At 48.7% G+C, this 143,281-nt stretch overlaps 1 protein-coding gene across 20 annotated transcripts; it reads right to left on the reverse strand.

Moving 5' to 3' along the window:
• Nucleotides 1–5,463: 5,463 nt before the first annotated feature.
• PAX2 (paired box 2) lies at nucleotides 5,464–97,055 on the reverse strand. Of its 20 annotated transcripts, none has more exons than XM_079138513.1 (14): nucleotides 89,307–89,574; nucleotides 88,527–88,754; nucleotides 86,852–88,186; nucleotides 85,339–85,449; nucleotides 81,650–81,818; nucleotides 80,712–80,909; nucleotides 53,701–53,786; nucleotides 52,032–52,151; nucleotides 46,290–46,358; nucleotides 27,298–27,473; nucleotides 24,939–25,065; nucleotides 10,644–10,745; nucleotides 8,342–8,428; nucleotides 5,464–7,863 (listed from the first exon to the last, which is right to left on the reverse strand). In XM_079138513.1, exons 4-14 carry the CDS (start codon nucleotides 85,379–85,381, stop codon nucleotides 7,742–7,744), a joined length of 1,299 nt encoding a protein of 432 aa, XP_078994639.1. In that variant the 5' UTR covers nucleotides 85,382–85,449; nucleotides 86,852–88,186; nucleotides 88,527–88,754; nucleotides 89,307–89,574; the 3' UTR covers nucleotides 5,464–7,741. The 20 variants fall into 20 exon arrangements, with proteins under 20 accessions (XP_078994639.1, XP_078994638.1, XP_078994637.1 ...); XM_079138512.1 differs by having other exon boundaries at nucleotides 88,853–89,574; XM_079138511.1 differs by having other exon boundaries at nucleotides 86,852–87,721; nucleotides 88,527–89,574.
• Between the last annotated feature and the right edge of the window lie 46,226 nt (nucleotides 97,056–143,281).

Raw genomic sequence — 143,281 nt, forward strand, 5'->3', positions numbered from 1 at the left:
CTGCTGGCCAGCAATGCTCTCCTGCCTCCACAGACTTCCTTCAGAATCCCCAGAAGAGATCGTCCAATGTTTGCTATCCTCCTCAAGGCTGCATCCTGCCCTGCTCCCTTCCTCTCAGCAGATAGCACCCTTATCTCCTGAAATCCCTCATGGATTCCATAAACTCACCTTCCCCTTGCTAGCAGGGTTCTCTGGTTCCTCCCCACCTTATGCTTCTACCCCATTCTTTGAGGCCTCATTCCACAAGTCCCTCACATCTACTCTCAACAGCATCCCTTCATCCTCCTGTTTCCTGTCTTCTGCCTCTGCCATAGGCTAGCCCACAGAGCCCTTAGCTTAAAAGAACTGGCTCTGGAGCACACCAGCTCACTGACACACCATCTCCTGTCCCTCCCTTTCAAAAGAATTGCTTACCCTCTCCTTCTATTTTCTTGGGTTTTAGCTCCATACCCCATCTCCCACAGCTCTCCCTGTACCTCAGAAAGCACAGTTCTTCGAGGTCACCAGGTGCCCCATATGCACCAGATTCAGTGGACTTTCCTGAATCCTGAAGGTCAACAACAACAAAAAGTTCAATTTGGTTTATTCATGAAACAGTTATCCTTCTGTGTGTCAAAGTCCTGGTTGTTTTTTTATTTATTTTTTAACTTAAATGTGGAAGAAAAATTCTTACTTTCTCTCTTTCCTATACAATGCATACTCTATTCTGCACTTTTTTTAAACTTAAAAATATAATCCTGTAATATCTGTTTCCTTCCAGAGATAATTTAATCATTCTTGTAGGTTTCCATCATCTCCTGGATGAATCATGGAGGTGGTGTCTATGGGCTTCCCTGCACCCAAAGTCTCTCCTTGTATCCCACTTCTTGCATTATGGACTGAGCACTCCTCCAAAACTGCAGACTTATGAAACCACTTTCTCTTGCTCAAAAAATTTCCATAACTCTCATTGCCTGTTGGAGGAAATATGTGTGTGTGTATATGTATATAATATGTGTGCCTATATTATATATTCCTATTATATATACACCATCTTTATTATATAAACATCCCAAAGTCTTTAACAGGACTTTCATGCTCTCAGAACTGTTTAGGTCAAAACTTTTTTGATTGCAAGTGTTGAATACCCAACACATTTGCTTAAGCCAAGAAAAAGGAGGAAATATTAGTTTCTAACCCTAGAAAACCCCAAAGTAGGCCTTGCTTCAGACCTAACTGGCTCCAGAGCTCTTTCTCTCTACTCTCAGCTTGGCTTGGCTCCTAGTGTGACTCCACTGGCAGGCAGGCACTCTTCATCTGGTGGAGGGGAGCTCTTAGGGGTCCAAAGCCCTCATATTGCAGCTTTCAGCCCAAAGGAAGAGACCCTCACCCTTCTAGGACCCAATAACAACAACTCTTCTGAGAGAGCTCCCCTTGTTTTTAAGGTGAAGTCTATAGGCTATAGCCAGGGACATGGGGTCATCATTGGTCAGATAGGGGCCAGGGGCCCACATGCATGGTTAGGAGCTGATGAGGCACTAATTGACAATCCCCAAGAACTATAGGATGGTGGAGGGGCAGCTTCCCAATGGAAAGAGGGATGCACCACTGCCTGATGCCCCCCATGGGAACTATGGCTGCTGCTTTGTAAGGAGTAGAGAGTCATTCAGGTCATGATGTGAGTTATTCAAGGAGTTTGGTGCTCACGAATCTCAAACCGCTGCACTGCAGGAGGAGCAGGAAGAGCATCTGCCCTCAGAAACCTCTTCATAGCAACTCAGTTACTGCCTCTGTGGGTCTCCCTCCCCCTTCACATAGTTGAGGGCTCCCACCATCTCTCCTCTCTGCTCTGTGTTCCTCCCCATTGCCTCAAGCCTCCTGATTACTCCTGGTTTCTTCTCCCTCACCATCTCATTTGCTTATTGCCTGTTATATGTCTGTTGAACAGTTACTGTGTGCCAAACACTGGGACAGACATTAGAGCACACAGCAGTTACAGAGCAAATGAAAACCTCCCCTCATGGAACGCACACTCTAATGGGAGAGGATGGGAGATAAACAAATGAAACAAGCAATCTGTAAGGTGCTGGTAGACTGTATGGAGAAGCAGGGAAAGCGATGGAGTGTGGTGGAGGATTGTGCTGGTCAGGGAAGGCCTCTCTGATGGGTAACATTGGAATGGAGACCTAAAGGGAGTGAAGGAGCAAGTCACGGTGATGCCCAGGGAAAGAGTTTGTTAGGCAAAAGTCAAATGAAGTGTAAATGTCTTCCAAAAGTACTTGCTTGGTGCGACTAAAGAACAGCCCAGGGCTCCCTTTGACAGCACATATACTAACATTGAAATAATACAGAGAAGATCAGCATGGCCTCTGCACAAGGATGAAATGCAAATTTGGGAAGAGTTCCATATTTTAAAAAAATAATGACATAAAAGAATAGCCCAGAAGCCAGAAGGCTCAGAGAACAGGAGAACAGTGAGCTTGAGGAGGAAATGGGAGATGGGTGGAAGTGTCACAGGGATGGGAGTATGTGAATAGCAAAACATGTAGAAACTGGTAGATCAATCTCAGGATTTGACCTTGAATTTGAAGGAGATGGGAAACCATCTGAGAGTTCTGAGCAGAGGAGGGGCAGGATCTGCTGTACATTTTAAAGGGTCACTCTGACTGCTGGAGGAAAGAGAAGATTGAGTTAGGATCAAGGCAAGTAGATCAACTTTTTTTTTTTTTTTTTTGGCTTGCAGGGAGTTGGAAGTGGCCATATTTGGGATCTATTTTAAAGAACTGTTTGTAGAACTGTCTGGTTTTGCAGATGAATCAGAAGTGGGATACAAAAAAACAAGAAGTCTGGGAAAATTTGGGTTTGGGACTTGAGCATTTGGTAGAATGGAGCTAGCCTTTACAGACATGAAGAAAAATAGGGGGTCTACCCAGGGCCTCCCTGGGGCTTTGCCTCTCCTGGGGAATGGCCTCATTCTCTCCATACTTCCTAATTCTGCTTCCTGAGAGAATGGATTGGTTCAATGTAGATTTGTGCACAAGTCCAATTCTGTACCAGTAACAGAATCACATATACAAATATGTGTTCTGCACGGGCAGGAGATGACTGTGTGGAAAAGCTTCCTTAACGTAGTTAGGTGAGTGGCAGATGCCATCTTGACTTTCTTACCACAATGTTCTAGTTACCAACTACTTTTATTCTTCACCTGCCACCTCACCTGCCCCCAGTCTTTCCCGAGGCACATTTTATCTGGTACATCTCTATGCCTTCATGTCTTTGATCCTGCTGTTCTCTCAAGATGGGACACATATTTTCATCTAACTGTCATACTTAGTGTACCTCAGCTAGGAACTCTGCGGGTATGAGGTGGGGACAGGATTAGCAGAATCAAAAAGAATTCTGGGGAAAGCAAGACAAAGTTGGAGAACAGGCCCTGTTAGTGTTTAGGGTAAGCGAAAGGCTGCAGGTGGACAGGCAACTGTCAAGGACTCCAGAGTATGTTTTGGGGCCCTGGGTCTGATTTCAAGCTGAAAGTACAAAGACTTCTGTACAGAGGCAACTATTTGTAAATAGTGTGACCCTCATTGTCTATTTTGGTAAGAGGGAGACCAGAAGTGGAACAGAAGATGAGAGGTTTTCTTGGGGGGGGGGGGGGCTCACGAAAGTAGTTTTGGCTCCAGGTTAGATGGATTGGGTAGGGCAGGGCTTCCTATCCAGGGAGACCTGGAGGCAAAGCCAGGCACTGGAGACCAGACGCCTGCTACATATGATGAAGGCAGTGTTAATTGGACGACCTTGGCCCAATACAGTGCCCTGGAACTTCCAGGAATTCTCTTGATGGACACCAAGCAACGGGAGTCCTGCTGGGTTTTTGTGAGCTGAGTTCTGAGGAGGCTCTCCAAAGTGGAGTGCATACCTTTCAGGGGTGCAAGATAATCCAACTGAGTGTGAGAAAAAGATATTAGAACCTCTATTTCTATTTTATTCTTTTGCTATTTTTATGTTTTATAAGATTCATAATGTTAATCTAGTACATTTATAGAATGTGTAAGTGAGTAAACATATATTGGAAACACGTGATCAAAATTCTGTCAGACTCCACTTTGCAGAGACTGGTGGTAAGAGGGTGGAAGGCGGGGCTGCCATTTGCTGAGAGGGAGCATAAAAAAAGATCACAGATGAGGTAAGAGAAGGAAGAGGCTGAAGTTCTGATTTGTTCTGCATATCCCCCTGAGGTGGGTAAGACTGGGCAAAGCAACTTGGGGAAAAAAAGGCTTCTACATCTTGGTGGGAAGGAAGTGTATGGGAGTCACTGCCCCAGGCAAAAGGGAAGGCAACTCCTGAGCCTGTCCAGTAGAGGCCCTGCTTACAGCCCATTTAACCTTGCAGTTCAGAGTTTCAAGAATCTTTCAAGTGGAAGGAGAGTGAGAGGGAAACTGCTGGGTAGGTTTCCTGGGGTGGAGAAGGAAAGTCTCCCAGGGTGGAGAGCAAGTGGAAGCTGGGGCCTCTGTGTTCGCAAGAGTGGGGGAGGGTAGATCTGAGAGGTTGCTAAAGGGCTCTAAGTAATCTCTGTTGCAGCAGGACAATCTTGGACAATCGTGACATCCTTTTCCCAAACAGGAATAGACACAAGGACAGACATACAAATTCTTCAACTGACACAAGAACAAAAAGAAGTCTAAAAAGACGGTCTCCTCCTACCGCACCCCCAGACTTATCCAGGGACACATAGGCCCACAGAACAAACAAACAAAAAAAACTATTCACATGCAGGAAGACACCCACCCACCACCCACCCTTCGACCCGACACAGGCGTCTGCACAGGCTCTCACGAACACACCCAGACTTCAGCACAGGGCCACCGCTCCCAGCGGCTGCTCGCCAGGGCCTGAAACTCCGCAAGACACGGGGTCCCGTTATCAGGCTCCTGGGTTCTCCGCGCGGCTGGCGCTTTCTCGGTGTAGAAATGAATGCAGAGAGAGGCAAGCGAATGTGGCCTCCGCGGTCTCCACGTAGACTACCGGGAGAGAATTGCGGCTGCGCTGAAGCAATTGAGCCGGCTAGGGAGCTGAGGGAGGAGACAGCACCCAAGACTACCCCCGCCCCCATGCAGAGGGCCTCAGATGTAGCGTTCTGAGAGCCTGTACCATAGTTCTAGGTGCGGGGACAGTGGCAGGACCACAGAGTTGGCCTGGTACCGATGCGCGACTCCCAAGTTATCTCTGGAGTTTGGGAAAGCGAACACTCCTTGATCCGAGGGCCAGGGTGGGTAGGGGAGCGCAGGCTTGTCCAGGTCGGCCTGCTCTCATCTGTCACCCAGTGGAGTCTCATAGTTTGGATGGAGTCACAGTGAGAGAGGAGTTGGGAGGATCATTAAGAGGATTATTGGGGATCGACCTGTGCGAGGGGAGGCCGGTCCCAGAGACAGGGAGAGACAAACCGGGAGCCATGGGGAGTGACATACAAAATTTTATTATTATTATTATTATTATTATTATTTAGTTCTTATGTGCACAAAGAAAAAAAGAAAAAAAGAAAACAAAGGGAAAAAGAAAGAAAAAAAAGAAAAGAAAAGGAATCAAAGCGAACCGACGCACTGAAAGTGGTCAAGGAGACCAGAACCTTCGTGGGATCTTTCAAAGATTAGGCCTGGTCCTAGGTCCCGAGGGCTCCTGCCCCGCCAGCCTCACAAGGACTGGAATGGGCCGGACCTCGGAGTTGGGACCTGGGCGCCCTCGCCGTTCCGCTCGGACCACAGGAGCCTGGCTGGGCGCCGGCAATTCCCTTAAACTATTCTCTTTTCTCGCTTTCCTTTTCAAATAGAAAGGCTCCAAGGGGAGAGAGATCTGGGCGAGGACTCCAAGCCTTTTCGGATTTGTTCAAGGATTTTTATTTATTTATTTATTTTCACTTTTATTGACTTTTGTTTCTGTTATTTCGAGTCGTCACGATCCACGGGTGAGGAGACATGCAGGGCGCATCGCCGCTACTGAGAGAGCAACTACGGGGCGGGGCGGGGCGGGGCGGGGCGGCCCAGCCCAGCCCGGCCGGTCCGGCGCTTAGGGCCCGCCGCGAGGGGCCAGCTGGGGGACCGGGGCTGCCACCTCTGATCGAGCCTGCGAGGGCAGGGCGGCCGGGCAGGTCTGGGGAGAGAGCCCAGGAGGGGCAGAGACAGAGACAAGCGAGGCAAAGAGGGACAGAGACAGAGACGGGGCAGAGAAGCAGAGAGGAAGATGGTGAAGAGAGGGGAGAGATGCAGGGGGGTTGAAAGCGAAAACACGGAATTACAGAGAAATAGCCAACAAAACAGGCGAGAGGAGCCCACGGGACCATGTTCGTCATTTTGCATAGAGATTTGTTTTTTTTTCGTAATTTTTTTGTAACATAAAAAATGCCCCCCCAAGACGTGCTGTGCTTTAGTGGGCGTGTAGCTGTGTCCCCCCTCCCCCCAGCGAGCGGCGACTCTCACAGCACAGACAGCGGGGCGTATCTACAGGCAGGGCGGGTGACTGGAACTCTACCGGGCGGGACGGAGGGGGAGGGGTTATATACACAGGGGTCCGCCTTCACGCGACACACACCGTCTTTCTACAAAGCAGCAGCCTGTTGGTATTTTTGTTTTGTTCCTTTTTGCAAAGACCATCATATTAAATAATTGTAGACTTTTTGTTGTTCTGTTCAGTTCTTGTGGGGAAGGAGACTAGGGGTGCGGTGGGGAGTAGGCAGCCCCCACTTCCACCTCCGCCGCAGCTCGGACGTCGGCTCGGAACCGGCTCCTGCGGCCCGCAGATTGGGAGTCTGTGTCGCGGGCGGGGGCACCAAGAAACTGCTCGGGAAGGCCAGTGCCCGCTCCCGATGGAAACCGGTCCTGCGGCGGGTCGAGGAGAGCGTCCCATGGGGCGGCAAGTTAGGAACCAGGGACAGAAGGGTAATGAGGGATGGGCAAAGGACCCGCAGGAGGGGAAAATGGGAGGCCAGCAGATGGAAGTGACGCTGAGGTAGGGGCAAGGCGGGGCCGAGTTGAGTCACGTAGTCGGAGACGCCTAGGCCCTAGGGAACTAGGCAGTCCAGGTAGAGGAAGCGAAGAGTCAAGAGTCGGGCTCGGTTGGTGCAGGCCGCTGGGGCTGCATGCCTTGCGTCCCAGCCTTGGGAAGACTTGACGCCCCCAAGCGCTATCCCTAGATCCCCCTCACGCCCCCTTTTCCGCCTTCTAGGGCTAAGCACACCCAGAAGGCTGGGGGCAGTCCAGCTGGCTCAGAGGGTAAGAAATTTTCCCCCAGGGTTCGATAGGCCGTTTTTCCTTCTTTTGCAGAAAATCGTTTTGTTCATTTTTTCCTTTGCCCAGCCCCTCCAGCCAAGCCTCCCGGCGACCAAACGTCCAAGGCAGGCTGCTCCGGGGCTGGGCCGCGCTGCAGTCCGCGCTGATTGTGTGTCACAGAAATTTATCCGGCGCGTGCGGTGGTGGGCCGGACCGGAGCCAGCGGAATGGCAGGCCTGCTCCGAGACCGCAGGGTGAAGCCCAAGCAAGCTGGGCCCGGCCCTCAAGGCGCCGCGCAGTCCAGGCAGGCGGGGAGGGGAGGCGGGCGGGGTTGGGGGCGGCGGACCCGGGCCTGAGGGTCCCGCCCGCGGCTCCACTCGTCCTGTCCGGCCTTCGACGGGGTGACGTGAAGGGCTGCGGGGATCTTGGGATGGGGGTGGGGCTGGAATGGTGTCCGAGAGGCATCGCGTCGTGTCGGTCCTCCCTCCCTCCAGGGTGGGTGGTCAGACCGGGACGATGTGGAGGCCGAAGCTGTCGGCCTGAAGCTTGATGTGGTCCCCGCGGTAACTAGTGGCGGTCATAGGCAGCGGCAGCAGCGGCAGGGGCGGAGCCCCGGGGGGCGGCACTATAATAATAAGGGGAACCTGGAAGTTAACACAGGAGAAGAATGGGCTGGGTGAGAGGACAAACAGGAGAACAAAAAAGGAAAGAAAAGCAAAGCAAAGACCTCCCTGAGATGGGGTCCAGCGGGATCAGGGCTGGGAGACCATGGCTGGGGCACGAAGCCACGAGGAAAGCTGCGTTCACCGGGCGGGATAGGTGACATCAGATTGCGGACCCTCCTGGGGATTCGAGGGTGACACTGGCGCAGAGCCTTCTAGTGACCCGGGAGGGAGAGGGAGGAAGGGAAGAGGCAGGAGGCGCTGGCGTCCTTGAGGGATCCCTGGGCCTCAGTGCTGCACTAACGAGCCTAACCCCTTGGTAGCCAGGCACCCGGAGGTCGGGCTGCCGGGAGTGGGACCCGAGTCCCGAAGCAGTACTGCTGAGCTGGCGGGCGGGCAGGCGACGCGCAGAGCCGCCGGCCAGCCAGGTGGCGTACTCACTTAGTAAGGCAGGGTTGCTGAATCTCCAAGCCTCGTTGTAGGCGGTGTATTGGGGGTGGCTGTACGGATTGCCGGAGAATTCGCTCCCTGCGGGAGGTCGGGGAGTGCGGATCAGACTAGCGCACGCCGGGGCGGACCCGACGAGCCCGGCCGGTGGATTTTGCCCTTCCACCCAGTTCTGAGCCGTAGGAGTGGCAGGAAAAGCAATGGCTGGTGCAGGCGGGACGATCCCCTGGGTCCGCGTGGGGCTAGTTCCGGGGAGGCGGGAAGTACCCACGCGCCTTGTCCACAGTCGTGGAGCACCTGCCCACAGTGCGCTCCTGGGCTCCCCAGCCCAGGCGCTTCGGGACATCCAGGAAAGGTTCGTTCTGGGCCTCGGGAAAGCCCACCCAGCTAACTTGGGGGTTAAGCGCTTTTAAAGTGGACACTCCGGTTCTAGGAGCCATAGCCCCACAGGTTAGAAGAGTCTGGGAGGGTGGTGAAGAAAGGCCACCGGGCACTTTATCCCAGCAAGTCCTAAGAAAGGCATATCAGCATGGTGCCAATGCAAGGTGGTGTGTGTGTGTGTGTGTGTGTGTGTGTGTGTTCCTTTCCCTCATGAGGTTCTATACGCCGGCCAAGCAGCAGGGGAACACACTGCAGGAAGCAGGTAGACTGCCCACTGGTCCAAGAGCAGTGAGGGTAGGTCCCCATGGGCTGGGAGCCATCGGAAGCTTTCTCCCTCCCTCAGGGGAAGAAAGGCCAGGCCTCCGGGTTTCCCCCTCGCCCTTTCTCCTGTGTGATGACCCCAGACTGTTTACAGTGATCCCTAACCGCGGGTTAAGTAGAGGAGAAGGGGCCCCTCTCTGAGAGGGAGCTGGGGTGGGGGTGGGGGATGCAGCCACTGGAAAGCCTGTTTATTGACGAGGAGGGAAAGCATGCGTGCAGCAGGATAATGAGCTTCTGAGCTCAACTGTGACCAAGAGGAACTGAGCTATCTCCTTCCCCATCGCTAATGAAACAAGTGTAATTTCCTCATCAGCACTAGATTCTGTTTAACGACTCCCCCCTTGCCACCATGAGCTCTCTGCGGCTCCCCTCATCCCCACCTCCCTGCAGACTCCCACCCTCATCTCCCCACTCTTTCTTCACTTCACCTCTCTAAGACTTCCTCCAGCCTCCACCTGCTCTCTGCTGAGACCTTGCCCAAAAGAATTTCCTTTTCCCTAACAATGCTTTTACTTCCCCAAATCCAGGCAGGAATCCTTTCACCCACACTTCTGACTCCTGTCTGCCCCCTTTCTGTAACTCCCTGCAGTGATTTCCCTTTGCCTCACCCCCACCCTAAGCTCTGCAAACCCAGGGCTGCCCCTGAACTGCCAAGGCCAATCACCCTCTTCTATCCTCTCCCTCTCCCCCTACCAACAAGAGTTGAACTTAGGGACAGGGCACACAGGAGGGTTGTTAGAGGCAGTGGACTGCAGGCCTGGGTGAGGATTTCTCTCTTTAAGGCAAGACTTTTTTGATGTTTCTGCAGATAAGAACTTCTACTCTCTTTGGCTTCTAGCCCTGCTCCCAATCTGGGGTAAGGGGTCGAACAGTGTGACCTCCAGCTGCAGTTATCAGGCCCTAAATATGACCTTTGCCTCCCTGATCCACATGACCCAATCTGGTGCCTCAGGCAAGGGGTGGATCAGCCCTACAGGAGCACTGAGGGCCTGGGTTCTCCGAAGAGCTGTGGTGGTACCCAGCTTGCCTCTCCAAAGCCAAAGTCTCTGCTTCCTGTCATAGCCTGTTCTCTGTTCCTCATAGGGACTAGCTCCCTCCTCCCTCTGGTTTGGGGTTGGTTCTCCTCATCGGTCTTCCCCTGTGGCTTGTTGTAGACCAGGGTGGCTTTGTCTGAATGACTGACATGCCCCTGGAAATGGTTCTTAGCTCCAAGTTTCCATGGAAACCAGGACAGGCTCTTCCAAGCAGTGTCAGCTGGCTGGGGTGGGCTGGGGCACTGAGGGTGGAGCTGAGATTGAGTGCTCCTGGGGCACAGGCTTAGATAGGTGGGTGCTAGGGAGGGGCTGTGACATAAAGTGGGGTGCACACAAGGGGGAACACAAGGGTGTAAGCTTTCTCCCTGGGTTGCTCATGAGGGAGGATGAGGTGCCAACTGCAGCCTCTAGGGAGAGAGTGGGACAGAATAACAGCTATTTGCAGGGAGGGGATATTGGGTCTCACCCCACCCCCAGTCTCAGACTACAGACCGCTCAGCAGCTCACCCACAATTTAGTTACCCCCACCTAGATGAGGCAGCTGCATTATTGTCACCTACCAGGCACCATTCCTGCCAGGGTGGAGGTGGGGTAGCTTCCCTGGCCAGTGGGGGGCACGTGAGGGGGATAACCAGGCAGAGTGGTGCTCGCCATGTCACGACCTGGAAAAACACAAAGGGGAAGGGGTGAGGCCTGGAAGAGAGGGGCCTGCCTCTGTTTGTACCCAGGCACTCCAGGAAGAAGCACTCCTGGAGAGGAAGGACCTCTGTGTAGACATGCACCTGAATGTGCAGGTACCGGAGTGCCTTTGAAGGGGTGTGTATCTGCAATCGGCTGTGTGTGCACCTCTGTCTGTGTAGCTCTTTGCATCTTTCTCTGTCTGTGTGTCTGCCTTTTCCTGTGTCTCTGCATTCCAAACCCAGATGGAGATGGGAGGAGATGACCTGGTTTTACTCCTCCTTCTCTGCAAGATATTAAGTTGTGGTCTCTCCAGTAGCCAAATGGACTTCTATATCCCCTCCCTAACACTCCATCTTTCCCTCAGGCTTTGAGGACATCCCATTACAGGGACTGATGAATATTCCTTGTCTTTGCCAAATGGGGCTGCAGGTGCTGGGTCTGACAGGTATAGAGGGTCCAGGGCCAGTCAGTGGGCTATATTACTGTTATTGTTTTGTGACATTTAAATGAGAGAAAATTATCCCAATGTGGATCAAGAGCTTTGAGTCAACAGTGCTAGTGGATCTGATCAAGTTCCAGTGAGCAAAATCTGCTCCCCCACCAGCTGCTGGACTTCTTCCCCAGAAGCCCCTATTAGCTAGGGCCTGGAGAAAGGGAGGCAGGACTTTCCTTGCCAGTGGCCTGGATTGGAGATAAAGTGAGTCAACGTTAGGGAGACACCTCTGATCCACAGACAGTTCCCCAGGAACACGGCTGCATGGACTGACTTCCCTCTTCCATTACTGGGAAGGGAACACTGCACTCGTGGCAACTTAATGTGTTCCAATCATTGATGACAAAATTTGCCCTCTCCCCTCTCCTATACTCCCACATGCCAGACTACTCTATTCTGTCCTGGGGTTCACGTGTCCCCTGCAGATTCTCCTTATCCTCACCACCCAGTGCCACTCATGCCTCTGTCCAGACCTGGGAAGGCAAGGTGTGGCTGGAGAAGGTCAGAACTACATGCACCTCTCTCGGTTCACTTTCTTTCCCTCAGCGGGGCCTTAGTTATCCTCCTTTCCATGGCTATTCCAAAGCATCTTTTTGGGAACTGGGAACGTGGTTCAGTAGGAGAGCATCTGTCTGACATATGTGAGGCCCTAGGTTCAATCCCCAGCACTGCAGGGGGGGGGGGGAAATTAAAGCAGAGCCAAAGCATGTTTCTTTGCTACTGTCCCCTTGAGGATAACCTCACCTCTGTGTTGCTGAGGTGCATGTTTTCTTGCCCCTACCTTGACACAACTGAGTGATTCATCCTTCTCTAAGAACAGACGTACAGCTCAGGTTTTTGAATTTCCAGTGTCCTACTAAACAATTTCATCTGCTGTCCCTCTGTTACCGCAAATCTAACAGGAATCAAGGCAGATTCATCTTCCCCCCGCCAATCAATTCTACCAACCCTTTTATTTTTATTTATTTTTTCAATACTAGAAATTAAACCCAAGGGTGCTGTACATCCCCAACCCCTTTTCTTTTTCTTTGAGACTGGTCTTGTAAAGTTGACAAGGCAGGCCTTAAACTTACTTCAACCCTTTAGAAGATCATAAGATCAACAACTTTGTGGTTGTTGACACAGCCTTCTTCCTGCCTCTCTGTATGAAGTCAGATACTGAGTGTGGTTGATTCTCCTTAGCCATGTGTGTTATATCTGCTCATTTCCATTTCCTCTACCACTTTCAGAACTCAGCTAAGCACCTGCTCTTGGTTTGCGCCTGCCCAATGACTTTCCTCTGTTTGTATTCCTTCTCTCTACATTCTTCTCCCTCCTGTCCACCCTACATGTGACTGCTTAGCTGGCCCCCGTGAAATGTTGCTTTCATCACACCAGTACCCTTGTAAAAGCTATCCTTGATTCCTGTAGGCTACAGTCAGAATGGAACCTGTGCAGACTGTCAGAGTCTCCTGGGAACTCACTCCACCCAACTTTCTGAGCTCTGATTCTAATTCCCCTGTTTTAGTGGAACTGTTTTCACTGTGTGCTTTGAAACCTCTGTTCTTTTGCCATCACCTTTTCTTCTTCCTCACTCACAGTTCCTGCTTCTTCCAGCTTAAGCCTCAAAATTCCTACTCATGAAGGACATTTTTCTCTTCATTGTTTACCATGTCGTGACATTGTATAAATACATCAGCCCTGCTGTTTCATATCCTGGTTTGTTTCTTCAAGTGGATCACAAGCAATCCAAGGGCAGGACTTGTCTTCTACTCTCTCCTACATAGTTGAGAACATGGTAAATACTCAATAAATAACTGTTTAGTTCTCTAATCCTCCACTGCACTTGTAGCCAATTCCTACTAGGTTATGATTGTTTTAAGATTATTTTATATATATTAATCTCCTACAAAGAGGTAAAGCTGGGCAAAATGTAAATTTCTGAACCTGTTTTTTCTTTAAAGACAATTTAAACAATGGTTTACGAGTCTTTATAGGATGGTGAGAGATTTATAGTGAGAAACTCATCTGTTGTGACTCAGCTTTATCATGCAATAGAATGATATACCTAATATAACTAATATCTTACATTTCTTAAAACTCAAGAAGAGACAGAGCAGAACTGCCAAACAAGAGATTACTTGTGACTCCCAGGGAGGTAAAGGAATCTGTGTTTACTTTTGTTGTTGAGTTTTCTTTTATTGACTTTGATTGTCAATAAAAGTACACATCTCCTGACCATCTTTCAGTGGAGTAGACCTGAAGTGGACAATGACAGCAATATCTGTCACTTTGTAGAGAGTTTAATAATATGGAACTTACTGGCCAAAAAAAGGCCTGAGATCAAGGAGAACTAGGGAAGATGTAGAGGTTTTGTGGCTAGGCAATCATAGGAACCAAATTCCTCCTGGTCCTGTGATATGATTCTCTACAAAGCTGCCAGGAAAAGGAGTATGCCTTTTTCTCAATAAACAGAAATTCAAATGTATCTGAGTTCTGGTTTTCAACTGCATGGTTCTCATAAACTGTTGCATATGAAATGCTCATAATCTAAGGTTTTGTCAGAAAATCTCCTCCTGAGCTTTAGGAGAGAGGAAGAAAGGCTGGGTGACTTGAAAGCTGTCTCCTGCAAACCCAGAGGCACTTCTATTGCAAAGCTTATTCCTCTTTCTCTCTTGCAAAGTGGTACAGACAGCTTCCAGCAGGTAGAAACCTTTGCATGCTAAAAGTCACACACCAAACTTAATTATAAGGCACATTTCCAAATTTTGTTTTAAAAAACTGAATTTGGGAAGTACCATACAGCAATTTAAAAAATGTGAGAGAAGAGGCCCAGGATGAGGAAAGAGCATTCCAGTTTCCTAGTGTTTGGCATACAGCTGTGCTCCATTCTGTCACATCATTGTCACTACAAAGAGGTGTCTGTTCAGGACACCTAAGCCAACAAAAGTGCAAGCCGCCGCATACAAAGCACTTTCAATGGCTTCATTAGTACACAGGTGACACCTGAAGAGCAGGAAAAAATTGACCAAACTCTTCCCAGAGCCATATATTCCTCTAGAACACCACTGTCAATAATGGAAAACACATATTATAGGAAGTTTTCAAATTACTAAGATCGTCATACCATTTGCCCAGCAGCACTCTTTGAGCAAGTCTCCTTTAGTGAGGGAATGTGAGTGAGTAATGGAAACTGCGCAAGGAGGCCTCCACGGAGCACCGGCTTCGCAGAACTACAGGGTGATGAACAGACAGTAGTGAAGACAGACTCTAAAACTGCAAGATGGGCTGGGCGCAGTGGTGCACACCTGTAATCCCAGAAACTTGAGAGGATGACGGAGCAGGAACGCAAGACTGAGGCCAGCCTGGGTAACTCAGAGAGACCATGTCTTCAAATAAAAATAAAAAGGGCTGGGATGTAGCTCCGTGGTAGAGTGCCCCTGGGTTCAATCTCCAGTACCACAAACAAAAACAAAATCCAAACACCCCGTAAGACAGCGCAGCCACCTCCTTTACACAAACAAGCAAAAGTACAGAAACAGGAGAAAATAGCTACATGGCAGAATGGAACAGTTATAAAATATGTGCCATCCGACGGGAGATAGGAAACAGTAAAGAATTTGCTTTGCTCACTGGCAGTGCCACTAATACGAAAACAGCACCAAGAATCACAAATGGATAAAAACTCACATGTTACTAAGAGAATGGGGCTTTCATGTTGCTACTTGCTTTCTAAGACTAAAAGCTTTTAAAGATGAAGAACCTTCCAGATGATTAGTTTAACAGCCTTGTTTTAAAGGTGAGAAAATGGAGGCACAGAAAGGCACAATGACTTTCCTGTAGCTACATAACTGGTAAGTGGTGGAGTCAAAGTTTGAAGCCATATCTATGCCACACTGCCTTTAATGGAGCCAGATAATTCCCCAAAGAGCCAAAGAAAAGGAAAAGAAGTCACCTGACAGGCTAAGTCTCATACCATCATGCTGTCATTAAGATGAGACAAGAAAAAAAAAGGACACAGAATAAATAACTGACATGGAAGGTCTGTAGTAAAACTCCATGGGGTGTAGTATTAATCTCCTTTGAGAGTTTTCTGAAAAAACAAAGAGGCTCTTCAAGAATCAGTAGTAGTTGAGAATCTTAAAAAGTACTCAAAAGTGTTAGAAGCACTGTACTGGATGAGGATGCCTCCTTAGTTCAACTGCAGAAGTCCCTGAAGATTCTAAAGCCAATTTCTACAGCAATCACCACATCTGAATCAGACAGTGCACTTTTGTCAGACATTCCTTAGCAAATGGGCCAGAGCAAATCAACTGTTCTGGAGAATCTAAGAGCAGCCTCTCTTACAAATACAGAGAAAAGCAAAGTGAGAGACTTTATTAAGAATTCAGAAAATTTTAGTCATTAGATAATTTGTTACTTTGTCAGGTATAAGATCCAAGGGCAGAGTTATAGTTTTCCCTGCACTCATATACCACAGCATTCACTGAGCACCTACAATATGCTAAGCTCTATTCTTAATATTTTATGTTATCTCATTTAATCCTTATATAAACTCTATGATGACCTGTTTTTAATCTCTACTTAATAAATGAGAAATTGAAACCCAGAGGAGCTATGTCCAAGATTTCACAGTTAGTAGATAGCAGAACCTAGTCTACAGAGCAAACAGTACACTTGGGAACTGATTTTGGAATGATATTTTCAACTACTGTAGACTTAGAAAATAGACAGATATTTAGTCCAGGCAAGTAACCTAAGATCATGCCAAACTAATCCCTCCTATAAGAGAATATCCTGCCATTGCTTGTTTCTTGAATGTCTAAGCTTCTTTCATGTTTTACAGTGGGGGCTTTTAGTTGGGACTTATCAATCCTATAAAGCCCTACAGATGCATTTCAGGGGGTCTATAGAAAGCTATACATAAAATGTTATACGTATTATAAATGCATGTCTTTCTGGGTAGATGGTTCAGAAGTATTCATAACTCAAAGCTTTTATAAAAAATCAAGAGAATCTCTGGTGAAACTGATTTGTTTTGTAACTACTTGAATAATAACAACAACAAAAAAAGATCATATAGAAAATAGCACAATGTGGGCTAGAAATACAACTTAGTGGATAAGACTTGCCTATCACGTGCAAAGACATGGGTTCAATCCCCAGCAAATAACAAACAGCAATAAGAAAACAGCAAATTGCGGAGTGGCAGGGAGGCTTATCTCAAGTTCCAGCAAATATTCAGCACTCAAAAGACCCAGGAAATAATAAAGAGAAAGCTGCCCAAGAAGCAGAAACTGCTGCTCGTGATGGCTTTGGCAACAAGACTTATTAGACACAGATTTATACAGCAAAAGTTATATCCCATGCGTTTAGAGATGCGTTTCCTCAGCATCTTTCTCTGAAAATGAGCACTTTTGCTATCCACTTGACACCGTGGAGGACCCTAAGGCCAGAAAACATAACTCTTGTTTTACTATCCTATCCTCAAGTTTTGTCTCCTTCTCATAAGGTGGCGAAAATGAAGACATTAGATTTCTTCGAGGTTGGCAGTCTGTGCCTGCATCTGACACAAGCATTTATAATTCTTACAATAATACAGTTATTAAATTTGTAATTACTGCCTAAGTATACTTTACCTTTATATTTGCTATACCATTATGGCCCTTTATGATCAATCCAAGTTATACATAATCACTAAACAATTTGAATCTGTAAAAAGTGCTTTAGGAGGCAAGGGAAAGAGCTTTTACATATTTCATGTTGTTTCTTATTTCTCATGTTTCCAAATCCTCCCAAGGTTTGTCCTCTGGGACACAAATGCCTGTGTGAAGATCCCTGGCCCTGGTTCTGTTTTGGTCCCACGTTCAACTGGAGGCTCGCCTGCTCCAAGTTCCAGCAGAGGGGGCTGTGCCCACAGCTCAGGGTGGCTGCTCTGGCTGATCTTACCTCCCACTGACAGCTGGACCTTTAGTCCCTGGGGTGTCCTAGGCAGGGATGCTGCCCAGATCTGCATGAACTCAGCGAGGTCTGATCTTTGACTGCCAAGCAGCTGGACACAACAGTCATCTTGTTCCCAGCACTGCCTCCCTAGCACACGACTGTCAAGGCTGCTGGTCCAGGGCCCCATAGGAGATTTCACCTTCAGCTGGACCAATGATGGAGCTGTGACCTCAAGATCCTGGGATAAGACTAGGGAGCAATGGGAAGAATCACAATTTCAAAGGGCTCAAAGGGAACTGACTATCCAACTCCCTCATTTACAGAAGAGGAAACAAGGGTCAGGGAGGGAGAAGAAATCTCTAGTGCTCTCCTCCATTCACCTCCTGATGCTGCCTTCTCTGGCTTCATGAGCAAGTCACAAATGAAAAGCAGAGCTGGGCAGGTGCTGGCACCTAGGCTCACGGATGGGCTCAGTGCATAAGAGACCCTCATGCTGGGTGGGCAGAGGTTAAGCCTGTTTGCACAGTCTCCTGATACTCCAGGTCTCCCAGTTCCTCTCTGGCTTTATTTTGTTCTCTGAGAGCACTGAATTGTCAGCTCTAATCCTTCTGAAAGCGCAGCGTTTTTCAGGCGCTCTGTGTAAGTGAAACCCTAATCCCAAGGAAAACGGCCACTTAAGCTGCTGGAGCATTAGGCTGCTCTCGGAGCCTCGGCAGGATTTCCTCCCTCCCTGCCTGCCAGCACAGCCGCCACCGGGGAGAAGAGGGGAGGATTCCAAGCTGAAGGCACGCAAAGCCCTCTCAGAAGTGACAATAGTGGCAGAGCTGCCTTCCAAAGCTCAGGGTTAAAAAAGCACTGGCTCGTTTGTCCTGAGGCTATAGCTAAGAGTGGGGGAAGGAGGGATTCTGAGCACCCTGGGGAAGGAGGAGGCGGGGCCTTCCTGTCACCCTGGGGGTGGCTGGCTTTCTGGGGGTCTTGCCTAGGTGGCTTTGACATTTCTTTGACCAAGACATTTTTGAGTCCTTGGTCCCAGTTTGTACCTGTAACATTCATTCTGACATCACTATTGAGAATTTCTGGTTATTCAGAAAAGACTGGGTTGGTGGTGGCTTTTACTTTCCTTTTCTTCTTAGAAAATGCCAAATAATGGAGTAAACAGTCTTGGTACTGGAGGAGCCCTGCTTTGGAGAACTCCTCTTTGAGACACCCTAAGCATCTCTCAGCAGCTGAGAAGTTCCTTTTCACCTAGCTAATCATGAAAGCAGTGTCCAGTGTGCTCAAATACAACCCTTTGTTAGCCTGGTTAGCTACTATAGACACTTATAAGGATGATTATTATTTTTTTTTTGAAAAAATTTTTGTGGTGCTGGGCATTGTTGAATGAAAATACTTTGATTCCAAATTCAGACTGGCCTTTCTCCCTGACCTCTAAATGAATTAAGACCGCACTGTGAACGAAAAAGCACTCCATTTTGGTGTGCTCTGCCTGTCAGGTCTTATGGATAGTGGGGGAAGAGTTGAAGGGAGGAAGGGTATGGGCCAAATTTGGGCTCAGGTTAGAATTGCATCTTTACTAAGAGGCCCCCAAACCCTTCATACCTTTCTCACCCTCCCTGTAACTTTCCTCCTCTGGGTAACCCCACTCTCAGCCTGCATGCTGCCCTACCCTGGGAAGGGCAGTTGGTCATTGCTGAGATGGCTGGTAGACAGACAGAGACATGGGGTAAGGTGGGGGCTGGAGGTAGGGATGGGACAGCTTATTCTGCTCAAAGTTGACTGCCATTCGTAGCTGTAGTGTGGGTTGGTGCCTCTTCTTTTCCCATAGAGGTGGATTGGATAAAGAAAGAGGGAAAAGGACCTGATTCATCGACTCCCTAGGCTGCAGGCCCAGGGAAACCCGCATTATCTGTCAATGTCTCATTGCTATGGAAATGCCCCCATAATTAAATCAGAGTGAGGTCTGGGGGCTACAGGTCCTTAGGGATATGGCTGGAGGCCTCAGGGATGTCTGGAGGAAGACAGCCTCTTCTCTTTGGGTATTCTGAGCCTAAATAAAGGGTCCGGAGCCCGTGGGTGCAGAGGAGAAACTCTCTAGCTGGGTTTGGCCTCTGCAGTAAGGGCTCTCTGACTTGCTACATGTCCCAAGTTGCCCTCACCCTCTCCTTTCAAGGTTGGAGAGGACCTCTGATGTCTGTGCCCTAAATTCCTCCTGTTAATAAGGGGCTTTGAGCCGACAGACAAGACTAGGAGACTCCCAGCCTCCTTCAGAAACACTTCTTGGCCTTTATTGCCTTTTCCTCCCCTGAGGGGCTGGCCAAGGGCTAAGTGTTTTATGGAGGGAAATGCAGTTGCATTGGAAAGGGGCTGTTAACTGCAGGAAAGGGGCGGTTCCTAGAGGTCCTCAGGACTCCCGGAGCAGGAGGAGGTTTTCCAGGGTCTGCACCTCTATCTACTAAAAGGCCACTTTGCTGCTCATTGCAGATGGGGGCAAGGAGTCTGAGCTGGAGCTGCTAAGAGTTGCTACCCTTTCTCTGAAGCTGAGCCCACATCCTTTTCTCTGGCCTCCAGAATACTGGGGGCCAACACTGCTGCTCAACTTTGAACTTTGGCTCACTGGCCTCCCCACCTCTGCTTAAACTTGCTGATTCCAGGAGACCAGCACCCCTGCTCCTTCTCCCTGTCTTGGGCATTTCTTTCCTGGGTAGCACCCACAGTTCCCCTTGGACCTTAGAGCTTCCTTCAAAGTTGCAATCTCTAGGCGTTAAGAGAAATTTCTCCCTAACTCTGGAACAAAACCACCTTCCCCCTGCCATGCAGGGGTGTAAACTGCCACCCCCACCACCCACACTAGGGAAGAAAACATTGTTCTTGTCCCCAACTCTTCAATGTTCAGACATTTTCCCAAAGAAAAGGTAAGATTCTCTGCTGAGGACTAGCAGTCTGGGAACTTGGATAAGCCAGAAAATAGGCTCTACTTTCAGAGTTGCCTGAGGCTCGACTCTTGGTGCCTTCAAGACCCCAAAACAATGAGCTATAGGTGTGGCCTTCATTCTTTGCCCTTTTTGATCTCTATTATCACAATTTGTTGGGCAGTGGTGAGGAAGGGGCCCTGGATCTGTGATAAAGATAAAACTTATACCTCTATTTGATCCCTTCTAGAATATTAAACATGCTTAGTTTATAGTTGCTTTTGGATGATTCTATGATCCATTTCTTGGGGGTGTTACTTCTCCTATGTATTGCTTTGGCCAACTCTCATTTATGATAGTTGGTATCCACATGAGATGTGTAATTTTTTTTATAGTGAGCTCATCTTTAATGGTGAATTTTTTCCCCTGTGGAAGTTCCTTGTGCCCGGATTGTAGAAGGTCTCCGCAAAGAAGGTTTGCCAGCATTCCCGCTGAGGTTTCTGAGTGGGTTACTATCCTGGAAATTTTTTGATACAAGTTCTTGGCTTGGGGTTCCTGCAACACTTTCATGGCATAAATGTGGATTCTGATGCAGGCTCAGGCTTGGGATCTTTATTTCTCATGGTGACACGTCCCACCCCCCACCTTGTCTCTCTGGGCCATTGGTCTGAACTTTCCTAGACAGAATTGTTTCTCTTCTGTCTCTGTCTTTACACAGGGTAACACTCAGTTCTAGCTTCCTGCTTCTCTTGGGCCCAAGGTCATGTTTCCCATCCAGTGGGTTACAAACCCAACCTCCCCTAATTAGGGTCTCCTTGGTAATCCAGTAGGATACCAAGCAGTCTTTCACATACTGCTCTGGCTTTGACTTCCTCTATTTCTGGCACCAGAAAGTGAGGTTTGGCTGTGTATTAACATTTTTTTGTGTTATGTTTTCACCCAGCCATGTTATGCCAAGGTTAGCTTGCCTTATTTCTGTACATCCACCCCATTCTTCCATTACCTTTTTTTTTTGCAGTGCTGGGGATTGAACCCAGGGCCTTGTGCTTGCAAGGCAAGCACTCTACCAACTGAGCTATCTCCCCAGCCTATTCCATTACCTTTATACCACTAAAATGAGGGTGGTGAGACCTACACTTATAGGAGGCTCTCCTAGTGCTTGGCAGCAATGCCCACTACAGGCCAGTGAAGCCCACTCTGTGCAGCAGCTTGGGACAGGTTGTTCCTCAGCTTCAAGAATGAGCATGGAGCTGTGCAATCACTGACTTGCTTTAGCACCATCTTGGCCCATTTGGGCTCCAAGGTAGGAAGCCTGCACTTTCCTCCCAGCTGGACTTTGCCCAAGCCAGGGGACTCTCTAAATACTTCAAAGCATCTCCAATAACTTTGGGAATTCATCTTCTTTCAGATAAACATTGCTGCCAGGGTCTTTGTGGGCTCCTCTATCACTGCAGACCTGGACAGGCCTAGGGAGGGTGAGGGTGAGGTGATTTGGAAGCCTTGGGGAAAAAGGGCTGTCATTTTTACTAGTGATGGACTTTAAATTGTAGTCACAGTTCTCTTTGTGGAGGTCCTGATCCAGAGGGTCCTGGGACTGCTGAGGGGTTAGTGGCAGTTCCCTGCAGGTTCCTTTGCAGGGGTAGGAAGGTGGTGGAAGGCAGCAGCAGGCTGCCGACCGCTGACCTGAGGAAACCTGGGCCAGAGTGCCCAGCCCATTCTCTCATCTAGCACGTCTCTTCTTCCTTATCACTTAGGAGAGACTCGGCTCCGTTCCAGACCAGCAGCCTAGAGCAGTGGGCTGGAGAGAAGAGATGCCGCCGAGCTAGAGCAGCCCAGCGGCGGAAGGGAGAGTAGGTGATAAATTTAAATAACCAGCTTGACTTGGCAGCTTGCTGAGTTGTGATGCAGTGAAATTAAAATCTCGGCAGAACTTGCAAACACCACTCCGAAAAATCAGTCTCTCGCCTTGGTTCCATGATGGAAGAGGGGGTGGGGGAGGCTATCGGGCTGAGCCCTAGCCTCTGGCAGCCACCCTTGCTTGCAATGTGATTAGCTCTGTCCTGGCCCACTGGGCCCCACTCTCCCCTCCACACAATAGTTCAGACTCCTCTCTCCTCTCAGTCCTGACCTTGTGGAACAGCTGCATCAAGTGGCTGGTGAAGTTTGAAATCAGCCTCCAGTGCCAGGAGGCAGCAGGAATATCAATAAGGTCTGGCTTTTCAGGTTAGGCCAGGGCCTTCCTGGGCCATTTCCCTCAGGACCTATCCCCAGGGGTTTGTGGCCTCTGCTGCCTGTCCTTGGAGAGAAAGATGAGCTGGGTGCTGTGACATGGGGATTAAGAGGGCTCCTTGAACACCTTGGCACATCCAAGCCAGGCTGTGGGCACAGGATGATCTCGCTGCTCCCTTACCTTAGCACCCACCTGCCTACCATCACCTGCCTACCAGAAAGGGCCTCCCTTTCCCTTCCACCACTGAAGTCCTTAATATTCTCTAATGAAATAAGTTTTTAAAGAATCTTTGAGGGGAAATTCTACAAATATACCAAGAACCTCTCCCACACCCAAGCTCTGTTTGGAGCCTAGTTCTCACAGATGCCAACATCTTTCTAGAAGAACTCACCTAAAGTTCACCTCCCCTGGGTGTCCTAGCATTATTGCTCATTGCTACCCACAAAGTCCTGCCCCAAAGCCAACACACTGGACCACTTCGAGAAGGCCCACCAAGACTCTGGACAATTCCAGTTTCTCACCTTGACAGTACCTCCAGCAAATTCTGTTTGTCCCCATAATAAACACATCATGAATCATTCATCTTTAATAGATTATGCAAATTAGGAGGACATAAAATCAACAAAGATCAATAGCTGCAGCCGTTTAATTGCCAGCGAAAACATTTTAAGAATGAGCATAATCTGCGTCCTTTTCTCGGGTAATGGCACTATTAATCCAAACATTGGATCTTGGCCTAAGTGTGAAAAAAATCATTCCCTGCCCCCAACCCCACCTCCCCTCCCCCACCCCTCCACACACTTTTCTCTTTTTGGTAATTTCCAGTTTCTGAGCGAGTTTCCCCGTCATTACCACTGGTGAACAGCTCCGAATGTTAATGGTTCTGCTTTTGTTACTCTTCGCTTGATTGAAATGTCGCATACAGATTGAGATGTTAGTGCTAACTTGCCACCTGGGAATGTCAAGCTGGGTCTGAAATGAACTTTTCTCACACTTGGATCCAGATGGATCAGCCGGAGATGTTCCCAGGCTGAGCTGGGACCGTTCCAGGGCCATGGGGGGGAGGCGGGTGGGGGCTGCTCAAGGTGGAGGCACTTTTCTGCACCAGTCCCAGTGTCCCCTGCGGCAGGAGCCCTTTCCCTGAAGATCCACATCTCCACCCTCCCAGAAAGTCCCTGCCTTTTGGACTGTGTCCTCGAGCATAAGAAAGTATGCTGGTATTAGAGAAAAGTCTCTTGCACACTCTTTCACCAGTTGCCTGGGGTGGGACACCTTTGGGAAGTGACCACTGACCAAAAAGGTGGCCTGACTTGGGTTGGAGAGCCTGTTCTCCTGGGACAGAGAACTCCCAACTTGGGCTACAGAGGGCTCATGCTGAAGACCAGTTAATCTAGGCTGTGTCCTGACTCAGCTGACACAGCTAAGGTCACCAATCCCAAAAGTCACCTCTGCAGTACTTCCTGAACTCAGTCACTGAGCTCATAGCCAAAGAGTGCAACTCAATGTAGATTGGACACAGGTGTACTAGGACACCCTTTCAGTAAGGCCTGGGGAAGCTAACAACAGGAGGTTGGGTGGCTGCTCCAAACTCATGTCAGCATAAACCAAGCTCAGATCAGCTCTAAGTCACAACTATGGCCCCATCCTAGAGAAGGGCCATGCCTGCTCTCTGTCTTTGCTATTGGCTGCCATGCTAGCTGCCTGTAGCCCTGCTGCCAGGTCCCTAGGCCACCTCCGCTCACTCGGCAGGTAATGCCTCAGTGTCTCCCAATCCCCACTGAGACCCTTCTCAATCATCCTGTCTCCCAAGGAACAAACGGCACATTGGCTTTAGTGTCTCCAGAATAATTAGGTGAATTTTAATAACACCTCAATGTGTGTCTCTCCCACTTGGGCACTCTCCTGGCCTGGAAACCCTTCTGCAGTGCCAGGAGCCTTCTGCAGCCTACAGCTCTGTAGTCTGGAACATCATATACTGGCCCTCCCCTTCCTGGCCACTCCAGCTGCCACTGTGGGTCCTGATTCATGGGGGCTCCTGGCCAGAGTGCCCTTCTGCCTGCATTTGACCCTACCTGGCCTTGGTCTCAGTGAGTTCTCCAGAAAGCTTGAGAAATGTTTCGGTAATTGTGCTTCTGTGTAGCTCAAGCCCAAAACCACAGCCACCCGTGCTGCCTGGAAGGTGAGGAAAGTGGATCCCCTAGGAACCTTGAGGACAGAGGAATCTGGAGACTGGATACTGGGCACCCATGATATCCATTCTCAACAGCCTGACCTATTTGCTCTCTGCATTCTTCTGCACAATCCTAAAAGAGGCTCAGAAGTCTGGGCACCTTGTGGGAGGCAAGAAAAAAGACAGGGGTTGGGTGGGCAGGAGAACAGGCAGAGGGAACTGGAAGCAATCCCCTAGTTTCCACCTGTCCACGCTGAAGCCCAGATCCCTTGACCACAATGTTTTCTCCCCACATCTGCACACATCCATTTAGGAAGCACCCTGGTTTTTGAAGGCTTTCTCTCCAGATGCCATGGCAGGGGGCCCACTTATCACACTGGGCCCCAGATGGCATGGGCTGAGTAACCCCCATTGAAAACAGTGCTCCCACCCTCCTGGAAGCCCCCTTACCAGTCACCACAGGGTATGTCTGTGTGCCTGACACGTTGCTGCCCAGCTCGGGGTTGGTGGATGCAGATAGACTTGACTTGACTTCATCAAGCCCAGGGGTCAGGGCTGGGAGGGAGTACTCGTTCCCCTGGGAGGAGAGAGAAAAGCGACAGCTCTCTATTGATGCGCATGCACAGAGAAAGGGCTCGGTGTGCAGATGGGAAGGAGGAACGGGGATCCCTCCCAGATGGGGTGGAAGGAGGTGGCCGGGTGGGAGAGGGGGGATTGGGAGGGGCAGGCACTACAGTGATGGGGAGTTCTGTGTGGGTGGGGTAGACTTGACATGGTGAGCTGGAGGTGCCCCTACCCATTGTGGGTGGTTTTCCCTGTGCCCTTTAGTCTTCTGTAGCATCTCCTGCCTAAGAAGCTCCAAGGGGAGTAAAGCAGTGGAGAATCTCCTTGCTGAGAGGCATGGGGTGTTCAGATCCTCCTGCAGTGGGGACCCTTGGGGAGGAGGGGCAAACCATGACATGAGGGCAGAGGCAGTAGTTGGGGGAAGGGCCTAGTGGGGCCTCTAGCTTGGCACTGCTGGGCTGGCTGATCGGGTATGGGCGCCCCTTTTTTAAAAACAAACAAAGGCAGCCCCACGGGCCCCTTGCTCTCTGCCTGTGCACTGGGGTATGAAATTGGGGAGGGGGAGAGTCCACATGGCTAACAGAAGGGTGGGAGGGGGCCAGTCATTGACTCTGAAAGGGTGTCCTGCCCGAAACACTTGGGTAATTGCCTTTTTATTGCAGCCACCGCCAAGCCAGACCCCGGAGCTGGGCAGACCAGGAGCCTGCACAAAGCAGGAAAAGTTGCTCTGATTAATATTACGTTAAATTAAAACTGATTTTCTGCTCTTTCGGGTCTGTTTTTTTCTCTTCCGCTTCCTGCCCCCCCCAGAGGACCCCCTCCCCTCCCTGGCTGGACGGGATTGCCTCGTCATTTCCAATTCCTTCTCGTATTGATCTTCCTGTAGAAATCAGTTTTGTAATTAGCTGCAAATTAGGCCTTCTACTGGGGGTGAAGCTGCCCCCTGATTTATCACCAGAGTAATTCGCTGTGATCGGAGAGAAATTAAAATGAACTCAATTAGGCTTCGGATTTGCTTTATGGGCCCTGCTCCGAGTTTCAGGGGGAAAAATGACTGTGCTGGTGTTTAATAGTCTAATGAAAGTAAATAAAGGTTATTCATTGTAATACAGCCGGGGACTCGGGGAGGGTGCACCGAACCGCCTGCCTCGGCCGGCTCCTCCTTTGTTGGTTTATGGCTCAGGGCACCTTAAAAAGACTTTTGATTTTTGTTTTATGAAGACAAACAGCTTATGGGATAAAAGGACGGGCGGGGAGAAAGGCAAGTGACTAGAGTTGTTGGGGTCTTAGAGTGGAACTGTGCTGTGTGGAGCTGTGAGTTCTTGTTGATGTACACGTGTGCCGGTGTACATGAGCCTGTGTGTGCATGCATGTGTACAAGCACGGCAGGCTGTACTGCTTTCCAGGTGTGAGTCTGGCCTGGGCCATGTGAGGGAGGGATGGTTGTGTGCCTTGTGTGTGGGTGCTTGCACTAGGGGATACACTGGTATGTGGGCACAGGCGTGTGCTGAAGGTGTGCTGTGCTGGTGATCTGTGGAGAGGGCACACCTACTGGCTCCATGAGGCTGCTGGGGTTATGGATGAGGACTGTGGGCTGTGGGGGAAAGGGAGCAGGTGGATGGTGATGGTTGGTAAGCAACTGTAAACATGAGGAGTTAGAAATGTGTTTCTGCCTGGTGTGTTTATGCTGCATCCCACACTGGGTTTTGGTCTGCTGTCTGTGGGAAGTGTCAGGTGTCAGGGCAGGCTGTCTGCCTGCTAGTGATCACACTGGATGGCTGGAAGCAGGAGCCAGGCACAGGTGGGCTTTCCTCTTGACACTGGGAAAGAGGAGCTCCACAGTTTTGCACAGACTTTCTGTAGGACCCTGGAGGGAATGGGCAAAGGACATGGCAAGAGGGCACTTTTGAGTACCTGAAGCCAGGACCACAGAATGGTAGCACTGGAAGGGACCTGACAGACCACACATTGAAGCCCTTTATTCTATACAGATGGGGAAACTGAGGCTCCAAAAAGGGAAAAGATTTTCTGAGTAACCTGGCACCCAGAACTTATCATTTCTAGTTACTGTATAACACAATGGTTTTTCTTAACTATATCCTGATGACCTTGTATGAGCATGTTCATGCAGCACACACACAGTGCCTCGCGTGAACACACGCAGGTGTTCGTTGTGTGAGTTCCTGGGAGGCCTTGTTTTGCCCAGTTCCTTTTCACTTCTGCAGGCAGGAAGCTCCTTCCTCACCTGTTCTGATTTGATGTGCTCTGATGCCTGGAAGACGTCAGGGTAGGAAGGACGCTCGAAGACTCGATCCAAAGCTTCCAGCTGCTGCTGGGTGAAGGTGTCAGCTCGCAAGTGCTTCCGCAAACTGTCCACACCGCTCTGGGAGTCTCCATTGGGGACTGAGCCCTCAGACACATCTGGGAAACACAGGGACACTCAGGGCATTAGCATCAGGCCAGCAGAAGCCCAGGAACAGGGGACAAAATGGGTGGGTACTTGACTATGACCTCAGGGCTCTGTACTCCTGCCAGAACCCCTTACTTCCAGCTCATAGACTGAAGGGGCTGCTCAGAGAGCTGACTGAGGAAGAAGCCAGAACCCTGAAAAAGCTGGGAAGAGAAAGGGAGGCAGGAAGGACTGGATAGAGGTAGAGCCAGAGGGGGCTGTCTCCCAAGGGCATGCTTTCCTGGGGTCCCCTCTGTTCCCTAGCCAGGCGGAACCTAGGGGAGGAGCTGGCTCTCAGACCCGCATTAGGGAGTCTGTGGAGAATTGAACTCGGCTCCGAGATGAATTTCAGTTCCACTGATTCCAAGGGTTGAAAATCATCAAATCTCTCAGACTGAGTGTAACGCGAAGACTGGGTGAAGTAATTAACTGCCTCCCTGAGGGGGTAGGGGCTCTGAGAGCAAAGCTAAGGCACTTGGCTCAGGTTGGGTTGGGCAGGGCTGGAGACTGAGCAGGAGGAAAGAGGAATCATGTGGGCCTCAGAGCACCCACGTGGGTAGACCACGGAGGGCCTGCGCCTGCTGCTGTGTCCTGGCCACTTCTCCCCTGGAGAACTCTGATTCTGGCCTCCATGGGGAGTCAGCTCCTGGGTCACCTGATACTTGTAAGGGAACTGAGATTCGTTCCATGAAAAGAGGGCTGGTGGTGCCCCACTAGTGCCTGCTCCCTTGGGCTGCAGGTCAGTCCTGTCCCTGAGTCACGCTGTACCTGGCATTATCACCACTCTGTTATCCCTGCCTCTTCTGTCCCTTCCTTCCAGCTTCAGGTCCCTTGGAACTTTCAGAGTGTATGTGGACCAAATGCCTCTCCCTGAACCCTGACCCAGCAACTCTTCTGGCCCCTAGCCCCAGCCCCAGCTGGGTCATTCCTTGGCTTCTTCAGCCCAAGACCAGCTGGGAATCCTTGGGCCTGGGGCCAGCCATGCTGTAGCCCCCAGGATATTCCTCTGGGACTGTTATATATATCAGTTTATAGGTGATTATATGATATGATATAATCAATATTGCATTATATACAGTAACACCATACAGTATCATTTGGGAGACCATAGAAAATATTACATATTGATTAACCTCAACCTGCAGCCATCCTCACTCACTGGCCTTCCAGATGGAGTATGGGGCTCTGCTTTCCTAAAGGGACCTCCTGTCTTCCCTCCACACTCTACTCTGTAGAAGATGGGAAAGCAAAGAAAGTGTGTGCAAGGGAGATGATGGAGAGAGAGAGAGAAACGACAGAGCAAGACCAAGATCAAGTCTGAGGCAGGCAGAGGCAGCTTTGATGATATTCCTGTATTCCCTGTGGATACAAAATCTGGTAGTTGTGCTTTTTGTGTGTAGTTCTGGAATAGTTTTCAGGCTTCGAGGGTGTAGGCATCTCTGTATGTGAGTTGGGTGTGGAATATTTATTTTTCGCTCTTGAGTGAGTATTCTCTCTTTGTGTGCACTTGTATATAATAAACATCAGGATAAATAAGAGAATCTGTGTGTTTAAGTGACAGAATAAGAAGCCTTTGAAAGGATGCATGTGATCGCACAGGTGCGGGATCCCATGTTGCCCCTTTCTTCTGTGACTGCTTCTTTCTCCAGGATGAGCATCACCCCAGTTTGACTCCCAGCAGCTATTTGCATGTTCCATTGTGTCTAATTCTCCTGGAGCCCTCCTATCTTTTGGGGAAGCCCTGCTGTCAAGGCCAAGGGAGGCATTGAGGGTCTTTGTGTCTGATGAGTACAGTGTCACCAAATGCGTCCTGGGGAGTAGAATGCGCATTTGTCTGTGAGCCTGTGCTTATGCATTGTGTATGTGGGCATTTACGTGTACATGTACTCAATTCCTGCCTCTGTGAGGTTTGTGTACATGTCTGAGTGTAGCTTGTCTCACCCCGTGCCTGTGTGTGTGTGTGTGTGTGTGTGTGTGTGTGTGTGTGTGTGTGTAAAGGGCTGAACTGAAGCTTTGTCCTCAGGTCACTGGCTGGAGGAGTCTCTTTGCCTTCATTTATTCAGGGGCCCTTCAGATCTTGACAAATCTGTCACTCTAAATTTGCGAGAGATTATGGTGCTCTCTCCCCAGCCCGCAGAGAGGTGATATATGATATCTGCTGCCCCTATTGATTGCCTGATCTGGTGGCAGAGGCCGGCGAAATGAACTTGAAATGAACATCATGCCTCAACTCATTGTGCGTATAATACACTACTTAATCCCACATTTTTCAGCCGCTATGGAATTCAATTGATCAATCATGTTCCACTGATAGTACTGTTTTAGGGGTTATTGCTGCTCCCTCCACTCACTGACCTTTTTATTTATTTATTTTTTTGTGCACTCAGGCCCTGGTGGTAAGACAGGTTACAGAGGCGGCAGTGCAGAGAAGGGGAGGGTGGAGGGGAAGGCAAAGGAAGAGGTGGCCCTGGGAGGCGGAGGCAGGAAGAAGATGAGAACGAAGGTGGGGGACGGTGGGCAGCAAGAAGGTACCAGAGGAGCACGACAACAAAGTGGCTGATGAAAGCCTGCAGAGAATCCCCCCAGAGGCTGGAGGAGGCCGAGAAACTTCCAAGGGGAAGGCAGCAGTCATGGTGAACCGGGAAAGAGCACAAAGAAAGTTGCGGGGGGACAGGGAGGTGAGCCCCAGGGCAAGGAGAGGGCAGTGGAACTCCTGGTGGGGGCCAGGGATGCAGACCCCACTCAGCCACAGGTCCCACAGGCTGTCAGGGGCTCCCTCCAGAGAAGAGGGTGGTGCCCTGCCCTCAGCTAGGGAAGGGAGGGAGGGAGGGAGGAACGAAGGTGAAGGGAGAGGGCAGGAAGGGCAGGCGGAAGGGAGGAAAGGGCCCTGGGTCAGAGGCGCAAGAAGCTGATGTTCCAGGAAGGAGAAGGCCCAAAACTAAATGACTGTGCTCTGCTGCTGGGTGACAAAGAGAAAGAGCAGGAAGAGGGAGAGGAGAAGAAAGAAGCCTTCCACACCAGACGCTCAGGAGGCACTGGTTGGGTGAGGACACTTGGCACAGGAATGACACCAGCTGGCCCTGCTTGTGCTGACGCCTGGTGCTCAGCTACCAAGGGCAGCCTGGGGCCCGGACAGAGTGGGCTGGGAGGTACAGGTTGGAAGAGGAAAAGGAGAAGACAGTAGCAGTGGAGGATCAGGAAAGAAAGAAAACAAGGAAGAAACGAACAGAAAAGGAAAATAAAAGGAAGCAGTTGGCAGTGCTGACCACCTGGCAGGTCTTCCCAGGATGATGGGGAAAGAGCTCAGGGTGGCACTTTCAGAGGGACAGTAGGGAGAGGAAGAGCCTGCTGCTAGACCCAGATGTTGAAGGGCTCTCTGGCAGGGATAAAATAAAGGTGAAGGCAGAATAGGGTCTTGATCTGGGTTTCAGAGTGAGCAGGGAATGAACGTGTGGGAGCAACAGATAGCATCCATCCCAAAGAAGATTCCCCACCTGACAGCCCCCTGTTGCCAAGGAGCCAGGTTGTGAGATGCTCGTGGTAGGGATCATCACTAATGCATTTCTATAGCTCCAGTGCCAGATGGCACATAGTAGGTCTTCAACAAATGACTGAATGAATGCATGAGACTTTCCTGGGTGGCCTTCATAACCAGACCCCGGGAAGAAGGTTTTGGGGCTCACCTCCTGACTTCTGGCACCTAGAACACTTGGTCATTTGTCAGGCAAGTCCTATGCAGCCCTGGCTTCCAGGGGACACAGAAGATCCTGCATCAAGTCCCTGGGTAGACTTGTGCCTCTTTTGCACTCATACCACTGTCTGTTAGCCTCAAACAGCATCAATTCAGGTCCCCTGGAGGCCCTGCTCACCCTCAACACCACTGTCTGGCCCACCCATGGTGCCTCCAGCCAATGGACAAAGAACACTATGTCCTCAGTTAGGAGCAGAACTATCCGTGGAGCATCAGAGCTGACACCAAAGTGGATGGCAGAGGCTGCTTAAGGACAGGGCCTTGAGTAATCCTCTATATTTGGACTCCCTACACCAAGAGGGCTAGAGTATGGTGGCCATATGTTCCTCTCTAGAACAATTCCGATTTCTGATACTGTTTCCTACTCTTAGGCCATATTTTTAAGTTAAGGTTGGAAAATGTGGTTGCTATAGGTTTAGAACACAGAGTTAAGAAGGGTCCACAAGCTAGACTGTCTCCAGCTGTGGAGGACTTGGCTCTGCTCTCCTTCTGTCTCCTGTCCATTTATACTAGCAGCACACAAGTATCAAGAGCTTCTTAGATGCCATGACCAGACTTCAGAGCTCATTTAATCCTTTCAACAACCCTATGACATAAGTACTGTGATACCTATTTTAAAGATAAGGAAACTGAGGCACAGAGAGGTTGACTAGCTTATCAAAGGAGCTAGTAAATGATGGCTAGGATTTGAATCCAAATCTGTTTGAATCCAGGGCCTGTCATCTAAATTACTGTGCTCTGCTGCTGGGTGACAAACCCAAGGCTCCAGCTGAGGCCACCAGCCCTATCTGGGGCATAGTCTTCCTCATGGCATCCCCAGTTCTCTGCCTGGCAACCTCCCTATCCTGAGGCTAAAGACTGAGGCATGTGTGCTGGCTGAGTACAGACTGTCCAGATGATTAGGGGACATCTGGCGCAAATCCTTCGTGTTATAGAAAGGAAAGCTAGCTGGGTGAGTGGTGGGGTGGGTGGGCCACTTATCCAAGGTCACACAACTGGGTAGCAAGACTCTCAGGACTGGAGCCCTTTCTAGGTGCTCAGTCCACAACAGTGTGAGCCCACTCAAGGAGGGTGAGTTACCACGAGTCCTTTTTGGAACACTGACAGGATATAATTAAATTAAATTAATTAAATTAAACAAACTGCTGAGTTAAAACTTTGACATGTATTATTCTTTCAAGGGATACAAAGCTCCCATTTTCTTCTCTGACCACTTCATATTCACTTTGTGCTTAATGCAGTCTTCGTAGACCTTATCTTATTTGGTCCCAACCATTCTTCAAGATAAGTAGGAGTCAAAATCCCTTTTATGTTGGTGAGGAGGTTAAGGCTCAGAGCAACTGAAGTGCAGGTTAGGTGAGGTAGGTGTCTGACTCAAGGGCAGAGCCACTAGGAAGCCTGGCACAGGAGAGGAGCTCGGTAAACAGCTGTGGGCTGAACCAATGGACAGCAGCACTGCCACCCAGCCAACATCCAGAACTGGGGTTCCCAGCAGTGAGGCCCCAGCCTTCATGGAAACAAAAACAACATAAAACCAAAGGTTATCTTGACGGAAATAACTACTACCAACATGGGACTGTGGTTACTTCCCAATCATAACAATTTTTATTCTCATCTTGTCTAAGTTTTCTGTATTGTCCAGAACTTTGTTCAATAAGCATGTACTACTTCTAGAATCATTATTAAAAATGTCTTGGGGCTGGGGGTATAGGTCAGAGATAGAGTATGTGCTTAGCATACGGAAAGCCTTGGGTTTAATTCCCAGAACCAGGAAAATGTCTTTTAATGTTGACAAAAAGATCTGATCTTCTCAGTTACCCCCCATCTGTTCCTGGACTGCCCTGGAGCAGAGCCCTTTCACACCTCTCACTCCAGGCCAGAGCCCTTGTGCTGGCCAGTCATAAAGAGGGCTGTCCAGAGATGTCTCAGCAGCCCAGGGGAGAGGACAGTTACTGAATACCATGTTTTGGTCTAGAGTTAAGGACAAGAGACAGAAGCATTCTTTCTCATTTACATTCTCTGTGGATTTCCAAAGTGATCACTGCAAAGGTCAAGAGATAGATGGAGTTGGGCATGGTTTGGGTCTCCCAATGATTTGGGAGGCTGAGGTAGGAGGATCACAAGTTTGAGGCCAGACTCAGCAATTTAGTGAGACCCTATGTCAAAATAAAAAGAAAAGGGGGCTAGGGATATAATACAGTATATAATACAGTAGTAGAGCTCCCAGGTTCAATCCCCAGTACAGAGAAAGAGAGAGAGAGAGAGAGAGAGAGAGAGAGAGAGAGAGAGAGAGAGAGAGAGAGAGAGAGGTGTAGATGGGGGTCAAGCATTGGCCAAAAAATAGGTGGGGGTAGTGGGAACACACAGAATGAAATGATGCTATTTCCTTGGTCAGAAAGCTCAAGGGCTCCTCAATGTTTAAAAAATCAGGATGAGATGAGCAGGGGCTGCCCACCGAATCCCACGAAGCACGATTAGGCATTTGAGAAGAACTTTTAAAAAGTAGACCCAAAAAATCATACTAACTCCAGTTTTCCAAGCCCAAATACAAATATCTACTAATCTATGGGGAAACTGACACTATTTGGGCTTTTTATATTCATTAAGTCTGTTCAACTTTATGAGGTACTTGTTATTTTTTAAAAACATTTTTTCAGGCAAAGCAACAACCTCAGAGAGGCAAAATTATTTGCCCAGCATGATACAGTTAGTACGGGATCTAAATGCAAGGATGTCTGACTCCTCAGCCCTCGCTCCTTGGTCAAATTTGCTTCTTCCCATCATCTTCGCCATCGCGGCCACCATTTATTGCACACTTCCTGTTTCTAGGCAGGCTCAAGGTACTTCACACACACTACCTTTAGAACTCGCAGAATACTTGCAAAAGAGATGCCATTAGCTTAATTTTACAAAAGAGGAAACACAGGGAGGGTTCAACATATGCACGAGATCACACAGCTGACAAGACGCGATCTTGGTGAAAGTAAATCTTCATCCAGAGGCAGGAAATGACCTCAAAAAGTGGCATGGGAAGAAGAGAAAAAATCACTGAGGAACTGGGAGCAGTGGGTGGGGGTGGGGGCTCTGACCATTCTGAGCAGTGGCCTCTCCACCTAAGCGCCTCTACACACTACCTTCCTCCTCGGAGGGGTTCACCCCAGGGCTGCCCCCCAGTCTCCCCAGCTGCCAGTTGTTGCAGTTTCAAACTCAATTGTTCTCCCCGGTACTGAGGCAAATGGAGTCATTAATTACCTTCTATCGGCTGGGCTGAGTTCAGAATGCGATCAATATCCCCGCTTGTCATTCAGGGCAGCCCGCCTGTGCAGCCCCAGCCCCACCCCCACAGCGGCAGCTCGCAGGCAGGACCCGGAGGTCTGGGTTGCCACCGGGGGCCTCCCATCTGATTGGGAACAGGGCGTGAGGTTTAGGACATGAGGAATGGGGCTACTCCCCAGAGCTGGGGTGCCTTCCAGATGAGGATTGATGGAATGGGAGGGGAGGGGGCAGAAGAGAGAATGGAGGAGGGAAAAAAAACAAAAAGGAAGGAGCATGAGGGAATGAGGAGAGAAGGGAGGGAGATTGGAAAAAAGATGAAGGAAAGATGGGTGGGAGGGGGGAAAGATGGGGGAAAAGTGGAGCGAGGGGGAGAGAGAGAGGAGGGAAGGGGTGCTAAGATACCACAGCGTTCGGGAAGGGGGCCCAGAGGGTCAGGCTGGGGAAAGAGTTGTGGAATGCCGCTTGTCCAGGGAGATAGATGACATACCCCATTGCCTCCCAGCCTTAAACTGGACAACCTGTGAGTCTGGCCTGACCATGAACCCCAAGCCAACCTTGGCAGGCATGAAGAAACCCTCAGAATTCTGGCCCAAATCTTTGGCTCAGGGCAAGACCAAGTCTGCCCATTCCACTAACCTTGGCAAACCACCTGCTATCCTTCACCAAGCCCAGCTTCTTAACGTTCACGGAATTCTTCCTAGGGTGAGAGGCTGGGTGGCTGTGTCCATTCACAACCACTCGCCTCTGGGAACACTAACTGCATTAGGGACCCAAACATAAGGCTGGACTAAGAGTAACATCTTCTGGGTTCAGTTCTAGTTTGTTGCTCACTCGCTGTACGACCTTGGATAAGTCCTGTGAGCATCTCTGGACTGAGTTTTCTTAGATATACATGAGGGTTGCTAGCACCTCCCTCAGTGATATTAATTTTTCCTTTCTCTGTGTCCCAATAGCCATCTGTCCAAATCTCTACTGCAGAAATAATAATAATAATGACTAAAACAAATCCAATTCCTATTATGGTACCAGACACCTATTATAGCACTGGTGTAAGAATAGCAACTAACATTTATTAAGTGCTTACCATATACGAGGCACTTGTCTAAGAATTTTTTACATATCAACAACTCATTTAATTTTCACAAGACAAACTTAAGCAGGAAGCTTCTTATGTCCCATGACACAGAGGAGGAAATGGAAGTGCAGAGGTTAAGGAACTTTTCCTATGTCACACAGACAGAGTTAAGGAGTGACAGAGGAACCAGAGCCAAATCCAGGCAATCAGTGAGTGCCCTCCTAGGAAAGTGAAGACTAGTGAAAAGAGGTTACTTACTACAGCAAGTAAGTGGCATAGCTGAATGTGAATTCTATATGTGCCATAATTTTTAAAAATGTTTGTTTTTCTTCATTAAACTGTGAATTTTGAAGGCAGGGACACCATCTTTTTCATCTTTATAAACAGCATAGGGCCTGATACATGATAGGTGATCACGAATGTTGGCCAACATTGAATAGAATTCTAAAAGCAAAAGCCTGATGAATTCTTGACTTGCTCAACATTTTACCTTTCAGAAAGAAAAAGAGAGAATAGAAATTGCTGCTCTGGATTCTGTGTCATTCACATTTTACAGTCAGAAGGTTTCATGAAGATAATTTAATCTGATTCCCTCTTAGAGATTTAAAATTAAAACCATACAGAAAAAACAAAACAAGAACAACAAAAACAGGCTCAGAGAGGTTAAGTCATAATCCCATGTCTCAGAGCAAGGCACTGCTAGAATCGAAACTCCTAGCCCAAAGTCCTTTCATTCTTTCAGTTTGCTTAGTTCTGACCAAGAAAGAAAAATGTATAAAAAGGAAGTGGCGGGGACCTGGCAGGGGGTGGGGTGGGGAAGCAACCATGTCTAGAGTTGACAGTAGCAAAGGAAAGGGGCATTGGCAGAATCCAACCTGAGGAAAGCAAACTCTCCATGTAGAGGAAAAGAACAAGCGTGGGACCCCACAGCAAGAGAGTCTAAAAGAGAATAAAATTCCATAAGGACAGGGTGCTCTAAAAATGAAAGGCTGTCTTCATCAGCTCAAATAATTGACCTGACAAAGTAAAGAGTGTGAGAATGGGGGAGGGTGGAAAGAGAAGGACATTTAAGGAAAATCACCATTGTTGCACACGGCTAAGCTTTAAAATATGATGAGCTTAGATTTTAAAAGGACATGTACATTGAACAGTGGAAGATTATGCAGCCATTAAAAAATCATGTTTTCAAAGAATATGCAATGATATGTGAAAATGCTCCCATATGAAGTTAAGTGAAAATAGCAAGACAGAAGGCTGTCTATACAGTACCATTTTAATGTTGGTTAATAATGATATATATGAAGTTATGTATGCACAGGGATAAAAAGCCTGGAAAAATGTAGCAAATTTTAACAGTAGTTATCACTTAGTGATGAGATCATGGGTGATTTTTTTTTTTTTTTAGAGTTTTACTGTCTTTTCTAAATACTTTACAATAAATATGTATTACACTTATGATCAAACAAGTTATGTATTTTTTTTTTCTTTTATAAAAGACACAGAACAGCTGGGCATGGTGGTGCATGCCTGTAATCCCAGCATCTTGGAGGCTGAGGCAGGAGGATCGAGAGTTCAAAGCCAGCCTCAGTAACTCAGCAAGGCCCTAAGTAACTCAGAGAGACCCTGTCTCTAAATAAAATATTTTAAAAAGGGGCTGGGGATGTGGCTCAGTAGTTAAGCACCCTTGGGTTCAATCCCTGGTACCAAAAAGAAAGACACAGAACAGACGAAAGGAGAGAGCAAACCAAGATGGCTATGAAAGTGTGGCATGCACCTGCCAGGGTGAGACCACAAAAAAGGGCCTTGGTTGCTATGTGTGGAGAAAGAACAAAAAGGAAGATGTGTTTAAGTTCAGTCCCTGAGAAGAGGCAATGCTGAGCAAGGACAGAGAGAAGGCAGAACTTCCAGATCCCCAGCCTGCCTTTGTCTTCTCTACCAAAGAATGAATCTTCAAAAGGCGCCCAGCAGGAAGGCCCTGGTCCGGGCAGGTAACCCTGAGCCACGTCAGTTGAGTTAACTTCCCCCAGATCTTTTGTACTTCAGGATCCTGGGAGGAACTGACAGGATCCTAAAATTGCTGTTGATAATCCTTGAGCCAAGAAGTGATCAGGAAAGAGTGAGGCAGTGACATCCTACCTTGCAGAAAATGGGGAAGGTAAGGTCAGGCAAACAACACTACAATAAATTCAGTATCAGGCTCTAACTATCTTTTAGAAGAAATTATTATACAGCTAATTTGTGGGCACTAAAAAAGAAAACACGATACCTCAGAGCCTGCACACACTCACCAAGACTAAGTTGTGGCACATTAACTTGGTATCCATGCTAAGATCAAATGCTACCCTGCGACTTTCCCAACTGCCTGGGTTGGAACCAACTGTTTCTCTCTCTCTCTCTCTCTCTCTCTCTCTCTCTCTCTCTCTCTCTCTCTCTCTCTCTCTCCCTCTCCCCCCACCCCCCGCCTCCGTCCCTCCCTTTTTCAACATTCATCACAGCCTCTCAAGCCTTGATCAGAGCATTGATCACATTCTGCTGGTATAATGAAGTGCACATCTGCTTCCCTAGATTAGAAGCTTCTTGAGGTCAAAGACAGTTCTATTTACCTTTGCAAACTGATTTACAAAGCAGGCCATTTGCTCATCAACTTGAATTGAATTTTTATTGCTTGATTAAGGAAATTCTGAGGATGTAGTAAATGTTAACATCTGGCAAAGGATCTCCTTCTTAGTTTTATGGACAAGGTGAAGAAAAATGAAAGGGCTAATGGCTATTGGGTGGGCTCAATAGTATCTAAAGCATTCATTTATTGCAACCAGGAGGGAGGTATCTACTGGTTAGCCGTGTACTTTCCTTTATTTTCAAGGAAAATAACTAAAAGAAAAGAAAAGAAACTACTTGGACGATGATACAGAAGATATCCTTATGACCTTAATCGGGAGGAATTAAGAACCCAAACCAACAAGATGAAATTCAACAGGGATAAATGGAATGCCCTATGTTTAGGTTAAAAAAAATCAATTACACAAGTGCAGAATGGGGTAGGCCTGGCTTGATAGCAATTGATGTGAAAAAGATCTCGAGGTTTTAGTTGACCACGAACTCAATATGAGCTCGAGTCTGACACGGCTGCTAAAAAAATCGAATGTAATCTTAGGCTACATTATGGATGTAGAGTCTCCAGACGGAGAGTGGCAATGGTTCCACTGTACTTGGCATTGGCTGGAATGTCTCTAGGGTTCAGTGTTCCTTCAAGAATGACTTTAACCTTCAAGAATGAATTCCAAGATGGGTAACTAGGATGGTGAAGGAACTCCCACAGAGGCAGGTACCACATCATGTGGGAAGCTGAAATCCACACAGGACTTAGCTCACAGTTGGCCAAGTGGTCAGTAAAGGAATGAATGGAAGGAAAGGAGGGACAGAGAGAGGATGTCAACTGGAGATCTTGACCACCATCCATCACTTCAGTGGCAAACTTCATGGTCTCTATGCAGTTGAGGAAACTGAGATTCTGAGAGATTACATAATTAGTTAAAGTTCCCAAAGCAAATAGGAAGTGGAGGTGGAGTCCACATGGAGACATTTGGACTCCAACTCCCGTGTTCTTCCCTCAGTCCCACAGTGGCTCAGTATAAGAGCAAAGCTGTACCCAACAGCAACTGTCCATTTATGCTCTATGTCCAGGGAGGAGCTGTGGCCTGTCAGACAGAACTACTGGAAAGGAGAGTTCTATGGTAAGGGCCCGGTAAGATCTCATGACCCTCAAGAATCTGAGACTGTGCCTTGCCACCACTTTCAACATAGCCCCTGGTCTCTCTCCACGCAGGAGGTATCCCTGGAGATAGTCTCTTCCAGTATTAGCCCCTCCCAGGCTGGAGTTCATTTTCTGTTTACTCTTCTAGCCAATTCCCTTCCCCAGTAGACGGGAAGCTCCTGAGAGCCTCACACAGTCAAACACAGTGGATGCTCAGGCCCAAGAGGAAAATTACGTGTTCTTAACATTCCACCTGCTTACACACCAAAATCACAGGTTCTCAGTTTGAAATTCACTTGGGGTCAGGAGGGTAGTCTGAATGACCATTAGGGTCCTCATGTTCCTTACCAACCTGTAGGGAAGAGGAAGGGGGAGAATGGGGGAAGCCTAGAGTCTAGGAAATTTGTCAGCATGGTTACTTTTCCCATTTTGAATAAGTTAGCTTTCTCTGCACCACCCCCCCAAAGAGTCCCTAGGCTACCCACTACTGAGGCACAGCCAGTCCTAATATGTGCCCCATGTGTGAAAAAGTGAAAGAAGAAGAGAGCAGAGATGGGGGAGGAGGGAGGGAAGGTCAGAGGCAATGGGAAGGGATCACAGGGTTGGTGGGAGAAAGGAAAGGGAGGGAGGAAAGGGAAGGGAGTTCCTGGGTGATCAATGTCCCTGCTTGGGAGCTCCCTGTGTATGGTCCTGCAGACATGCCCATAAAGCTGGTGGGCAAGGACTGAGTCCCCAGATCTCCTTTTGCCTTTCCTGGGCTGGCAGGTAGGGGGTGGGGCTTTCTACCTGGTGCTGCCCCACCCCTGCCCAACTGGACTCCAGCCCAGGCCAGAACCAGTTAGAAACCTCTCTGGAGCCAGGAGGGAAGGGGGCTTTGTTAGCTCAAAGGACACAAGCAAGGCGAAAAATTACATACCAGGCCGCCCTAAGTATGCTTGTTTAGAGAAACTGCTTGCATTTATGAAGTCTTTGGTGCGGAAAGCAGGGTTGCAAATGACTGCATCAGAGCGACAGTAAAGGCCATTAATTTCCTGTTATGTTTTCCTGTGTTGGGGGCTTTATTAATTTAATTTTACACTGTCGAACAACAGCGAGAGCTGACACTGCCACACCGCCACGGCTAGGGTTTTCTTTTTGTGTGTGTAGCAAGGCTTTGCCTGACATGCAAATCAACGCTATTACCAGAACCAATAAAGATGTGTGGAGGGAAGAGGGGAGGGCAGAGGAAGGAAGGGCAGAGGAGAGAGCAGGGGACAGAAAGGACCAAGGCTGTCCTCCGCCAGTTTCTGCCTCCCTCTGTGCCTAGCATCTCCTGGCTGCCCAGGGCATTCTCCATGATCAGCAATTTCTGCCCACCCCTCACTCTTTCTCTTCCCTCCATTCTCTGCCTGTAGTCCTGTGTCCCAGCTCCTGAACAGAATGAAGTTCCCAGGAAGAGGCAAGAGACAGACTTCTCCTGTCTGTTCCTAACTGAGGCATTTCACAGAAGTCACAGGGACAAGTGACCTGATGCTGCCACACCTGTCGACCTGACAGAAGGCTTTTGCTGCACACTTTACTTTGGGTCACTTTTTCCTCCACATTCCCACTTCTTCGAAAGCCAAGGACCCTGACCCACTTACACATTACTGGTGCACACGTGCATACACACATGTTCTCACGCACAGAAAGAAGAGTCTGGAGAGGCAGATCCTCCAACTTGCTTACAAGTCCCTCTAAGAGTTCCCATGCCACAAGCCTTGTTGGTCATTTATTTCCTTTGAATTCTCAGAAAAAGGCAAAAGGTCTTGAATTGGAGTTTCTTTAAGAAACTCCAATGGCTGTCATCAGTAGACACAATACCTGCTTGGTCAGTGTTAAGAGAAAAGAGAGGTTCCTGGAAGATCCATGAGTACCACATTCTGGTTTTGTTTTTTGTGGTACTGAAGGATGGAACCCAGGGCCTGGATCATGCTAGGGAAGGACTCTACCACTGAGCTATATCCCCAGACCTTTTTGTTTTATACTGAGACGGGGTCTTACTAAGCTGCCCAGCCTATCCTTGAACTTGCAATCCTCTGCCTTAGGCTCCTGAGTAACTGGGATGACAGGTGTGTGCCACCACATCTGGCTTCAATGGTACAATATTCTGATCCCTTTTCCTGACTAGGACTCATACCACTGCCCCAAGACCACCCATACCATCTCTCACCAAGAGCAGCTTCCATGTGCCAGCTGCCCCAGGTGGTCCACACTGCCCTCAGCCTAGCCTTACTACACCACCAGTTGGCCCAGCACTCACACCGCTGGTCATGCTGCCTGAGCGGGTAGAGATGGCAGGTGGGCAGGGGAGAAGGGGAAAATAGCTCCCAGAGCCACCCTCCCAAACACACCATCTGCATTCCCCCATCCTGGGCTTCTTAGGCTGCTGTGGCCTAGGGTGATGTATGTGTGCCCACGCTTGCTGGTGTCCACGCATCTCTCCCTCTGTCACTGGCTTGCTCGTTCTCCTGCCCACACTTTCTGCTTCAGGAGCTATTTGGCAGCCTCGGAGCAGCTACTGGAAAGAATCCAGTTCTCCCGAGGAGGAAAGCATAAACTTCATAAACTGCATTTACTTTAATGCAGGTTCCTGGGGCTGCTTTCCTCCAGCTTGTCCTCCCTTCCCTGTCCACTACATTGCCATTGCATTCTATGCCCGACCCTGTGTGAACCCATGCTACATGCTATAGCCAGTCCTCCTGAAAAGATGAAGCCTGGGGCAGAGAAGGGAAGGGGTATGAGCTCGGCTCACAGGAGAAGGCACACAGCAGTCCTGGACAGGCCCCAGGAGATGCCCACACCTTGTCTCCAGTGGAGATGAGCACAAAGGGTGCTTTGAAGCAGGCAGGCAGCCTCAGGGAGGGAGGGGATGCTGACATTTCTTGGGGATGGCCAAATGAGGAGCCACCTGGAGGCCGGGCCACAGGGTTTCAAGAAAGGGAGGGAGAGAAGGCAGGGCCTCTGCCAGGTTGAGGTTTGTGAGGCCTCTCTTGTCTGCTGCTGTCAAGGTCAGCAGGTTCAGGTTCACCGAAGGGTCAGGATGGTTTGAATTACTGGCTCTGCTGCAACTCGGGCTCTGAGGCTCGTGACCATCTTCCAGTCTCTGCACCAAGCCCCACTCTCTTCAACCCTCCTGGCCTTTCTACCCCCACAGGGCAGACTGAGAGGGTCCCAAAGAGCCTGAAAGCCACCATGGCCCTGAGGAAGGCAGGGTGGGGAGGGGTCCTTCTCTGGGCTCAGTGGTTCAGGAAGGAGCCTGCCAGGAACCATTCCTTTGGCAGGCAGTGACCCTGGGTCTCCCTTACCCTTATTTCCAAACCCATTTTCTGAGGGGTCCTCATGCCAGCTGCCTGCCCTTCTCACTGCCCACTGGTCCGCAGAGGAGGAGGCGCTCTGGGAGGCGAGCCCACAAGCCGCAGGGCCTGGGGGACAGCCCTGCGCCTGGCTCCTCCCTCCTGCGTGCACAGCCTGCGCTGGGGGAGAAGGGCAGAGCTGAGGCAGCGGATTTCTCGCTTGGTGCCCTTGCCAGGAGGGGGAAGGAGAATGATGCCTACCTGCAGGGCTGAAAGACAGTTGCCAAGAGACGACCAAGAGTTGAAGACGTATTCTGACATGATGGGGGCTTATGAGAGGGTGCAAACCGGGGAGTGGGGTGGAGGACCTCCTGGCCTTTGCTGAGGAATTTGTAATACCTGTGTTATATCTGCCTGAATGTCTTGGGGTGGAGGGACACATGTAGCCCCCTCTACAACAAATCTATGCATTTTTCCCTAGGGATGGTTCACCTATCCTGACTTTCTAGCACTATATGAAAAAATATATGCTCATTTGTACTAAACCTCAAAATACTTTCTCAAACAACCTACTCCTTATCCATAGTAGTATCTAGTTGGGAAACAAAGGTAGTTAATAATTTGACTGCTCTCTGGTATAAATGTAGGGTTTTATAGACAAATTCATGAACCTATGTCAGCCTCACACAGTCAGGGCTAAATCCGGGTACTTATGCAGAAAAAATACAGTCACCTGTATACAGGGCCTATAGTAAAAGTCTTAATAGAACATCAACATAACCTCTGTAGCCATTCTACATCTACCCTGTAGAATGACATAGTGTGTTCAACAGGCTCATGGCCAACATTACCCAGAGAGTTTGGCTAAAATATGGGATCCAACTAAGAGAGGAAAATTCTCCTCTCAGGTATGACTAGTCTAATTTCCCTGGTTACTACAAAGATATAATCACGACCACTAATGTATTCATAAGTGGGTTTCTTTTGTTGGTGTCTTAGTGAATGTTGACCCTTGAATCTTAACTCTTTCTTGAACCTGAGTTGACGTTAGCCAGGTTTTCAAATATTAGTTGGAAAATGAACATAGGCTGAACTTTGTTAATGCAGTTAAACTCAGGAACTTCTAAACAGATGGTTCCCTTTGTGTAGCTTTCCTTTCTGGACTTTCATAGGACCTATCACATGAGGGGCAGAGTCTGTGACATGTGCTAGGCAGTACAGAGCATGTGGAGCCACATAATCCTAACAATAATCCATAAGACACCTTAGTCCCCACTTATCTGAAATTTTGCTTTTCAAGGGTTCAATTACCTGTGATCAAGTACAGTCTATTAAATGGAAAATTCCAGAAATAAACAATTCATAAGTTTTAAATTGCACACCTTTCTGAGTAGCATGATGAAATCTTAAGTAGCCCCCTTTTCCCCCCTGGTATGTGAATCATCATTTTGTTCAGCATATCCACACTTAGTAGCTGTCTCGGTTATCAGATTAACTGTTATGGTATCAATGTACGGCTATAATTGTTCTATTTTATTATTAGTTGTCATTTATCTCTTACTGAGTCTTATCTATAATTAAACTTTATCCTGTGTATATATGGGGAAAAACAAAGTATATATAGGACTGGGTACTATCCATGGTTTCAAGTACCTACTGTGGGTCTTGGAAGAAATCCTAGTGGATAAAGGGCGACTGCTGTGTTCTCAAGAAGGGAATCAGCTGGGTGTGTGTTTGTGTGCATATTAGGCAGTAAGCAGACATAATTGTGTCCAAGTCCTGGGTTTAGGTTAAGAAATCAGTGCAACCTCATTTTGTTTATCCAATGTGGTGCAACCTCATCATGTCTTCTGGGCCCTCCTCAGCATCCATCGCAGCTCCTTCAAGCTGAATCCCATCCCACTAACGTAGTGCAGACTCAGCAAAACTTCCCCAAGCTCTTCACCTGCAGGGTGAGCTCTGGTCCCTCCTCTGGTTCTGCCAACTCCCTGCACTGGGACCAAAGGCCACCAGGAGTTTAGGTTAAGGTTGCAGCCTCTGTTTCTAAACACCTACTCCCTGCCCCTGCCCTCTCAGTTCAGGACAGCCTCACCTACCAAGCAGTGCTCACCTGCACACTTCCCCAGCAGCCTCGGCCAACAGAGCAAGCTGTGCCCAAAGACCCAGGACCCTAGGCGGCAGGGCAGTGGCAGATTTTCCCCTTCCCTGGGGTCCTCTTACCTGCCTTTTCTGATACCAACTCTTCTCCCACTGCTCCTCCAAGGGAGAGCTGGGAAGATAGCTCGGTGACCAGGGCATGCCTGGTTTCCATTAATGAGATACACTGAGTGTAAGCCAGCCATGGAGGCAGCCTACAAAAGGAGGCGATCGGGCGGCCAGGAGCCGAGCTGCTCAGGTAATTGGTTTATCTATCTGGAAGCAGGGGGAGCAATCTCAGCACAGACAGACTAGCAGTAAAGTCTCTTCCTTAAGGCTATTTCCTTTGTCTTTTCAATTGCTTGCACATCCATGTGAGAGAGGGAGAGAGTGTTAAAGAGAGAGGGAGAGGGAGAAATGTTAATTTGTGAATTAATGGCTTTTCTCAGCGGAATTGTAAATTCAAATGTCACCTCACACGGTGACACCACGGCTGGTCTGCTGAAGAAGCAATGATAAGATCCCCCACCTCCCTTGGTGCCCCTCCCTCCCCAAAGATAGCTGTGGAGTGGAACATGCTACTTTTAATTTGCAATAACAACACAACAGAGGTATGCAGTAATGACTGCCTGCTTCCACCCTCCTCCTGGCTTCCTGCTCCCCAGTCCAGGTGGCTCCCCCATTTCCTCTCTCCCCAATCCCTTCTGAGACAACACCTCACCTCACCTTGGCTGGCCCCCACCCCACCCAGCCAGTGCCTGATCACATGGGGGGTGCCTTTGGAATTGACAATGCTGCAACCCTCTCTTCTCCTTCAATAATCAGGGAATTAATGACCCTGAAGTTAAAGTGAGGCTGATACCGAGGCCCTGCCCAGCGTTGGGAAAAAGCCTTCATTGTTTTCAAGCAGGAGGCGGGCAGCAGTGAGGGAGATTCATGGATGGAGATTGAATATGCAATTTTCTTTCACCTTGCCAAGAGCTGCCCCTGGGCTGTGCCTGGCCTAAATTTTTCCTTTTACCATCTCTGCCTTATCCGGCCCTCCCACCTCCCTTCCATTCTTTCCAGAAAATTACCTTCAAAATTGATTTCCACTTTTACAAACAAATATAATGGGAACACAGGAAAAAACTTGGGCCGTGATGAATTAGGGCTGTCAGGTGCTTCCAGGTCTCCTTTGCTTTTGTTTTACTACCCGATCTGCTCTTTGTTTTTCCAAGGGCTGGAAAAGCTGCCCCCCATGCACTGAGCGCCTGACCCTCCAGGCCACCAGGGCCTCAGCCCTACACCCCCTCGGTGGCCCATGGCGGAAGAGATCCAGGCCCCGAGACTCTGTTAGCCTCTTAGGTGCCCAGTAGAAGCCTGAACAGCTGCCTCCTTTCTGCTCTCTGCCCTTAGGAACCCACTTTCTGAATGTTCTCTAACCCCCACCCAGAGCTATTTCCCTTGACCCCCACACCATGTTCCCTCTGGCCCTCATACCTCTTAAAGTCCAGACCAGATGCAAACCTCCACCTCCTCTAATGTGGGCAGGATCAGTGTATACCTCGACTAGAGCAAATAAGAGACAAACACTGAGAGATCTCAAAAGACAGGCAGGTAGAAGATTGGGGGCCATACCCTGAGACTGGGAGACCAGACTCCTCTTCAAAGGCCTGCAAGGGTTCCGAGTTGTGATTCCCACACAGCCTGAGTGGGTGGGAATTCCCAGCCTCAGTCTCCCTAGACTTGGCCCCAGCCATCCCTGGAGGCAGGCTCAAGACAGCCCATCCATTGCCAGCAGATATAGAGTGATATCTATGGGTTCTATGGGCCAAACTCTATTTGCATGCCTGGGCCCAGGACCATGGACACTGAACAAGTTCAGGCCTGGCTTAGAGTTCTCCCCAGTCACTGGTGCTGGTAGACACACACATGGTTACACTGGTACTCTCTTTAAGCATGCACACTACCTAGAAAACTGCATACCTTCACAACACATGACATATCAAATTTCCCTACACCCAAAGATCTCAGAAGAGGTAGAACACACACACACAAAGTCATACTTGCATAAACTGTGGGAAAAATTGCACATGGTCTCTAAAACAAGCATACATTTTCCAAGGTAAATAAATCAATTTGCATGTAGATGTAGAAATGTACTAGATGGATAGAGGGAGTGATATCTCCATATTAAGGCATAAAAGGGTTTTTATTTGTATACATAGAAAACACCTGTGGCAGCTAAAAGATGATGTATGCTCCAACAGGTAACCATAGAGTAAATGAACAGGAAGAGAGGTACAAAGGTTGTCCCAATTACACAGATGAGGCCAACTGCACTGGTCCCATCCAGGTTAGCTTATCCCAGCAACAGCTAGAGACTGCCATAGTTACCAGGAGCTGCACCAAGGTTAAGGAGCCTGTATCCAAATCAATTTCTTTCTGACACAATTTCGTTTCCCCATGAAACCTAAACCCCAAATCAGGTTTTCTTTCCCAGATGCAAATCAATCCATCTTCCAATATGGATTGATATACTCTAGATCCATAATCTCATGGCATCTTCTCCATAGTCCTTGTGAAGAAAGAGTTGTTACTATCTCCATTTTATAGAGGAAAAAACTAAGCTGACGCAGGATAAGTGACTTGCCCAAGGTCACACTGAGAGTAAGGGGCACCAGGATTCACCAAGCTATGTTCACCCCAGAACTCACATCTTCCCTGCTGAGCACTCTGCCCTTCCAGCTAGGCTCCTGGGACTGCATGCTGGCCTCCACCCTGCACCCTCTTCCTAGTGGGAGTCTTTGCAGCCTTCTCTTGCCTCAATCCAGGGTTCCTAGAAAAGGGCAGGTGCTGCTCATTTCCACAACTTATTCCCCTTCTTTGCTTCAAGACTAACCCGAGCAATACTCTTGGGGACTTCTAGGAGGGAAACTAACTAAGGAAATAAACTGCTTCTTCCAGTTACAGCTTTATCCAAAGCAGAAGGGAGCTATTAAAGGCAGTGACAGGACTAGGCCATTTGCAGCCACACAACCTTCCTTGCCTGAAAACGCACAACTGCACCAGCTTGGCACCACTCAGCTGCACAAATCATTGTGCACCTAATTAATGGAATGCAAAACCACAGCCCCCCTGTAATCCCACGCATCAAAGGATGACACCAACACACCTCCCTCACACAGATCAACAGACTTGCCATATGACTTCATTTGGATTTTTGGACAAGTTATGTAACTGCTCTATGCTTCAACACAGCTGCCATTAGATAGCAATGCTTTGGGCCACAGCTGAAAGCAGAAGGCATCAGAGTCCCTTCCACCCCCCCGCCCCCCAGCAGTGCTGAGGTTGGAACTCAGGCCTCGTGCATGCTAGGCAAATGCTCTACTGCTGGGCTACAGCCCCAGCCCATGCTTCAGTTTTTCAGGCTGATTATGGATAGGGTAGTACAAGTCTTTATATTCCAGCTACAAAAGTCAAGAGGACATGCAACATTCAAGAGGTCAATGTCCCTTCAGAGTTCCAGGGAATCCAGCCCTAATGTACCGACCCATAATTTTAGTTAAGAAGTGAGGATTTTAGCAGAGTACTGAATGATGATTCTTCTGTCTCAGATTGAAGCATGGCTTGTCTTCTGGGGGTTTCATGACATGACTTCCTCATCTATCCCTGGTCTGTCTGTCCCCTGGGAGTTCTGGGCTCCTGGGAGGAGGGTCACAGCTTCTTAAGGGGCACATTTCTCCAAGGAAAGTCTGGGGTTTTCCACATTCCCACAGGACAGGACATGGCAAGGAGTCTCAAACAGCCTGTGGTCACCGCCAGCTTTTCCCCAGAGTCACAGTTGATCGGCCCTTTACTAATATCCCCATGGATATGACTGCTGCAGATACTAATAATGCTGTCCATATTCTGAGTGCCAATGACAATAATGCTCTGGGTATTATCACTGTGAACACCAATAACTACTGCTGAGATTGTCTCCACTAATGCCAGCACACGCTGCAGTCATTGTCCTCGCTAATGCCCACCACTGTGACATTGTTAGAGCTGAAGAATAGGCCGCACTGTACCCAGAAGCAGGAACCGGAGCAGCTTCCTGGAGGGCAGAGAAGCACCCAGCTTACCCTCAGGGTATGACACTTTCAGGGAGATGCCACAGTGCCTGAGGCCAAAGGAGAATCAGTTTGGCAAGGGACATCCAAGGTCCTCCTGGAAGGGGAGTGCCTGGCCTCCCATTCTCTCTAGGGTCTAGTCCCTAGACATGCATCCTCAGTCCCATCCCAACACCCCTCAGTCCCCCAAGTCAGTTTCTCTTTCACCTGCAGTCTTGGCCCAAGAGCTGAAGGACATACCGGGGTGTCTGTGCAGCCTGTGCCCGAGGCTGCCTCCTGCGACTGGCCTGCCAGCTGCTTTGCTACCTTGGCCTGACTGCAGAGTTGGGCTACATCATCTTGACACATAATTATCTCCCCTATTCTTAATCATCTGAGCTGCTCCCTAATGCAAACTGGGCCTGGCTGCTTGGAGGCATCCGGAGTGGGGGAGGGGGGGGAGGGCTGCTGCAGATCTACCTTTGCTCTCCTCTCCCTCCTCTCCCTTCCTACCTGGGTCCCATGGATCAAGAGCAGGGCAGTGGTCAGGGGAAGCTGGCCTCCCTCACAGGCCTGGCCTACAGGGAAAGGATAGCTCTATCTGGCCTGGGGTTGGTCAAGGGAAGGGGGAGTCAGGACAAAAGAACCCCTGCCAAATGACAGGGCCTCTGATCCTTCTTGCCACCTGGCTAGACCTAGCAGTAAGTGTTTAAGAGGAAACTTCAAGGTCCCCATTATCTCTCACCTGAATATTTCAACTATTTCCTACACTGTCTTCCTGCCACCATCACTGTCACATTGCTAGGAGTTTCCCAAACCCAGCTGGCTCCTTCAGCGACTGCGCCTGCTTTCAGGAGAAAGGTTCTCCCTCCTTGCAGAACTCAGTCTTGGCCTGAGCCAAGACTGTTACCTACACCTACCTGTTTGGCCTTACCTTGCACCACTTCCCCTCATGCCTATTCATTCCTGCCAAAGCTGCCCTGCATTCGCTGGCTACAAGGCCTTCTCGTCACAAGGTTTGCTCTATCAGATAGAATTTCAGGCTGCCATTGTCTATAACATCCTCCTCAGTCATGGCCAAGGCCTCTCCTCAAAGAGCAGCCCTACCAGGCAGTAAACTCCTTCCTTACCTCCTTCCCACTCCCAGCTCCCAGGTGGCCATACCTTCAAAATGCACCATGTCTGATGGGCCTTTCTGCCCTTTGGGGTCAGTGTTTTATATGTTCCACTAGAGAATAAGCTCCTTATGGACAAGAATCTTATCTTGTTCTACTTGGGGATCCTCTGCACCAAGACTTCCTTGAAGCTGATGTGCAGGAAGTTTCACTGAATTAATTTAATTCAGAATAATGAATGTGAGCAACTGCTCAGAGAGGACAGCACTCTGTCCTGAGCCTGCTGGGTCCATCCCTGGGTGTCCAAAGCCTCAGGCCAGTACCTTCCGACCCAGCTTCCCCCGCAGCCTGTCAGCAGAGGGTGTGCATGCCCCCAACCTCAGGCCAACAGGGTAGGGTGAACAGAGATGGTGCCTTCCCGGCCCTTGGACACTTCATACTCTAAACAACACAGGGGCTGGTAGCTGAAGAGAAACCTTTAGAGTCTGAGAGGCAGATTCTACCTGGCACTCAGGGTGCCAGGGAGCTTGGCTAAGGCCTGAGTATGGGAAGCCCCAGGGAGACCTGGGACTTAGGGCCTTTCATGCCGCCTCCCCCTGCCCATCAGGGGCTGCCGCCAAAACAACCACAATGAAATTTAGTGAGTGGCAAAGGCCGTGGCAGCCAAATGGGTTTGGATATTTTGGAAGAAGGAGAAATAGAGCCAGACAAGCTGTTTCCCTGTGAAACGAGGCCATTAGGGCTTCTGGAAAGAGGCCAGCACCAGGTCATCACTGTCTTGCCAGGCCTAGGCCTCTCCTACACTCCATCCCATTTGCTGGAGGCCCGGCCTCACACACTGTCTTCCCTCTGCCTGGGCCTAGGGAATCCAGACTGTGGCCCATGGAATGTCAGCTTTGTCCCTCTTCTCCATTCTTTATTCCCTCAGATTCCCCCACCAAGGGCTTGTCTATGTTTGGGGTGACCACAGAACTTACTGTCCAAACGTTACATTCTTGAGAGAAAGGGAGGTGCTGCCTGGTCAGGATGCAGAGACAAAAGGCATAAATTGGAACTTTGTAGGATAATTGGATATATGGGCACCCTTTATGCTTATCTTTGGAGGATTCTGTTTCCGAATTTCATGGAGGATTCCTTAACTACTATACTCTACCAAAGCCAAGAGGTTACCACTTCCCTAGTTGGGACCATGAGAGAATTGGGGCTAGAAGCAGTCCTGAGACACTGAAGTCTCTGTTTGTCTGGACCTGTCAGCTCTGTGCCCAGGCCTTGTGCTTCAGAACAAAACCAGATGGTCACCAAAGGAACCCTAATGCCAAGGTATTTGAAAAACACTTTGTTTCAAGTTCACCTCTCTCTCTCTCTCTCTCTCTCTCTCTCTCTCTCTCTCTCTCTCTCTCTTTCTTTCTTTCCCCCCACCTCTTTCTCTTTATTCCCCTTCCCTTTAACTTCCAGCCTAATAGCCTTGCTGTTCTTGGAGTGCTCCAAGGGAATGAGGGGAAGAGCCAGAAGAAAAGCTGAGTCATGTCTGCTTCCATGGAGAAGAAGAGTAGAGAAGTCCCATGTCCAGCAACACAAGTGGTTTTGATAGGGGTAATGTCCTTGTGTTACAGAGAAAGGACACCAGGGCCAGCTGTACCTAATATCACCCCCCACCTCCTTATGGGTTGGGATCAAGTGAGGACAAAGTATGCCGGTCTTTCATCCTTGAGTCAGCGACCAACTGTTCCCCCAATCTCCAAAACCTTCCCAAGGTAAATGGTTCATGCCTTTCCTGAAACCCCACAGGGACGGCTGGGGTGAGTCCCAGCGGAAGGTGAGGCAGTCGAGACTGAGCAGATGGTTAAGCTGGTGGCCCCACCAGCAGCCTCCCTCCCTCTCTCCAGGAGCCAGCAGGGCAGTGGGGGGACCTGGGTTTTGCTACTAAAACTGATCTCACAGCAGAGCAGCTGCGAGGCCAGGCAGAAACCGGAGCTCTGAGTCCAAGGACAAAGCATGCAAAGGGGAAGCCAAACCTCTTCCCTCCTCCCTACCTTCATCACGTTTCCTCTTCTCACCATTGGAGCGAGGGATCCCCAGGATCCCATTGATGGAGTAGGATCCCACTGGGTCATTGGAGGCGCTGGAAACAGGAGGGGAGGCCGTGCTGGGAACTGGGCGAGAGTAAGGAGGAAATGCCATCAGGATAGCAGTCGTGATCGTAGGCCAAAGCCCCAAGGCTGGGGGCAGAGAGAAGCAAAGGACAGAAGGAGGGATGAGGAGCCCATATTCCCCTCTTCCTCTGAGGCTTAAGGGGGGAAATGTGTTACACATACAGTTCAGGTTGTTATTACTTCTGTCCAACTTTAGTGGTGAGCAGTCAACCCAGGTCTTCTCTGCAGACCTGTGGGTTTCAGGGGGTGCCTCAAACTCTCCCAACCATGGATGGATGGTGTTCAGGCCCAGGAATCACCAAGGCTGACTCTCTAGAAGGTACCTTCTGACCCTCCAGAAAGCACAGCTCCTGGGGTGCCTCCTGGCACAGCTTGTCCAATTCCCAGAGCTGGGTAAATCCTTCCAAACAAACCCCATCTCAGTTTTCTCAGTCTCCAGGGCAGAGTCTTTACTAACTGTGATTCAGGCCTGGGGCTTTCTAAGAGTTCTCTGATTCTGTGGAGACACGCGATGGTCCTGAGGTTCCCAGGAGTGCTCAGTTCTCTTTCCCAGTTACTCTGGTGTTGAAATCACTTGAGAAGTTCCTCAGTTCCCCGTCAGGGCACAGACTAGTGAGCCCATACACTCCACAGTAATCAGCTCAGGCCCAGCCCGGCCCCACCCTCCGTCCTAGCACATGCTGTAACCCAGGTCTGATAAACAAGGGTTCCTGCCAACTCCAGGAGGGCTGGGACCAGCCATTTCTACTACCTGCTGGTCAAGAAAGAAAAGGACAGCTGCTAAGAGGGGCAGCAGGAAAAATTAACCATATCCCAGTTCTCAAACCCCAGACCTCATCTATGGCCACAATAGCATCAGTTGCCCAGGGGCCAGAAAGAAGTCATTCTAGTGTATCTGGGGGTAGGACAGTGTCAGGAGATGTTCTGGCAGGCCTGGGCCATGTCTTGGAGAGACCCTAAGTATGGGTAGAGAACTGAGACCAGAAAGAGGCAGAGAGCTATAAAGTAGATAAGATAGAGACAAAGAGATCAGGGACACAGGCCAAGAGAAAAGTGGCCATGAGGAGGGAAGGTGAGAAAGAGGGAAAGATCCAGAGCTAAACACAGAAGAAGAGAGAAGAGAAAGGAAAGGGCAGAGAGAGGAAAGGAGATGAGAAGAGAGAAGGATAATTTTGAAAATTAAAAGCAAAAACAAAGATGGAATAAGAAAGCAGACAAGAAAGAAAGAGGAACAGGTAAGGAGATAGAACCAGATAAAATAAAAGACGATAGAGAAGAAGAGAGGAAGAAGAAATGCTAGAAGAATAATACGATGTACGGGTGAGAAAGGAGGAAAAGGAGGACATAGACTAAGGCAGGGCAGAGGCCAGGTGTAGTGAACTAATCTCAATCAGGAGACCCTGAGCCTCTAGGAGCGGAGGAAAAGGAGGGTTTGGGAAACATGGCAGGCCCTAAACCTCAATGGAGGGGGCAGATCCCAGGGCTGGTCTGCATTTCCTAGCTTTCCCTGGGGGTGGGCAGGCTTCCCCCACTCCCTAAACCCTCTTACCAATGGTATGGCCAGGGGTGGTCACTCCTGTCCCTGCCCCATCCGGCGTAGGGTGGAAAGGCTGCTGAACTTTGGTCCGGATGATCCTGCAACAGCATCACAACAGCATTATGAATCCTATGTCCATCCTACTCTGACCAGTGCCAGTTCAGCCCTGCAGAGGGTCTCTCTTAAGCCCCTCAGCTCCATTCTTGCCCTATTGCTCCTTGGACTCCTGTTCTCCCCAACTGCATGAGTTTTCCCTCCAATCTGCTCAGTGGATCAATCTACTATAGCTCTAGACAGAGGATCTGCTCCTGTTCTACCACAGTGTCATCTGAATTCTAGTTTGATTTCTGGTAGCAAGGATCAGAGCACAGCAGCTTGTCTCCTTCTGGGGTTGGGAGAGCCTGGTTTCCACCTTTCCCTCCTCAACACATACATGCACTTTCTAGTACCAGAACCCCCTGAGTCTGGAGAGCATTTTGGAGCTGACTTTCCTACTGGGACCATGTCACAGTCCTCCAGAGTCCAGGTGAGGATGCATGTTTTATCAATATCTTGAAGTAAGGAAAACAGGCAGGAAATGGCTGGGCAACAGGAACCCTTTTGTTCCTAGAATTCCAAGGATACCATGTGGTCCCTTCGCCAGACATCAGGCCTACACAACTTCTTCCTGAGCCCACTCACTGCTCTCAAACAAGCCAAGGCACTGCCTGTATCTGGCTGGCTGGCCCCATCACCTCTTTATCTGAGGGTCTTACTTGGGTCACAGCTTCTTTACCAGCCTGGCTGAGAAGACTGTTGTCCTCCCTGCACACCCCAGGGATTAGGGCGTCAAATCAAACAATCAGGGACTGGGATGAGCCTACCTTTTGGTGATCTAGAAAACTCAGAGTTCAATGATGCAAAAGACCAACCTTGGGGCCAGGACTGAGGATTCCATCCATGGGTCCAATTAGCGGCCCATGGATGCATGAAATCCATCTCCTTGGTCACTTTCCCCTTGTCCCCTCACCTATAAGGGGGTTGTTCATGCTCTGCATCCTCTGGTACTGACTGCCTCATTTCCTTGGGTTACTTAGCTTTCTTTGAATATAAATCTTCCCTCCCCAACTTCCCAGCATTAGGAGGAGGGGCCTTACCCCTGTCCTGGTCTGGTCTACAGGATTGCTACAGTCTCTCTCTGGGAAAGATAACACGATTCTAAGATGAATAAACAAGTAGAAGGAAGGGTGTTATATGAGGGGCTGGAGGAGGGTGGAAGTACAGCATGGGAGCTAGATGAGCATGAGGCTTCAGTTGTTAATGCTTAGACCCATCAGCCACCTTTTATGGAGACATAAGAGACAGAAGAGGAAATAAGGCTGAAAACTTGGATGCATTGATGAAAATAGCTATTTCTCACTTATTGAACATCTATTGTGTGCTAATATTATATACAATTTATATTATTTATATGTACCTGTTAATTCTCATGACAACCTCTGTAGTCAATACCGAGATCCCCATTTTGCAGACTGACAAGCTGACCACAGTTACATAGTTTATTTATGATCACACTGTCAGCTAGGGCAGAGTCCAGATTCAGTCTCCCAAACCTGTGCCTTTTGCTACTTTGTCATCCTTCCAATCTGTGGGAGCCAGGTTTAAGAGGGTCTTGAGCCATGAGTAATTTCCCAAACTAGAAAGGACATGTACAAAACAATCTGAGGGAAGCAACATCGTGGCATGACATGATGAGGAGCTGGTCTCAGGAAAGAGGGAAGGATTTGCAAGACACGGTGAAGACAGAATGGCCAGAATGTATCAAGTAACTGGAGGCAACCATGGCTCTACAACCTCCGTGCTCTGCCACTGGGAACTTGGTGGTCCATGTCATTGTTGAAAACAGGCTGCAGGAAGGTGACTGATTTTGGAGAGAAGTGGTGATGTTTGCCTTAGGCATGTAACATGTGAGGTGCACATGTCCAGGCATTGGCTGGCATGGCAGAAAGGGATTGGAGAGTCTGTTGAGGAAAGGAGTGTTGAAGTGAACGAGAGGCCTCAAGGTGGATATGGGCAGAACCTGGGTTGTGCAGGGCAGCCTCACCTAAGTCCATGGAGAAGAATGTTTTAAGAAGAATGTAATTTGGGTTGGGGATGTAGCTCAGTGGAAAAGTACTTGCCTAGCATATGCAATGTCCTGGGTTCTAGCCCCAGCACAAAAGATAGAATAAAATAAAATAAAAAATATGTATGTACATATATATATTATAATTCTCAGTGTCCAGCTTGACATAAAGACTGAAGGGAACTGGGAACAAGAAGAGGCACACATTTGGGGATTTGGGTGACCATTAGTGATCCTGGGGAGAACAGTCTCCCCATAGTGACTGGAGTAGGAGTCAGGCAGAATAAATGTAAGAGCGGCCAGGAGAAGAGGGAAGTAGTGAAAGTGGACTCCTATGTGGAAATCAGAGAACACAACTGGCCACCAAGTGGAAGGAGAGTGTTTCAGGGTAGGAAAGACCTGGATGAATTTGTAGGCTGAGGAAGAACAAGTGAAGAGGGAGAGACCAAAGTTGCCAGAGAGACTGGGATGACAGAGGGCAAGGCAGAACAAGGATGGGATGGTGTGAAGGGCACAGGGAGGAGTAAGCAAGAGACAGCATGCTTCCAGGCAGGGTCAAAGCTTCAAAAATGAACTTCTGTGACTTTTAGATCTCAGCAAAGCAGAGAGTTAGGAGAAGGTTTGGAGCCAGAGGAAAGATCAGACAATAGGTGAGGGCAGCATAGGCTCAACTAACAAGAAAAGTCTAGAAGGATGCTGAGCAGCTCAGAGAAGTTGCCTCTGATTCATTGCAGCACAAGTGTCTAGGGCCTCACTGATCCTGTGGGTGGCTCTACTTGAGAACTGATGGGCTCTGGACTAAGGGAACCCCAGGGCTGGGGCGGGGTGAGACAGATAACTGGACGGGCTTGTGGAGTTTCTGTCTTTGTTACCCAGAGCCTTTGACCCCTGGGGCACTGGTGCAGATTTAGCTGAGGCAGCAAGTGATGGAAAATCACTACTCCCTGACAGCAGCTTGGTGCAGGGGAGAGGAGTTAGGCAGGGTGCCTGCTTTGAGTTACTAATGTTCTTGGTGTCTATCCATGACCCCAGGCAGTGGGCACTTGCCAGTCCCCTGAGTTAATCACAGGAAATTAAGAATTAGGATAGTGGAAACCTGAAGGTCATTAAGTGCTCTCCTGCATCCTGGACACAACCCAGTAACTCATAGGGCTGAAAGGATGAGGTAAAGCAGGATGGCTACCTGATGCTTCTCCCCCGTGTTCCTGCACTTTTCCCTCCAATTCGTTTCCATCTTGGCCCCACAAGTCATCCAGTCATGCCAATGTCCTCCATGGCCCCAGGAAGGTTTATCCAGAAAGGCCAAATCCCAGGATGTGGATCCTTGGAGGATGTGGACAGGACCATGGAGGCACAGCTAGGCCATATCATTTCCCATTTTTACATGGAGTGGTCCCCCACTTCCCTTGCTAGTAGGTTTTCCTTCATAGGAAGCTCTTTCCTTTCCATTTCAGATGAGAGCTTGCTCTTCCCAGGGTTTTGATCTGTGCCCAGCATGGGACTTCTGGGCACTTAGAGTCTCCCACACTCACAAGGATGGGAGTACAGTAAGGGAATTAGTGCAATGGACTCTGACTTCAGTTTATCTGAGTTGGAATTCCAGCTCTATTACTTATTGCCTGGGAAACTCTCAGTGGTTTCTTATTCCCTTATCAGTAAAATAAGATTATACTACTATGCACTTTCTGGGACTACAGTGAGGATAATCCATATAAAGTGATTAACATGATGACTGACTCAGTATATGATAGCCATAACAATAATGCCCACTAGTATTATTATTTCTATGGGTGAGTCTGGCTGCTTTCAATTTTGGGGCTGAGCCAGGTGCAGGCAGGAGACATTCCCATGCAGTATATTCCAGTTTGGCCAATGTTGCAAGCTACAAGACCCAGGGAAGAGTACTGGAAGATAGGAAACAGCAGCAGCAGAGGTCATAGGTTGACCCCAAAAGACGTTGCATCAGAAAGATTTTCATACAGACTGGGGACCAGATAAAGCCCCAGTTAGAGGTACAAGGAAGTATCCATAGAGGACCCAAGAGATGACAGGGGGTTGAGGCAGAGCTCTGGAGCAAAGGATGGCGAGGCAGGTGCAGGTGGTAAGGTCATTCTTTCTTTGGTTAAATTCCCAGGTGCCTCAACCTCCCACTACTTGGAAAGCAAAACAATTGCATGGGCTATGTGAATCAGAATGGAAGAAATGAGTGAGTCTTCAGCAACAGTCTGTTACACTCATGAAGGAGGACAGGAGCCTCCACCTCTCAGGAAAGCACTGCGGAGACCCCCACAGCTCTTTTACTTCTACCCCTCCTCCTCTTCCTCTCATCGCTTCCTGTTTCCTTCTCTCTCTCTTTCCCTCTCTGTGTCTGCCCCTTTCTCACTTTCCCTCTCTTTGTCCATCTGTCCGATCCTTGCACCCTGAAGTCCCACTATGGCTGTGTGAGTTTATTGATTCCTGGGAGCTGGGGGAAAGCAAGAGGTAGGGCTGGGGTGCAGGCTCAGGGATGGAAATAGAAGGCTATAAATTATTTGTGACAGGAAAGCAATAGTGGCAGAGTGCTGAGCACAAGTCCTGTGTCACTATTAGATTCCTTTTAGCCTGATGACACTGTAAAAAAGGTTAAGTGTCTGCTGGAATCGTACACCTGGGGGGCCGGGGCAGCCTGGGAGCAGAACAAGCCACTGAGAGCAGGTATATCAATTCTCCAGGCCAATAATATTCCTCTCATTGATCGCCACGCAAAGTTCAAAAATCTCATTACAGCCAGGCAGACCGGGAACTTTTTACAAATCAATAGAATGATATAATGTATGTATACTTAGTACAAATGTATCTATTCATCTATCCATCCATCCACGGTCTGCCTCAGGGTTTCCAAGTTAACCTACTCATCATATTACCTTATGTTATGTATGATATTATATTGCATTATGTTATATGATAATAAATGGTGTGCAAAAACTTCCCCTGAGGTGGAGACAAGAAGAGGTCCTATTAGCATTCAGGCGACCTCAGACAGCTCACCTGGGCAGGAGTGAGGTGGTAGCATTTCCTGGACTGGGTTGGTCAAGACTCCTAGGAGTGATGCTTCCTCAACAGAGCCTCCAGTACTAAAACCATGGTCTACTACATGCATGCTGTGTGCTAGGCAATGTTCCAAGAGCTTCCAACAAGTGGGTCTCTGAATCCTCACAACAACCCATTTTTCAGATGGTGCATATTATAACTTGCCCAGGGTCATCCATTTTATGAGTGGCAAATCTTGGATTTGAATTTAGGTACACTAACCCCTCAGCCAAAAAGCTATACAACTTCCAGAGAGACACACCCAGAAGCTCAGATTCCAAACTCCTGGATTCTATTTCTAGTCCCATATTCTAACAAATGAAGGGCAAGGGGCACCTCTGAATCTTAGTATTCCTCACTAGAAAATGGGAGTAATGAGACCTTCTGGAACCAGTGCTGACAATATGTGTACATGGGATCAGTCAGTATGCCTTTATGAAATCTTGTCCAGGTGCTTAAAACAGACTGCAATCCCAACTTTGGAATTGTTTTCTAGAGAAACAGAAGGTTGGCCCCAAACCTGGTCATATCATTGGTTTTTGCTTAAAGAGCCTTAGGAGCAAGATGTCAACTATCTACACACATGCATTTTATACATGTACAAGTCAGCTTAAATTGTCCTGGGTAGGCTGCTCACTTTAGAGTCTGCAAAAAATACTTAATCCCTATTTGGGAAAAATCTTTCTGATTTGGTAAATCAGAGGAACTCCAAGGCAGAGAATGTTTTAGACTAGATGGCCCCACTGTTCACTGAGCCAGACAAGCCATTGGTAAGGCTTCTGTCAGTGACTTCAAGTTGCTTGAATATTATAAGGAGGATCATTCTAAAGAACAAAACTGTATTTGCTTCAGTTTGCCCAACTAATGCTGACAATTGCTTTGACTTGAGTCTTTGAGAGCTGCCTGTATCAGGCGTATATCTCTGGCGTGGCCCTGAGGCAATCAACAACACAAACAGCTGGAGACTTGTCATAGCAGAATCTCAAGGGAGATATCATAGATCACCCAGGAAGTTTTCACCTCTCCTAAAAATGGTCCTTACTCAGAGAACTCTTAAGTAATTAGAATATTCCTTCTTTATATTCCAGAAACTGAAAACTGAAATTTATTTTTTTCCTTATTTTTTTAATTTGTTCTAATTAGTTATACATGACAGTAGAGTACATTTATGCATTTTGATAGAGCATACACAAATGGAGTATAACTTCTCATTTTTCTGATTGTACATATTGAGGTATTGCATCGGTCATGCAGTCATACATGTACATGAGGTAATAATGTCTGTTTCACTCTACTACCCTTCTTATACCCCCACACCTCCTCCCCCCCTTCACTCCCCTCTACCTAATATAAAGTAACTACTCCCTAGCCCCCCACCTCCTTATGGTGAATTAGCATCCGCATATCAGAGAAAACATTTGGTCTTTGGTTTTTTTGGGTTTGGCTTAAGAAATTTATTTTCTTTTGAGTTCCTTATATTCTGGCTATAGCAGGACACAGCTGGAGTACACAAGTTGCCAAGATTTCTCCCAAATGTGTCAAGAACTTCTGCCACTTTCATCAGCTCTCAGAAGTCAAATTTAAACTCCAAGAAATGAGAACCCTACCAAAAAGCTTGCAGACGGGTGTAATGACTTGAACTACCTGCATCAGAATCTCCTAGGGCACTTGCTGAAATGTAAACCCCTGGGTCCATCCTCTGACCTCCTGAATTCAAATTTCTTTATTATTTTTTAATCTTTTTTTTTTTAAATCAGGGATTGAATACATGGGCACTTAATCACTGAGCCATATCCCCAGCCCCCATTTAAAAAATATTTATTTTGAGACAAGGGTCTTGCTAAGTTGCTTAGGGTCTTGCTAAATTGCTGCAACTTGCTTTGAACTCACAACTCTCATGCCTCAGTCTCCTGAGCTGCCAGGATTACAGGTGTGCACCACCACACTCAGCCTGAATTCAAATTTCTGAGCTTTAATATTTGAGATAAGCTTAAACCAGGGGGTGAGGGAACCATCCTACTGGTTCTACCAGGGGGCCTGGAGAGAGCTGGGAGGAAGTCTTAGTGAGTGAAGAAAGATCCTTACTCCTACTCTAACCATACACATTTCTTACCATTTGTTAAACCTGACTCTGACTGATGCTGTCATCCAAATTCAAGAAGCTATAAGTCCCTCTGTGGAAACTAAGCTATAGGTTAAAAGTAAAAATCATTTCAAAATAGTTTTTGTACATTTCAGGGTGATACATTCTCAGTGGTTTCCTAGATACCAGGCATATTTGATGCATCAACTTAGCCTTCTCAGACTGGCACTAAGGGCGATAATCTACCACGTGTCCCTGGGAGCCCAGGCCAGAGACAATTTACCAGGCTAGATGGGCCATGGGCCTGGCCCAAGGGGGTAGTAGTGATGGTTTATATGATGAATGGTAAGCATATGGATTGATTTAACTTCAAGATATGCATAGGTTTAAAAATTAAGGGGCAATGTGTTTAACTAACCATTTGGAAACCAGACTGTGGTGCATGCCAAGCCCAGAGCGTGACCAGACTAGCTCCTCTCGCCACAGGCCTTGCCCTCATCTGTCAGGGCTTCTAGCTAGAGCTGGGGTCTACCAGCTGTCCACCCCATGGTTCTGCTTGGAAGATTATGGAGGCTCAAAGACTGTCCACTATAATGGAGAGTGGGGGTTGCTGCAGATTCATTGCTGGACCCAGGCACCCACTCTGTCCCTGTCTGTCCTCCCCATCCCTCCACAAGCAAGTCTACCTCCCTGGGCAAGCAGAAGGAAGCCAGGAGAGGCATCCACCTTGGCAGCAGTAGATGTACAGCCCACTAGTGACTGGCCTCCCTGCCTCTAGCCCTTTTCACCTCTCACCTAGTTACTCAGGTACTCAAAAGCAATCCATCAGCCCCTCTCCGACTTTCTCTGAAAGAAAGTAACGTGGCTAAACCTGCAATTGCTTCCTATTACCTATGGGATAAATGCAGAATTCCTCAATCTAATCTTCAAAATCTTCCCCAATCCGGGACCCCCTGAGCTTTCTCATCTATTTCTCCCTGTTTTCCCCTTTCCCTCGGGCTCCACACAGAACTGAGTCTTGCTGCTTTGCTTACTCAGCTCAAATTAAGTCCTCCCTTGGACACTGAGCTCTACAAGGGCAGATGTCCTCACCTGGCACCAAGGTCTGGCTGAACATAATACTTAATTATTTGTTGAATAACAAATGGATGCTATTATTATCAATAACAACAATAATAGAATCTTAGGGGACATAGTGAGCAAACATAATCTCACCATGTATCAGGCACTGTGCTAAACACTGTACATACATTATTTAATTCTCATAACTAGTCAGGATTGGTGACATGTGCCTGTAATTCCAGCTACTCTGGAGACTGAGACAGGAGAATTCCAAGTTTGGCAATTTAGTGAGACCCTGTATCCAAAAAACAAAAACAAAAACAAAACTGGATACGTAGCTCAGTGATACAGCACTTGTCTGGCAAGCATAAGGCCATGTTTGATCCCCAGTATCACAAAACACAATAATAATTCTCACAACTACCTATGAAGATTATTATTTCTGTTCTACAGACATGGAAGCAAAGGTTCAGAGAGGTTAGATAACTTGCCTAACACACAGCTGTTAAATAACAGAGCCAGATTTTTGTTGGGGTTCAAACCCAGGGTTTTGTGCATCCTAGGCAAGTGCTCAACTACTGAGCTACATCTCCAGCCCAGAGCTAGAATTTAAACCTGGGTGTTTCTCTCCAGGACCCATGCTACTAACCACTACTAGGTAGAATAAATCAGCCATATCAAGAGCAGATGATAGAATTCATGAGAAAGTAGGCTTCAACAGAAGAGGCGCATATAATAACAGTAAAAATAATAACTACTCTTTATTCATATTCACTATCTGACAGGTTTTCTCATTCAAATCTTAAGGACTTAAGTACAACTCTCTGTCTCTCTCTCTTTTTTTTTTTTTTTTGTATTGGGGATTGAATCCAGGAGCACTTAACCACTGACTCACATCCCCAGTTCTTTTTACTTATTTTATTTTTTATTTTGAGACAGGATCTTGCTAAGTTGCTTAGGGCCTCACTAAGGCTGTCTTTGAACTTGCAATCCTCCTACCTCAGCCTCTGGAGTTGCTGGGATTATAGGTGTGCACCACAGTGCCCAGTTTAACTATACCTCTCTTCAATAGGTCTGCTCTCTATTTTACCTAAGAACAACAGAAAGGCTAAGCAACTTGCCCAAGGTGACATGCTTAAGAGCATGGTAGCCAGACTTTGAATTTAGGCCTGTTTCCAGTATCTGAAGGCTGAATGATGGGACCTCTGGGAAATTTCTATATTAATAATTTTCGTGTTTATTAATTATTTGAGTACAAACACATTTTTCGTCTTTTCACATGCATAATCTGGACAGTTGAGCAAATGTATCTGTAGACAATTAGCAGCAAACACATGTGACTGTGATTCTAAACATGCTTGCCCTTTGTGTGTGCCATAGTTCATTCAATAAGAGTCACGTTTGTCACAAATGAATCATAATTTACAAATCATTAAGACGATTGCATAATACTGCATATAGATGTGTTTCTCAGTTTCTATGCTTTTAGAAACTACTTCTATGATTAGTGTATCTTTATATTCCTGTCGGCTCTAATGCATTGATCCAAGATTTATAACAGTAGATATATTTATCAAAATCTAATTCATGAATATCTGCCCAGTTGTGTCTATTTCTGTTAAATATGTAAGCCACAGTGAGACTCCACTCCCATCGCTGATCTCTTAGGGTATCTGAGGTTCTCATATCACAATTGTGTTTTTATATTGGTCTGTGCATCAATATTGACATGCATAAATGCGCATTTGTATACCTGTGTATCTCTCTGTCTATGGCCAGGATGGGGTGGGGTGGGGGGATGTGGAAATGAGAGAATTATTAAATGCCAAGTAGATGTGCAATAAATTCCATTGATTTTATAAACTCCAACTTGTCTTCAGTCTCCTTCCATTCTTTATCCTGGGGGCACTGCAACAAAAACCTATTTTAAATACCTTGGCTTCCACCCTCCCCCTCCCCAAAAAAGTGTCAATATTTTATTTGGATTTTTAACTTCGCTCCATAACAGTTGTTTGACCTCCTGACTCGTGCAAGTCACATAAATTCTGGGACTTTATTCAGGAGCCATGTTCCTGCTATTGAATAAGCAATTTGGGAGGGTGAATTAATGACTTGTGCTGTTGCTGGAAAGTCCCTGAAGAAATATTAAAATTGCTTGCAGACTGAATCGATACTCAGTGAACACCCAGCAAGAGGGCTTCGGCTCTGGAATGGCCACAGAAGGCAGGAGTCGGAGGGGAATTCCTGCACCCAGCTTGGCAAGCCACCCCCACCCCCACCTTTCCCTCCATCCCTGGAGCTCTGTCATTTTCGGTAACAGCCAAGTCTTATTAAACCCCAACCAGGATAGAGCTGATTTGTCCTGTCTCAGGAAGGAGGCTCAAGGGACAGTTTACTCTCTTACTAGCAATGAGAGCCCGGAGGCCTTATTGGAGGTGATGGTCTAGACACATCCACCTGCTGGAGAGACAGGATGGTGCTGCTGCTCTGTGGCAGGCTGCGCTGAGCTTTGGAAGACTGCAGCTGTGACCATTTTCTGCGGGGTGTGCAGAGGGGCTGGGTGTTGCAATGCTGGCTCTACCTCTGTGTATGTCTGACCAATGTTTACCATTGCTCTGGTGGCCACCTGACGTTAGCCTGTGTGGGATGGAGAGTTTGAATTGTATTGTGTGTTACTGTGTATTGCATTGTGTATTACTGTGTATTACATTGCGTTGACGCATTCTGGCAGGTGGCAGAAGGTTCGTTATTTGGTGCTGTACCAAGGTGACTGTACTTTGTGTAACACTGAGTTGGAGGAATTTGAGTATTGTTTGGTGGCAGTTGTCTGTGTTTCTGCTTTGAATTATTGTGTTCATTGATCATATCTGCATCTTTTTATTCATAATATATGTCTCAGAGATTAGGTTAATGGGTGTCTCCTTGGTGATGTGGGTTGAGTAATGATGTTGGAGCTGGGTGCTGGTATACGATTCGGTAATTGCTCTAATTGCCTTCTTGATGTGGTTGTGGGTGAGAGGGCCCATCCTTTGGCTTATTCTGGCCTGGTCATTTGCACTGCTCCTTCCCTAAGGGAAGATTCTAGAGATGAAAACAAATCTCTTCTTGATGATCAAATATACAGTTCTGTTCCTCTTGAAGCAAACTGCCTGAAGAGGTCTGACTTTACCACTGGCTTAGGTCCTGATGCCCCTCCCTACATCTGCCTAAATTAGAGAGTGAAGCCCCTGGGTGAACCCTTAAGCCAGCTGAAAGTCTAAAATCTCAGCTGGGACTAGAGGAGAATGGATGTCAACTCTGCAGACCTAATGAGGATAACATGAATTCTAGTTCTAAGAACCCCAATCCTCTCCATTCTGTGTCCATGGCCAGCAGCATCTTCTTCCTTCCTGGTGACCTCAGATGATATGGCTTAGCAGCAGCTTGCACACAAAGGAAGATTACAGGTACGCATACTAGGCGTGACCTTCTAATAGGGCACAGGGCCCTTGTTCTGAGCTTATAAATAAATGTGTGAATGGGTCATAAGACTGCAAAAATATACAAAATATACATAGCTATGCAAGAAATTACCCATGTCTGCACTTCCCTTGATTCAAAGTGGATATGAAGTGTGACACAGCAGATAAGCCAGTACTGCCTGGATTCAAGTCCTAGTTCTGCTATGTAGCCTGTGACCTCCAGCAAGTTATTAACTTCTCTGTTCTCCAGTTACCTCATCTATGAACAATCCCACAAAGCCTGTGGGGTTGTTTATGAGGCTTAAATCAATTGATACAAGTAATATGGTGAAAACAGTTCCTACTGAAGTAAGCACTGGTTAGCTATGATTGTGAGAAGGAGGAGGGTGAATATAAAGGCTTATTGAGCAAATCAGTCTTAAGATGAGCCAATGTACATATACAAACAGTGATACAAGTGTGTTGGTGTACATAAGATCCTAAGGTGAATCAAGAGGCAAGGGAAAGGGCGGGGGAATATATGAGTGTGTGTTTGAAGCAGAGAAGTGCAATAAAAAAAAGCAGTCAGGTAGCATGGGAGAAGGAAGCAGTTCCCTTCTTGGCTTCTGGTCTATTTGGGCAATGCAGGGGCTAGGGATTGATGGATGCCACCATTGTCCATCTCCATCCTGAGGTGGCAGTCAGCTCTTTGGTGATAATAGGCCAAAAGGAAGATGGCAGCCCTCACGCAGGCATTACACTTATAAAAACAAAATAATCTGAGAATAATTGAGCTCTCACAGTTCCAGTTTAACTCATTTAACATTTTTTTCTTTCTAATTAAAAAAAATCTGGACTTTCACCAGTTAATGGGTTTAAATGAGAAATAGTAGGAGGTAGGTATTAAATTTGACAACAAAATAAAGGGTAAAAAAGTGACCATTAAGACATAAGATAAGTGACCATTAGGGCTGTTAGGATCTTTGAAAGTTCCCCAAGTTGGACTGGTTAACTAAGCCAAAGGGGCAAGGAGTACTTGAGGCAAGAATGGGAATAGACTTCAGCCTCATTCCATAGAATTTCCCATAGAGATGGGAGAAACATCACTGTGTATTTGGGAAACTTTCATTTTCATCTTTACTCTCTCAGACACAGAGTTAATAGAAGTATCAAATAGATTAAGTCCAAATTAAATTTTGTTTCTTAACTTTTTTTTTTTTTTTTTTTTGGTGTTACTGAGAATTAAACCCAGGCAATTTACCATTGAGCAACTTGTTGTTTTTTATTTTGAGATGGTCTTGTTAAGTTGCTGAGGCTCTCACTAAGTTGCTGAGGCTGGCCTTGAACTCCAGAGTCTCTTGCCTCCGCCTCCTGAGTTGATGTGATTACAGGTGTGCTCCACTGTACCTGGCTCTTGAATTTTTTCCTTAAAATTATTTACCCCTCAGCAATGAAAATAACCACACTGATTATCAAATTCCCATGCTCCCTGGGAATATCTGGATATGCAAAGCCCTAGTTGACAAATTAGGCTTGAATTCATCAAATATTTGCTCACTGCTCCCTCTCCTCTTTTCATCCTTTCTCTTTATCTCCGTTTACTCTCCTCTCATTCCCTACTCTTCCTGTTTATTTTTCTTTCCTCTCCTGTCTGTGACATTTAAGAATCAGAGAAACTGTTCAAACCCATCACAGGAGGATTCTTTTTCCCTACCACCATTTCATTTTATCTTTAAAAAAACCTACAAAATGCAAAATACCACAACCCATGAAAATGCCATGAAGCTGGGAAAATGCCAACCTTCAACTCCTGAAGCCACAGTAGGCTCATCCAGAGGAGGAGTATGTACCTGTACACAGTACACACTCAAACACACACACCTCACACACGTACACACACAGAGGCTGAGCTCACAGAGTGAACAAAGGGGACGATTATCTGACCAATTCTGTTCAATGGCCAGAGAACTGAGTTGCAAAGATTCCCCCCACTCCCAACACACACTGAAAGCACACGGAACAGACCTGCTTCTTAAATTCAGCTGGGCTCAGGGGCTACCATAATTCTCACTGGCCTTCATGATATGCAACACTATCCATAGAATATCCTTGTGGCTCTTCAAGTTTTCTTTTTAAAAGGATTTCAGTATTTATATACACACAAACCAGAATGCATACACACTGAGATAGACACATAACATGAAATACACATTGGCTGGGTGTGGTGGCACGTGCCTTTAATCCAGCAACTCAGGAGTCTGAGGTGGGAGGATCACAAGTTCAAGGCCAGCCTCAGCAACTTAGTGAGGCCCTAAGCAACTTATCAAGAAGACCCTGTCTCAAAATACAAAGAAAAAATGGGCTGGGGATGTGGTTCAGTGATTAAGTGCCCCTGGGTTCAATCCTGGGTACCAAAGAAAAGAAAAGAAATACATACTTAATGGTTACTACTGCAGTAAGAATAACATTTGCTGAGCCCTTAATATCTGCCAAGTACAAATCTAAGCAGGTTTATGTGAATTGGCTTATTTAATCTTCATGATAACCTATGAGAGACCTACATGATCATACCCATGTTATATGAGTGAGGAAACTGACGTTCAGAGAGTTTGCCCATAATCATGCAGCTGGGGAGTAAGTGAAGTTAGATTCAAAGTTCTCCCTGGAGTTTCCTTTCTTGCTTTATGCCACACAACTCTATGTGAATTGCCTGGCACATAGTAGGTACTTAGCAAAGGTTTTCTAAGTGGATAAATGAAAGAATAAACCAAAGAAAAATCAGATCTATTAAGAACCTGATAGTCTCCCTCAAGATGGCAAAGTGGACTTCCTGAAGAATACCAGGTCTCCCAGACCATTCAGCTTATTTGTACAAAGTGATCTTCTTCCTGACCAAAACATTCAGGGAAGTCAAGTGCCTCTCAGCTGCCCATACTAACTGCTTCCACCACCCAGTCAATGGCAGCCTTCTTTTAACCAGAAATCAGACCCAAATGCAGTAAAGATACTTTCTAGCTGGGCATGGTGGGGCACACCTGTAATCTCAGCTATTCAGGAGGCTCAGGCAGAAGGATGGCAAGTTTGAGGCCAGCCTCAGCAACTTAGAGTGTATCTTAAAATAAAATAAAAACAGGGGTGTGGTGTAACTCAGTGGTAGAGCACTTGCGTAGCATGCTTGAGGTCCTGGGCGGGGAGGATACTTTCTAACCACTTAAGTTTCCTAGAACATTTTTCTCTGAAAACAGGTATTTCCCAAGGTGTTGAACTGGGAAATCCAATCAATTAGGTGGATGTTTCTAATTTGCCAGATCTTTGGCATCTTATGGACAACCTTTATAGATGATTGACTAAAGTTTTTGGTTTTCATCCAGATGTTTGGGAGTTGCCATGGTCATTAACCTGTTTGTCAGCAAGTGCTTGTGCATTTCCAAGACACATAAGTGAACACTAAAGAGGAAAAGAATAACCCAGAATAAAACAGATTAAAGAGGACAGGGGTAGCAGCTATTTGAAAAATCAGTCAGGCAAATGGCATTTCGGGAATGGGTTGCTACCTTGGAGATCCATTAGAACGTGGATCTAGCTCACAAGAGACTCATGTGCTTAAAGACCTTTAAAAACCTCATACAGCTGTATCCTTGGCTGTCTGCAGAACTGTACCAATCAGATCCCTGCACAGCAAAGCTGATGGATCAATCCCAGCATCCAGCACAGCTAGCAGTCTGCCCACAGTGCAACCAATCCACCCTCTCCACACTGCCTCTCTCCCAATGCCTGAGTCTGTGCGCTCTGTGTCTCTATGTGTTGTCAGTCCAGGCTGTAGATTTTGCAAAGCTTGGTGTAAATCTGGTTTGTGACTTTGTACACGTACCCCGATTTGTGATTTAGTGCTCTGCCTTTTCTTACCTCTCCTACCTCCATTTCCTTCTCCTCTGTGTTTTAATGCTATTTACAACTTCCCTACTCATAGAGCCACAGAGCTATCTTTCAGTGTCTCTGATACACCCAAATGATTTTTCTTACCCAGGTTTTCTCTCTCCTCGAGTTAATTTATGTTTTTGCAAATAGGAACTTTAGATTGTTCTATTCAATAACATTTAGGATAACTGCTTTTATCAGAAGGATCCTGGCACTAAAAGACTCCTTTCAAGGGACATTTGTTTATTCTTATGAGCAACTGGCTCTCCCTACGTGTAAGAAGGCTGCGTGCAGGCGTGCATACACAATGTCCTCCTCAGTTTGTGCCTCTATGCTCCACTGCCCCATGTCAATGCCACTTGGCACTGGCAGGAAGAGCTCAGCAAAACCATGATGTGGACCACAGCCCCCAAATGCTAGAAATAAATCCAGGCTGTGGGCCCATCCTGTGGATGACCACTGAGTCCTCTTAGGAGAAGACCCACATATACCTTGCAGGGTTGCTTCCTCCAAATTCTGTCTCCCATGCACCCCTTCATCTACAGCTGCAGAGAAGGTTTGTAATGATATTATTGACAAGCAAGGTGTTGGGGTTTAACTCTACAGGTGTGAGTTGATGGGAAACCAGGAAAATGCTTGCCTGTATCCCTAGGCCATTTATTGCCTTTTTTCCTTCTCTTTAATTCTTTCTACACCTTTTCTCCTTTCCTAACTCTATTTGACCTTGAACTCTGGTCTCTTCCTTCACACAAAAATCTGTCACAAGGGGGACAATACCTCCAGAGAAGCAGTTACCTGGCCTGACAGGCCTGGAGACCAGTAACCAGAGAGGCCAGCCTATCACTCCACTCCTGGAAATAAATCCCATTGTATTTGCATTTTAATTTTCCACATAAACAAAGGCCCAGAGTACTCGCTTGGGCAGCATCACTGGACGAATTTAATTAGAAATGAAAAGTTTATAGGGCCCTCTTTAATGCGATTAATGCTCAGTTAACATTTATCACATTCATATGCCGGAATCGCCTTTTCTAAGCAGCCACTAGCCATGAAATGAATTTCTCTCAACTTTTTTGTACCCGCCCTGGGAGGTCATCTCCTAAGGAGTCCACATGACCTTCCAGGCTGTCTCCCTTACGGTCAATGGGAGATGAGAGTGGAGGAAGAGGCAGACGTTATCTGCTGGGTAGGAGGCAGGGGGCTAAGAGTGAGGACCAGCACTGTTTCTAGGAGCAGCTGGCACTGAACTGGGCGCAGGGGGCTCAGTGCTTAGCTCTGAAGTCTAGCCGAAAGTCTTCAGAGTGTTTTGTATGCTGCCCTCTTCCCAGTCTACTTTTGTAGTCCAAACCAGCGGTGTGTCTGGTCAGTGTTACTCCGAGCAGGCTCTCACTTCTCTCTTCCTGTCTTCCGCTGTTTCTCTTTTACCTTTCCCCCCGTCTCTCTTATTCAGGGTCCTGTTAGGCTTTCCTTCCAAGGAGCACAGTTATTGGGATAAGAAAGCCAAGTTCCAACTTCAGTGTACAGTGTCCCTCTGGTTCTCCCAGAGGCCAGACAGTCACAGTCAGTTGGAAGGCTGTCTGCCCTCAGAGAAGCAGAGGGGAGAGGGAACATGAAACCTCTGCTGGTCCCTAGAGGAAGGAGGGCCTTCCTTATCTTATCAGGTTCTCTTCACTCTTCAATTAGAATCTACTGAGATTGGTTTCTTAATCCAAACCAGCTAACCTGAGTGTGGAGAAGGAGAAAGAGGCTGGAGAAGGAAGGAGCTATAGGGACAGGGCGTCCACTCTGCAGTATCTCCCTTTGAAGTGACACGGTAGATACAAATGATGCAACTGCTACCAGTTCTCCTAGCAAGGTGTTAACACTCACCACTGCAGCCCTCATGCACAACTTGACACCCCCACCTCCAATGGAGCAAACACACACGGCTCACCAGTGTTCACACCCCCAGGCTCGTGTATGCACACAGACTAACAGTGTCAGGACCCTATGCAGACCTGCCCTGACCCTTACCTATTGACCACTAGGATGTCTACTGTCCTTTTGACCCTGTGCTCTCTGGATAGCATTTGCTAACACTCAAACAAGCAGACCTTCCAAGTGATGGCAGGGACTCTTGTTTTCGGACCAAATAACCCCATTGCTGGAAACCTGAATAGCAAACCACCAGCTCCTGGGTTGACAAGACTGACTTCTTCTGGGAGCTCCCTGGGATGCTGGGCTATTTGGACAGGGGCACAAAAGCCAAGCTTGGCTAGATGCCACAAGCCTACATACTTTTTCTAAAGCAGAGCTACACAGAGGCCCCCACCACATGTTCACCAACTTCTCTCAGGGTAAACACATTTAGGCATGCACCAGAACTCACCCCCTAGAACGAAAGCTGGCAGAATAAGAAGCCAAATAAGGGGCTCCTCCCTGACCATCTCCATGGTCCATCAGGCCAGTACTGTCCAACTGGCCTCTTCAATTTCCTTCATTTACCTACCAGTTATGGGCAGGGTAGCAGAGTCCAGCCCAGGGCCAAGAGGGAGCACCAGGATTATGTAGAGCTGTCCCTAGCGCTTTCTTCTATTTGCTTGAGCTCTGGGGATCCTTTGTTCTTCCTTTCTACTCCTGCCCTCTATTCCAGTCCTTTCCTCTCCTTCCTCTCTGATTTCTTAACTCCACTTTTCCCTTCTCAGTCTGCTGCCTTGTCTTGCCTCCTGTTAGGAGTTGCCCAGCACATCAGCTGGCTTTCTCGTTCCTGGGCTGCTGCAAAGGGAGATCACTATGGGTTAGGTAGGACTAAAAGTAAGCAGAGCAGAAGTCCAGAGAAAAGTGACCAGGGGCTCTAATGAGGAAGCCCCAGGAAGCCTGGCTGCCCTCCCTTCTTCTGGCCTTTTTCTCACTCTCCCTTCTCAGCCTGCACTGCAGCAGCCCCATGGATACTGCTGGTATCCTGCAGTGTGCTGTGGGGGCAGGGGGCCACATGTCCATGTCTAGAGCTCTTGTGAGTCCCTCTCAGAAGGCACTATACTGCTCCCAGCTCTGCAAGTTTATCCCCCAATACCACTTCCTTTGCTCCACTGTCTTTTCAGAAACTTGCCCACCTTCTCTTCCCTGGCTGGCCTTCACCTTTTCTTGTATCACCTCTGAGCATCTCCTCAGGGGCCCATCAGCCTTGACTAACAGCTGCTTTCTTCAACCATCCTGGAGTCCTTGCAGGGTATCAAAGGCCCTGGCTCAGATGAGCAAGATCCTCCTTTTCAAGCTCTGTGGTTGCATCCTCTGTGCCCTGCCACATGGTCCCGTCCTCAGCCAGGCCAAGGCAGCCCCCAGACAGCTCTCTTTCACCTCTCAGCTTCCCATCTCCCTCCCAGCTCTTGCAGTCCACATCCTCATCTCCTGTCCCCTTCCCATTCACATCTCATCTTCTCCTCTTTGTCTCACACTCCCTTCCCCAGGACCTTCTGGACTAAGGGGCTCAGGAAATGCCCTATCCTCTTGTACTTGCACTGAGGTTACTGCTCTGGCTTAAAGCAGAAAGATCAATGCAGTGAGTTACGCAGACCAGAGGCAGCCTATCAAGGGCCAGAATGAATCAAGTCTGAAGCTGTTTAATTTGTCTAGCACAGAGTTTTCAAAAGTGTCTTCCTGGAAAAGGTACACTCATACATTGCTGGTGGGGATGCAAATTAGTGCAGCCATTCTGGAAAGCAGTGTGGAGATTCCTTAGAAAACTTGGAATGGAATCATCATTTGACCCAGCTATCCCACTCCTTGGCCTATACCCAAAGGACTTAAAATCAGCATACTACAGAGATACAGCCACATCAATGTTCATAGCTGCTCAATTCACAATAGCCAGACTGTGGAACCAACCTAAATGCCCTTCAATTGATGAATGGATAAAGAAACTGTGGTGTGTGTGTGTACACACACACATTGGAATATTACTCAGCTATAAAGAATAATAAAATTATGGCATTTACAGGCAAATGGATGAAATTGGAGAATATCATGCTAAGTGAGATAAGCCAATCTCAAAAATCCAAAAGGCGAATGATCTCACTGGTAAGCGGATGATGACACATAATGGGGGGTGGGAGGGGGGCAAGAATGGAGGAAGGAGGGACTGTACAGAGGGAAAAGAGAGGTGGGAGGGGTGGGGGGAAGGAAAATACCTATGTAAATGTATGATTACGCAAATGGTATGCTGTTACTCCATGTACAAACAGAAACAACATGTATCCCATTTGTTTACAATAAAAATAAATTTAAAAAAAAAGTGTCTTCCTGGGATGGGGATGTAGCTTAGCAGGAGAGTGCTTGCTTAATGCATGTAAGACCCTGGGTTCCATCCCCAGCATCTAAAAAGCTTTCCTGAATCAACGCCTATAAGTTGGGCCCTCATGGCCCATGTACCTTTCCAGAGCCATGTACCTTACTTGCCAGGGCCTGGAAGGCATTTCTGTTGTAAGTAGCATCTGCATCACCACTCTTGGCAAATACCAGTCTGGACAGTCTGGACTTGTGGGCACCGCTCTACTTCCCCCACATCCCTACAATAAACCTGAATAGAATGCTACCCAGGTCAGCTCTGCCTGCTCTCTTAAACACAAAACTTCTCATTATGTCACCTCTCAAGAAACACAAGAAAGGGTCCCACTCTTTTTGTGATCGGAGGACAAGTTATGAGAAGAGCCTAGGTCTGTGACCACTGCCTCCTACACACCTTCCTCTTACCAGAGAATTCCCTGGTACATGGGCCTGCTCCTTCTCCTCCAGGCCAGGCCATTCTCTTCTTATTTCCCATAAGCCCAGCAGCTCCCTGTGCCTACCCCTCCTCAGGAAGCCCCAAGCAGCTGCCTCTGCCACCATGCCCTGTCTGGCCTCCTAGTCAGTTCCAACCATGCATTTCTGACCCAGAGCCTCTTCCTCATTTCCCTGAATTATTGGGGGAGGCTTTGCAGGCTAGACCTAGGCCTTCCCTAAGGACAGCTCCACCCATGACTATGTCCCAGTGCCATGCTTCCTGCTGGAGGACCTGGCTTGTGGGTTGCTGGACCATAGCTTGGGAGGAATGGTTGCACTGGAAGAGTGTCTTCTTGGCGGCTGATGCAGTCGGTCTCTAATTAGCCCTGCCAATGGATGCTGGAATGTTGAGGAAATGATGGACAGTTGGTCACACAATTCTATGTCAGAAAGTGACATGGCATTGGTTCAGTACATTCTCTCTGACTAGGAGCTAACCGAACTATAGAGTATAATGATGAAAATAGAAATTTAAAAAATAAATTGGTCCCAGTTTGCCCAAATGAGGTTTCTTCAGCCCAGCCCTATTACTGCTACCACTTTGCTCAACAGCCCAATGACTGCCTGGCCAATTGACCAGTTGGGCCCAAGTACAAGGTGCCAAGCCTTTGCCTGTGACTACAGGTCATATCCTGTGGGCCTTCCTCGCTCCTCTTGGCCTCAGAGGCCTGCACCTAACAACAGACTCTGGTGGGCACACAGAAGACCCACACACAGATGACATCTACCTTTAGGACTATAAATCATTGTGAATATATTTAAGTTGTGCTGTGGTAGCACCAAAACAAATAACATGACCAACAGGGGAAAACCCCTCAACCCAGAGACTCAGTGGTAGATAAGATAATCCCAGGTGATGTCACTTTTCTACATCTGGCATGTCTCCTGTGGTCTGGGAGTTTGTTGGGAGACAGTTTCCCACTCCTTGAATCTCAGTTCTTGTTCTGCCTTCTCCAGATACACCCAGAGTGGGTGAGCTGTGCCTACAGCTACCTCCCCTGCAGGAATCTGAGCTCTGGACACCTGGCCTGGCTGGGTAGGAGGTATGAGAAATCACAGTAGGGAACCAGAGAATTGGCAGGTCAGATGAGTGCCTTTTACTGTATTCTTTTAAGGAATAGGGAGTGAAAAGATCTTCTTTCCAGTATATTCATTTTCCTCTTAATATAAGAACTGCAGGCCTATTTAGCAACAAGGCCAGACCTGAGCACCAAGAGGCAAAGCTGCTAGAGATGCAGATCTAGGAAGCTGGGAATGGACAATGGGTGCCTGGATTTAAGGTGTTTCTTCATTAATCCTGCTAAGAAGACTAGGGAGCAGTATCTCCATCTCACATGGATTTATAAGGAGCCCCCTTTTCAGAATGCATGCTTTGGGGAAGTGTAATTAAACTTCAGCACCAGTTACTACTATTGCTACTCTTTGTCTAGAAGCTATCATGTAGCCCACGAGCACATCCTGTCACATTTACAATCACGCCACTCCGTGTGCCCCACAGAAATACTCATTCCCCTACTGCCCTCCAAAACATGTCCCACCACCCCAATTTCCAAAGATGCCTCTCCATCCCTGGCTCTACTCTGCACAATCCCCCACCTTATGCCAACAGGCATGTGAAGCCACCACTCTCCCCTGCCACATCCCCACTGCCTCCCCAATCTTCTCTTCTCTAGACACCCCTATTTCTATTCTCTAGGGGCCACTCCTGCCTGGCCCTGTCTCCACTTGGCTAATTCCCCTTGTGGCCCTTCTATTGAACTGTTGTGTTGTCCATTTCCCTGTGACAAGGGCTCTGGTTACAGAGTTATTGATTGGTTTTCATGCAGACAGATGGGCCCTTCCCGGGTTCCCATCAAAATCCCTGGCTGTATGGGCTGATTGTTGCCTCTCAGGGTGTAGGATTGCACTGGAGACCACCCTCTACGCAGTCTCCTTTGCCAGGGCCATGGATGGTAATAAATGGAGGCAGCCGGAGCGATAATAAAAGCAATTGAGTAGGTTACCTGTGCAGACACAAGATTTATGCCTCTTCATATTTGATGTGATTGTTTTATTGAGTTCTTGGAACAGTTGGGACACTATTTATTTACTTATTTAGGGTCTCCCCTTTTCTTTTCTTCTTTGCATCACCCTCCAAAACCTACCTGGAGCTTTTGTTAGGAATAACCCTTCCTGGGTGCCTCTTCTTAAAAGTTGCAAGCTGAGATAGAACTCACAGCAACCAGCCATTGCCCTTAACAAAGGCCATGTTGTTGCCTGAACATCCATGAACCAGTTAATAGGGAGACAATCAGACCAATATAATGGCCAGCCAAGAAATCCAGGAAACAAAATGACCAAATAAAACAACCAAGGAAACAAAATGTAGGCTTTTCAGGAGGACAACGCCAGCTCAAGTTAAAGAACAGGATGGGTAGTCATGCCTGCTTCACGTGTTCTAAGGATGTACTACCCTAACAGCTGGAGATATCCTCTGGGATGAGCATGGCTTCTTAGACAGAAACTGCTGAGAAGAAACTGCTATTTGTGGCCCCAGTGTGCTAGGCCCAGTGCCCCAAAGGCAAGGTCTCTGTCCTTATTTCTCCCATTCCTCTGTGGGCAGAAGTCTTTTTCTTAACTCATTGATTCGCTCTGGCTGTTTGCCCTGAGATCAACAGTGCTGACCATCAAACAGCTAGGAGGTTATGGAGATGTGGCAGGCAATGCTACTACCGTGTTCCAGTTCAACACTAAGCCAGGCCCAAGAATCAAATATGCAATGTTTTGGAACCTGAATTCCAGAGAAAGAGAAACACACCCTAGTCCTGAACTTATCTTCAGCATTCCAATGCCTAGAAAGACTGGCTCCTCTGGCTTACTTGGAAAGACAACTGGTAGACCACTGTCATCCAACTGCTAGACCTTTGATGAAGACCTGAGAATGACATAGTGGTGTTGGGAGGGATCAGAAAACACCTGAATGACAGACTGGAATTTTAAAACACAAGTTCTGGGCTGTCACCTTATTACAGTCAGTGTTGCCACTGCTAGAAGGAATGTGCTTACACACTAAGCTAAGGGATAGCACCTGTGGTTGGTAGGCAGTGAGCAGCAGACTCTGGAAAGGTCCACTCCAAAAAATGTACAGGTGGGGAGTCACTAGCCCCAAAGAGTGTAGGGCAGCCTCAAAAAGTTAGAAGGTGGTGCCCTTATTGTCATTTCATTCCAAGAGTGCACTCTCAGGGGATCTCCAGTAACCCTAGACTTCATCTGGAGTTTGTGCTATTCTTTCAAAGGAGCTGTATTCCCTGCCCAGAGCAACAGCCAAACCAGAAGACTCTGGCACATAATCAGGGAAATCCTTCCTGCCTAGTCAATTGCTCAGCTATGTAACTAGCTATGTAACTAGGTGACTTTTTCCCCTTTCAGTAGCAAGGATCTCCCCTCCATCTCTCCCTGCTCCAGGCCATTTCCCACGCCAGATTTCAATCCAAAGTCACCTGTTTATAAACACCAGCCCTCCACAGCAGTGGTGTACAAGCCGAAGAGCTGACAATTCTGTGTTAGCAATCAGTAACCCAATATTAGGAATGATTCAGATAAATTCCATGCACTAAACGACCCAGTCAACTTGGGATTTTGGACAGCAGTCTCTGGGAGTAGGGAGGCCTCCCTGACCCACTCTTTTGGCCCAAAGGGGTATTTCTATGAGGATTTGCTAATGGAGAATGGAGATTGGACAGCTAAGCTTTTATCGTGACAGGATCAGAAATTGCCAAAACCATTTTTAAACATGAAAGCAATTTAGTTTATAGTCACAACAGCATATTTCAAGTGTGGCGACAGCATCTGTTTTGGGGAGAAGATGAAAAGCCTTTGGCTCAGGTGGGTGAGCATGTGTGAACTTCCTTTCTTGCCAATGCTGGCTCCTGCCACCCTTACTCATAATGGTCTTAAAGGATCTAACACAAGTGGACAACTCATTGACAATAAAACTCCAAACTTAAAACTTCCCATTTTCCAGAGCACTGCAATTTCTGCACAGAGGAAAATCTCTTGGTTCTTCCTGTAGAGAGTGAGAATTCTCAAAACTGAGAAAGGACTAAGTTTCTGACAAAACCAGCAACAGCAGAAACATCTTGCCTTTATCAAGTATTAGAGTGAAGCACATCTTAGATAAACCATCCCTTTAAGAGCAGAGCACCTACCAGAGGATGCTAAGGATGGGGTGCTCAGATGTATCCCAGAAGCCCCCAGAATTTTTTCTACAATATGAACTGTGGGAGAATTCTGCCCAAAGCAAAATCAAGAACAACCTGACTGCTCCTTATTGACAAAAGCAGCCATGAAGCCTAACTGAAGATCCAGAGCTTGCTGCCCATGCTACCAGTGGCTTCCCTTTTCTCTCCCCCTACTGCCTCTCCATCTCCAGCAATACCTGGCTATTTCTCTGTATCCAAAGGAAGCTTCCATGCCCCTGTAGTGATAGAGTCCTGTGCTGGATAGTTTCTGAGGCTGTCAGAGCTGTCATCTGAGACCATGAATCTCACAGTTGGCTCACTTGTCTACTTTATCCCCCAGTTTTGGTGAGTGTACCTCAAGGTCTCCAGAGCTTGATCCCCAGGTCACCTGTTGCCTATACTCTACGGCTTTTGAGGATGAAACATTCCCAAACTTGCACCTACGCCAGTTTCCAAAAACATCTTGACCACAAGGTATATGTGTTGGGGTGTGAGACAGGGCTGCCAGCAGAATACCTTGTTGCTCCACTCTTCCATGCCACTCAAGGAAACAAATCTCATTAATTATGTACATCTTGGGTTCCTCCAAACTCTTGCAAATATCATCACTGACAACAAGCATTTCTCTGAAATGTTACCCAAAATGTCACCACCTAGTCCAGCTACACTGCTCCTCTTATACCCAGATGTTCTCCTCCTAAAAATTCAGTTCCAACTCACTGCCAGGGCCAGCAGTTAGCTGAGACAGAGTCTCTGATGACTCAGAAAACAATGCTTTGTCCCCTTTCCCTTCCTAAACAGCACTCCTGCCTCAGCCCTCAGCTTCCTCAGCCTCCTCCTGACTTTCCCCTCCCAAACCACCCAGCCTTTTTCTCTAGCTTCTGGAAGGTATCTGAATGTCAAACCGCCATATTTTCAATACCTGGCTGAGCCAGACCCAGGGAGCTGGAGGGTTTCGGAGGGTGTATAATTAGCTGATCAGTATTATGTTACCCTGTTCATAACTGAATAACCATTTTAATACAGATGGCACACACTGGGATAATTTCTGGGGTCGCCTCGCAGTACGTTACAGCACGAGTGTGGCAGAGGGAATCTTCTTTAGCCAAGGTACATTCTACCAGCTAATTTTACCTGCTGTTTTCAGGATGATTTGGGATAATTCCATATCATTTGCAAAATATTTTAATAAAAACCCTCTGATAGGTGATGCCAGTTTCAGAAAAAGGCACCATCTGAATTATTAGTGTCTCGATAGTGAGCTTTTAAAGAGTGCAAGGAATAAAGGGGTATGATTCTTAGCCCCCTTCTCTTTTGGAGACTACCTTAAAATGGGGGTCCAAGGCTGTCTGAAACTTACTTCTGACTGGTGAATGACTTGTGCAGGATCTCTGTGTATAACTGTCAGGTTGTACAGTTCTGCAATGGTGAAGCCATCCGGGGTTCCTGAGCTTAATTGCTGCTTGCATGTTCTGTAGTCACCCAATAGGCATGTTGACATACTGGCTGTGATGTACATGCATGGAGCATGTCCATGTGTTCTCCCAGAGAGCACACTGAAGGGGCTTGTGGATTAGAGTCCTAACTATCCTATATGTCAAGCTTACTCTGACCTATGTCATCCCTACTCTTGAACCTGTCATCAGTGCAAAGACTTCATCCTGGAGATAGGCACCTTAGGTGGTTAGGGCATGTCCCAAGTTCCAGTCTCAAGGTCTGATTTCTCCCTTCCTGCCTGGCATCCCACTCCTTGTCCAGATCCTCAATCCTGCCAATTACTGCCTGGTGGTTGGCATTTGCTCTGCAGACCTGGATGCCAGTACTTCTAGGCCGGAAATTTGTGCAGAGCTCGCTAGCAAGACCTGGGCTCCTGGGAGGCAAGCTTTGTGGGAGTTGGCTAGGAGGGCAGAGGAGCCAGGGTTGGTGGCTGCCCCTGGGGAAGAGTACATGTCTTTAGAAAGGGAAGTCTGTTTGGAGGCAATGAATAGACACTGGTCATTTTAAAGGCTTCGCTATGGGCTGTGATTGTCTCTAGATCCCGAGGCGCGTAATCTTGGAGTCTTAATTACCACAAACACTTGGATTCATTTCCAGGATGCCGGCGGGAGAAGCCTGGCAGGGAATACCCAGCTCTGAACTGGAGACAACGCTGTCTGTCTGTCTATCTCTCTGCCTCCCAGGATTCCTCTCCCTACTCAAAGGACTTCAGGCTGAGAGTTGGAAGGAAGGGTGGAGCTGGACAAAAAGCAGAGACCAGATTCAGGGAGACACCCCAGAAGGCAAGAGCTGGGAACTGGAGTCCCATCCTGCAGGTCAGGGAGCTTGCTCACCTGTTGATGGAAGAGACGCTGGGCACTGTGTCGTTGTCGCAGATGCCCTCAGCCAGGAGCCGGTCTCGGATCTCCCAGGCGAACATAGTCGGGTTCTGTCGCTTGTATTCAGCAATCTTGTCCACCACTTTGGGCGTTGCCACCTTGGGCTTGGAACCACCGATCACACCAGGCTTGATGCTGCCAGTCTCGTAGTACCTGCGCCGGGAAGGCCGGCGGGGTCAGCAAGAAGCAGGGTGGTGGCAGGGGCAGGGGGGCTGCAGGCTCTGAAGCCGCTGAGCCACTCTCCTGCCTTAGGCAGCAGCTTGGAGGGAAATGGCCCACTGTGGCTGAACCAACTTCCAGAGGGAACTTGGCTAGTGTAAGATATGCTGCAGAGGCAGAGGACTAAGGGATGTTCCCTCCAGCCACACCAGGGACAGGGTGCATATTGGTCAGAATAAACACCCATGGGAGGAAGCCCAGCTTTTCACTTGGGAATAGCAAGAGGAATATCCCCAGAGGCCTCAGGTCACACCGGGGCTGCGGCACCACCTCCAACCCTTTCCTACTGAGCACGGAGCCCTGTGGGAACCAGGACCCTTCTGCCTCCTGCGGGCTGCCTTTTCTTCTCTTGGGGACCCATTTTGCTCACCACCCCATCCCTCCAACGTCTTTCACATTAACTGGCTGGAAAAAGTGCCCCTCCCTTTCTGAAGCCACAAATGGAGCTGCCTCCCCTTGAAGGGTCCTGAAGCAGGGCAGGCACTGGGTTGACCATGCTCCACTCTTCCTCCTGGGGCCCTGCCCCCACTTGATTTCCCTTTCCAAATGGAGCAGCTCTTTAGATCCCTTCAAGTTGGGGATCTCCCTCTTCCGTTTGGCGCCCTCCACTTTTAACCAAGTCCTAGGGCCAGGGAAGAAGGAGGTTGTCTCCAGGGATAGCTCCGGGCCCTCACCTGCCCAGGATTTTGCTGACGCAGCCGTGGCTGACCCGCAGCTGCCGGGAGATGTCACAAGGCCGCACACCCTGGTGGGCCAGCTCCACGATGCGCTGCCTCACCACGTCGGGTAGGGGCCGGCCGTTCACAAACACCCCCCCGAGCTGGTTCACACCCCCGTGCCCTGCTGGGGAGAGACAAGAAAAAAACACAACACCCCACACACAGCAGGGACCAGCCATTAGTCAGGGTCCGCGGCCCGGGACATGCGAAGGGAGCATGTAGGTCTCTGGGGCACGTTCCGAACTCGCGGAGAAAGGTGGTGGACTGACCATAACTCGGAGGATTAGGGGTTGGAACCCCCAGGGCCATAGAGCCAGGAGAGCGCGGACTTTGGACAGAGGGCTGGACAGAACGCGACTCTCAGACCAGTACGACGCAAGGGAGAAAGTGAGGGAAGGAATGGAGAAGTCAAGAGAGAAAAGAGGGGAAAGAAGGAGAAAGGGATTAATGCCAGTGGGAACAAATATAGGACAATGAGGAGGCGAAGGGCCCGGGAGGACCGAACTAGTGCGGAGCGGGATCCCGCCTGCGCCGCATGCAAGGGGCAGATTCGGTGCGTGCGAGGGCTTGGAAGCGGATGATTTGGGGAGGTCGGGGTTCGCTTGACTCTGCTCAGCCGAACCCCAAGCATAGAGAGGGACACGCACGCGTGCGCGCGCACACACACACACGCACGCACACAAACACGCACCTTTGCTCCCTACCTCTTCCCTTGTATTTATTTTTAATCGGGATTGTACCACCTCCTTCCCTATGCTTTTTATTTGGTTTGTTTTCGCCAGGGAGTTTTTCTTTCCTTTATGTTTTCTATCTTTAGATATTTGGGAGCAAATTTGCCCCTCACCTCCTTAGTGTCGAAAGCGGAAAGAAAACCGGTTGAAGAGGGGAGAGTGGAAAAGACAGGTGTCCGGGATCTCATGCTTTCCAAGACAAGAAGGTGGCCTGAGAGCGGCGCGGTTCCCCGCAGCAGCGGAGAACAGAGGCTGTTCGGGTTTTCCTGCCTGTCGCCGGCTTCTCCGGGCTTGGGGCAAACCGTTTCACCCAGGTCGCACAACACAGGCTGCCCTAAGGGGCTGAGGACTCACAGGGCACCCTGCATAGCCAGCCCACGTCAGTGTGGGTCCCTCTGACCTTTTAGACCTCGGCAGCAGCGCAGGGAGCCCAGGAGAGCAACAAGGGCGTTTGCTCTTCTGGTCAAAAGGAGGACTGTGGGTTTCCAGTCCTGCTCAGCTGGGCTTCCAACACCAGAGGCAAGGTGACCACCAGGTGCCAGACCTGAGGGTACTGCCCGGATGCCTCATTCTCCCTGGCCTATGGCAGACTAGAAATTCTGCACCCAGAGCGATCAACCGGCAGCCGCGTTTACCAAGCAATCCAAGCTGCGAGACTTGTAGCAGCTTAGGCCAGACTGGGCCAGCAACCTGCAGCCCCTGCCCTGCTGGCCTCATGCGAGTTCGGAGAAAGCGGGGACATCTTGTGCCCCCTTCACTTTTTAGCCCGCCCCCCTTCTGGGGGAACCAAAAACAAGCTTGGGTGAAATCCCTGAGAAGAGACCTCTGATTAGGTGGCTCTTGAAGGCCAGAACCTCTTATTTTACCCCCCATCCCTATAGTCTCCCTATCTCTAACCCCACTCCTCAACCCTCCCCTCCTTCCAAACCCCAACCATCAATAATTTAGGCCCCGAGAGAACTCGCGTTACCAGTATGAAAAGGCGGCAGCTGCCGGCAGATTAAAGATGAATAATTCAGCCTCCCCGGGCTCTGGGCCCGGTCCCTCAGCCCCAATCTAAGGGGTGGAGATGGGAAGGGGGCACAGCAGAAGTCCAGGGCCGGTGGTCGACCGAAGGCCGAAGGTCTGCCGGGCTGGCGCTGAGTCAGGCCTGGAATGCGCCACTGCCGCCGGTGCCGACCTGGGCTGCGGCTGTTCGCCGCGAGTCCGCCAGCCCGCCGGCTGCGCGGCGGCTTTCTCCCTTCCTCCGACCACCTTCTGCTGTCCTTGCTCCCTTTTGGGTTTCAAAGTGGGTCTCAGTGAGCGACCGGGACTCCCGCGGGTCCCAGGCGCAATCCGCAAGAGAAGAGAGCCAGAGCAGTGGCAGCCGGCCGCGAGGCAGGCGGACTGGTCGAAGACGGCGTTTGGACCTGGTTCCACTCCCTCCGAAAAGGAGTGAGGCTTTCGGGCCCGGCTCGCGGAGAAAAGCAGCTGCCTGAAACCCCCAGCTTGGGTTCCCTGTACTTCGAAATTATTTAGGGAAATATATTTTATCCCAGGAGTAGTTTTAAAAGATCCCCCTGTAAAGATAAATATATGCCTAGAGAAACACACAGCTCTTCCTTCTCGGCTTTCTTGTCTTAAACACAAATGCAAGCCAGGTCCAAAAAGTTTCCTTGTGAAAAGTTGCAAATTATCTTTAATTATTAATCTACAGATGGGGAGGGGTTTGTGTTTAGAATTTTATTTATCTTTTTATTTTAAATGCCTGCTTAAATATCTCACAGTTTTCCAAGCTAAAAACATATGAATTAGATAAATTCAAATTTCATTAAAACAATTCCTTCTTTTTCCTGTTCTTTTCTCCCTTTCTCTTTTTTCTGTAACATCCTTTCAATTTTCTTTATTTGATTTCCTTTCCCTTGTTTTGACTTCTCTTTCATTTCTCCCCAGTTTGGGGGATTTGCCTTCCTTTTGTTCTTTCCTCCTCATTTTCCCTTCTTTCCTAACCCCCTGGCCAGGACACCGACTGCAAGATCCTCAACAGGGAGTAGGAGGCAGGCAAGGAGCCTTCAGAACTAAGAGCAGAGCTTCACTCTGCCTGGGGGCCAGCTTGGAAGGCTGCCCTGCTTGCTCTCTTCTTGACTTAGATTTCTCCTCTGAACCCCTCTTTGTTTTTTAAAACATCTCCCAGGGCAGAGGCAGGGAAAGACGACCACCATGTCCTGCCAACCTTGGATTCCCAACTCAAAGGGAAAGGAATGGGAAGGAGATGGAAAGGAAGTGGGAAAGAGAGAGGAAGGAAATATTTCAAACCAGCCCGGGAGAAGCTTTGAGTAGGCTGGAAGGGCCAAAAGATGCTGAGAGCTGAGGGTCAGAAGGGGGCACCCCACCCCCACTCTCTTCTGACCAACTGTCCTAATGCTGAGGTTGCCCAAGCTAGGAGTCTCCTCCCTGACACCCACAACTCCAAGTCTGAGAAAGATAGTGATGAGGGAGGGAGGAGAGGAAGACAAACAGTGAAAGAGGCTGAGAGAGTGTGAGAGAGAAAAGAGAGACAAACCACAACACCCTGAAAACTGCCTGCCAATTAGTCCTCCAGCCTAGGGCAAGAGGCTGACTAGGGAGTGAGTAACTGGAACCCCGGCCCAGGGCTGTGGATCCCACGACCTAAGAAGGAGCAGGTGGAAGGAGCGAAGGCAGGTGATGAGTACCAGGGAAGGTAGGAAGGTGGGCTGAGGAATAAGCGTGGCAGAAGATAGAAGGGAGAGAGGCTAAAGGCATTAGAAACACCAGGCGAGGGAAAAGAGAACGAAAAGAGGGACCGGGAAAAGCCAGCGTGGCCTCCGAGATGGGACCTGAGTGCTAGGGGCCGGGCCGCGCTGGGATTAGATAGGGTTGGAACCCAAGCAAGAGCCGGGCGCCGGTACTCACGGTGCATCGCGGAGAAGGGATCTGCCTTGCAGTGCATATCCATGGGGAGGCAGAGGAGCGGGAGCAGCGCGGCCGCCGCCGCCGTGTCGCCTCGCAAACTCAACTTCAGGACTTGAGGAGAAAAGGGAGGGACGGTGAGGGAGGGAGAGTGAGCGGGCGCCCGGCAGCTGTGGGGCGCGCGGGGGTGGGGGCCGCTGCGCTGAGCTCCCCGCCGGGACTCCTCTGGGCCAGCGGGGGCTTGCAACCGCAGTGGCCGCAACTTCCCACCGTCGGGGCGCGGGACTGAGCGATCAGCAGAGCGGCCCGGGGGAAATGGGCCGGGCCAGGGGGCACCGGGGGCGCATTGCTCGCGCGGCAGCTGCGGTCAGGTCTGAGGCCGGGCCGGGGAGGCAGTTAGCTCAGCACCCCTGGAACCCGGTCATCCGCGAGGCGTTGGTCGTAGAGGGCGCGGGGCGGGGGCGGCCCGAGGGCGCCGGGATGGGAGCCGGACTGCTTCAAGTGCCGGCGAGTTGGCGAAGTTGGCAGAGAAGTAGCAATCCCCGGGATGTCCGAGCAGGCGCCCGCGGGAGGGGAACGCGCGAGCGGGCCCCCGCCCCCGGAAAAGGCAGGCGCACGCCGCCGCGGCCGAAGGGCCGGGAGGGAGGGAGGGAGCTAAGCGGCGCCGGCAGCGCTGGGCTGGCCCCAGGTGGGTTGCGGCTTCGAGAAGACTCGGCCGGAGACTGGAGCCTCGGCTCCCGGTGTGTGTCTCTCTAAAAGCTGCAAAGCCCCCTCCAGACCCCCTCCTCCTCCCCGCGCCGGGAGATGGATGACTTGTCAGACAAAGGCAATAGATTCCACCACTCTGTGATTCGCCAGCGCCAGAGCCCCGAGCTTCGGCGAGGAGGGCCCCGCGCCTGTCACTCCGGTGCCGGCGAGGGGAGGGTAGGGAGGGGAAACAGGGGGGAGGGAGGGAACCGCGGGCGAAGGAAGAGGGAGGGAGAGGAGCGGGCCAGGGGGAGGAGGAACGGGAGCCCAGGATTAAAACTACACTGAGAAACGAAACTCGCCGATAAGGTAAACGTTAGATAAGGATAAAGAGCGGCCAGTCTAATGAATATTCAGGCAACGACAGAGGACGGCGGAGCGCGCCGCGCTCAGAAGCCGGGCTTTCAGTCCCAACTCGCCCAGCCTTGCCATCCACCACCGGCCAGTGCCCGCAGGAGCCACGAGGCCCGGGGCGGGTCCTTGTCCCTCGTCCTAACCCCACTATCCTCAGCTCTGAGTTCCCTTCCGTTGTGTCCTGACTCTTCCTTCCTCTTTCTCTGGTCCTTCCCTTTCCTTTTCCCTCCTGAGGTACCTTGCCATTCACACATCATCACCATTCTCATTCTGGGGCAAAGTGCCCAGCAGTTTGTCCTCTCCCGTCCCACACGCAGTTGCGGACACTGCCTTCCGCCTCCCTTTGCCCACCCGGGTCTGGGCAGTACAGAACACTTGCTTTATAATCGAGCTGGACCCTCCGGCCAGGACCCACCTGCCGTGGGACTCAACGGATGACAGGAAAGCCGGGGGACCTGGTTCCTGGACCCTCGGTAGCCGGGAGGGGATTGGGTAGAAAGACTGCGGAGTGTCTGTTCGCTGGCGGCAGAGGATGCGGGAGACCAAGGCTCGCTCTCCCCGGCTGGGAAGAAGACGCGACTGCTAACGCGGCTGAGCGCCGCCCGCTGCCAGCTCTGCGGATCCGGAGCGAGCGCAGGAGGCGCAGCACGCCGGCCCTGGCCCCACTTCTACCGGGGCCGCTGGCTCAGACTCCGCAGCCTTCACCAGCACTCGCTCCCTTGCTCGCTGGAGTCCGCTCTCACGCACCAGGCAGGAGAAGCCCTTTGTCTCCTAACTGGTTAAGTACAGAATATCCGGGAGATCTTTATGAAATATTTTCCCTCGTCTCATAAATCATCTTGGCACTTCAGCTGATGTTTTAACTCTCTCTCCCTCCTTCGCTCCCTCCCCCCGCTTCTCTGGGTCTGCGAAAAGGCGGCTCGACAAAGCCCGCGATGCGCTGCACTCCTGCCGCTTGGACTCAAGGTTCCTCCGGCCGGTCTGCAGCCTCGGGCGCTTGGGGGAAGGGCCGCAGACTCATGCCCCGGTCCCCCTGGCTGAAGCCTGGGCGGCAGATAGTATCCGGGTCCGCACCTGTCTGACTCAGCCTGACTCCAGTTGGACGTCTCCAACCCTGGTTTTCAGGACGCCCTTACTCCTCGGTTGGGTCTCAGGCCAAGTTCTGCCGCCTGAGGTTCTGAGAGTCCCACTCCCTAGAGGCCTGGGTCTGCTGGGATCCTGGTATTTGCCCTCACTTCTGGATTGTCCTGAGACCGATCCGCTTAATCCATCTGCGGAGTAACTTCTAGGAGAAAAAAAAAAAAAAACCTTTCCGTCTGCGCCAACCCCCAACCACTGCCCCCACTTCCCTTGGGCTGCGAAGCAGGTTCCCTGGGGCAGGAGGTTGAAGGCGCAGGGTCCAGCCCCGAAGGTCAGCCTCTTCTTCTCAAGGCCTGCAGATGGCGCTCCCGGGTTTACTTTGGCCTCAGAACCCCACGAACACGCACTAACTCCGTGTGGATAGCGAAAAAGGAAAACAGTTCCAGCAGTCTAAATCGAACAGCTCCCAGACCAAGGAGCAAGGAACTCTCAGGTGGTATTAGCTGATACAGTCTTGGGCTTCCTTCGGGGAGATAATTAACCCAGAGTTGGGGGTGGGGAACATTGAAGAAGGGTCCTTATTGAGAAGGGCTCAGAACTAAAGGAGCTCTTGCCCCAGGTCTCCATATGTTGTCGGTCATCACAGGAGTTAAGTCTTGAGAAGTGTGAACTATTGGAAGAGCAAGACTGTGGGTAGAATTCCCCTTTCCACATAGATTCTGATTTTTCTAGAACCCAACAGACACCTCTATGTTACACATACTATAAAGCGTGGGTGTGGACAACAGGCATTTTCATATATTGGGAGACAGGAATTTTCACATTTTGTAAAGAAGGGAACTGATTCAATGCACAAAGTGCACTGGAAGTTGTACTCATACATCTATCTTTCATATGCACCCTCTCAGGAAGGGTCTTCCATGATAGTCCAAGTCCCAGATAGCCCCCAAGAGACTTGGTATCTCCCCTGCTTCCCACTCTTCCCAGCACTGCACTAGCCAGACACTCACCCTATTGCAGGGCCAGTCCCTGGCAGCTTCATCCTTAGTTCCAGCCCATTTCTGGGTCTAGAAAGTCAAAGAGCAATGGTCCCTGGTGATTTAGAAGCCCCTTTAGCCAAGGCTCTGCTTTCTCCTAGGCCTCCAGGATGAAGAGTTGGCCTGCAGATTTCTCTCCAGTCACTGGCCTCTCCCTCTGACTCCCCCTTTCCTGTTCTTCTTTTTCTTCTTCTATAGAGTCTAGTAGAGGGGAAAAAAGTAAGAAAAGAAAAAAGGAAGAAGAGGAAAGGGGAAAAGAAAGAAAACAACCCAACCCCAAACACAACCCGGGCTCCGACCTGTCAGGGTTGGTTGCTTTTCCCGTCTGCCTCTAAATGAACCTTTTCTCTCTGGTGTTTTCAAAGCGGCCCTTCCACCCCCCAACCTAGGGGCATTTACACTTCAAACAAGGCGCCCGCCTCCCTGCGGAAATTTAAAGGCAAATAAACTTTTGGGGAGTTGCTCTGATACCCATCTCGGGATTTGCTTCATTAGCCGCCTCTGTGCATCTGATCTGCCCAATAAATCTTCCTTGTGGATCTCGGCTCCTTCGCCTTCTCCGCTCCCTTCCCTTGCCAGGCTTGCCTGGCGCCTGGCGGCCCCCACTTTTGCCTCCTCCCTCTCAGCCAAGCTAGGGTCAGCCTGGTTCTGCGGCAGGGCCGCGCCTGCTCTGCTTGGGTGCAGGTGTCCTAGAGGCGGTAGAGGGGGATAAGCACCCCCACCTCGAGTGTTCCTAAGCCAAGAGTGACTCACCCGCCCCAAGCTCTTAAATACGTTTCTGGGTAGACTGTGCAAAATCGTGAAGTGCCGGTGCAGACCCCTCGGCTGTCCCTGCTCGCACCCGCTCCTTTCGTGGACACTTCTCTTTTCGTTTATTGGTTTCTCATTCCCTGGCCCAGCGCTTTCTGCCCAGGCGAGAAAAGGCAGAGGCATTGGCTGCCTTCCTCTGACGGCAGGGCGCTGACCCAGGGCCCAAGAGACCGGCCTCAAGCAGTTCAAGAAGGCTTCTGGGCCGCAGGGGACTTGGCGGGGGCCGTGGGCTGCAGCGGAGCCTCCCGACCGCGCCCCTCCCCCGTGGCTTGGGCCTGCCCTCCTCCTCCCGCCTCCCGGGGAGCAGCACCGGGAGCTAGGGCCCGGCTCTGAGAGAGGGGATTAGAAATTCCGAAATTAAATGTATCTCCCCAGGATATGCTCCCCACAGCGCGGACCAAATTAAACGCATTAAAGTTCAGGGGGGGAGAAGCTGTTCAGAATCAAAGGGGAAAAAAATAGTCCGAAGGGAAGAGCAGCAGAGCCGGAGGAGGGAAGAGACCCGGGAAGGGCAGAGCAGATGCTCCGCAGCCGAGCTCCTTTCCTGGATTATTCCCAGTTTAGTAAGTCACCACAACAGCTACCAAAAAGAAAAAAAGGAAAAAGTTCTCTGACAAACTCTGGGACTGGCACCTTCAGCCCACTTGCCCTTCGCGTCCCGCCGCAACCTAGAGCGCGTACCATCGGCGACCAGATCCCAGGCAGTCGCCGCTCGCACCCGGCCCCCTCTCCAGCTTGGCCTGACCGGCTCCCGCCCGGCCTTTTCCCTCCTCCTCCCCATTCTCTCCCCGCCCCTCCCCCTGCCTAGCCCTCTGGTCACGTTGGAGGATGGTTTTTTTTTTTTTTTTTTTGGAAGAGCTTCTGGTACAATATGGAGCACCATGGGCTGCAATTTCACACTCCACAGCACATTCCCCCTAAAGCTACTTTCTTTTTTTTTTTTTTTTCATCTAAGACCCCCTAATTTCTGCTTCCTCGCTCTCTCCCTTGCTCCCTCCCTCCTGCTCTCACTCTTCTTTTCCCGCTTTTGTTCCCAATATTTGGGCACCCCGCGTGAAGCCCGGGGGGCCTGACTCCCGCCTGGCCCCGCCCGCCGGGACTGTTGGTCCTGTGGACGCCGTGCGCACGTGCTGGGCTTTTATCCTCCCTAGCCCCTCCCCCTTTAACCCCGCTTCCCCTCACAAGAGGTCCCTGCGATCGGCCCGGCCCTTCGCAGCCCCTTTGAGGGGCAACGACAATGCAAGCCACTTGGACACCAAAGCGGCCTCTTAGCGGCACGGGTCAGCCAGGTGGCTGCCGCCTGAGGGCCACTGGACTAGGAGGCTGAAAAAATAGTGAAGCCAAGAGAAATCTGGCCAGCAGGTAGGGTAGGAGTGGAGGGCCCAGATCAAAGAACTAGAGAGATGGGGGTGGGGTGTCTCAGCGAGACCCTAGTCCTCCTGGCTCAGTCCGGACACAGCCTGTCTCCCCTACCCAGACACGCATGAACCTCTGTACAGCTAAAGGGATCATCTATTCCACAGCCTACAGGAAGGACCAGCCCACTACATGCATAGTCCCTTTTCTTCTTTATACCTCAGTTGTCTCACCTGTAAAATGGGGATACTTACACTTGTCTACTCTATGGAGCTCACCAAAAGGCATTTTGAAAAACAAACATTTGTGCAGTAGATTGAGGAACAGTTGCCCTGCTTTTTGAACCCTTGACCTTCCCAAAAAGAGAAGGGAAAGATCTGAGAGCCATGTTTTCCATCCAACTCCTATCCTGTAAAGCTTTCTGGGGATTCCTTGACACAGCCCTTTTCTGTGTTCTTCTTCCCTTTCAGGATCTCCCCTCCTTTCTTTTTGACTATACCACACCCCATCCAGGTTTATCAGTGTGCTCTATTCTTGCCACTCCTTCATGTCCACTTCCTACCCCCCTCCACCAGCAGCTGCTGGAGGATCAGTTAAATTCCACACACACACTCACACCCAACAGCCAGGTTAATTGTGGCCTGAGGCGCTGTCCCCTTCGGGCCAGTCCTCCAAAACCTTTGGGAGGAGCTGGCCCTTGACGGAAACTCGGGAAAGGAAATCCCGTCGGGTCTGGTTGCAGACAAAGGGAGTTGGTCCTCCTAGCACTTGAAGTCAACTTGCTAAAGCCAGAGCGGAGATGAGACGGTGGGGAGAGGCCTGTCTGACCGGGGAGACATAAGGGCTGGAGAGAGAGGAGGGAAAGAAAGAGGATGTGAAAGAGACAGGGACGCTGAAGGAACTGAGAAGGCACCTGTCTCCCGAAGGCCTGAAGAGGCTGGTTTGGGCAAAGCCAAAGTCTCCACTGAACCAGCTCCCCACCGCCTCCTCCTCAAGCTAGGGTGAGAAAGTCCGAGAGAGGCTGAATGTTGGTGGAGAAGTAATGATTAACCCCCTTCTCAGCCGGGCCGAACCAGCTACCTGACTCGGCTGTGGTTGAGGGATACAGTGAGGGTGGACCCGGGCGACCTAGCGCTACCCGCTACGGCCACTGTAACGGTGGGGACTGCGGAGGGAGGGGACAGGCAGCATCAAGAGGCCGCCAAAAGGGAACGGAGTGCAAGGCAAAGGGAGCGCAACTCAGGATGCCAGGAAACCAGGGAAAGCGAAATAGCCACAGAGGATACGCAGGGAAAGTAAGAGGCCAAATGCGGGCCAAGGCGCGCGGCTGGGCAGCGCAAGGAATAGTTGGAGAGGGGCGGGAGCACCCGGGCTGAGTTTCCCCGGAGTTGCCAGCAGACACCAAATCTACCGTCTCGGATCCATCCGCAGCGCGCGCTCCCTCCCTTCCTCCTCTCCCAGCTGCTGTGTGGATGTGAGGAGCAGGCGGTGCGCGCGCCAGAGCCCGGAGCTGGTAGGGCAGGGGGAGACCCGCCTGCGAGACAGGGAGGCCGGCCGAAGAGCAGGGCCGCCCAGGCGGGAACAGGCTGCGAGGTGGCTGGAGACAAAGGACCAGAGCGAAGGGGAGAGGGGACACCGAGTCAAGAGGGGCTGGCTGAAACAAGAGAGAGGCCCAAGGAAAGGGGGTCTCTCTGGGGACCCGCCAAGGTTTGTATATTCCTGCCTTCTCTCACGTCCAGCCTGGAGCCAGGACACCCTGGGGGTTCCTGGCCGGTCGTTTCGTGGCCTGGGGTCGGGCAGGGGGTGTTGCTGCAGCTGTGGGGGCCTTATAAGTGTGCATGTGTTTGCGCGCGAGTGTGTGTGTGCGCACGCGACGCTTTGGGCAGGCGAGGGAAAAGGTAGGGAGGGGAGGGCCCTCGCTGTAGGGTTAGACCCTTGCCCCAGGCAACTGCAAATCTCTACCCTCCACCCTCCGGCGGGTCAGAGATTCCCCGCACTTGAAACAAAAGGCCTAAACCGAATCATTCAGGTTACAGGGCAAGATCTCTTTCTGGAAAAAGGTGCTTTGGTTTGCGATTTTAAGGGTCACCTGCATCCAGAATTATCGCTTAACTTTCTGTAACTGTACCTATAAAAGAAAAGGTGCAAAGTAAATCTGGAATACTAGGACCATGCCCAGTAGTTTGTCCTACCATGTTTAGACCTGCGGTAGGGTCTAGGCCCGCGGCTAACGACTACATTGAAGAAACTGACTAATGGAGTACCCTTTCAATTTCTGAATCAATTAAGGAGAATTTCTTAAGAGTCTCCTTGGAGGCAGTGCATCTCTTGATGAGGGGTGGTGTGAGTGTGTGTTTAAGTGTTGAGGGTGCATAAAAAGTGTGTGTGGTGGGGGTGGCCAAGGGTGTTCAGGCAAACAGCTGTGTTCCAGGCGGGGCTGAGCTAGGAGCCCAGGCCCATATCCAGCACCTCCCCCTCCTCCTTCTGTCTTCAGCCGAGGCTGCTCGGAGGCCAAGGCCTCCTCAGCCTCTTCCAGCGGGGCCGCCAATCAATCCTGCAGGTCAACACAGCAATTAATAACGGGGTGAGGAGGCCTGGCAAAAGAGGGCGGGGAGGCGTCTGCCTGTGTCTCCCCCAGGCTCTGAGGACCCGGCAGCAGGACCAGGGAGAGGGAGGGGTCTCCGAGGGTAGAAAGAAGACTGAAAAGTCAGCGTGAATCAGAGAGTGGGCCCAGAACCCCAGGAGGGAGAGGCAGGGGAACAGCGACAGGGAACCAGAGAGCCAGAGTCGCTGAGACAGACCAGCGGAGGAAGAGGGAGGACATAAATAAACGTCTTATTTTTATGGTTCTGGGGGTATAGGCTACGCTCTCCGAAGACCACAATGAACCTAGTTACTGGTCTCTCCCCTTTCCCCCTTCCTTCACCCTTTCCTGATGGTTTTCGCTGCTTAGAAACAGTCTCAGCGAGACAAAATAAAACCCGCATCCTCCGCAAACCCGGCTGCGGCGGTTGCGCCAGGGTGTCCAGCAGTCAGGTTGGCTAGTGCGCGTCTGTCATTGTCATTTTGAACTCATGGGGTGGGGCCACAAAGGGCGCAGGGCCAGTCCAGGGGACAGGGCCCCCAGGAGTTGTACCCCGGCCAGACGTGGCTTTGGAAAAGAAGAGGGCAGGGGAGCGAGGGCAGTGAAGAGAGAAAGGAAAGAAAGAAGGCAGCGAAGAGGGCGAAAGACTCCGCGGCTCGCCTGGTGGGGTTGGGCGGGGTGGGGTGGGGGCTTGACAGGATGGGAGATTTCCTCCTTTCCAACACTGCCCTTCCTGGAGCCCAGTTCCGCGGCTCCTCCCCGCCCTTGACCGAGCCGTGCCTGCCAGAAGTGGGAGCCCGGCTTAGGGAAAGGAGGAAAGGGAACCGGAGTGCGGTATGCAGGCTTGTCCTCCCAGCAAGGAACCGATAGGCGCAGGTTCCCCGGATATGCGGAAGCGCCCTGGTCTCTTCCGAAGTATCCCAGGTAATTGGGGATGAGGACTCTGACACGTGCACAAGGATGACCCCCATGCTCTGCCTCCTTCTTCCTGAGAGTGGGGAGGGGGACTGAACACAACTGCTGGAAGATTTGCTGGGACTGGGAACCCATTCCATGCACCTCAGTCCTGCCTAGAGGGAAAATAGAAACATGATAGTACCAGGAGCCTAAGTAAACTGGGCAGAGAAGGGGAAAGAGGCACCAGGAGACAAAATACATTCAGAGAGACAGAAAAAGAGAGAAGCCCCGTATAGGAAAGGAAGGAAGCGGAGAGAGGTTCCCAGGAAGACCCAGCCATTAGGTCTGTCCTTGGGCTGCATATTTCTACGGTCGAGGGGGTGCACAGATGGGCTCTCAATTGAATTCCATCTTCAACACCATCAGAGATTGATTTTGTACTCGCTTTTAATTTTGCCATAATTAATTAGATCATTACAACTGTTTGCTATTGATCTCCCTACTTAAACCTCTGGTGCAGAGGGTCTGCCCACAGTCCTAAAAACCCTAGAGGCCACAGTTTACACTTCTGAGGGTCCAGGTTCCTTGATCAGAGCAAGAACTGGGAGGGGAATGGGGACAGCCCAGCGATTGCGTCAAGGTAGAGCAAAGGTAGTACAGGGGTGGGGGCAGCAGGACATGCATTATCAGCTGAAAGAACTGGAACCTGAGCTGGGTGAGTGGGGAGAGGAGCAACGAGATTTGGGAAAGGTGAGAAGTGAGGCAAAAAAGGCCCAGAGTTAGGCTTTGACTTCTTTGGAAGTATTTGGACAACTCTGGAAACCTGACCCAACCCTCTTCTTCCCACCAATCCCCAACTAAACTTGGGAACTTGGCTTCCCCCCACCCAACACTACACCAGGACACCTAATGGACAATCAGAACTAAGTTGGCAGGCCTGGGGGTGGAGGAAAAAAAATCAGCCTTCACTCAGCAGGTTGAGTAGACAGTTTCAGATTCTTCTTCGTGTCTGGGTCCCCTGGGGCCTGCCACATTTTTCCCTAGGCCTCCCTTGAACCTCTCCTGATTTTTGGGGCAGAGCCTCCTCCCTACCATCCGACAGAAACATTTATACTAGTGCTCATAATCGAATACACAAGACTCTTACATGTGCACACAGGTATATGCATTCAGTGTTTCCCACCCACTAGCATAGGTAGAGTCCCACACTCACGTCTCCCTTCCCTCTAGAAACCAAGGCCTTCTCAACACTCCCAACTTGGAGGAAGTTGTGCAAAATATTTATGTTCCGAGAAAAGTTGAAAGATCAAGTCCTAAACACCCAACAGGAAGGAAAAACCAAGCGCTCCAAAGACGGCATGAGAAGTTGTAAAACTAACGCTTTCTGGATGGAAAGTTTTCATTAGAAGATTTAGAGGACGCGGGAGGGAAGGCCCTGGCGGCCCCAGTGATGAGAAGAGTCTGCAGAGATTCTGTCCCCAGCCCTTACAGTACAGCTGGGTACCAAGCACGGGAGAGAAAGAGGAGTGGAATCCGTCCTCGGTTTGGCCGCCCCCAGCCCTCCGCTGCTCCCCGCGCCCTTGCCTGAGACGCTGACCAGTCTCTCCTCGCTCTTACCTGCCCGACCCGCGTGCTGTTCCATACTCTGCTCCCCTCCGCCTGGGCCTGGCTTCCCGGCTTCTCCGCGACGGGACAGCGCGTCTCGCCTTGGCCGCCGCCGCCCGGAGATCTGGGAGCAGCCACCCAAGACCGAGCGGCTCAGATAACCCAGGCTGCCCGCCGCCTCGGCGGTGCGCTTCGCTCGCGCCCGCGCTCACACAACCCGCGGCGCCGAGGCACAGCCGCCAGCAGAGGAGCCCGGGGCTCTCCGCCTCGCGCACACGCGCGCACACGCGCCAAGGCCCCCAGCCAGCTGCAGGCACCCTCGCTGCCGAAGGCGCCTAAAGACCGAATCCCGGGTCTAGACGCCTGCACACCCTCTCACCCCACCCCCTCTTCTTCACTGTCACACGCTCCCCTTCAGTCTACAGCTTCTAGCGCAGGGGCGTCCTCGACCCCCAACTTTGTGCGGTAATCCTTCCCCACGACTCTTGGCACTCTCCCCATCCCACTCTCTCGACCATCAGGTTCCACTGCCTGTCACACTCCTTCAGGTCTCAGGCTCAGTCTCCAAGACATTCACAGTAGTCCTCCAACTTTCGCAGGCCATGCAGTTGTTCCCAGAGGTCCCTGTCACCAATACATTCACTGTGAGCTGCTCATGAAATCCTCACAAGCTTTCCCGCTCTGGATCACTTTTTTTTTTTCCTTCTTTTTTAAAATATCAAAATGAAAAGAAAAAGAAATGGCTTCCTTGCCTCTGAGGAAATGAGAAGGACCAGGGAAACGGGAGGAGAGTACCATTCCTCTCACACTTACTTAGCCAGCCACTTGAACATTGCCTTTCTACAATATTCTGGGGTCCCTTACCCCAAATCTATGGGACCCTTGACTCACATCCACTCTGAGCACACGGATGCCTTCATCCCTGATCAAAGGTCCAGCCCCCTTCCCTACACCAAGTCTTCTTAATCTGAAATTTATAACTTACACCGTGGTCACAAATTCTCCCTCAAACCTCCCATGCTCCACTTTTTTCATATGTACCAGCTTATACTCCTACTGTCACACACACACATACCCCTCATGAACACTAGTGTCTCCACACCTACCCTCTCCATGGTCCCTTTTCTCATTTGTTCCACTTTAATCTGCCACCTACTCTACAACCTTGGTCATACACACTAACACTGAGAGGCGGTCAAGGAAAATGTGGGGTAAGAGGTAGAGGCCTGTGGCTGGCTTTCTCTCTCTCTCTCTCTACACACACACACACACACACACACAGGCAGAGGCCCAGAGAACAGGTTCTAAGGGAAGGGTTCACAGGGCTCACAGGCCCACATCCCTCAGGAACTGGAAGTTGTTTCCTGGAACTTCAACTGAGCTTCTTCTAGAAAGATTTTGCAGCTAGGGACAGGAAGCTGGAGGGACACAAAGGTTCAGAGGCAAAACTTGTATTGTGGCTCCTTAAGTTTTAAAAATCTTCCTACAGGAACATGACTTTCAACCATTTCAGACAAATCCGATCATTGCCAAATTATCATCTGATCAGTTTTTTAAAATAGTACTGGGGATTGAACCCAGGGCCTCAAGAATGCTAGGCAAGTGCTCTACCACCCAGCTACAACCCCAGCCCCATCTTATCAGTATTTTAAAATTTTAAATGTCAGAACTTATTAGTGTTTATTTTTTTCTTTATCAGTGATTTTTCCAATCCAAGTGCATAAAAACTTAAAAACAAACTCTTTTCTTTTTGTCATATACTGAACAACATTTCCAAGGACAAGGATAGGACAGCAGTATTCATAAATGAAACTCTAGCCACACATGCACACACACATACACACAACTATCATGTGGTCATTCCATTATATACACATGAGAGGATCACCCATAATTAGCCTCTCATTGTCACCTACTCAGAACCACACCCAGTCGCACACAAGTGTTGTGACCTGCACACATCTCTGCACAGCTCTTTTGCCTTTGTTTCTTCTTCTCTAAAATAGTGATAATAATCCTTTCCCTTTTCAAAGGTTTCTTGGGAGAGAATGTGTGGGCAGGTGATTCATAAAATGTAAAAGTATGACCATACTTAACATCAGGTGCTCTTGATAGAGACATAAACTGAGATCCAATGTCCTTGACTTGACACATATATAGAGATACCTACTTGGGAACCAGGTGTTTTGAACTGGGGATACACACACTCAGCTTAGTGCCTCCTGCCTGCTCCTGAGTTAGCTGGTCACAGTTACCTGAACACAGGGCCCGGGGTTGGGGCAGTGCCAGGGCCAGGGCCTGGGCCCAGGGGAAGGCAGCTGAGGCCATTGTGCTAAGCAGCCTGTCTCATACCAGAGGGGCTATGAGGAGGAAGGAAACTTCTTAGCTCTTGGATCTGATACTCTTTCTCCAAAGCCAACAAAGTGATGCTAAAAGGTTCAGCCCTATATCTTGGCCCCCTCCAGCCTCCTCCCTCAGGCTCTGCTTCTCTTTGTCTCCTGGCCCTCACCCCTGTCCCACACTGTCTCTGGAGCCCCTTTGCTCATTGCCCGCCCCATTGATTGAAAGTCTCTCTCAGGTTCTCCAAGGAATCCCAGGAAAAATGATCCGCCAGCCTATTGATTCTTCATTAGAATTACATTTTCACGTGTGCTAAATTGGTTTTAAAAGCTTTTTCTGTTGTTATTGTCTTGTCAGACCCTGCGGTCCAGGGCAAACCAAGTTTAAACGTTGTGGCTTCTTAGGGGAAAAAAAATCACCAGGGCTGGGTCTGTGATTACCAGCTTTTCTGCCTTATTGTTGTCATGATGACAATTGTGATTTGGTTTAAGTATCTTTAAGAAAAGGGCCCTGTAGGAGACTACTCAGGTCAGGCTGGAGCTGGCTGGTGAGGAATCTGACGCCCCTGGAGGAAAGACACCAGAGCAGTTTTTCTTTTACTGAAATTAAACTTAGCACTTGAACTTGTATCAGTTGCTTCTGGGACAAGAGGAAAGACAAAAGTTTAAGAAATCGTTTTTATTTCCTTACTCACCTTCCAGAAAGAATGGAGAATAGAAAATACAGCCCTGCTTATTCTAGCTCTCTTCCTGCTCTCCTAAGTAGGTGGTGTGTGCATGCGTTTTCTACCAGGTGCCAAGGGAGTGGCCACATCTCCTGCTTTGTAGCAGGGCAGAAGCCCAGTCACTAGGACACTGGTAAACATATTCTGCACTGGCCAGAAAGGAGGGAATTCAAATAAGGAGGAAGGAGAGGGAAGAGAGAGGCAGAGACAGGTAGAGTAAGGGAAAGAGAGACTCAGAAATGCAGGGGTTCTAAACCCAGTGAGAGAGAGAGAGAGAGAGAGAGAGAGAGAGAGAGAGAGAGAGAGAGAGAAGAGGGAGAGAGAAATCAGGGACAATCTGATAGTGTCAGAGAAGCAAAGGACAAAACAGGACAGGAAAAAAAGGAAGGGAAGGAGGGAGAAAGGGAAAAGGAAGGACGATAACATAAAGTAGAAAAAAGGGGAAAAGGAGGGACTAAGAAAACGAAATGCACAGAGGAAGGGAAAGAGAAAGAAAAAGAAATAAGAAAGGGAAAGAGAAGGCAGAGGAGCAAGCCCTAGGGAGTTCCTAGTCTTTGCAGCCTACCCTGGCCCCAGCCCCCTCCTCCCTCTGGCTTGGCAGCAGGCTGGCCCTGCTGGAGGGTGGGCATTGGTGGCGGTGGAGCTGAGGCAAGAGAGCCGAATGTCTCCGTGATGTGTTTATCCCCTAATCAGTTCATTAGTTATAAACAACATGACATTAGAAGTTAGGAGGCAGTTGATATTAATTTTTATTTAACTAGTTGATGTTTAATCCGTCACGCCAGGCTGGGTAGCAGCGAGAAAGATCTTCCTGACACAAAACCAGTTAGAACTTCATAAGGCGCAATCAGTGTCCGCGTATTGAAACAAACAAGAGAGACAGAGACAGAGAGACTGAGACAGGCCCTCCAGAGACAGAGACAGAGACAGAGTGGCCCGGTGGGGAGAGACCTAACCCAGGGAGAAGGTTGGTGGAAAATCAGCTAGAAAGACAGAGCCGTGAGATGATGGCTTGGCAAGGCACTGGCAGCCCTGAATTCCCACTCTGGGGCCAGCAGGGCCCCAGTAACAGTTGGGGACCATCAGCTGACCCCCTGAGAAGGTCCAACAGGGGCAGCCAGAGGGCAGAGGCCAGGGCCCTGCCAATTGCCGCTGCTCTGGCTACCAGCGCCTTTGAGCGAAGAAGGTGTTCAATGTCCCCGAGGCCTGGCGGGTGGCCAGGGGCTAATGTACCAGCAAGTGGAGGCTCTGACCCTCTCCTTGGTCTTGAGGCTGAGAACCTTCTCCCTCCCTGCTTCAGAAAGAGCACTCCTGGCGAGAGAGGAAACGGAAAGGAGTTTGTATCCAGCCACACAAGTTGGACAAAGTTTGCAGCAATGGTCAAATACACTCAGAGAGGGGTGTCTGTGCACGTAGAGGCTCCTGGGTGCTGGCAGTGGGCAAGAGGGAGGAAATGGATAGTTTGGGGGTTCTACAGGTCAGAGAGGGCTTTTTCTTGAGTATGTTTATGCCTTCGCGAGCGTCCCTTCGTGCTGGGCTTGGCGCAAAGAGCAGGGTGTTGGTTGTGAGCTCCTGGTGTGGCCGTACTGGCCGCAAGCCTGAAGTCTCCGGCTTGCATGGGCTAATCACTCCCTCCCCATTCAACTCCGCCCCTGACCAGGAGCGTTCGGCTTTTTCCACCTTCCTCCGGGCACCAGCCGGGCAATGGCTTGGTCACGGCTTCATGGGCAAGCAGGGGTGGGGGGCCGGCTGTAGTTTTCCGCTGTCGCGCAGGACAGTTTGGCCAGGCAGAGGCATCCTCGCTTGCGCGCAAACTCAAGCCGAACATCTCACCGTTTGCATGTTAATCTGCCTCCACCGCGAAAAGGAAATCGCTGAAATTCCGAAGAAAATTGCCTTTCGCCAGCGGTTAATAGTTAACTCGGACAGGAAAGTTCCCAGGGATGGGCGAAAGCCAGTGTGAAAGGCACAGGGGAGGCGCCCAAGGAGGCGCCCAGGAAGGGCCGCGGCTGGCCCTGGCCTCTCCCCTAGCCTGCTGCGCTCCCCTCCTCTGGCGGCAGGTCCCACACCCCGTAATTAGCATCGTTTAGTTCACAAAACCTTTCCTGGGAGAAATCTGTTCCCTCGTTCCCGGGCTCGATTCAACACCTGATTCCACCGGGTGAGGAGAATAAATCACCACCGCGGCGGGGGAGCCGGACTCAAGCCTGCCAGACGGCGGTCACTAGAGAAGAAAAAAGTGAGAAAGAGGCGGAGGAGCCAGGAGACGGTGCAAGCCTAGGCCAGGGAGAGCGAGGGGGGCCGGGAAGCGTGATCCAAAGAAAGAGAGGGACCCAGAGGCAGAGAAGCCAAAATAGGAGAGATACTGGAAGAGAGAAGTGAGGCAGAAAAGGAGTGAAAAAGAAAAGCGAAAAGAAAAATGAGGAAAGAGGAGTTAGAGAAGAGTGAGGAGGGAGATTAAGAAGAAGGAGGCAAGAGAATAAAGAAAATTAAAGAAAACCAAAAGAGCAAATGCTTTTGTTTATCTACAAACACTGCCCCGCAAGGCTTGCAGTGAAAGCGCGCCCCGCGGCGGCCAGGGTTCGCACTGTGGCCTCAGGTCTGGAGGCCGGGCGGGGAGCTCGGCCAGCGCACTCTGGCTCTAGGCGGAGTCCGACACAGAACTGGTCTCCGAATTGAAGTTCCAGGGCGCGGGGTGCAAAGGAGCATCTGTCGCGGAAGCGGTGGTGTCGGTGTCGGGGATGTCATCCCGGGTGGGGGAGGGGACGGGTAAATAAAAGACGCTCGGCTCTTGGGCACGCATTGGGCGCCTGGGACTTTCAGCCGGACGGTGAAGCGGGCGGGGACGGGGTGGGCGGGCCGAGGCAGTGCAGGGTAGACCCCCAACGTCCCGGCAGCTCCGACCCCACAACCCTTCAGCAGGCCCTGGGAGAACTTCTACCCTGAGAATCTCCGGCGCCTGGGGCGGCGTCTCGGGCCTCAACTGTGAGAAAAAAGTAACTCAGCGAGAACCACGACCCGGCGCCAGCGGAGGGCGCATTTCCTGAGCCGCCTCCGCGCGACAGCGGAGAGACGCGGTGCAGATTCCACCTGCTCTCGGGGCCTGGTCCAGCACTGGCTGTTCAGGCCGAAGGGTGGGAGGAGGAAAGGAAAGGAGAAAGAAGCCGGGAGGGGGCGGGGCGGTGCAGAGGAGAAGAGGGATGAAGAGTGGAAATTCGGGCTGGAGGGGAAGGCAGGCAGCGTAGGGTGTTAGGCAGCATCTCCCCTCTGCCCTGACGAGGTCTCTGCATGGACAAGGGTGGGAGTGCCGGCTCCCCCGCCTCGAGATTGAGAGCCCCTCCGCTTAGGACACCACACTGAAAACTGAGACCTCAGCAGGGTCGCTGGAGGCATCTGTGCGCGCGTGGGACCAAGAGTAAAGAGAGAAAGAATTCCCTACCCGCCAGGCAGTCCTTGGGATGACGAACGCCCCCAAACTTTTCTCAGCCTTTGCACTTCTTAGTCGATATGGTCCAACCCACTCTGCTCCTCCTCCCATTTCCTGCCCCTCCCCAGTCTGAGTCACCCACAGAGTTGGAGTAGAGTGGGAAAGTTAGTTTTCCACGAAGGAGATGGGTGACTTACTACCTACTTATTCCCAGAGGCAGAACTGCAAATGATGTCTAAACCAGATTTTTTTTAGGCTGGGGAGAATATGGAGGCAGAGTCTTAGCTGGACCAGTTCAGACAGGCAGGGCACCAGTTAGTTGGTAAACCTGGGTTTATATTGTTTGGGCACTGTGATTTTAGAGGTAAATTCCACACTGGCCCTGTTTGCAATGATACCTGGTGGCAAAGAGAAACTCTGGGAAGTGTCAAGATGTGAATTGTAAGGGTGACTGGGATAGAGGTGGAGGCTTGCAAAATTAATATGTACCCTAAATGCAGGGGATAAGTGGGGGACATTTTTTCCAGGCAAAAGGAGCATCAAGAGAAAAGGTATTGGAGCCAGGAGTAGTGGTACAGGCCTGTAATCCCAGCTACTCAGGAGGCTGAAGCAGGAGCATCACAAGTTCCAGGTCAGCCTAGGAATGAAATAGGCCAGGCATACAGCTCAGTGATTCAATCTCTGGCCCCCTGCTCTCCCCACTAAGAAGAAAGAGAGAGAGGGAAAGGGGGTTTGGGGAGGGGACAGTAGCCCACCTAGTTGGGGAACTGAAAAGGATTCTATGAAACCAATATGGGAGTTAGGGGTGAGGCAAGAGCTAAAATGGGGAGGTAGGCAGGGCCTTACATAGAGAACTTTTGCTAAGGAGCTTTAATTTTCCCCTTTATGCCATGAGGTGCCATTGCAGGATTTTAAACAGGAGAGTAAAAATATCCAATTAGGAAAGAAAAGTCCATTTTGGAGGTATGGACAGTGGTAACAGACATTCTGGAGAAAGAGCAAGCAACAGAGACTGGGTAAGAGGTTTCTACAAGCAAAGATGTGGTCTCAAAGCAAGACAATCTGAGAGAGAGGAGAGGTTAGATGTGAGAGGTGGAGGCAGGATGATTTGATTTAACAGGTGTGGGAAGAGATGCTGAGTTAAGGTCCACTTGGGTTTCCACTTAATCTCACCTCTGATCTCACCCCTGCACTCTCCACCCCACCCCCTTGCAAACCCTCCCCTGCAGTGGCTAGGAGATGGAAACCCCTGTGTCATGTCTGGGGCAACACCTCTCTGCCAACCTCATGGACCCTTTACAAGGCAGTCACATAGAACAAGACACACTGCAAATAAGAACAACTTCACACTAATCCCAAGACATCAGAGAAAGCAGCACCAAGACAGGAAAATGGAGCCAGTAGTTCTAAGGTGGACTCAGAACTACTTAGATCAGAAATATATCAGTTATTGATTTATTGACATCAAAGGATTGGATGACTCTCTTGAACACACTGTGCCTAAGTGTCCACATCTGTCCCTTAAATAGGGACAAGAAATCTGCCCCAAAGAATTATTGGGTGGTTTAAATAAATTAATATATCCTTGGCACATAGATGTTTGATCAGGTTAGCTATTCCCTATCCATCTCCACCCCAGCCATGGACTTTATAAAAATTATTTAAGGTACTGGGGATGGAACTCAGGGGCACTCTACCTCTGAGCTATGTCCTCACCCCAGCTCCTAATGTCTTGCTAAATTGCAGAGAATGGACTTGAATTTGTGATTCTGCTGCCCCAGCCTCCAGAATAGCTGGGGTTGCAAGCCTGTGCCAGGGCACCTGGCCTAGCCATGGACTTCATGCATTGGTTGAGCACTGCCCCTTTGCAGACACAGGGTGTCAGGGGCAGAAACAGCAGGAATATGGAAATGTTCTGGAGAAGTTTTCAATCTAGAGAGAAGGCCTTGTGCCCTGCTGGGGTAAGGATAGTGAGGAAAACAGCAAAACAACCAGCATGGCTAAGGGTTCATGGCATGCCAGGTGTTTTTATGAGTGCTTTATATTTAGTACTTCCTTTAACCTTCACCTACTATTATGAATCCCATTTTACAGATGAGGAAATCGAGGCACAAAGAGTATTAATAATTCTTCCTCAATCACACAGTGAGCTGGTGGTAAAGGTAGGCTCTACACTTGGTGTGCTTGGATACTGCCTTCATAATCTACACTCTTAAGCATATGCTATGGTAGAAATTTCTGGTCCTCAGAAGGACGTCAGGAGGAAGGAAACCATTCCAGCTGTGGCTGATAGGCCTCTTTAGGAGTTTCCATTTGGTGAAACCCAGGAGCTTTCCTCCCCTCTCCCTTCCAGATCTTCACATTAGTCTCCTTTCACCATCTCCCTGCTCTTTTTTATTCTCTGCCTAGGGTCCCTAAATCTGGGACTTCAGAGGTGGCTTCTATGGTCAGGCCAGACAGGATTGCCAGGCTGCCGGGTCAACCAGCCCTCACCCACTTCTTCAGGAAGTGGAGACCATACCCCAAGAGCTGTTCTTTGTGATGGGAGAGTAATTTCCCCAGCCAGTCTCTGTCCCTCTCTGAGGTGCCCTCAGGCTTTGCCAACTTCCAGGCTCAAGATGCAGGAGAATGCCCTTCCCATCCCATCTCTGCTGGGCTCAGCCTCTAATCAGGCTTCCATGGGCTCTGATCCTCAACAGCAGCCACAGACAAGAATTCCTCGACAGATCCTGACACCCACCTGTAGACCTTACTGGGATTGCCCCATGCTGATCCCTCATGAGACTGGCCAAACTCCTCTGGGCACTGGAGAGGAGGACAGAGGAGCATGCTCAGGAGCCTGTCTTCTCTACAGCCTCCACTGTGTCCACACAACAGGTGCTGTGGCTGTCCTTAGAACTGACCTCTCTGAGGCCAGAGGGCTGCTCCCCCAATTTTCTATCATGTCTTAGAACTGCCTCACAGGCCCTCCTTTCTCAAGGACCAAAGAAGTCTTCTTTTGTTGCCCTTGGGCAGGAGTGGTCTCTGCCAAAAGACAAGGTGAAGCAGCTCTGGAATGACCAAGTCTGTGGAGACCGTCACTGACTTCTTTAACCCATCCAGGCAGAATGAGCAGGAATGAATATATGTTTGGGGAGGAGGGGCCTGGCCATATGTTTTGGGAGAGGTCTCATTTTTTTTTTTTAACTAGAATTTAGCCATTTCTCAAATATACGAAATGGCCTCTTCCAAATGACCTTTGAGCTCTTTAAAATAGTCATGGTAGCTGAGTGGATATTTATTCTTAAAGAACCAGTACCAAGGGGCAAAACTGTTTATGGACTTCTCTGAGGGGTGTGCCTTCCAACCTTGCAGCCCACTTTTTGAAAATCTTCCTCTAAGATGGACAGGGTGTTAGGCAATAAGTCAAATCATTCGGAGCAGACGCTGGGGATGGAGGTGACAGGATAGATATAAATTAGCTATCGGATATTTCTCTCTTGATGCCCTATACCCAACTCTTTTTGCCAAGGAAAAGTGTGTATTTAGGATGGGGGTGTGTGGGCCTACAGCATCCCAGAAATAAGTATGTCTCCTTCCACCAGTAAGTTGCTTCTCTAAATCTTAGTTTCCTCATCTAAAAAGTGGGAAACCTCATCTCTTCTGCGTGGGGGAAATTAAAGCCTTCAAGAGACCAGCACAGTGCCTGGCACACAATAGAGCCCCCATAAATATTGTCGTGATCATATGCCTTTTGAGGAGCCTGCACTGCACCAGTCACAGGTTCAGATACATGGGCACTCCTAGACCATCTAAGTGATCTGGGCGGTTCCTCAGGTAGGGCGGTGCCTTGGGGCCTGAGGCTGCAGATCCACTGGCCTCTAGGGCTGTACGCCTGAAGCCTGCGGACAAGAACTGAAGGTGGGACATAGAGGTCAGCGGCGGGCAGGGGTGACGGCTGCCGGATGCGCGCAGGATGCGGACTACCCAAGCGCGCGTGGAAAGTCGGCCCGGCCACCGCCGCCAGGGAGCCCCCAGGACTTGGAGTTGCCCTCGGGCCCGGCGTGTCCTCAGCGCTCCCAGCGCCGCTCGCCCGCGGCCCGGGCCGCCCCGCCCGCCGAGCGCCGGCGCTCGATTAATAATCATAAACCCCCCGCTCACCCTCCTCTTAAAATTAATAACTCTGTAATTAGAGTCATTTCAGAAGCCTCCTGAGCCGCCGAGGCCGGCCGGGCCGCCGGCCGCCCCGCACCGTGGGCAGGAGGGAGGAGGCCGGGCGCGGCGGCCGCGGCATCTGCAGGTACAGAATGAGAATTAAAATCGCTCTCAACAATCCAATACACTTTTTATCAGCCATCTATCTGAGAGCCGGGCCCATTCATCATCCGAGGCATTCTCCCTGAAAACAAGACCCATTCAGATTTTATACAAATTATCATATTTATCATCGTCTCCAACTCCGGAGTAACATCTCCGCAAAGTGTCTGCCGCCTCCCCGGGGAGCCGCGCGGTTCGGAGCGCCCGAGCGCCCGCCCGGCAACTCCCCCGCCGAGCCCCCGCCCCTCGCCGCGCTCCCCTCCCCCACGTCGCGGGGGCCCCCTCTCTGGCCTTTGATCCTCAGTCTCTGCTTTGCCACTGCTCCTCTTCCCCCCACGTCCACCAATCTCTCTGTGTCTCTGCCTCTCTTTCTTCCTCTCTCTCCTCTCTCCCTCCCTCTCGCCCTCTCTCTCCCTATCTCTCCACCTGCCCTCCAAGGCCTGGCTGCGTTTTCCCTTTCTGACTCCATCTCTGCTTGTCTCTTTGGTGCTTTGCTCTCTCCCCAAGTCTCATCTCCTATTCCGCCAGAACCAAGAAGGGCCATTTGGGACAGAACAGCTTGAGTATCCCCTCATGGACTGGGGAGGTTTTCCAAAATGGGGCTCAGCAGCTGATTGGAGGGGTGACCTCTGGGCCCACATCCGGGAGTCTGAGGTAATGAAGCAGGGCAACATGAAAGAAGTGTCCATGCCCATCACCCACTACAGCTCACTACACATCACACACACACACACACACACACACACACACACACACACACACACACACAAAACCCTCACACACCATAAAACCAGCACACAGACTACCCGGTCACGCACAGCCCTCCCAATATACAGGCTCCTCCTACCACCATAGACAGCCTCCAATATACTCACATTTCCTCTCTACACTATGTAAATACCACACACAACCCCAGTGCACACACAGTGCCCAACACACACACCCCAGCTCCCTAACCATATTCACATAGCCCTCTTCAAATATACAGAGCTCCCCACATGCTGCACACAGCCCCTCACAGCTGCCTACCATACACATAGTCCCCCAACACAGACACACACACATGCAGGAAGACACATACATTCCAAACACACAAGTGTGCAGATTTACACATCGCCTCTCCTGTCCACTTATCCAGCTTCTCACCCCTTCTCCCCCTCCATTTCGTTCCCTTCCTTCCTTTCCTTTCCATGTGCACCTCTTCCTCTCTCTTTCCCTGTTCGTCTCCCTGCCCCCTCCATACACAAGGAGATAGGTCAGGTGCCACAGTCCCTGGAACAACTCCAGAGTTGGAGTTTCCCTATAACTAGCAAGATCTCAGCTGCCCATTCAGCTCTTGGAAGAGGTCCACTTGCTCTGTTCTGATCTCCAGGGGTTAATGTGGCCTCCCCAGGTCAGACCTACAAACACTGGGTTTTTCAAAAGTGACTTTTATTCAGACTTTAAGGAAAGAAGGTCTCACAAAAAGGAACAGCAGGAATATTTAGAACACAGATTTCTGACTCAAACAGCCATTGTGAATGACTGCTCCCTTTCTAGGTCTCAGTCCTAGGGGGTGATCCAGTGGCTCCCTGGGGAGCAGCCAATCTCCAGCATTCTAGTGAGGGTGGCTCTGACCTAGTCCATTCTGTTTCTCACCTGTGGGCCCTTGTTGACTTATTCATTCATTCAGTCAGTCAGTCATTTATTCCTCAGTTGTTAATTCAAAAAATATTACTGAGTGCTTTCTCTGTGCCAGTTCTGGGTTTGGCATGCAAATTATTGTGGTAGACAAGAGAGATAGCCAGTTCCTGTCTCTAGGAAGATTACAGAACAGAGCAGAACATCTGACAAACTTTCTGTGATGCATAAATGTTCTAAATTTGTACAGTTCAATATGGTGACCATGAACCATATGTCTGTTCAATACTTGAAGTGTGACTGGGGAACTGATTTTAAAACTTTATTTAATTAAATTAATTTATTTAATATAGTTGTGGCTAATGGCTACCGTATTGGCCCACAAAGGTATAGCAGGCAGGTTAGTCTTAATTTTGTTAAATTGGGCAGGATGTATGTGAAGGAGTTTGCTCTCTCCTTTCATAACTATGAAATGTGTATAAGCATCAGAGAGGAGATTCTGAGCACTGACTCCGCTTCCTGTTTGGACTGCCAGTTCCTATACACTACAAGGATGCAACCCAGGGCAACCCCTATCTGGTCCCTTCTATCTCTGCAGGAGCTTTGTCTCTTTTCTTCTCTCTTGAATAAATCCCACCCTTTTATGCTAAAGAAACCTGTAAACCACCCACCCAGGTGTGAACACAATAACCTAAGTCCCTAAAACAGGCTCATTCTAAAACTGTAGGTAAGTGAAAGAGGAATAATAGCATTTATTGGGTATTTATTTGTACCAGACACTATTTGCATATGCTCTATTGTCTTAGTAGGGTCTCACACACACAGATGACTGCAAGGGCAGGAAAAGATATGAAGACAACCCAGAAGGGATTTTGAGGCAACTGGAGAGAGGAGGCCTTCAGTCATGCTAAGAACATGCTCTACCACTGAGCTCCACCCCTAACTCAGGAAAGACTCTTCAGAGGATATGGTTCCTCTCTGGAGACCGTTGCTATGCAGAAGTGGGAGCCAGTAAAGCCAAGTTGTCTGATTTTTTAAGAGAAGCCAGAAATATTTTTATTTTTATTCAAAATTCTTTGGAAACTTTTTATAAATTAAAAAAAAAAAAAAACCTAGGCAGATGATCAAATAATGGACATGTGAGGACAGCCACTGCAACTTTGTTTGCATGTTAGAGGTACATGATGTGTGTACTGTTAGGAGCCTGATTAAATGACTTATAATACAATCATTCAGTGGAATCCTAGGCAGCCTGAAGCTAGAGGAAATTGACTCTTCACATATAGATATGGAAATATCTCCAAGGTAAATCAAGGGATGGTTGGGAAGGATGGAATAATGTGTAAGGTACTACTCATGTGAGGGGAAGAGTGTACATATGCATTTGTACTGCACAGAATAATTCCAGAATATATAAAAGAAACAGGAAATAGTGGTGCCTCAAGGAAGAGAACAGGAATGGAAGGATGACTATTTTCCCCCATATACCCTTCTGTATGTTTTAACTTTCTCATTAACTGCATGCTTTACCTATTTACAGTGCAAGCTGAACAAACCTGGCTAAAGACTAGATTTGACTTTTGGGCCACATGTTTATAGATTCTGATCCTCATGGGGTGTCCTTTGAAGTGATTATTATTGTCTTTGAAGTGATTCAGATGAGGAATCTGAATCTCATTTGGATTAAAGTTGTGCTATTGTTCAAGCTTAAGTCACTGGTTAGGGTGGAGCCTTGATTTAGACAGGTGCCTTGGCTCACAGGCTGGACCTCACTTTCTCTTCTCAGAAGAGGGGGGAATGATGATGATCATAACATCATGGTCATCAGCAACAGTGTTTGTTAAGAACTTGTTAAATGTCACACACTGTGATAAATATTTCAGGTAACATTTAATCCTCACAACAGCCTTATGAATTAGAGACCACTATTGTCCCATTTTACAGATCGGGAATCTGAAGTGGAGAGGATAATTAAGCTGCCCAGTGTTTTTCTGCCCAGGAAGTTGTAGAGTTGAGATCCTTATTTGGGTATTCTAACATCAAAGTGGTCTTTCAATGCATAATAAAGTTCTGTAATATTTTTTTCAGTGCTAGAGATCAAACCTAGGACCCTAACCCATGCAGGGCATGAGTTCTACTACTAAGCTACATCCAGAGCTCTCTAATCTATTTTTGTACTATGAACTCATTTCCAAAATGCCCTTTCACACCTCTCTGAGGTCTGCCAAGAGGTATACTGATCTCTCTAGTATGTATATCCATACTATGTGTATATATGGATATACATACACATGTATTTCCAAATTTATCTGTGTGGATCAAGAACAGATGCCCTTTGAGGACAGCTTTCCTGGGTCATCTTCTGTGATGAGGAGAAATGGATATCTAACTGCCATTAATGGTCCTTAAGATTCTTTGTGACCTTCCCTTCCTATTTATACCCTTGCACTGTCCCATGTTTGAAAGAAACAAGAATGGCTTCTTTTCTCCAAATAATTGTGAATGCCTGACTCCAGGATTCTGGGGGTTAATAACACCAAGTGAATTTTTTTTTAGATTATCTTAACATCCTGTAAGGAAGGCAAAAAAGAATGAGCACTCCACTTTTGTGGATAAGAAAACTGAGGCTCACACATCACGTTGCACACATATATGCATACACATACTGTAAGAATTAAAAGTACATCATGGTACAAGTAAACCTAGTTATTCCATTATTTCATGGCAATACCTCCAAGTCCCTGTTCCCATCTAGGAACCATTAAGGGAAATGTAACACAAGTACCCCAAGTTGGAGATAGAGGAAGACATCCTTTATAAAAGAAGAGAAGTAAGCCAGGCACAGGGGTGCGTGCCTGTAATCCCTGTGTCTAGGGAGGCTGAGGCAGGAGGATCACAAGTTTGAGGCCAGCCTCAGCAACTTAGAGAAGCCCTGTCTAAAAATAAAAATAAAAATAAAGCAGATCAGGTATGTAGCTCAGTAGTATAATGCCCTTGGGTTCAATCCCCAGTACAAATAAAAAAGTAATAGGAGAACCATGGTCTTTGAACAAGAATTCATCCCATTGGTGGCCAGGCATGGTGGCACAAACCTATAATTCCAGTTACTCAGGAGTCTGAGGCAGGAAGAATGCAAGTTTGAGGTCGGACTGAGACACTTGGTGAGAACCTGTCTCAAAATAAAAATATAAAAAGGGTCAGGGTATAGCTCAGTGGTAGAGCTCTTGCATGCTCAGGCCCTGGGTTCAATCTGCAGTGCCAGAAAAAAAAAAAAAAAAAAAAAGAGAGAAATCTCATTGGTGGCTGGAGTTCTATGGCTAAAATCATGACTGAATATGAGTTAAAGTTTAGTGTAACTTTTTTTGAACAAGGATGTGTATATACTCCATTGACTTTCAAGGTGCAAAGTTTTCACAGGTTTTCCTTCACCTACAACAACCTTATCCTCGTGCCAATCCTAGCCAAAAAGAAAATGAACCAGAACTTCCAAAGATTCTCAACCTGGCCCCAAATTCCCTCAGCTTGAGGCCTAGATCTATCCCAGTGTATCACTAAGGAAGAACCAGCAAGCAGATATTGAAGGCACATTCCACTCCTCCCTCCCAGTGTATGTGTCCACATTTATGCTGGAAAACACAGGCCCTGGTAGGATCCAAAATCTTGGAGGGCTCAGGGTGGTCAGAGGCAGTCTTTGATGGGAATGACAAATCTGGCACCTTCCTGACTAACTAGGCCTCCCCTAGGGCCTTAGGTACTACCATCAAGGAATTTATTTTACAAACACTTATAAGATAATAGCAATTGTATTTAACACTGTTGTAGGTACAAGTGTGTTAGTTTTCTATGTTGTCATTACAAATGACCAAAATCAAGATAAAAACACATTTGTTATCTTATATTTCTTGGGTTCAGAAGTTTAAAAGGGGTCAATCAGGGCTTTATTCCTTTTGGAGGCTCTAGGGAAGAATTTGTTTCCTTGCCTTTCCCAGCTTTTAGAAGCTACCCACATTGGCTCCTGGCTCCAATCTATGCTTCTGTTCTCATACTTCCTTTGACTCTGATACTCCTGTGCCCACTCTACAAGGATCTTTGTGATGACATTAGGTTCAAGACCCTTAATCACCTCAGCAAAATCCCTTTGGCCATGGAGGTAACATATTCGTAAAGTTTGGGGATCAAGATTCTGGACAGTTTTAGGGAGCCAGCAATTATTTCACCTACTATGATATTAACCCATCTAACCCTAATAACTCTATAAAGTAAGTACTATTACTGTCACCATTTTGCAAATAAAGAAACTAAAATGACCAGAGATTAAGCCACTGCCCAAGGTCATGCACTTAGTACATGACAAAACCATAGTTTGATCCCCCCAAATATGTCTCCTGAGTCTGAGTTCTTAACTGCATGCCCTTGGAGGTCTGATAGAAAGAGATGCTGTGTCTACAGGTGCATACTCTGGTATCTCATACCATGTCTATGCATTTTTCACACATATACATATCTCTGGTATGTATGTATTCTGCTCAAATACATATGCATTACAAATATATGAATATACCTAAAATATCTGGATACATGAATCCACAAACATCCCCTCTGCTCATGTATGCTTACACTATACACAGGTACACATGCCCTGTACACACACATATATACTGATGCATGTTATCTCTTTCACAATCTATGCATAAGTAGATATTGTGCACACAGGGCAAACATAATGTACTTTCGATACTATTGGCACACACAATCATCCTGTTAACAACCACATAATGCTTTGATACATATACCTTGCACACACATGCAAATACAACCATGCAAACCTATATCCCCTTTTAAACACACCTTGCAAAAAAGTGTCTGAAATAACATGCATATGCTATACAGGAATATACCATGCATACATGTACATTCAGCAATACCTGTGCTGTCTTATACTATCTTACACATAAATTCTGTGAAAACACATATTTCCCATGGACTCACCTGTCACATTTACATCTGTGAATGTGCACATTTCACCTGAAAACATGGTGCTTGCATATCCTACTTAATTCTCAATTGCACGTTTTCAAGTACTATGCACATACATACGGAGACCCTGAGTATGCACATCCTGCTTGCACACACGACCTACTCTGAATATACACACAAAATCCTTTCTTGATACATTTTATAACACATACTACAATTACAGAAATGTGTATCTTACTCAGCAGGTCTAAATCCATGCTGAATTCTGATTTAATTAACACTTCACATGAGAAAATAGCCTCACAAGTGTCCAGCCCTGTCCGAGGTTTCGAAGCACTTCTTCAGGCACTCCCCAACACTGTGCCCAGGTTATGCCCATTTTTCTGGGGAGGAGGCTGAGGCAGGGGAGGGGCGGGGCTAGCCCAGGGCCGCCCCGTCCCCGCCCCTCCCGCCGCTGAGGTGTGATCAGCCCCCGGCTCGTATCCCTCAGCCCCAACAGAAAAGTAGTTCCAATACCATGTTTGTTAACTAGGTTATCTAGGCTGTGGAAGATTTTAATGTTGAATTTTATAGCTTTACCACGCTCTGCCGTCCTTGTGAATATTGTAATATTGCATTTTTTACAAGTTACTCTTCTGTTAATGTTCCAGCTAGTAACTTTTATAATCCTCCTCAATGAAATTTTTTTGTATTCTTCCGCACCGTTAACCCCAATGGCGGCGCCTCGGCCCCTGGCAGGAGGCAGATACGAGATGAATTCCTCTTTAATCAGAAATAATAATAATAAAAACACACACGCGGCTCTGCTGCCTCTCGCTCCGGCTTCCCTCGCCGCCGCTGCCGCATCTCAGGGCCGCCCGTGGGCCCTGCGGCCTAGGCCCGGGGCGGCTTCCGACAGACGGCAGCCGGCCGTGGCTGGGGCAGCACTGGGTTTCCCGCCAGCTCTTCGCCGCGTCTGGAACCCTCGCCCCTTGGCGGTCTCCCTCCCCGACGACCCCTCTCTCCCGGAATCCGAATCCCTCTTGCCCAGTCGTCAGCCTCCAGCGCACCCTCTCCCTGGCTCCTCTTTCTGCCTGTGTCCATCTGCCTAGACCTCTCTGCTGCTACCTCCTCGGCCAATCAGTTGCTCCCTCTTTTCCCCATTCTGTCTTCATGTCTGCCTCTCAGGCACTCCTCATTCCTGCCACTATTGTGAATCTCTTTTTTCCTCTGCCTAGCTTTCCTTCCAATCTTCTCTCTTTTTCGCCTCTTTATTCTCTGCATTTCTGATCTCCACATCCTCCCCTACCCACACCATTTTTTCTCAGAAGACCAGAAGTCATTTGGGATGGGGAGTGCTGAGTCCCTGGGAAGAGATCAACCCTGGTTAGTGAAATGTATGTAGCCTTGAACCAGTTTGGGGTGGGTTGACCTTGGAGTACACTTGAAACTACTAGGTAAGGGAACCATAAAGAGAGGGTTATGGTGTCTGCGGCCATACCAAGGGGAAGCGGTCAGCTGGAGTGAGGCTGTGTACAAGGGTTGCACAAGCGAAGGCTAAGTCAGGGAGGCCTATATTCTGGGATCTGCGGCGAGAAAGCAGGTGGCCAAAGGAGCCCTGGTTTAGTGCCAGACACATTCTTGTCCTGGGGTCCATTCTCTATTGGGAAAGACCCATCAAGAAAAAGGTAGGGGAAAACAAAAACAAAAACAAACAAACAAACAAAAAAAAAAACAACAAAACACACAACCAGCTGTTAATCTGGGGAGATCAAGGCATAAGTCTTGATGGAAAGAGATTGGATGTGTTTGCTTTTGTGCTGAGATGAATGACCTGTCTTCATTGGTAGTGGCACAAGAAAACATGATCCAAGACTATAGCAGACCTCAGGAATTCATACAGCCAAATATTTATTGAACATTACTATGTGCCAGTACAGTACTATCCTGTACTAGAGTGAAAACGTAGTTCTTAACCTCATGGAACTTATGGAATGGTAGAAGTGACAGATACTAATCAAACAATCATCCTAATATATTTTCACAAACTGGGATCACTGCTAAGGATTTCTGAGCTGGAGAATATATCCCTGGGGTTTCCCAGGATTCTATAGTGGCTAAGGGATTCAGTTGGTCTCAGGGCCTGATATGGCTCTGGGGTTACATTCCTGGGCTTCTCATCTTCCTTCCTAGGCTTACCCTCCTGCCCCATTTTTAGGAGTGTGGGATTCCCCAGCTGAAATGAAATTTTATCAGCTGCTTTTAAAGACTCTACTCCATCAGCATTTCCTAGCCACGACCAGGTCTGACCACCACAGCCTTCTCCTCCTTCATATGCAGAGGAGATGGCGGTCCCACACGTGAGAACAGAGGTGCTAACATCTGGAAAGCAGAGCCCCAGCTCAGCCGAACATCTGGAGTGCTAATAGCAGAAGCCACCAGCAGCCCCTGACTCAGAGTCCAGGAAGGGTATGGGATGCGGACGGGCTTAGCTATTAGGGCATTCCATACCCCTGTCTTTGCGCCCCTCAACCTCAAAGCGGTCAGGAATTCACCTTAACGCAATACTGAGTAACCCAACCCGCGCCAGTGCCGCTGAATGTGCCCCTATCAGCGGAGTCCCAGTTACTGTAGAAAAGGGTTAAAGACCTTGCTCCCTATTCCCACCTCCGCTGCGGGCCTGGAACGTGCAAGTGAAGGGAATACTGTTAAACGGGATCCGGAGAGGGGAGGAAAAGAGGGATGGGGGAGGGGCGGGGACGCCCGGCGCGCCTGTGCGAAGCGCGGAAGCTGCGAGCGCCCGCGACAGTAAAACATCTGTAATGTGCCATTCGCCGCTGCTCGCTGATTGCTCATGGATTAAAGATTAAAATCTCGGCTTTGGCAGATGGGGAGAGAGAGGAAACTCTTACGAGCACGTTTTGCATCTGCATTTCATTCTGCTCTGCTCCCTGCGCCACGCCTGGTGGAGCCCGCCCTACCCCGCCCACCCAGCTCCCGGCTCCCCCTGCGCGGCTAGGCTGGCCCGGACACCTTCGACCACCAGTCTTCTTCCCACTCTTCTTTTCCGTCTGAATCCTGAGCTCCTGATTCCCCCTCGTCCCGATCTCATCTAGGGTTCCCTTCTCTAATGGGATGTGGTCATTTCCTGGCTCCCATCCAAACTCCATGCAGTACACGGTGAACCTCTCCAGAAAAGGGCTCCATTCCAGAAGCTGTGGTCACCACCCTATGCTCCCCGGCTAAACCGGCTACACCTAGAGAGTACGGAAGCTAGGCGCAGAAGGTGGTGCTCCTGGGTTTGGAGAAAAGGAATTGTGGCATAGGCAGGTGGGCTCACCTGGGCAATTGTTTCCCTTCTGGCTTTCTCTCCCCCCTCACTGAGCTTCTGTGGAGGAGGGGATTGGGACAGGAAGAGGGACGGGTTCAGAAGGACACCTGGGAGCTTTTAGGACAGGAATGGAGGGAGGCGGTCCTGGAGCTGGACTCCTTTTAGCTTTTGAATAATCCCTATAAATTAGCTGGATCCTAGACTACTGAGGAGTGTGCTCAGGCACCTGGGGTAGATTCACTGACTTCTTCAATTTCCCCTCCCTTCAGGATGTGTCCCTGATATCAAACTTTATTGGGAGAGAAATCCAGGCAGAGAGAACTAGAGACAAAGGACTGTTAGAAAGACTGGACATTATTAAGACAGAAAAAGGAGCAAAAAGCTGCAGAGTTGCAAGGCAGATGTGAGCACCTGCATCTGATGGTAGGGGAGAAGGCCCAGGAGATGGGCAGAAGGTGTTCTGCCTCCTTTCCAGGCCCCAGCTGGGGGAAGGAGGTTGGTTTAGGGTGAGCAGAAGAAAAACTGAAGAAGGATGAACGTGAAGAGGATTGGTGTGGCAGATGTAATTAATTACTGCATATTAAAATGTTTGTTTACAGAGATGAACAGCGGCCGGAGGTCTGATGGTAATTAATTCACAGCATTTCCCAGTCCTCTTTGAGCTTGAACCTCTGGGGGGCCCACTGGACTGAGTGAGGTGCTAGTTTGTTCCTGCTCTTCTCTCACCAGGAATTCGACCCCAGATTGCTGAGACTGGGAGAAGGTGGGGACCACAGACATCACCTACTTTAACCTCACCATACATTCTGGGAAATCCAGGCCTAGGAGGATTTGTGATTAGTGATTTGGCCAATGCCATCTGCTAGTCAGTGGTAGAATCAAGATTGTGGTCCTAGCTTCCTGGAAAGTGTTTGAGGTCAAAGAACACTGAGGAGAGTGATCTTGGGCAGAGATGATAAAACAGAGAGAAAGAGCAGAAAAGGGCATTAGGGCTGAAGAGAGGGCTTGGGAAGAGGGAGTCAGATTTAGGGCCCTCCCAGGAGAGAGGAACAGAGACCCTTTCACTCTGGAGAGGTGGGGCAGGAAGGTCACCAGAAAGTAGGTCCCCCAGCATTGCACTATCCTGGGCCATGTGGAAGGCAGAGCATTAAACATCCTCAGCCTTAGGGTCCAATAATCTGGCAAACTTTGTGACTTTGGAGAAATAGTATAGCTTCTCTGAGACCTCATGTCTTTATCAAATGGACACCACCTCCCTTACAGGGCAGATGGGAGGAGTGCACAAATTGCTCTCACTTTCACAGTGGCTGCCTCTGCTCCCCCCTCCTCTTCACTCACAGTCACCCACAACAGCAGAGATACAGCCACATTCACAAGTATCCCTTAACTTATTCATTCATTCATCAGGGAGTCAGCTGATGTGAGGAGGTGGAGGGAAGTAGGAAGAGATATGCCTCTACTCAATAAAAGCTCACAGGATTCACAGAGAGAGTTCATGGTGAAGGCACAAAAAAATGTCAAGGGAGTGAGAGGTACAGTCCAAATAGAAGTGGGTTGGCAGCACCAGGAGGGAGGCTTCCTGAAGCATCTGGGCCTCAAAGGATGGATGGAAGTTAGCAGGAGTAGAGGCAGAAGCAGCTCTGTGGAGGAGCTGGGCAATCAGTATTGCCCTGGTGGAAGGGCTGCCCCTCTCTCAAGGTGCCCAGAGTCCACGGGGATCCCACACAGGTCTCTCATTGGGTTTGGTAGGGCAGAAGAGAGGATCCCTCATTTACCCCTTAGGCCCTGCTCTTTCCATACCCTATCTGTTCCCGTGAAGCCCACACTGAGGATGACACAGGGTTTAGGTGAGCAGAACAAAAGCGTAAGAAGGATGAAGGAGGCCTTTAAGGTGAAGAAGGCACTTCCTCCCTGAAGGGTTTAGCCTGGAGAAAGGATGAGAACAAGAGACAATGATCAAGTGACCATGTACTTGCAGGGGTTGTGAGGGACAGAAGGGCCACCAATGCTCTTGTGTTCTTGGGGTGGTGGCCATGACATATTTACAGATGTGTGAATGCATGTGTATGTTTGTGTGTGTGTGTACATGTGCCAGCATGCATGTGTCCCATGTGTGAGGAAAGGCAGAGGGGCTATTTTAGTACATCAGGCCTTTCCTCTATAGCCAGTGCCCCTCCCCACACCCCTTTGGTCTCTTTAGATGAAGTGGGAGGAGGACCAACGTCCCCTGATAGTGAGGGTCACTCCCTGGTCTGGTCTGACCCCAGGGCCCTTCCAGAGTGTTCTAACCTCCTTTCGGGCCAGGGCTAGTGAGGGCGAGAGCAATAATCCTCGGGCATGTTGCCCTGTGTGTGGTTTCTTTCCAACAGCTCTTGGCCCTTTTACATAGGGGCGGCGGGGGCGTGGGCGGAGGGACCCGCGAGTATATTTATTACAATCAAACACAAAAGACAAAGAAAGCCCAGGAGCTAGGCAAGCAAAGAGAAGAAATGAAAACCCACTTGCCAACTCACACCCAGGAAAAGCCCCCTCTACATGTTGCTCTATTTCATTCCAGTCTTTTTTCTACGCGAAACGGGAGGCGGCCCGCTTTGCCCCTGCCGGGTGCCTTGCCGCCAGGTCCCCCTCTTTCCCCACTCCTCCTCACCCCAGCTACCAGGCCACGCGGCCAGGGAGACGCTCCTCCGGCTCTCCTCTTCCACCCCAAAACACGCAGGAGGGCTCGGGGGCGACCTGGTGGTCAGGCCACGCAACTGGGGCGCCCCCGGCCGGCTGGGCCGGCAGCGGGGCGCGGGGCGCGGCGCCGGGAGGAGCCGCGGGAGGGAAGGCGCGGCGGGAGGCGGGGCGGAGCTGTCGTTTCCCATCAGGCGGAGGATTGTTCCCGACACGCGCAGGCCCCGCGGCGTTTCTGTGTCAGGGAGTTTTGCCGGCTCCGTGACCCATGCGAGGGGGGTCGGGCTGCGCGCGGGGAGCGGCCAAGAGTGACCAGCGCGGCCGGCCGCATCATCACCACCTGGCCGGGTCACTGCTTCCGGCTCCTGCCGGGAGTGGCGCGGAGCGGGGGAGGGCGCGGGCATCTCCCTGTATACCCGCTCCCACCCCTTCGGGAAGGTCAAGTGGGAGAAACATTTCCCACAGAGAGAAGCAGCAGAAAGCAGCACCCTGGGCCTCAGTTTCTTCCCTTTGAAAACTGGGGGGCGGGAAGCCTTTCATGTGCCTGACTTGAGAATGCCTTGTTCCCTGAAAAGTGGATAAGGTCTCCACTGGAGTTTGAATGCTTGAGGGTGGGCAAGTCCCCCAGCGAGGGGCCGGGGGGCTTCACCAGGCCCACTTTACCCTAGAGTCAGAGCTGCTCAAATAGAACTGGAGGCTGGCGAGGGACCCGGAGGTTGAAGTGGGGGTGTCTATGCAAATCAGATGATAAAGGGGGTGTGGGTGGCCGAGTTTCCGGAGCAGGAATGGAGGGTGGAGGAGGGGCAGCAGGGAGGGAGGGGCAAGTTCCTGACCTCTTCCCCCAACCCACTGGTCCCATCTGAAGTCTGCCGGTTCCTATCTTCAGCACTTAATGATTTTGACGGGCCCCACCCGCGCACCATCGGGGCCTTTGTGTCTGCCAGACCAATGGCCCCTCTCCTGGGCCCACCCATCAGTCACCCAGAGCTCCAGCTGTTCCCAGCCTTTGGAGCAAGCTCGGCCGTCACCACTACAAATTGGCTCTCAACAGCCGCTTGGAGACCCCTTTTCAGCCATTGTCTCGGGACAAATGGCCTTTCCCCTGCACACCGCCCTGCAGGCCCAGCCCAGGCTGCCTGCTGCTTCTGGGAAGAGGGGAGGGGGGGACATCCAGCCCTTCCAGGAAGCCTTCCTTCTCTAACACAGATAATCTAGCCAAGCTGGGTCAGTAGACCATTGCCACCTCCTAGACACTCTGTATCCTTTCTTCAGTCAGTCTGGTCTTATGAGGACAGGACTGAACTTCCTTCTGTTCTACTCACAATCCCAAGAGCTGCAGAAGTCTCATTATATACTTGTTGACTGAGGCTAAAGTGAGGGGTAGAAGAGAAAAGAGGGCTGGATTGGAGAGAAGGGCTTGGGACCTGGGAGCCAGGGTTCCCAGGAGCAACCATGGCCAAACAGAGCCAAGACAATTACATGCCTAGTTTTACTGATTGCATTAAAATCATTAGAATGGGGGCTCTGAAAGTCATACATTAAGGGGTAGAATTAGAAAGGGCTTTAGAGACTGGCACAGGCATCCCCAAAGTGAATCCAGTACGATTAGCTTGAATTGTGTTGGGCAGACAGGCACTTTCGCACACTCTCTCAGTGACCTTCTCGCCGCCCTACCCACCCTTCCTTGCCTTCTTCCTTTTTCTCCTGCTTGCAGAATTTTGGCTTAAACTTTCTTGCACACTTCCTGCACCTGTTTTGATTTCTTCCTCTCTCAACATTTCAACCTTTGTCTTCCAGCACTGGATACCTAGGTGGCATTAGGCCTGACAGGATGCAGTGGGTGGGGCCTTTGGCTTTGGGGATGGGAGACAGACCAAGACACCCGCATGGGTCCTGTCCTTAGTTGAGGAAATGCCCATCCTAGTGTCCTAGTGTCAGTGCCAGGGTGGCAGGAGAGTACAAATAAAGGGGCTGGGGTGAGGATGTAAATGGGCCTGTCCACTATGTCTGTGGGAGAGAAGGCCAAAATGCCAAAGTCTGGATGAAATTCTGTCTATGGCTGCATATGGGAAGGTGTCAGGTTGTATGTGTGCATGTGTACACAAGGACCCTGCTGAGAGCTAATTCTGCATGTAGCTGGTCTTCTTCAGGTGGCACTGGTGGGAGTTCTGGAGAAGAGTGCCTGGTACTTCAGATCTCAAGGTGCAGTGAGTGGGCTGGGCCAGACTGTGCTGCCCAAAGGTGGGTTCAGGTCTGCAGGGGTGGTGGTGTGAGTATGTGGTGGTGAATGGGTTTATCTGGCTAGGGGAATGGTGGAGAAAGGATGGGGCGTGAGTGGGGGTGGAAAATGGAATTGCCAGCCCGGAATGAATGGATGGTGGAGTTTCTCTTTTGTAACCGAGAATAATTAAGATAGATGTGCGGATGGATTAGCTGTCCTGCAAGGTCAGGAGCGCATTGCCGGATCACTCTATTATTTCGCTGCGCCACAGCTACCCAGCTAACGCCTTTTTCATGATATTTTGAACATCCACACAGAAAAAAACCAAGTGAGTGCGCGAGAGATACAAATGGATCGTTTGGTGGAGAAATTCGTCTTCGTCACCGCCGCCAGGCTGGGATTAATGCGATTGAAGGTTCCTCCAGGCTCCGCCAGGGAGACGGGCTCAGGAAAGCAAGAGAAATTGGTTTGTACCCCTGGGAGCACGATTGATGGGCCAGGCCCGCCAGGCTGGGCTGGCCTACAGTGTTCTCAGGCAGGGCTGGGGGTGGGGAGTGAGTCTGGGACCTGACCATGGCTTGGGTGGGGTCCTGTCCTGAGGGAAAGGCCTAGACTGGCCTAGAACTGGCAGGAGCTTGCTTTGAGACTGTGGATGTGATGGTGGGTAGATCTCAGGCTATCATGTCTCAGGTGCGCTGAGGGACTTATGGTAAGAATAGGAAGGGAGAAGCCTGTTTCCCAGTGACATCTGACTTTCAAGTGAGCCTACTAGTGCCCATCCAGTCCTAGAATCTGGGGCATATGGTCTGGACAGAAGAGATGTGACCTGTCTACTCCTGGAGCAAACAATTTCTGAGCCCATATCATGTGCCTGGCACTGTGCTGGGTTGATGAACTCATGTTTCCTGTTCTCGCAAAGGATCTACAGGAAATGAAGAGGGGCACGGAGGATGGTCAGAGAAATAGAAAGCTTGAACACTCTGTGTGTGTGTGTGTGTGTGTATGTGTGTGCATGTGTGTTACTTTTCTCTTATTTTGGTAGTGTTGGGGATGAACCCAGAGCTTTGTACATGCTGGGTAAGTGCTCTACCACTGAACTACACGCCCAGCCTCTTTTTCTTTTTTAAATGTATGAATATAACAAAATTTTAAGCATCATATATGAATGAAATTAAGACCCCTGTCACCCTTTATTTTCAGTCCTAAATGTTCTTTTCCAGAAGCAACCACTGGTATCATTTGTGTACGTGTGTGTATATTTTTATAGGAATACTCTATATTCACAGAGAATAGCAAACTCTACACATTATTTTATGACTTGGGCTTTTTTAATTAAAAAAAAAAAAACTGTTCTGGAGATTATCTCAGAGTAATCCATGAAGAGTTCCCTCATTCTTCTCACAACAGTGTAGTGTTCTGTTGTGAAGATGTCCTGGTGTTTCACTAAACCAGTATTGATGTGCATGTAGGTCGCTACCAGTTTTCTCCTACTGAGAAGAATTCCAGAGTGACTATCCTTGAAGTAAAATTGATGGGCTAAAGGGAATGTTTAAGAGGGAGTTTCAGCTTTGGGTTCAAAGGGAGAGAGAGCAGTGATACAAGCAGAGTGAGGGGTGATACAAGCAGAGGGAGAAGAGGCAGGGGTGAGCTCACTAGACAGAGTAAGAGAGACTGAGCCAGGAGAAGCAGGCTTGAATCATGACCTTGGTTCTAGTTCTGTGATTTCACACAAGTTATCGAACTTTTCTGATCCTTTTTTTCCCTTGTAAGGTGGGGAGAACAATATGAACCTCATTAATTTGTTGTGAGGTTTAAAATTTTTTTCCATGGTTTGTATGGAAAAATGGGTAGACCGTACTCAACAATAAAAGCAGCAATTATCTCTGGGTAGTTGCATTTTGAAGTCTTATTTTTCTCTTACACATTCTGCATTATTTGTGTTATCTAAAATGTCTATAAGGTGCATGTGTTATTTTCACAATAAGAAAGAAAAAGTATAGACTTGAGATGATTTTGGTGGGGTGGAAAATGAGGTGAAGGTAGAAGCCATTGCAAGTCTAGATATCTGGTCAAGATTACTTGTTAGAGACTGCTGGGGTGGTTGGATTTAAGAATAGGTAGAGGGATACAAGTGAGCAAAAGTGTGGAGATGAGAAGGCATCTGTGGGGAAGGTGATCCAGATGAGCCAGAGCAGAGTCCTTGTGCTCATTTCATTCATTTATTCATTCTTCCCCAAACAATAGGGAACATGGCACCATGTTCTGGTCAGGCACCATGCTCTGCCCTGAAGACTCAACGCCTTGTGGAGCTTATAGTGATGAAGAAGTTCATGAAGATGTGTGAATTGCTTCTATGAAATGTCTACACAGAAGCTGTTTGAACCTTCTGAGGACCTTAGTCAGACTTAGGGAGGTCAGGGAAGGCTTCCCACTGGGACTCTCCACTCAGACTAAGGTTAGAAGGACGAATAGGTAGTAACCAACCAAAAAGGGAAGAGAGGCATGTTCCAGGAAGAAGGAACAGCAATGGACCAGGGCAGGAGGAAGCCTGGTGAACATGAGACATGAATGAAGAGAATGAGGGAAAGGGCTGGAGGTGCTGGCTCACCAGGATGTCCAGGCCTGTGGGGACTGTGGGCAGGATTTTAGATTTCATCTTGAGAGCAGTGGGAACCATGGAAGGGTTTAAGGGCACATGGGACACAGTGAGGTTTATGTTTTTAGAGGCTCTGGTGACTGCAGGACTGGAACTATGTGACGCAGTGAGGAGATTTCTGGGAATAGATGGTGACAATGTGAACAAGGAGAATAGTGATGAAGGTGGAAGGAAAAGGATGGGACTAACCAAAAAGAAACAGAGAAAAGGCTGAAAAGATGCACATGGGGGACTGTGAGGTAGGACTATGAGTGGCCAGGCTGAAAATTTAAGTCACCCACCTGGAACCATTGATAGTGATATACCCCAAACCGCCATTCATAGAGTGGAATGCTTACCTGTGCTGGTCATGCAGAACTATTTTTTTTTTTTTTGCACACACAACTCACTCAGTCCTTGCAACTATGCTATGATAGTAGTACTGTTACTCCCAATTAGCAGGTGAATTAAGCAAATTGTCCTGGGTCACCTGTTACTAAGAGGTGAAGCTGGGCTTTACAGCCTGCATTCTGGTTCCAGAGTGTAACCATCAAGCTACACACCCACAGAAATTTTTCGAGTAGAAGTCTGTGATCAGGGCTATGACTTTGGAAAATTAACATGGTGGCAGTGAGCAAAATGGATGAGTTTGGGAAGACAGGCTTGGAGGCTAATATTTCAAATGGTGTGAGGTAGGGGGTCTGAGCCAAGGTGTGAGCAAAGAAATGGGAAGAAAGGAATGGATGTGAAGGCCATTGGGCATAGATATGATTTAAGACACATATTTCTCATATTTCTATTGCTGCTGTTACAATTTACCACAAATTTAGTAGATTAAAATAACAGCCATGTTAGGTGTAGTGGCACATACCTGTAATCCCAGTGCTTAGGGAGGCTGAGGCAGGAGGGTTGCAAGTTTGAAGCCAGCCTGGGCAACTTAGAAACCCTCTGTCTCAAAACAGAAAATAGATAGAGATATAGATCAGTGGTAAAGTGCCCTTGGGTTCAATCCTCAGTGCCGCAAAACAAAACAAAACAAAAACATCCACTTTTTAATCTCATAGGTGAGAAGACCGGGCAGGCATAACTGTTTTTTCTCTTTGTCTCACAAGGCTGAAATCGAGGCATTATCTGGTCTGGGTCCTACTCTGAAGCTCTGGGGAAAGAATCTACTTCTGCATTCATTCCTGTTTTTGGCAGAATTCAGGTTCTTACTGTTGTAGGACTGGGGTCTCTGCTTCCTTGCTGGTTGTCAGTGGTGGAGTCACCCTCAGCTCCTAGAAACCACTCTTCCTTGCATGTGATCCTGCTATTTCTCTCTGTTTTTTTTTTTTTTTTTTTTTTTTTTTTTTGTGCTGGGGTACTTTATCACTGAGCCATATCCCTAGTCCTTTTTATTTTTTATTCTGAGAGAGGTTCTTGCTAAGTTGTTGAAGGTCTCACACAATTGCCCAGGCTGGTCTTGGACTTGCAATCCTCTTGCCTCAGCCTTCCAGTTGTTGGGATTACAAGTGGGCACCACTGCACCTGGCGTGGCTCCTCTATCTTAAAAGCAGTAATGTGTGCCATTGAATAGCTCCAAAATCCTCATCTGTCAGCAGCCAAAGAAAATTCTCTTCTTTTAAGAGGCTCTTATTACACTTGACCTGCCAGATCATGTCCCTTTTGCCATATGAAACAAACATGGGTGTGATATCTGGGGTGAAAGTCATGGGGTCATCTTAAAATTCTGTGCAATAAACAGGAGTGGTGGTGCATACCTATAATCCTAGCTACTCGGGAGGCTGGGGCAGGAGGATTACAAGTTTGAGGCCAACCTGGAGCAGCTTATGAAGAACCCTGTTTCAAAATTTAAAAAAATAAATAAATAATGCTGAAAAAATATTCCATGCAACCACTTGTATTCATGCGTCTTGGAAAACTGGGTGAAGAAGGATATGAGAAAGGGTAGTGTGGGAACAAGGGAGACCTGAGGTTTGGAAACTGGAATAATAGAAGCACAATGGCAATAACACTGGAAACAGGACTCAGGAGAGCTGGTTGGCAAGACTGGGAAAGACTGTGAATGAGATGGGTCTAGAGGTGGACATATAAAGCAGTTTGAAATGGGGCATCCCTTCTCAACTGAGTGGTGATATTATACTCCCTTTTACCTTTTTATTGAGATACATCACAATTGTAGAGAACACTAATCCTGTGGACTTTTCTGTATGCATCTGTGCTATTGCCACAGATCAAGATTTCTAGCCCCCCCTTCCTCAAGTTCCTTGTGCTCTTTTCCAAGCATTATTTTCCCATAGGAGGCCACTATTCTGACATCAATCACTATAGATTAATTTTGTTTGAGCTTGAACTTCTTCTAAACAGTTGTACAGCATATACTCTCATCAAATAATTTATGCTGGACTTGAGTTATAACTGAGAGGTAGATCTTGTGTTTAGCACACACAAAGCCCTGAGTTCAATCTCCAAGACTGCATTTTCTTTTAAATTATGGGGTTCAGCTTACCATGTGCTGGTAGTCTGCCAGACTCTGGGGATACAGTAGTGCCAAGACAGACAAGGTCCCCGCCCTCTTAGAAGTTAAGCTTGACCCAGAAGGAAGAGATCACTACTGTTAAGGCCACTGAATGACCCAGGGGAGAGTTTGGTCAAAGAAGAAAGAGACGAAACAGTGGAAAATGGGAAGAATGGAGCCCCAGAGCATGAGAGAAGCTGTATTGTGCAGTGGCACAGAAGCCAAAGAAAGAGGGCTTCAAGAGGGAGGGAGCGATCGACAGCATTGCATGCTGCTGAGAGGTTAATCAACACTTATTTATGGAGCACCTGCTTTGTACAAGGCTAGGTACAGAGTGGAATGCAGAGTAGCATAAAACTCCCTGTAATAATGATCTCTTACATGCCTACAGAGATAAGGGAAGGCCCTGGCAGTGGGGAGGGGGGACACCATAAAATTCAAATACGATCCTGTCATTGCTCTGTTTAAAACCCTGCTATGCTTCCCATTGCCACTGAGATTAAGATTGAACCTTCACTATGGCCAGGTGCTATGGCACACACCAGTAATTCCAGTGACTTGGGAAGATGAGATGGGAATATCCCCAGTTTGAGACCAACCCTATAGCTGTAGCAAGACCCTCAGCAACTTAGTGAGACAGGGTCTCACTAAAGTAAAAAGGGTTGGGGATGTAACTCAGTGGTAAAGCACCCTGGGTTCGACTCCCAGTACAAACAAACAAATAAACAAGTAACAATTAAAAACAATTAAAAATGCCAGAAAAACCCTCACTCTGGCTTCTTCAGCCATTGTGGTCTGACCCCTGTAAACTTCTGAAACTCTGTGACCTTTAACACTTACCTCTCTCCCTGTCATTCTGACTCTCCAGATATCCTGACCCTTTTTCCCTTTGTTCTGCTCCTTCCTACCACAGGTCTTTGCACACATCACTTTTTCTGTCTAAAAGACTTTTTTCCTCCTCCCTACTCTAGAAAGACCTTGTTAACCCTACTTACTTTAATTTGCATTGAACACAATCATCATTTTCCTCAGAGAGGCCTTCCTTGATTTTCACCTTGAAATAGCTCCCTATTTTATACTCCCACAACTTGCCCTATGGAACTAACTTTCCTAACACCATGGTGAGTAATGATGTATCTACATGATTATTGTGTAAATGTTTATCACTCTCACATATTGGAGACCCCTGTGAGAGGAGGGTCCTTATCTGCTTGTAATTGTCCATGATTCCCCAGCACCTCACTTAGTGAGGGTTTGATGGGTACTTGCTGAACGAATGAGCTTATGAATGAAGTCAGAAGGTCCGTCTTTGAACCCTGGCTATGCGACCTTGGGTATGTGTCTTTCTTCTCTTCTCTATCCAAAATACGAAGGGCTAGAGTCTCAAAGGGCCTCTCCAGCATGATGTCCTTGGATTCCATGACTCACACTCATAAGAATGTCCCTGGGCTGCCTGCCAGCACATTAGCACTGATATTAGTAAGTGCTGAGTAAGAAGTTGTGAAGCATCTAGTACTATAGAGATAAGACAGAGCAGCAGCATCTAGATGTTCAGAGAAGACTTCCTGGAAGAGGTGGGTAGAAAATAATTAAAAACATGGAGATAAAAGATATTTTTCAACCAGAGAAGTGCAGAGACACCAAATGTGATAGCAAACAATAAACAGACCAGCCTGGCTTGTGCCTGTGGAAAGGATACAGCTCCCTTTAAGTAGGAGAGGCCCTGTGCTTTAGTTTCCTGCTGCTGCAGTGACAAACTGCCATAAACTTAGTGGCTTAAAACAACAAAAATTATTAGCTTATAGTTCTAGAGGACAGAAATCCAAACTTGGTCTCACCACTAAAGTCAAGGTATCAGCAGAGCTGGTTCCTTCTGGAAGCTCTAGGGGAGAAGTTGTTACCTTGCTTTTTCCAGCTTCTAAAGGTTGTCTTCATTCCTTGGCTCCTGGTCCCATATCACATCACCTTTTCCTCTGACTTTGTTGCTTCCCTTTTGTAAAGATCTTTCCGATTATATTATGCACAATGAGATAATCCAAGATCATCTCCTAATCTCAAAAATCATTAACATGATTCCATCTGCAAAGTCTGTTTTACCAAGAAAGGTAACATATTCACAGGTACCAGGGTTTAGGATGAAGACATCTTTGAGGGTCCATTTTTCAGCCAACCAAGCTTGCTGGTTATTCATGCAGCTTCTGAAGCCAGAAAGCCTTGACTTTGCTTTGTCACTCATTAATGACCTAATCCTGGGTAAGTTATTTATCTATTTATTTATTTGTACTTTGGTTTTCTTTTTCTTTTCTTTTTTCCTTTTTCGTGAGGCTAGGATTGAACCCAGGTTCTCACATGTGCTAGGAAAGCACTCGACCACTGAGCCACATCCCCAGAATAGGTGACTTATTTAACTCTCCTATAACCTCATTTTTCTCATTTGTAGGATGAAGAAATAGTAGTATGTACCTTGTTCAGTCAGTTATTACTATATGACATCCTATGTTAGATTTTGGCAACTAAGCTCAGATTTTTTTGTTTGTTTCTCATGATTCTGTGGATGAACTGGGCTCAGCTGGGTATTTCTTCTGCTCTCCATGGTGCTGGCTCAGTTATCTATTGTTATATGACATACCACCTCAGATTTTGGTGACAAACAACAAAGATTGTTTTGTTTTCCATGATCCTGTGGGTGGGCTGGGCTCAGCTGGGCATTTCTTCTGCTCTCCGTGGTGCTGGCTGAGTTCACATATGCAGCTGCATTCATCTGGAAGCTCAGCTGAGTATGGAACAACGAAAGTGGCCTTACTGACATGTCTGGCAGTCGATGCTGGCTGTTGGCTGGAAAACTTTGGTTCTCCTACATGGAGCCTTTCCTCCTGCAGGGCCCCTCTCTCCACTGACTCTTGCAATAGGAAATGCCAGACTTCTTCATGTGGTAGCTGCCTCCCAAGGAAGCAAAGCTGCAAGCTATCCTAAGGCTTAAGCCCATGAAGTGTCATTTCTATTGCATTCTATTGGTCTGACAAATAGTGTGGCCAGCCCAGATTCAAAAGGAGGGGGTACAGAAGTCATCCCTTTTGCCAAGTGACATTGTACAACCTGCTACAGTAGATTTGAGGGTTCCATGGATTAAAACATGCAAAAAGACTCAGATTGTTACCTAGTAAGTGTTTAATATTTTCAAAAAGTGCAATTTCTAGTGTTCAACTGCCTGGATCCAAAACCCAACTCCATGCTTTTGGGTGCATGACCTTTGGGAAATCACTTAACCACTCCAAGCCTCAGAGTCCTCATCTGTATATGAGATTAGTGGTAAAATTTAAAGGTTTGTTGCAAGGATGAAATATAATCATCTATGCAAACTCTTATGTCAGGTCCTAGCATATAGTTAGCATCCAGTAAACTTTAGCTTTTGATATCACCAAATATTCTGTCAGGTATAGTGCCAGGCACATTCTTATAAATTGTCTTTCTAAAACCTGTTTTTCACCCTGTGTGCTCAACACACACACACATTTATATATGAGGAAGTGGAGAACCAAAATCTTGAGAAACTTGGGGAAGGAAGTAGCATACTTAGGAGTGGGACCCAGGTCTGGGGTGACTCCTTCCAGTTTAATAATAATTTTCAAGACTACCTTCCTGCTTTAAAATAGAGAACACTTGCTGGTCTTTTTCAAGTGAACCTGCTATGTAAACTTGAAAAAGTATTTTATTAACACATATTATGAAGTTTCTAGTTTTTGACTTTTTACTTCTTAGGTAAAAATGTGTCAACTAGTACCCAGTTATCATGATGGTAACTGCTAATGTGTTTAAATTAAATTAATGTGTCACAAAAGTGCATAACATTTTTGAGAGCATGCAGCCTTCTATTAAGATTTTAAAGAGTGTATCTTTAAAAAAATTTTTTTTTATTATTTTTTGTTGGGGATTGAACCCAGGATATCACACATGCAAGGCAAGCACTCTACCACATCTCAGAATTTTTTTAAAAAATTTGATTCAGCATTTCACTTATTGTCCAGGCTGGCCTCAAAATTGCAATCCTCCTGTCTTAGCAATCACAACCACCACCAACACACACCAGTAGGTGGGATTATAGACATGGGCCTCTGCACCAGAAAGAAAATATCTTTAATATCAAATCAAAACTCTACGAACCCTTTAGATATCTCTAAGAAACTTTGAGGTTTCATCCACCTCAGATTGGAAACCCCTTCATCAGATCATATCCTTGCACATGGGGAATAGATGTACCCTCTGGATTTTGAGCAGTAGGAGTCTCAAGACTGGATGAGGAGTTTGGAGTGTTTTTGTAAGGAATGGAGTATCACTTAATGTCTTAATGTCAAAATTTGAAGATCTGAGATCAAGAAGAGTAAAAGCCGAGGAAAATAATAACAGCCAATACTTATTAAGTGCTTCCTGTATGCCATGTGCTGTGCTTATCTCTTATTTTATCTCATTGGGTTATTGTCATAAGTCCTAACTGACAGATGATGAAACCGAAACTCAGAAGTAACTTACCAAGCTAGTAAAACAAAGAAGGAGGATTGCAAACCTATAAGAAGTCACTGGGAAGCTGGGTATGGTAGTGCTCACCTAGAATCCCAGCAAATTGGGAGGATGGCAGGAGGATCACAGGTTCAAGGCCAGCCTTAGCAATTTAGCAAGACCCTTAGCAATTTAGTAATCACTATCTCAAAAATAAAAAGGATGGGATGTGTGACTCAGTGGTAAAGTGCCCCTGGGTTCATTCCCCAGTACATTCACACACACACACACACACACACACACACACACACACACACGTCACCAGGAATTTTTAAATCAGGAGGTCATTGGTGACATGGTGAGTAGTGGGAAGAGGTAGTGGTAGATGAAGACAAGGAGCATATATCAGGGAGTGGGATAGTTGACAGTGAGAGGAAGGGGCCAGGAAGGAGACTCAAGTTTGAAAGAGAGAGAGGGAGAGAAGAAAAAATTGGGAATATGGGAGGAAAGAGAGGTCACTGAAGAAGTATGTGACTGGAGACTTGCCTTTCCCTATGTTCCCACTTCTCCTGAATTCCCAGGAGCATGACAGTAAAGGAGCCACAGGTGGAGATTATTCTTGTGCCAGGCCTCCTGCAGGAAGGGCCTTCAGTGCCAGGGAGGGTGCAGCTCCCTTGCAGGCAGAAGCCAAGTGGGGCAGATTCCACTTGCTCTCCATATTCTCTGTGCTTCAGACAAGTTGGGATGTTCTCCTTTTCCCAAACACACCTAGTAGTACAGTATAGAGAAAAGAGCATGGATTTTAGAGACAGCCAGTTATTGAACCTGGTTCAAGGCCAGGTTCTGCTACTTACTAGCTGTGTGATCTTGGGCAAGTTATTCAACCTTCTTGAACTTCTGTTTCTCATTGTACACATGGAGATAACAACACCTATCTTTAAGGCTTTTTTGTTTGTTGGTGGTACTGGGTGTTGAACGTAGGCCTTCATACATGCCAGGCCAGTGTTTTATCACTGAGCTATATCCCCAGCCCTTTTAAAATTTTATTTTGAGACAGGGTCTCATTAAGTTGCTCAGACTGGCTTGGAACTTGTGATCCTCCTGCCTCAGCCTCCAGAGTAGCTGGGATTATAGACATGTACCACCCTGCATGGCTCTGTAAGGATTTTGGGAAGGGCACTGAAGATAATATGAATAGAAGCAGCTAGCACATTCTTGGTACAGAATAGACGCTCCTTGAACACTGGTTTCCTCCTTCTCTGCCCCTCCATTCATTCACTTCCACCTGTTGAACCTCTGCAGGTACCTGCTCCGCTCCAATGGTACTTCTTCCATAAGTCTTTTCCCTGTCTCTGTCAACTTGTAGAGATTTGTCCCTCTCTGGTACATCAAAGCACTCTGGATTACTCAAAAGGGGACCTAGGGCACACTTACTTATAGTACACACTTTTCACTACAGGTATTGGTGTTTGGCTTTAATAGATATGTAACAAATATTTACAGAAAAAAAGCAAGGAGTGAGCTTTAGGAGAGAGCACAGTTTTTCATCCTGATTCCTTTGTGAGACCTGGAGGATCTCTGGAAGAAGCTGGGGGACTTGGTAATGACATTTAATTGGATTTTGGTGTGGGAAACCAGGCAAACCAATAATGTCCTTAAATAGTTCATCTGGGGAGAATTGCTATTGGTGAAACTTTTGAGTTTGGAGGAATCAGTGATGAGTTGGACTGGATTGAGGGTTAAGAAAGACTCCATTAATTGGGATGTTACCATGGAGTGTTTATGTCCCCAGAAACCAGAGTTTGATGATGAGTCAAAAGTTGAGTCAGTTGTGTCAAAGCTAAGAGCAGATTGGGGCTGGAGAAGGCACAAATTACATTTATATGGGGAGAACTTTCTGTGCCTCAGTTAGAGAGAATGCCCTGCCCACTTGGCCCCTCTGGGATGAGGATAGGGGATAGGTGCCCACAGAACTTCAACAGGTGGCACCTGATGGCCTGAGATGGGGGTGGAGAGTAAAGTACCTGGGACAATGGAGGAAGAGGAAGATATCAGTGAAGCTGGGTCTTGGAGAAGTGGCATCTGACTTTCCCAGTCCTCCTACTCCACATTCTCTGGACCACCCACACTGTCACCTATTGAAGCCCAAAGTCTCTCTTCTCCTACTAAGTCATCTCCGTTTGCTCTCAGCATCTCCAGTGTTCCCCCTGCCAATCTTCCAATATTTCAAGACTGACAACTGAGACCTAACTGGCCCATTCCTATTTCCCCTTTTCCAGGGGAAAATTTGTTTTATAACCCCTGTTGTTGGTTTTCTTGGTGGGAATAAACAGCAAGAAATGTTTTTCTGTGTCCCATTACAAGAGCAGTTTAAATACTGTCCTTTAATACATATAACTGACATATGTTTCTTACTGGCCCTTGAATAAGCTGGGTCCAGCTGGAAGAGGGTGAAACTCTCAATGATAATAAGCTGAATGATACCTCAATGTGGCCTGGGTGGGGGAATGTGGGGAAATCATAACAATAATAATGTTTTCCAGGGATTTTATGAGGTAAACCTATCTACATTTGATAGATGAGAAACTGAGACTCAAAGAGATGACGTCACTTGCCAAGATCAGATAGCCGGTAAGTGACAAAATTAGAATTCAGCCAGTGCGGTGGCACACACCTGTAATCCCAGGCTCAGGAGCCTGAGGCAGGGGGATCACAGGTTCAAAGCCAGTCTCAGCAATTTAGCAAGGCTGTAAAGCACCCTGGTGAGTTCCTGTCTCAATAAAAAATGAAATGGGCTAGGGACCTGACTCAGGGGTTAAACACTCTTGGGTTCAATCCCCACAACAAACAAAACAAAACTTAAAAAAAACCCTAGAATTCAAATTCAAACCCTAAGTCTGAAGCCTAAGCACTTCCAGGAAGAACTGCAGGGTTCTGTAGGGCAGATGAGTGGGATGTGGAACACGGGGAAGACTTGGTAGAGGGCATGGCCTGTGTGGGTGGGTAGGAATTCTGGAGGAAAGAGTGGGAAAGCATCCCAGCAGGAAGAATCAGTGGCTTATTTTGAGTCTCTAACTTTTTGGGTCCTGTCTATGGGTTGTGGGGTTGGCCACTGCAGAATCCTCCCACTCCCACTGCAGAGGTCCTAGGCTCCGGGAAGTCTTTGGGCTTCCAGGCCCCATTAGAGCCCAGATTCTCCCAGCAGAACTCTCAGGTTGATCCCTGTAGCAATTTGAGCTAAAGGAACTCTCAGCATTCCTGTGCCCCACTGCTGGCCCCAGGGGCCAGTCTGTGCTCCTTGCCTATATCCTAAGACCCTGAGAAAAACCTCAACCATCTGTCCAAGTTCCCTCCTGGCAGGTCAGTGCTCCCCCCGCCATGGACAGGCTCCTGCAATGATGGATCGCTGGCCCCAACGCACATATTATTATGAAATGGGTTTATTACACTCTAAATCTCTCACTAATGTGCCGCTGTTTAATCCCTTTATCCAATTCTCAGTCTCTCAGGCTCAGCCACAGCTCTTTCCACCCAGGACTAGGTCTGAATGGTTTATTGGATGATTTTTGACTGGGGGGAGGGCAGGACAGCTCTTTAGAGCTCATTAGCCCTGAATGATGTTCAAGGACTTGTCACCTTGTCTGGGGGTCTCAAACATGTGGGCCCTGTTCACTAATAGAACTCCTCTGTCTGTCTGTCCCACTTCCATCTTCCATCTCTGTTTCTTTGACTCATTTGCTGGCTACTTCACTTCCTCTCTGCCTCCTGGCTCTCACTGCTTTCTCACCTCCTCTCTGACTCTTGGACTGTCCCTTGTTGTTCCTGTCTTCCTCTGAAGCCACACTGTGGTCAGGATGAGGTCCAGTTCCCCTGGATGGGGAGGGCTGTGGTCCCTGACCTCTCTCTCCCTTCTCCCGCCCCCTGTTCTGGAAGTTCCTTTCCTTCTGCTAGATCTTTGTCCTCCCAAGTCACTTCTTCACAGCCTCACTAACCAGTCACCTTTCTCTCTTGGCACTGGTTATTGCTGTCCCCTCTGGCTTTCCTCTCTACCCCCAACTCCTCCCATCTGCCCCGCTCTCAGACCTATACCCTGCCAACAAGAGCAGCCTCCAGCACCTCCTCTGCCTTCTGACTTAGGCTGACACAGGTCCCCAGGCCTCCTCCTTTCCTTCCTCTTTGCTGTCTGGCCACCTCCCGACTGGCCTTCTCTCCCTCCCTTGGTCTCTATCTCTGTCTCTCCCAGTGTCTCTTCCTGAGCAGTCCCTCCCCACTCTGACACACCAGCCGGTAAGGCAGCCAAGGCTTCCTGCTGTCAGCTGGGGAATAGATAAAGATAAATGATATTATGTTAAATTCCACTTAATGACAAATTTTTAATTTTCTGAACATGGTCATTTTCTGGCTAGTGAATCAAGTGGAGGGAGCTAATTACATGAAGATCTGAACAAAAATAACTCCTAATTTTCAAGGATAATGGAAGAGAAATGTTGGAGATTAATGGCACTATTTATCTTTTTTAAATTTCTATCTTTCTCTGTGATAGCCGTGCTCCCCAAGGAAAATATTCATAAAATGAAATTGAAGTCGTAACTTAATAGGTTATTAAAATTTTTGAGTGCATATCACTTTCCTTCCGCAGCACTGTAAATTTAAATTGAAGTTTGCGGCTCCCCGAGTCACCAGCGGAGTTTTTTTTATGATGGCACAATAGAGAGAAACATGCATCTTTGTCAGGAGGTATTTGCTAGTCTAATTTTATGGCAGGCCGGATTATCAGACGGGAATGGCAGCGCCGGGGGAAGCTGACAAGCCCGCAGCCGGCAGCCATGTGTTTCCATTAGCGCCCCGAGCCGTCCGGGGCTTCTCTGGACTCTCATTTTCCACTTCAGTCTTTTATCTTGATTTAAAGTGAGGGCGCCCAATATTCAGGGCCTGTCATTTTTCTCTCTCACACACTCTCACGGCTCTTCCTCACTTCTCCCCTCCCACTTCCTCTGCTCCAGGGCCCGCTCCCTTTCATCTCTGGGTCTGAGCATGGGCGCTGCTCCCTTCCTCTCCTCCCCTCCATCCTCCTCCATCCTCCTCAGCCCTGTGGGTTCCACCCTGGGAGGAAGAAGAGAGAGGAGACAGGGGCCAGCCGGGCAGCCACTGGAGTTAGTTATAAATTTGAGTGAAGCCTTCTCCCCGTAGGCTCATCAGACCAACCCTCCAATGGGAACTGCATGTATATGGGGAGGGGGGCTCTCCAGGCTTGAGCCCATCAGGCCCCCTAATTGAGTGTTAATGGAGTTGCATGGGGGAAGGGGCGCAGCTGTTGGCTCAGGGGACCCAAGGATAGCAAGAATTATCACCATGTCTCTTCCAGTCCCTGTCTCTGTTCCAGGTCTCTGTTCCTGGCTTTGTCTCTGAGTCTCAGACTTATAGACCTAGAGGGAAATTTAAACTGGGCCCAGACCAACATCCACAGTTTATAGATGAACAAACTGAAGTCTGGAGATGGGGGATGGATAGGGAATGTCTTGTCCAAGGTCCCATGGCTAATTAGTGGCCAAGATAGAACAAGAAGTTGGACCTCATAAATGCTTCCATAAATACTCTTTCATTGGACTGCACTGCTTCACTCGCTTCTTTTTTGCTCATTTTTCTTTTCTTTTCTTTTTCTTTTTTTTGCAGTCCTGGGAACTGAACTCAGAGACTCATGCAGGCAGGGTAAGCACTCTACCACTGAGCTATAACCCAGACTTTCGTTTTTGCTCTTGATGGAAGCTGACATCTTTGTGTCTATCTCAGCTCCCACCAACTTTACCCACCTTGTTATGGGCATTCCCCAACGCACTGGCCTTGTCACCCCAAGGCCATCATTAACTTGTATTCTTTCCTTAGCCCCACACTCTCAGTTACCAAGTCCTGCCATCTCTTGTTTTGCACTGTCCTCTTCTCCTCTTCACTCAGGTTCCCACACATGTTTACCCATTTTCATATTCTTCCCCCACCCCTGTCCCATAGTGACCTTTCCCAAATACCCCAAATTCCCAAATGCTCTGTGGACCACACTCAGAAACTCACTCTTCTGACAAAATCGAGTTCTAGTTCTTTCTCAAGCCTGACAGTCCTGAGTAACTCAGCCCACTCTCCCTTCTGTCTTCCCTCCCCTTTGTCCACTTGTATCTAGATAGGGTCAGCTTCAGCCAGGGTAGCACCTCCACATTTTTGTTCTTGGCTTCCCCACCAAAAATGTTCTCTACCCTCCAGCTCTACTCACCATTCATGACCCACCTCAAGCTACATTTTTGCTGGACTCCACTACCCCATTGATTGTCCCCGCTTCTCTGGCTTTTTTTAGTCCTCACCCTCCAAGCTAGCCAATGTGTCATTTGTCACCTGTTTACCCCCTGCACAAGATGGTCACAGCACTTACTCTGACTTGTATCATGTTGGATCAGCAACTCTTTATTCAGTTTACATACTTTATTCAAGTGGTCACAAATATTCTCCTGGGTTACATATACTATCCTGCATGTCCCATGCACAGCAGTGGAGACACCTGGGTAAGGAATCCTGCCTACATGGAATTATAGCATATTTGAAAGGGATCTTGGACTTCAACTCCCCCATTTTATAGACAGGGAAGCTGAGACCAGGCCAGAGGTTGTGCCCAGGGTTCTGCTATGAGTTAGGAAGGCTACTGAGACATAGGTCCAGCTCTCTGGACTTGTGTTTCAGCTCTCTCTCCACGTTACCCTAATGCTCCCAGGATTCAGGTTGTCACTGTCACTTGTGTAAGTTGGCAATAGTACTTTTCATTTCCGGGCCTTGGTTCCTTTACAATGGAGAAAAGCAGTCCTGGACCATGGTGGCTTCCTCAGAGTGGACACAGAGGCAATTCAGAAACCTTATGGCAATAGCAGAACTTTTCAATACAGTGTCTGCTTGTCCTGCTTCTCCCCTCCCTTCCAGACTGCTCAAACCTCTGCCCCTGTGTGTTCCCTGGGCTGACCATTTCCAAGGATTTTGATCCCTCCCCCACTTTCTGGCCCCCACCACTGTGGCAGGCATGTTGCAAGCATGTTGCTGGCATGGCCATTTCCACTTGGCTGCCCATGCCACACAGGTCAGGTGGCGAGTGGCCTGGGCCGCCCCCACGCCGTGTTTAGCAGTGGAGCTGAGCGGAGGCGGTGCCTAGTTCCCCAGCCACAGTCTCTCGTTAGAAAGAAATTAAAAGCCACTCAATTTTGGCTAATATCCCTCTGAAGGCCTTTAACTCCACCTGTGACTAACCCATTCATAATCGCTCCGTTTTAGTGGCTCAGGCTGATGTAGCCTCAATTAATTTGGGAGGAGAGATAAACGGCCATTCCTCTTTGTCTCCCATCCCTTCCTCCCTTTCTGCCCTCGTCTCCCCCACAGGCTCTCTGTGACTCTGTCTCTCTCTGCCTCTGGCTCAGTTTTTCTTTCTCCTTTCTGGGTCTCACCTCTCTTTCTCATCCTGACCATGTGGGTCTGTTTCTCTTGAAATTTCTGTCTCTCCAACTCTTCTTGTGCCTCTTTCAAAGTCTGTATTAGTTTTTGTTTTCTCTCCTTTTCATTCTGCCTCTTTCCCAAGGCTCTCTGTCTCCCTCACTGCCTGTTTCTTTGATTCTCCCTCCTGTTTCTTTTGGTCACTTTGACCACTACTACTTAGTTATCTTTGGGGTTGCTTCTCCTCTCTGCTGCTGTGCCTGCCTGTTTTGTTTCTTTCTTTCAGACGCAGTTATTCTGACCCTGTCTCTCTCCATCTACATCCTGTCCTGTTCTTTGCTGTCTCGTCTCTTTGTCTCAATGCTGCATCTCTGAATTTTCTGGCTTCGAGTTTCAGTTTCCCTCAGGACCTTCTGTTTTAGTCCCTTTTCAGCAGCTTCTCACCCTCCTCCCTTTTCCCTAGGTTCACTCTCCTTCCTTTTCTATTATTCTATGTCTCTCCATGTGTCTCAGTTTCTGCCCTATCTCCCTGAGTTTTTCCCCTTTTTCTGCCTCAGGGATGACTTTTCTTTTCCTCTCCCCTATGGCTTCAGCCCCTTTTCTCCTGGTGTCTCAGACCCCCCCAGCCCATAAGTCCTTTTGTCTTTCCCTCCCCTCTCAATTATTATTAATGATAAAAGCTCAAACATCACATCAGTAATTTCTGAGTGAGTTTTGCAGTGAAACTGGGGCCTTCTCAGCCCCTCCCGAGTCCCACAAATTTTACTTTTGTAATTTCACGCCTCTGGTTATCACCACGCTGCTCCGTCCCTCTCTGCCTCTCAGCTCCCCTCCCTTCCCCCCTCCCCCCCGGAGAGAGCACTTAAACTTGTTTTCATTCCCTTATTCTTTATTTTTTTAATGTCCACTCTCTCCGGAGTCAGTAATGTTCTTCCTCTCTTTCCTCTCCCATTTTCTGTTAATTCTGCGCCATCTGCCTTAGCATCTGTTAAAAATAAAATTTCCCTCACACAATGAGAAGCCTCCCTGCTCCTCCCCTCCCCCCCTGCAGCCCCCCAGGTTTGGTGCTGGGGCCGTCAGATGCCACTTCCTCTCCTGGGATCCTCCCCCCCTCCCCCCAGTCCCTAGTCTGGTTTTCAGAGCAGAGACACAGCTCTGGGCAAGCAGGCAGCAGGGAGGGAGGGGTTGCCCAGGGGGCTTGGAAGTGGAGGGGGCAGCTGCAGAGGGAACTAGAACTGGAGGGTGCACAGGATGGACCAAGCTCCACCCACTTGCTTTCGGGACCTTGCCCAAGCTGAAGCTTTGAGCTGCTGAGACAGAGCACCTGCACAGGTAGGTGACAACAGGTGGGGCAGAGGTTTGAGGAGTTAGCTCCTTCTTCCTAAGAAAGGAGATATTGCTAAATTCATTTTTCTGAAATGCCAGGATGTGAGGTTAAGATGGTAGTAATAGGGAATTTGGGAGATGAGAGGACAGCCCCCAAGTTCCAATGGCTCATCCCACCTTGGGCTGGATGCAATGATAGATAAGGTGTCCTTAAGACTGGCCAGGGTCCCCTCCCCATGTCTGCTGAAGAACTGTGTTCCTGCTGCACTGGGCTCAGCTGGGAGAGGGGAGGAGAAGGGAACCAATTGACTCCCTTGCCCCGAAGACTTCAGGAGGCAGGAAACTCTTGGGTGAAAGCCAGCTTCCCAGAGGGCCTGAGACTGTGTGCATGTGGGCGTGTGCCTGTGAAATTATGGTTCCCTGACTCCATTGATCTCTGTAGGTGTGTCTGGGAAGTGTACGTAGAGTGGGTGTTGACTGATATTCTGTCACATTATGTCTGGCTACATCTCTCAAGTGTGAATATACTATGTGTTATGGTAGGTGTGAGGTGATACCTCTCCATGAGATGGTGTGTGAAAGTGTGTTGTATGTCTGTTGTGACTAGGTATCTGTGCAAATTTTAAAATTTTAAAAGTATCTTCTGTGTATGTACTCTGTAATAGTTCATATCTTACTACCTTGATGTATTTGTATGTGGAACTATTACATGCTTTGTGTATCTGTGTTTGTACACTACCAAATCCCTCTTGTGATGTTGGGGATAACTGTTTCTCAGTGTGATAATCCCTTTTCCTAGTAGTGAGGTGCTCTGTACGTGACCAATGGCAGATTGGGGTTTGTGTGCAAATTGCTTTACTTCTGAGCAAGGTGGTGAGTTCGGGAGCCTCTCTATATTAGGGTGACTGCCTCTCATGACACGTGTGTACACGCACTGTATGCTTTTCTTTTTGACTCAGTGCCACATACATGGGTACCTGAGGCTTGGCTGTGCCAGACACGGGTAGGGTAAGGCATGCACAATTATGTTGGTGAGTTCAGTAAGGTCAATTAAGGTCACAAAATGGGGGATTGAAGCAACTCAGCCTGAGAGGTGGTGAAAGGCAAGGGTTTTAACACCAAACAGACTTGAGCCCATTTCCTAGATTCACCCTATCAGGTCAACAACGGCAAGTTTCTAAGCACTGTAGTCTCAGTTTACACATCTGCCAAATAAGGATAACCATATCTATGGCACAAGATTGCTGTGAGAATTAAGGACAAAAATGTCAAACAACTTGCCTGGCACCTGATAGTAGTAGCAGTGGTAATAATAATGATAATAATAATAATATTACATTATTTAGTGTGTACTATATCTGCTTCTTTTCTACTCGCATCAATTCTAGAAGAGTACTTACTGTTTTAGAGATGAGGAAACTGAGACACAGTATAAATAAGATTAGACAGCTAATAGTACTGTTCAGCAAATGATAGCTTTATTAAGTAGATCTTCCTGCAACTACTGCTAATATTATTTATGTGAATATGTGTGTATATGTATGTGTCTACATCAGACACTTTATTCCTCCTTATGGTGGTCTCTCTCTCCCCAGGCCCCAACCAGCACCTCAGAGGAGCTGAAGGCTCCTGGGACTGTTCTGGGGGACTGGACAAAGAGAGGGTGAGGAGAAGGAAAATGCACGGCGTTCCCACCGCCTCTTGCCAGCCTTGATCGACACCAAAGACGCCGTAATCTCTCTCTGGCCCGAGGGGAGCAGCAGCGTTTGTGAAACAGATTTTTACAAAATGTTTTGACCCTGCTCTCCCCTCCCCCCGCATCCCTGCCTGGCACCGTGTCACCTAATTAAATCAGCCTTCGCAGGCATCTCCGCTCCCTGCTAATTGTGCCCTGGGCCGGCTTCCGGAGGTCGCTCTCCCCACCCCCAAACCACCACCTCCTACTTCCGAGGATAGTGGGGGCTCTGCGGGGGCCGGAGGTCCCCAGGGGACCTCCCGTGGCGATTTCCCTGACTCTTCTGCAACCCGGAAGACTGAGGCCCCGGTTCTAGGTCCCCGCTACTCCGGGCTTCTGCCCAAGGACCCGGGTCCAGGTCTGAAATGACCCGGGGCCTTGGGGAGGCCAGCCCAAGCGTATCCGAGTAATTGTCTCCGCCAGGAGAGGAGCCCGAGCAGACAGCTCGGAAAATCCCGGATTTCTTTCCTCTTCGCCCGCTGCGCCGGGCCCGCCGGAAGCCAGGCGGTTTTATTTACAGTTCCTCCCGCGAGCGCGCGCGGAGGGCGGGCCTGAAGGGCGCGGGCCGCGATCGCCTCTGTCCAGGGTGCTGAACTCGCGCGGAGCGGGCCGCTCTTCTGCGCTTAACAATAGCCAAAACCACTGCAGGAGACTTTTACTAACCAATTACCATGAGCCACGCAATGAGTTAAGAGCTTCCAAGCTCTATGTAATTTAATCCTAGCAGCAACCCTAGGAAGAGAGGTTTTCCCATTTTAAAGATGAGAAAGCTGGGACAGGTTAAAGGGATGGAGTTGATGATAGTGAAGGGGAGACTTTCACTTCATCTGAACTGTCTGATTTCTTGTTTTATTTTTTCTTACAACAAATAATATATTCATATATTACTTGTGCTTTAAAGATAAGCTTTGAAAAAGACCAACATTTTTTCTTAATGACAGAAACTTTCTGAACAAATGGTACAGGTTTTCCAAAGGGAAAAGAGATTCACACAAATTTAAAAAGAAGAAGAGAGGCAGGGAAAACAATCATATGCATTATTGGATAGACTTTGGTTCCTTGCTTGAATAAGTCTTATGTGGAAAAAAGATGAGGATGAGCTGGGAATTTGCTGTTATTAAGGATGAGCAACAATTTTGTTAGGTGCAATTTTAATATTGTGGTTATGGATTTTTTTAAAGTCTGTAGTTGTTAAGTTTTTGTATTAAAAAGAGATGTTAAAGAACTTACGAGAGGTTCCTTAAGAGCCTCCTTTTCTCAACTACTCTGATAGCCCACCACAGGCAGATCTATTAGGCCTGTCTACAGACTTTATTTTATTATATTTTCTTCTGGGAATTGAACCCAGAGTCATTTTACCATTGAGATGTATTCCCAGTTGTTTTTTATTTTTTATTGTGAGGGAGAGTCTTGTTTACTTGTTAAGGCTGGCCTCAAACTTGCAATCCTCTTGCTTCAACCTCCTGAATGGCTGGGATTACAGGTGTGTACCACTACGCCCGACTGTCTATACATTTGTGTGGCCATCTTTTGCTTGGATTGGTTTTAGTTCTGGTATTATATATCTGTGAGAATGCGGGTGGCAAATTTGGAGTACATACTATATGCCAGACTTTATGTAATGAGATCTTACAACATTTAAAACCTCCTGGTAGGGAGGAATTACTATTCCAGTATTACAAATGCAGGAACTGAGACAGAAAGTAATTTGCCTTTGGTCTT

The sequence above is a fragment of the Sciurus vulgaris genome, assembly GCF_902686455.1.
Source record: "Sciurus vulgaris genome assembly, chromosome: 4".
Taxonomy (NCBI): domain Eukaryota; kingdom Metazoa; phylum Chordata; class Mammalia; order Rodentia; family Sciuridae; genus Sciurus; species Sciurus vulgaris.

Excerpts from the sequence above, each read along its gene's own strand:
- PAX2 (XM_079138494.1), bottom strand. The coding sequence starts at position 95,842 with ATGGAACAGCACGCGGGTCGGGCAG. Across the intron at positions 80,910-81,649 it reads GTCAGCAAAATCCTGGGCAG|GTACTACGAGACTGGCAGCA; the intron begins GTGAGGGCCCGG and ends TTCCCGGCGCAG. Across the intron at positions 46,359-52,031 it reads GAAGAGGAAACGTGATGAAG|TCGAGGTATACACTGATCCT; the intron begins GTAGGGAGGAGG and ends TATTTGCTCTAG.